Source organism: Poecile atricapillus, chromosome 2 (genome assembly GCF_030490865.1).
Source record: "Poecile atricapillus isolate bPoeAtr1 chromosome 2, bPoeAtr1.hap1, whole genome shotgun sequence".
In the NCBI taxonomy this organism is placed as follows: domain Eukaryota; kingdom Metazoa; phylum Chordata; class Aves; order Passeriformes; family Paridae; genus Poecile; species Poecile atricapillus.
Window position 1 is genome coordinate 88,050,171 of NC_081250.1, and position 121,896 is coordinate 88,172,066.

At 38.1% G+C, this 121,896-nt stretch overlaps 1 protein-coding gene across 2 annotated transcripts; it reads right to left on the reverse strand.

Annotated features, from left to right (window-relative positions):
* Positions 1 to 32,379: 32,379 nt before the first annotated feature.
* On the reverse strand, positions 32,380 to 116,307 carry TMEM245 (transmembrane protein 245). Of its 2 annotated transcripts, XM_058831205.1 has the most exons (18): positions 115,758 to 116,307; positions 106,229 to 106,346; positions 104,979 to 105,080; positions 103,978 to 104,085; positions 98,792 to 99,016; positions 94,574 to 94,743; positions 89,712 to 89,735; positions 84,159 to 84,263; positions 82,709 to 82,791; positions 80,450 to 80,540; positions 79,557 to 79,655; positions 77,531 to 77,662; positions 70,410 to 70,532; positions 61,600 to 61,745; positions 44,174 to 44,274; positions 42,680 to 42,854; positions 40,344 to 40,538; positions 32,380 to 39,301 (listed from the first exon to the last, which is right to left on the reverse strand). In XM_058831205.1, exons 1-18 carry the CDS (start codon positions 116,214 to 116,216, stop codon positions 39,256 to 39,258), a joined length of 2,502 nt encoding a protein of 833 aa, XP_058687188.1. In that variant the 5' UTR covers positions 116,217 to 116,307; the 3' UTR covers positions 32,380 to 39,255. The 2 variants fall into 2 exon arrangements, with proteins under 2 accessions (XP_058687188.1, XP_058687186.1); XM_058831203.1 differs by lacking the exon at positions 89,712 to 89,735 and having other exon boundaries at positions 115,758 to 116,295.
* Between the last annotated feature and the right edge of the window lie 5,589 nt (positions 116,308 to 121,896).

The window sequence follows — 121,896 nt, forward strand, 5'->3', positions numbered from 1 at the left end:
TAGTCACTCTGAACAAGTATCACATGACAGCAAAAGTATTCTGGCATTAGCTTTCAACTTTTACTCTGTCTGCAGCTGAGGAAAACCTGGAAAAATAACAACAGAGTTCCTTCTGTCTAACCCACCTACTTTAGAAACCAAGACATACAGCACCAGATATCTAAGGAACAGAACCACACATCTATGTAATGAGAGCTTATCCATAAGGAAAAGGGCACATTTCTAAACTATTATTATAATTTTATTGTGAATGTTGGGCATCCCTGATCCATTTCAGTGTATGATTCCCAGTTGTCTTCTGAGAATACAGAAGGTTGCTTTCAAATGGACAAAAAAGAGTTTGCACACAGCTCTTAGCATAAAATGGTGAAGCCCAATGAAGAAATCCTGAAGAAATACTTGGGAGTCTATTAGAAAGGCAATCCACTCAGGCTCTTCACAACCTTCTCCCTGTTCTCTGTAGGGAACTCAGATGACTGCTGGCATTTATCTCTGAAGGCCATACAGCCAAGTCTCACAGCTGGAAGCTGTAGGCTTCCTACTAGACCATTGGAATTTGACCCTAAACTTGTTAAGTGCTGCACAAAAGGCCATCAGCTCTCTGCCCAGCATGTGGGCCACAGGGGTTTCTCATTTTGGGAAGAGAAGAATAAAATGCAGTTTTAAAATGTGATCTGCCACAAGGCTTTTGAGGAAGCTAGCTTATCTGATGTGAAAATCAGAACTAAAAGGGCAACCGTTGTTTGTCCTCCTCTTGCATATATTTGCTGAGAGGGCAGATCTGAAACTTGTGAAAGGAATAGTAAGAGCTTTCTAAGGTATTATCAGTGTATTCCCACCTGTCACTAGTTTTCAACAGCAGTGATCTAAGGCTCCAGGGATATTTTCACATGCTTTTCAGGTATGAAAATGGATAATTTCCCATTGGAAGGATGGCTACTACTGTAAAGGCTGAATAGCTTTGTTGTGCTCTCTCTCCCTCTCCACATGTATACATACACATACTATAGATTTATATATATATATACTACATACATTTTTATATCGTATTTGTATGTGTTGCTTTGTTGTTGAATAGCTGCAGTTGCTTTACCCTCACAGTTCTGGACAACTGACAGGATCATTGTCTGTATTTTGCAAGCAAGCTAAGCATCTGCCCAGTCTGTGACAGGGCTGAGAACGGAACTCTGCACATAAAAATATCTTTTTCCTGTTGAGGAAAAACCCAGAACATTTATTTTTCTAACTCTTAGTGAAGAACAAGTGTTTCACTGATGTAATTTTGATAGATCAATCTATGCAATTATTCATATTAAGATTCAGATCCAAGCCAGGACAAATCATGTCCTTTACAATTGTCAGGTTAACAGTAGTCTTAGGCATTTTAGCAGCAGAGGACCTATGGTAACTCTGAGCTCTTTCCTTCAGGAAATACTTCTCAGCTGGCCTACAGTCACAGATGCCCTCACTGATCCTGCTCTGAACTCACTACACATGTTCAAACAATGGCAACACTGTTGGAAAACAATTCACAGACCCAACAGCAGAGCTCAAATATCCCACAAACATCTTGGCTGAAGTTAGCTTCAGCTTCAGCTATATGCTTATTTGGGCAGAAACATGTGGGAACGCCTTTCTTGTAGGAAAGCCTCTGATCCTTTCCTATGTATGAAATGCCAAGGAAGAATAAGGAAGTTGACAGGGAGGTTGCAAGGTTGGTAGCCTCTGCAGTCAAAGAAGAGAGACAGTTAGAGGATCATTTGGAGGTGAGGGCAGACACCAATGAAATGGAAAACTTTTAAAAAGAGTGGCAGCACCAAGATATCAAGAGAAGCCATCTTTCAGAGTAACAACATAGATCTAGTACTGTTACCGACTCTCTCAGCTCTTTGGATCAAAAAACTACAGCCTTGCTGTCTTTCCAAGCTTTATTCACCAAAAAGACATGGGAAAATTTGCTAGGAAAACAGACCCTCAGGTAAATGTGAGGACACGAGACAGTAGTAGGGACACCTTACTAAGCAGTGATTAAGGGATGCACTGCTTCCTCAAAGGATCTCCTTGAGCCTGGATCTTGGAGTGCAGATCCTAGTTCAGGATCTGCCCTATGGTCCATTTCTCATCCCATGACCAGGCCCAGCTGCTCAGCAGAACAGAGTTCTAAGAGCACCTAGCACAGAGCTGATCTACAGCACTGCTGTTGACCTTGCATCAAGGATAGAACAAGACCAGGGCTGACTGTGGGATGCTGATGCTTGTGCATAGCACCTGGCTTATCCAAACCACAGGGTGTGGGAGAGGCCCACACCATGGATAGGACAGTCCAGGAAACAGATTTTCATTAATGAACTGTTGTATCTGACATTCTCTGACACCAACACAGAGAGGCAGGACTGTGAAACTACTGCAGAGTAACAGTGATGTTCATGGCCTGTAATTCACCAAAAGGAAGTAGTTTCCTCTTTTTTTCAGCACAGACATAAAATTTATTTCACTTCTGTTTGACACTTACTGTCAACATAGGGTCATTTCTTTGTGTGTTGGGTTTTTACACAGTTCAGGGAAATGCCTGCATTTGTTTATTTTAACCAGAGAAGATTTTTTTCCCCCTATCAGGCACAGTAATTTTTGCAGCTTATTTATACAAGATGTTAACAATGGGTGAGATTTAAGCTGACAATGTCTCCTTAAGTTAAGGCTAGTTAATTCTACAGTCTAATAAATTTCAACGTTCCTATAAATATATGAACTTCTCCTTCACGCCAGGCCTAGCTTGACTTTGACAGTCTTTGAGAGAAGGTTATCAGGTCCCTTTATAAAGCTGGTACAAGAATGGAGAGTGATCCAAAAGCTGGACCACACTTTGCAGGGCATCTCACTAGTGTGATGAAAAGGAGCTGATTTCCACCTAGCATTGGCATGACAGTCTCCTTCTCTTTTGCCACTTCTTCTACTCTGAGACATTCTTCTTCTACTGAGACATTGGTAGTAATACTAGTAAAATATCATTCTTTAAATGGAGATAGTTCAGCTGGTATACAGGAAAACAATGCTAAAAGGGTAAATTAAAAATTGGCTTAAGAGCAAGTGAAAATATGACTGATTAGGCACACCAAATTACTAAGATTGTTACTGTTTAAATGTGCCTGAAGAAGAGGGAATACTTTTTTTCACCTTAATGTTAACAGATCCTGTTAGTTTTTTGCCATCATCACTAGGAACTACTGCATTCATCCTTCATCCATGGATCCCTCACAGGGGGACAGTCTTGGACAGATAAGTGCAAGGCCAGCATCAGTAACGTAAACAGCCCAAGTACCTTGTCTCCCCACTCTGTTCTCCATCTGCCTGGTGCACTTCATGCCTCAGGTAAGAGAAAAGAGGGGCCTGAATTGGTTACAGAAAAGTTTGCCTTTCTTTGCATCCAAAAACTACTACTGCCTGTTACTTCTTCCCAGGTAGATATTGAGATGCTATCATTGGTTATTTGGGCATAAACTGCTCAGGTGAAAGCGTCCTTTGGCTGAGTCCTAATGTTTTTACATTCAAACCTGTCATTTCAGTCTAATTCTTACATGCAGCTGCTTACATCATAATGAATGGGTGATTTTAACTTTCCAAAAATATTTATTCACATCCTTTAAAAACATCTTGGCTATTTGCACTGCCAAGGTCTTTCTTGATGTCAAGTTGTCTCCTTGACATCTCTTCCTGCACTGGGATGTAAAACGAAATTCTCTGCTCCTTAGAAAAAACTGGAAAGAGCTAAAATGCAAGGAGAGGAAGGAGTTGCTTCTTGCTGCTTTAAAGGAGTGGCCCCAAGTGTCTGTGATTTGTCCTCATGTCTGTCCTTGCTCTTTGATTCCAGTCCCCTCTGGCTTTAGCCAAGCTCAGCTGGAGAGCTTCCAGTCATTTACAGGAATGAAAAGTTTAAAAATAAAATCGGAGCTTTGATCAAGAAAGAAGTTCAGCTAGGAAGGAAAAGGGAAAACCAAGCATTGACAACTCAGGCGAAAACCAAGGCAAAAGCAGGTTCATTATGAGCTGACAGAGGTTTCTATGTCTGCTTGCAAAGCCAAAACCTTCCCTGCTGCTCTTTCTTCTTCAAAAATGTCTGCATCAACAATGAAAATAATTTTCTGTTTTCGCCTCTGGCTTTCCCCCATTTGCCAGTATTCTTTGCTTTTCCATTTGCAAAAAGTTATTTTGCAGAAGACATCAACTGTACTGACCTCTGTGCTTGTGCACGCACACGTACATGTATCCACAAATGCACCCACAATCATCTGTTCTTGGATTCCTATTTATTCATGGCCAATTCTCCCTTCCCCTCCCTTATTTATTTATGCCTTAACTTGAAATGTCCATGTCAGCTCCAGTTAATGGAGAGATATCTTCGCTAATTATCTGTTATAAAGAAGGCAATAAAGTTCTGCTCAAATTTTTCATTGTAGATACAACCTAGCACATTTTGTATTATATTGCAAAGTTCTTCCCCCAAATTCTAAATATCCAAGGCAACCTCCATACAAATACCTTACTTGCTTTAGTGAAAAAGATGGAAAAAACCTGCTCCATATATGCAGTCTGGATTGTTCAGGACCTCCAAAAACGCCACTGCTCAGGTTGTGCCCTAAAATACAGACATTCACAAATCATAGGATGAAGAGCAGGCCAGTTCTGGAGAGTAAATTTACAGTAGCTGGGGTAGTTATACCACATCCCTGGCACTGGGGAGCCAATTGGCTGCTGCCAGAAAAGTGGTAAATGTCTGCAGGACAGGTCTGATGGAGAAACCTTTGGGCAACAGGTAACAGCACTCTGGTCAGTAAATATTGTTAACAACAAAAGCAGAACCAGGTTATTGCAATCCTAATATTCCTAGTTTCGTATCTTAAACCAAAAATCTGCAGATGAACTCTGGGTGCTCCATCTTGAGCCCTTACTTTTGGGCTTTTTTAAGACAAAAAAATAAAGTAACTGTCACACTAATTAAAAGCACAAGTGAACCAGAGGAAGATTATCCTCAAAGTCATAAAACTACAGGGTTTATTTGACTAATTCTTTTGTTTATTACACTTTCAGATTTTGTTTTGATATTGAAAGAAAAAAAGCACACATGATCCAAAATGAATATACACTCTGCCCTTCAGAGTTCCAGTGTTGAGACACTGGAAAAATGTCCTTTCTTCAAAATCAAATACATGTTTTGACTTGTGATTAATTTTTTTGCTTGGCTATGTTTTTTACTTTATCATGAGAAGCCTAATTTATGATAAAGAAAAATTACAGATAAAAATATTAAATTAAAAGTAACTTCAGGTGCTGGAAACTCAGGTAGTTTTGAGCAATATCACATTTCCATTTTGACAACCACTTTTATACCCAAAAGTGATTTTTTTTTATTGTATGTGTAAATTAAATCAATAAAAATTGCATGTGTCTGCTTTGTACTATGTATTTTGGAAAAGATGTTAAATATTGTAGAGGTATAATCTAGGCATACAGTTCAATATTTATTATTTTAAAATTATTGCATGCATACATATGGATGAAGAGACGAGTTATGTGCACAGAATTCTGTGTTTTAAAATTAGAAATGACTACTAGATAATTTACTTCAATCTGCCATACAACAAAAGCCTTTGGAGCCTGCTTCAACCCAGACATTTTATTTTGCTACAGTATATCTTGCAACAAGGCATAATTTTGCAGAAAACTTCAAGGGCTTGTTGGTTTATCCCAACAGTTAACCACTCTTCCTGTTAAAATCACACCTATTGTCCCCCAAACTCAGCTGATCCTCTTTCAAATAGATTTTGTCTGGCTTTAACTCCCAGCCATTGCTTTTTGTTATGCTTCTTTCCGCAAGATAAAAGGGCTTTTTAAGAACCCAGCATTTTCCTCTCATAAAAGTACTTGCGAAATTCACTCATCTAGTCACCTTTCTGTGCAATGAAGCTAAACAAATGGAGTTCTGTAAGTCCTTCACTGGAAGATGTATCTCACAGTTTCCCAGTCATGCTTTTCAGCCCTATCTCCACTTTTTCAATGTCATTTTCAAAGTGTATGCAGGAGATCCAAGCATGCCATAACAATCTTCCGAGTATGAAGCCGTTATAATCCTCCACAAGTTAATAAACTCCCACCTATTTTAAAATTAACAAAACCAAGGCAGTGAAAAGGACTGGCTCAGCTCTCTGAAGAGCAAGTATTAGAATCAGGATAAAAATACAAGAATAATTTGGTCACAGACCTGATTCTCATGCTTTATATACAATTAAGTCTCTTGCCTCTACTACAGCAGCTCCTAGGTAATGTGCTACTGTGACTCTTTCCAGTATGTTTAAAAAGGGCTAGTGCCAGATTCTGGGGAGCAACATGTTGGAGAGAAGCACCATGGAAAGGGACCGGGGGGTCCTGGTCCATGGCAAGCTGACCATGAGCCAGCAGTGCCCTGGCAGCCAGGAGGGCCAACCCTGTCCTGGGATGCATCAGGTACAGCATCACCAGCCAGGCAAGGGAGGGGATTGTCCTGCTCTGCTCTGCACTGGGGCAGCCTCACTTCCAGTGCTGGGGGCAGTTTTGGGTACCACAATATAAAAAAGACATTAAATCATTAGAGAGCATCCAAAGGAGGGCCACAAGCATGATGAAGGGTCTGGATGGGAAGCCTTATGAGGAGTGACTGAGGCAATTTGGTCTGTTTAGCTTGGAGAAGAGGAGATTGAGGGGAGACCTCATTGTTTTCAACATCCTCACGAGGGGGAGTGGAGATGCAGGAACCAATCTCTTCACTCTTGTGACCAGGGACAGGACTCCAGGAAATGGCATGAGGCTGAGTCAAAGGAAGTTTGGGTTGGACATCAGGAAAAGGTTTTTCACCCAGAGGGTGATTCCTGGGGGATGGCCCTGTGCAGATCTAAGAGTTGCACTTAATCTTTGTGGGTCCCTTCCAGCTCAGGATATTTTATGATTTTCTGGATTGCATTATGGACAGTGGTAGAGAAATCACAAAACTCAAAAGCGTATTACTTTCTCCCCTCCTTGCTAAGTTGTCCAACAGAAAAGTGAGAGACTAGGTACAATGGGCTGGAGTTCAAGAGCAGCTAAGACAGGTGGTTAATAACAGGAGCTCATTCCAGCCTTCAGCTGCTGCCAACCTCCAGCCTTCTGCTTTGTGTGTGCTGCTGAGATCCTCAGCACCTCCACCTTCATGCTTCCCAACACGGCACAGGACACACCAACCTGTCTCATTCATCTTTATGCCTTGACCCCACTAGTTTCAATTATCTTTATCTCATCAAGATACAACCTCAAAATACAGTAAGAACTTTCAAGGACATTTAAATGCCAGTTATTCTAATTTCACCCTTGTCTAGATTTACACAGGGTACAGAGAAAGTTTTCTTAATTAAAAGAAAAATCTGAACTTCTTAAAATTCAAATATCAGAAAAATACCAATTGGAAGGATGAAATTGTGAATGGGAAAACTCCAGCCTAATTATCCATTGTAGATAAAAGTGAAGTAGTCATAAAACGCCTCACAGACTGTAATTAGAATCAACTTGGTTGTGTCTAATTAAGACTAAGGTTTCAAGGAAACTGCACACATATAGAGAGTTGCTTGTAACCCTGTTTACTGCCTGCATGTGACCATCCAAGGCCTGGTGACATGCACATTCTTTTTTCTATTCAGATTGGATGATTTCCACAGGAGACTGGGGAGCTGCCAGAGAAAGCTTTCTCACAGCTGAGGGATGGTGTCCAGCACCTGCACAGAGTTATGGAGAATGGCAGGAGTGCCCTGGTGCAGGAATAGTCAGTATCTACTCACACTGTTGCTCTCCAGTTATCAAAGAGAAATGCTCACACTGAACAGAAATTAGTTGGCAGTTGTGTACATATGTGTCAGTTATAAAGTATTAATTCCTCAAGATGAACAGTCCTAATACTGGGGTTTTGTTCAGTGTTTGGTTAATTTTTAAAAGAAAACCAACACTTGGCCAAATTTCCATTCCATAACCAACAAAACAAGAACTTACATAATATTCTCACTACCTTTCTGCTACAGGCACTCACAGCCTGCATTGGTAGTTGTGACTGTAGTAAAGAAATTGCTCCTACAGTTTAACAACCATCCAGCTCCACGGAGAACTGATACTCAATTTTGTTTTAGCCCACCCTGTCCGATTCTTTACTCATAGCTAGAGTAATTGCTGTTCCAAATTGAGAATGAATCTTATCTTCCCTAGATATCTACTCTACCCTTTTCTCCCCAGCCCCCACATTCCTCTGGCACACAGACAACATGCTGGAACTCTGCAGTTGAGAAAAGTTTATGAAATGGGCTCTAGGGTTTGTTTTGTGGAAGTGGATCTAAAGGGTGGAGAAAAAGACATTTAGAAAATCATTAGCTTCCTCTTCCTTTTAGAAGTCATAGGGCAATAAAAAGATTCTTGAGACCTCACAACTTACAACCCAGTAATAGGACCAGTTCTCCAGGACAGTGATACATACACATCTTTGTATGGCAGGAGAAGTCACAGGAAATCAACCTTCTGCCAAAGGATATGTAATAAATATATTTTGACAGTGTTTCATAGAAGGAAGTAAAGCACAAAGAAAGTATCAATGCAACATGCTGTTCAGCTCTGGGAAGCAAAAGGCAAGCAGTTAAAAAATATGTAACTTGTAAATGTCTTTACAATTAGTACGTGCTGGAGTGCCCCACTTTCAGGAAGAATACCTATTTAAGAGCTTACCCTGGGTGTTCTGCCCTCATCAGTACTTGTTTACAGGGTTCAGTAGTCATAATACTTAATGGAAGAAAACAACATTTTTCAGAAATCTGAAAATTTTTGCCCAAGTAACTGCCTCCAGTCTGGAAGGATACCATGTATTGCTGCCCAGTGTCCACTACAGACCTGTATAAAGGCCTCTGGCACCTCTGCTCATGGCACCTACACAGATGGGGTAGTGGGGCTTGTATCTCCCTCTGAAATGGTGTCTCACGCATTTTTACACTCAGAAAAATAGGATGTTGCGCAAAGGCACTTCAGGCATACTGGAGACTGAAATGAGACTCCAATCTAATGACTTTGCCCTGTTACTTTCAGAACAAACAGGCCACACCTACAGATCTGTAATTGCTGCAAGTCTGCGTGTAAGCACTGCTCCAGCCACCACTCTTCACCTTGCCAGAAACTGAAGCTATTGTTTAAGGCACAGTGTTGGAAAAGGTGCTGGCTACCAGAGTCCCTAACTTCAGAACCAAAACTGAGTGATTCATTCTGTGCAGGTATCTCAGGCATGAGAGAGAAACCCCAACCTGTTATCATAGTTATGTTAGCTTGAGTGATAGAAGCCTGGGACATGGAACACATGTTGTGTTCTACAAAAACTGAGGCCTGCGACTATGAAAGCTGATCCATGTTTGAGTAAAGATTACAGAATTAACCTTTCCTCTTGCATTCCATGTTCAACTATACAACTTCAGCATTCTTTGAAAAGTTACTGGCATTGTCCCAAGAGCACAGCTAATCATCTCAGAGCCAACGGTGTGTGTTTTACCTGCCAGTGAGGATTACATTCTATTTCCATTTAGGCCAAGTGGTGGCATGTGGGTGCAATTTGTTCCTCTGGCTCAAATCAGTTCATCATTGCACTTTGCAGTAGTTAGAACATTGGGTAAAGAGACCAGACCTACAAGGACCAAGAAGATTCAACTTATTTCTGTTTCTAAGAAAATTCCTTAAACTTCCATGTCTCACATGCTTAGGCATGCTTGCACATTTATGTATGACAGTCAGTTTTTCTAGTTAATCTTCTTCCCTAGAACTATCAAAAGCACATCTCTTACCAGCACTACATCCACACTCTTAAATAAAAAGGCATAAGTGGTGTGCAAGAGAATTATCATCCGTGCATCTTCTGATTTTTAGACGAACCAAATCAGTCCAGGAGTGCTACTTGAGGGCTTTCAGTTAAATAAAGAGGTCCTCAAGAGTTTTGAAGGTCTCCCCCAGCAGCATCAGAGAAATACTGATGACATCTGAGCCACCAGAACCAAAAAAGAAAGGCCATAAGAGGATACAACAGTCAGAAGATACATCACCTAGTAAAGAAATTCACTGGTGTTACAGGTTTTCCTTGCCTGCAAAATCACTGCAGTTTTTTAAAACATCACAAAGCCACCTGACCCATGTCAAGTGCAGTTTCTTCCATAAGATCAACAAGACAGGTGACAGCATTGCACATATATTCATATCTCTTTCAAGAACGTTAGATCTAATAGAGAAAAAATTAAATAAAAAAAATAAAAAAAATTAAAAAAATTCCCAAACTGTAGATTGTACACTGCCATGTTTTAAATGAATTTATTTCTATGGTCCTTAACCATAAGTGAGACTATCAGCCATCCCAGGAATTGATTTTTATTTCTTTATTTAGCCTGAAATACTGAAATATTCCTGGGAGACAGGAATATATAGTGGTGGCATTGCATTTAGTTTTAAATTTATCAATTAAGGTGCAAGGTGTCTGTGAAAACTGAGAAGTTACATTTTGATGTGCAAATTGCTTAAACATGTCATAACACTTCTAGTGCATTCATAAGTGCTCTCAGGTAGATGTCATTTAGAGATGAGTCTCTAGTTTCCCTTCAACCAAAAGCAAGAATGTGGGAAAAGAAGTGTATCTTCATGGATGATTGGTGAATGCTTATCTAAGGGTTGTTGTAGTTGAATTGCAAAAGCTTAGACTTGAATTTACACATGATAATTGAGAAAGTAAACAATATTGATTGTAGCTTCTTTCCATCAAAGGCCAGAGAGAAGCAAGACTTGAAGTGTCCTAACCAAATCAATTTCATGCAATTACCCTTGAAACATGATTTTACCATCATGATTCTGTCATGACAGTGGGAAAATAAGACTGTCAACATGGCATATTACAGAAAAAGATAGTCATGCAGTACAGATATTTCCACCACCTCAAGTTACAGCACTCATGCATGCAATTTTTAACAGCCACATTATCTCATCAACCCCCCAATCCTCCCCAGAAGTGCCACAAATAATTTTAGAAACAGTTCAAAAATATCTACAGAGAGCATTTCCAAAAATTGATGCCTCACCTGTCAAATTTGCCAAGCCTCAGAAATATATCCTTTTTCACATGCATTAAAATATGTAAAATAAATCAGTAATCTGTGTCCCTCATTCTGACCTTCGGGGGAAGCCAGTAGTGTCACAGAGCATTATTTTTAGTACAATTAAGCTTTACATAAATGTGTGTAAGCAACTTTCTTGCAGAGCAAGTATTTTGTCTTTTTCTTCTGGCTAAGGAAAAAACTCAGAAAATTTAAACCAAACTTCTTAGAGAAAGTTGAAACAAAGTCTTCCCTGATCATGCCAAAGTTTTTGTCTAAATAAAATAGTACCCTAATCTAAATCAAGTGTGAAGAAATAAACAGCTTTTGAGTTATCCACCATGTAAGAAGATATACAAGAGTAATGTTTGTGAAGGTGAAATTGAAAAGAATGTATTTATTGTTCCTGAAACCTTTTGATAATGATCACCACAGAAGTTTTATTTGGAAAACTCAGCCTCTCATTAGCTCACAGTATGGCAAAAAAAAGCAGGAGACTAACAGAAACCAAACAAGTAAAACTGAACTTGAGCCAAGTCATAGCAAAGCACAAGGTGGTTGCAGGCACAAGTAGTTCATATACTTATTAGTGGCTTACAAAGAACACCAAAATACATTTTTTGGTGACATAAATGTTTTCTAGCTGTTAAACACTGTAAGAAGCTTTGGGAAAAAAAAAAATCCCCCATGTCAAATTAAAGAATTGAGCCCCAAAATGGCAGAAAAACTTGATTTTTTATATGTTCATAGTAAATAGAGCATTAACAGAGAATATGCATTCTTCTCACATATGTTACTGCACCTGGAATCATATGGCAATATTCAAGAGTCAACTGAGATAGCAGTGGTAGGTCAAGAACATTTCAGTTAGAACCATGGAAAAATTTGCAGCAGCTGAGCACATGCTCAGCCTGAAAGCCACAGGGATGCTTGGGTTGGATAAATGCAGTATCAGAAACAGCAGTGTGAGCAAGGAAAGGGTTGCCACAAAACATGTTTGGAGGGTTTGTCATAGTGAGCTAATCCTCACTAGGAGAATGAGGTAAAGCATGGGGGTAAATGGCAAAGGTGAACAAGTGCTGTTTTTAACATTTACGGGCTTACTGAACTAGAACGGGTCCATCTCTACATGGTACACACAGGGCAGGGGAAATGAACAGTCTGAGGAAGTATATCAGGAGAAAATGAAGCCTCTGACTGAGCACTGTAAGGTCTGAACATCAGGAATGATGCTTTCACTGGGAGCTGCTGGTGTTGTATTCAACAGGAAATAAGAATGTGTTGTGAGAAACACATTAGGGCTCTACAAACCTTCAAGACAAAACAAACAAGCAAGAGAAAGGCAAGTAAGAGAGCTGTGACTAAGCCAGGTAAATTATAAATTGTACTGTGTACAACATGCAGAGGAAACAGCAGTAATTAAAAACAAATAAATTAAATAAACCCAAACCAAACCAAAAATCACATAGACAACTAGAGTACTAGAGTGCCCTGTAAAGTTGCCATCAAAAGGGCATTCTGAATGAGAATCAGGTGACAACCCAAGATAGAAAATAGAGCACCCTAAGTCTCTGAAAGGTCTCAAAAAAAAAGCAGCAGCCTGATCTTCTGACTTTGTAATTGAAGAGAAGAAAGGAAAGCCTAAATGTTTAATGAAAAAGTATACAAGCCACGTAGAGACTGGCTGTAATATGATTGTTAATTTAAGAACTGCTCCCTATAGTACCCGCTTTTATTAATTTCAATGTTGTTCGCAAATTCTCATTATTAGCCCTTCTAAGCATACTTTCAAAACTTTCCTTTCTTTTGTTTTCAGTTGATGTTAAAAAAAAACGAAAACACTGTGACATAACAATCACAAGAATATGTAACAATGCCTGCCATAGGAACAGAAGAAGTGTAATTGTTTGAGCTGTATCTTCCTTTATTACCTTTTTACTTTTACCTTCTATCTGTTACATTCTACTTCCATGACTATCTCTATTTCTGTCAACTCTATTACAAGGCTTTTGTACATACCAGATATTTTTTACTATAAGGTCACAAAATCAATCTGCTTGTGTGACCTCAAAGAACAGATTCACAAACCCTCAAAAGGTTTCACTCATCTCAAGCTACTGCTGCCTTTGAAAAGGTGTATAAAATGTCATCTCAAAGCATTCCTCAAGGCATCCTAGTCCTGTGTAAAAATGAAAAATTGAGGCACTGACCACTTGCAATTGTGGATACAATCCTGCAGGCAAGGTCTAACCCAAACTCAAATGACCTTTTCTACTCCCTCTCTCGTCAGCATCTTTTGTGTATTCCAAGTTGGCTTGTTAATAAATCCACAATACCTTCTCTCCCCTCTTTTTCCCACTATCGACATAGCTGCATCCAGTTCTTTGTGCTTACTGAAATGCACTTAAATAGAAGAATTGCAGAGCTCAAGTTCTTTTTATCAAGATACTTTCTAGTAATGGTCAGTTATGTTGTTGACAAAGATATGAGACAGCTGCCCCCCTAATAAGATTGGCATATACCTATACCCAGACTATTCATGCTTAACTCCTATTTGAAGGTTGACATTTATTATTTCCTTCCCTCTTCAAAACATATTGAAGGTAACTGATTTGAAACACATTATCATTCTCCATCTTTTCTCTACCCTCCTCCTGAAATATTCAGGAACCTGAAAGTTGAGAGATTCACTGTACTGAAACTTGCTATATACAAAATCTGGTTTTCTCTTTACTCAAAAAACATCTGCATGTCACAGATATATCTTTAAAAAATGAAACATTCTATTCTGAAAGATATAAACTATCCCACAAACTTTGCATCTGTTCTTCAATTCTAAAGGTAGCTCAAAAATTGTATAGAATTACAAAATCCACATCCTTTCCATTTTTCTGTCTCTAAATTCTTTATTTGTGTCTTCTCCTGTATCTGTTTCCTCCTTTCCAGTCTCCACATCTGTTCCATTTCTCTCTGATCTGGCTGACATGCTGAAAATAATCACAAATTGCTCCTTGTCACTGCTGCCACATCACTTAATCCCTTAACTCCATTATCAGAGTGTCTCTCCAATATGCCGGGCCTTAACTACTCATTCAAAGCTCTCCAGTTACACCAGCAGTGTACTTAAACCATCTTTCAGTAATCTTCTTTCAGTCCACTGCATTCACATTTTATTTACCCCTTTCAGTCACAATTCCTTGGGGTCTTTCCAGCTGCGTTGTTGGGCATTGCTCCCACCAAGTTCCAGTTTCCTCAGATCCTACACACTCAGACTCTTTCAAGTCACCTTGATCTGAATAGGGGCCCTCACTGCATGTCAGTAGGTTTGGAACACAAAGCAAAGGGAAGGGGTGTGCAGTTAAACAAAAAGAGCCCATGTTCAGGGAACTGAGTATCAGCAAATGAACTAAAGGAATGCTTCCAGTGCAGCTTCATCTCTGCTTTCAGTGACACCCTCCTCACCCTCCCCAAATAGATCATCACCTTGTTCCAGCAGCACAGGGAAGACTGCACAGGCCTCAGGGGCAGCGCTTAGCTTGCATCTGGAAAATGTCAAGTAGGTCTGGACTGCAGTAGAAGGTGAGAAGGTACAGAAAAAAAGATATATTTTTATTTAGCTCTAATTTAAGTATCTTTAGATTAAACTAAAACACAGATCCAAATAAACATTCATGATAACTTGAGAAGTCACTCTTTTTCATAAGAAAGTCTGTCACTGATCACTTGTCTTCCCCTCTTTGCTAGTACCTCTCTCCTGAGCACACATTTCAAACACGCTTGCTATCCCAGTATCCCAGCATAAACACAACATGCAATGAACCTGCTCCCGATGGCTGATGTGGCAGAATCTGGGCTGCTGAACAAGTCTAAATTTAAGGTAAGGTCTGTCCATAATGATTCCTAATTTTTGCCACACATCATCAGATCAATGGCAGACTGGACCTTCAGACTTGAAGGTCTGGGGGTGCTGGAGTAACCTGGCACAGAGCTCCTGCCTCTGGGCACGTTACTGTCCTGCAGAGCAGCTCCCACTCACAGAGGCAGAGCCCTTCTGGAAATCAGCCCTTGCAGCCCTGAGTTTATCACGGGCTAACATGCCCTGCCTGCTCTCCCATATCAGCTCAGGAAGCTCACACATGAACACCAGCAGCTTTCCTCCTGTCAAGGGTAGAATCACCCTGAGAGCAGCAGTGTTTCCAGGCTCCAGGGGAGGTTTCCAACACTTCAGATGCACAAAAAGCCAGAAATACAGCTGATCACAGAGATTGCTGTTTGGCTAAATATTCTCTTTCTTCACATTCACTGCTGTGCAAAATCACTTCCCCTTTCCTTAAGCTCTTTTATTGAGTGTTTCCCTAAGGAAATATTTCTTATTATCCAAATCAATACCCACTAAAGTGGATTTAAGAACCTTAAAGGCTGGATGCCTGCTATTAACATCAACTTAGATAGCTACTCTGTTAAACACAGGCTTTCAGTGGTGGTTCATTTCCTAGAGTCTATGTGCCATGGGCAGTGAATTGTTTTTTCACCAGAATATTCTGTAACAGCTTCTAGAAGGCGTCACTGAATTGTCATTGCTTGTGGCAGTGATTGTTTTATTAGAAACTAAAATATCTTCCTGAAAACTCTAGGAGGTTTCTTCCTCCTATCTTATATTGTCACCCTGAGACTCCTGTCTACTTGTGTGATGTTGCCATGAGCAAATCATGCCCACTGCCTATTGGATGATCATGAAGCATTCAGAATAGAAAAGAAAGTCACAAATGCTTTACATAAGGTAAATATCATATTTCTTCACATTTCAAATGAAGAAATGTCACATAGTGTTATGAAGATATGCAGTTATTTTCTTGGAAACCTGATCACCTAAAAAACTGTATTTTTGCTGCATTTTCTCAAAAAGTGAACAACTATGCATACTTATGTAATAATACCCAACATGATTTATACCTACCTCTTAAATGGTTTTATATCATGTGCATGCTTTTTCAACCCATTCATGCATCTTTCCTCACCACTGAGAAGGCCTAGTCACAGAGGGCTTGGCCTCCTAGAAGGATTACACTCCTGGCTGCTGCTGACTGCTCACAGTTGCAGGTGCTCAGCATTTCCCAGAACTGAGATCTTAAAGCTGTCAGCTTGAATTGATTCCAAGGAAAATATTATTAAAATCAAATCTTATTTCCACCTTCATATATACCTCCTCCTTCACAATGTATAGGAAATCAAGGCTGTAAGACAGTAATTAACCTCACTTCACCTATTTATTCTGACAAACTCAATGGTCTGCCAAACTGAACATATTTAAATTATGGACTCCCTGTTTGGTTTTAATCTGTTAAAACTTGTTAAGTTTTTCTTAAATGGTAGATGAATTATTTACTTCCATTTTTATACAAATTCCTGTCTGACAAGTACATGTAGAGAAGAAACTGAAGTTTCAAAATTAAGGAATCTGATAATCCATCCTACATAAAACATTCCAGATGTGGAATGTATTCCCTGTGTGTCACAGGTGCTGGTGCAACAGAGTCTCTAAACTGGGTAAAAGTTGCAGAATTTCACATCCTTATATTTTGTAGTAGGGTGGTTGCTGTTGGGTTTTTTTTTTGGGGCGGGGAGAAGAGATTTAAATATTTTTTACATTATTACTTACATTACCTAAATCTCTCAGACTTGTATTAATGTTTCCTTATCTAAATTTTACTGGACATCTTAATATCAAATATGAAATAGTAATTGCACTGTATCTAATTAGGGAAAATGCACCAACTTCTTTTACACTAAGAGAAAAATGTCTTTAAAAAAAAAAATCTAGTGTATTTACATAGCCTTAACTATACTTTGCACTTCATAAAAAACAACTTCTGAAGAAAGTTTAACTCTTCATGAAAGTCACATTTAACAGTAATTTTTCTTCCACACCAACTTGTGAAAAATACATTCAATCTACTCACAAAACTGTGACAAGGAATGTTTTCAGATACTTTTTTTGGTTTTTTGCTTGGTTTGGTTTGGGGCTTGGTTTCTCTTACTACAGTACTGCTTTTGCACAATTTTTCAGACTTAAGAACTTTATGGCTGACATTTCATCAGGCAGCATGTGACTCTGTTATTTCCACAATAGCAAACTGGATTGTTATGCTCTAAAAATCTCAGCCCTTCATGACACTGATTCAGAGGGATGGTTACAAATAACCAGTGGGAGGCACTAGCTGTGCTCACTGAAATGGAAAAATTTGCAGATGTTTGATAAACACACAGATGTAATTATCACTTCAGATTTTTCAGCTAAAGCTAAATAAATTCTTTAGTGTCTCTGCAATGCAGGCACAAATATACAACAACTATGGTATTTTTTGCACACAGCCCTTCAGCTGCTTGCTCATCCAATAAAAAAATTATCTTCATCATTATTTTGGATAAACATAATTCATATTTATAAAATGTTTTTGCATTTATTTCACTGCAAAGAATGCAAAAAAATAATCTGATAACTGTTGTACTTAGACCTCTTGCAGTAAGAAAGGCAAGAGGAAACCAAGACAAATTAACATATATTTCATGGGCTCCCCTTTCTCCTGCACTTCAGAACACCCCCTTACAGAAGGGCAGGCTGAATTCATCTTTTCTGAAGCACTGCTGTGGCCTCAAGATTATCATACACAAAGGATATATGTTATCAGCTTCAGGGCAGATCTCACAGGATGTACCACAGGGTTTCTAGATAACAGCATCTAGCCTTCATGGGCTACACTGAAAACAGCATTTAAAGAAGTCAGACTTTTGAAACTTTTACACTTTCAAAATATAACTATTACAAAGTAAATCCAGTGGTTTCTTAACTTTTCCTCTTTAAACAGAAATTAAAATGTCAGGTTTTTAAAACAAAACATTTATATTTCTGTGTTTTAATACTAAAGAAAAATTTATTTTTACCCATATCTTTTCCAGATGTGACACCTTATGGCTTGAACATGCATCTAAGTTACCTGTGTCCTATGAGTTATTTAGAATTAGATAAAAATAGCTGACGGACATGCTCTAATACTAGGAGAAAAAAAAAGGTAAGGCAACTCTGCTGAAACACACTTTATTAAATCAACTTGCATTTTCCCTGGACTAGGAGGACAAACAGAAACTCGATGTTAACTGAAGTGAGAGACAGAGGAGAATGGCAAATATCTCTGTCCCTGCACCCTCCACCTAAAACCCCAACATCTACTGCAGCTAGAGCATTTCTCTGCAGCTTAAAGTAATTGCTAGGGACAAAAGCAGAAATCTGTAGCCTGTGTCTACAGCAAAGGGTCTCACTACCCACCTGCAGAACTCCCCCCCTACTGCAAAGCTCAGGCCCAGACCAGGGCTGTGCTCAGGGTTGGGAAAAGCTCAAGAGCACTCTTGTCTTGAGGGGATCTTTCTTCGAGGATATATATAAACACACAGTCAGTATTGTCTTTTATATTTCCATTTCATGAATCCAACTGAATCACATTTAGACGTGTACCAGCATGCACTGACTTATTTGTAGTCTCTGGATTCCTCACTTGTCTTCCTCAGGATACAGCTAAATTCTCCAAAGGTAACCAGGTACTCAAAATGAGACTTTCCTGTACTGTTTCAAAAATGCCTAGAAGCAGTGTGTGACTGCTCTCCTCTCTTTTGGCCAAAGACAAGACAGATGGTATAAAACAAAGGAGCAAAAAGTTACAGCAACACCTGAAAATCCAGTGAAAATGTCAACAGCAGAGTACCCTTTCCTTCACAGACTTCAGAATGAAACTGGCAGCAGTGTAGTTTTCTATGAAAAATATATACTTGAGGTAGAAATGTTCAGCTGCCAAGGAAACATTTATGAAAAGTTTTGTAAGAGCTGCCTAAATAGCTGCCAGCTCTATTATGTACGTAAAAACCATAGTTGAGATTTTAAAAATATTTCAAGACAAGAAATAAAAAAGTATTCAAATGCATGCCAGCACTATCTGTTAAATAAAGCTAAAGCTTTTCAGTGACCTTTGCTTTCAAATTAATTATGCATCAGATAACACAGCCTTAGTTCCTGCTAAGACAAAGCCAATCAACAGATACTTTCCCCGAGAAATAACAGCTTTACTGTACAACAGTGTAAGTCTCTTGACAACACCGCATACAAAATTGTGAAATAATCCACTGGAAGTAGCAGTTTCTCCAGAACTGTTGGCTTAAGAGTTAGCCAGTAATTGCACCTGATATTAAGCTCTTCCCAGGATGAAACTATTTGCTGACTCTGATTATCATGGGATTATTATTATTTATCAAGTGTCAATGAGATAAAACTGTAATATATGCAAATACCACACATCTCTCCCAAGGTATTTACAGTTCATATTAGAAAGATAATACATTTTATCACATCACAGTGAGTAATTAGATAAATTCCCCGCAAATCAGGATCTCTTCCCTGGGAGTCAGTGTTTTAACGATGCAGTTAGATCAGGTTTGCAAACCACACTTTTCCTGAACCAAAGAAACTCCCTTTATTTTCTAAGGTCACTGCTGAGTGCCTGTTTTACAAAAGCATTTGGATTATGGAAGTGTATTGAGCATATAGTTGACATGGAAATTTCTAGCTTGGTAAACTACCACTGCAACAAAAACTACATTCTCATCAATTTTCTTTTCCAAATAATCTATTTCTAAGCTAGGGATAGGATCAGTAGCAATGTCTTTTCACAAAAACACTCCTATTTACAAAGTTTAAAGCCTATTTGTTGCTTTGCTGATCTAGTATCTTTAACCTTCCAAGGGTGCTGGTCTCCCCAGAAGCATTGTTCTTTTAAGAAAAATATACAACAGCTGTAAACTTAGGAACAATTTGCCAAGAAAGTGATAATATTGACAGGCAATAATGATTGTACATGTGAAACACAAGCCTTAAGAGAATTCTTATGACATCACTTGTATCTGTTTTTATTTATTGAAGTCTGTGGCTATTTCTCAAATACACATTTCTATAACCAAACATATTACACTCTTTCCTATCAACCACTACACTCATCACCAGCTGTGCCTAAAAATTTACTTAAATGTAACACGTAACTATTCATATCTAACTTCTAATTATTGTTTTCAACTCTTTGCCTAAATGTCTATTTAAGCTACTGTTCCAGGCTGGTCTGAAAAGGAAGGTAGTCTCAAATTAATTTGTGGGTTCACAGTAAATAGGTGTTGCTTCCTACTGCTCATCACATTCCAAACCAGCATATTTTAACTCTTTCTTAACTTGACCACATGACCTGAATCAAATTTATCAAGGTGGAGTAAGAGAAGCATAGAGACTTGAAACTTCCTTCTTTTCCAGAGTCTGCTTTAGACTGTTATGAAGTATGAAGCTGCCTGCAGAACATCTGTCTCTCCCACGGTTGCCAGCCACTGCAGCAAGGTGCAGTAAAGCCCTGGGCTGGCATTAGGTTTTCAGGAGCATTACACTCACAAAGAGTCATTGTCAGAGCACAATGACAGTACCTGAAGGTCAACAGACCCAGTGTAATCCCTGGAGTGTTCCTTACCAGAAAGGACTTTTCAGAGCAGAATCAATGAGAGTTTTGAATTGCTGCTTCATGAAATGTGAAACAGGAAGCATACTGAGAAACAATCTTCCACATCTTTTGGCTGTTGTTGAAGATAAAATGAAATTTATATTTTAATCTGGTGTGCCCCACAACATGCCAGCAGTAAATTTTTCTTGGCTGGACTTATTTGGCTATTCTCCTATATCCTCTGAAACTGGGACAACCAAAAATGTTCCCTAAGTAACTCATCTCTTAGAAGTTTGTTAGTGGATTTTTTTTCCCTTACAGGGACATGACAATTCCCAGCAAATATTTCAGGTAATTGGTGAGGAATATTTCAGTGAAATTTATGGATTCAGTGCAAATATTGCCCAGCATTCACCTTGGGAAAAGTAATTTGAAACCTGGTCAATGACAGATGGAAGAAACTCGAAATTCAGTTTTCAGGAAAACCACATTTAAAATTAAATTCAAGTGGGGAATGCTTGCATTTTCATTTTGTGCTATTTTCCTTTGGTTTCACTTCCTGTTTTAATTACAACTTCATTCTGAAACATCAAAATTCTTTGCAAGATACCAAAAAACTGCAGCTCCTAGAAAGAACATGGTCATCAGCACAGCTGCAAATAGCAATATCAAAACCTGCTAACCAAAAAGATGTTGAGAAGTTTCTATCAGGTAAGCTGCCAAGTAGTTCTTTATTTTTAACTGTGCAGTCTCATTCCAATCTAGGATGGCTTATTCCTCCATGAAAATGGGGTATAGTACACAGCCAATGCTATGATGCCTTCACCTTTTGGCTAAATGCTCTTCCTTTGAAGAAGGAAACGAGTCAGGAACCTACAGATGTTCCAGAAAAGGCAAGTTAAATGGACAAGTCTGACAGAAATCAGAATCATACCCCTGGGTTTTTTTCCATCCATTCTTCTCCAACACAGACAGCCATAGTCTGAGTGCTGCTTATTGGACATTTATGGCAAAGATGTTTTACATTCATCTTCACTGGTGCCTCTCCTGGCAGTGTTTGGGCAACATTTTTTGGCTTAGGACTAAAATCTTGGAACCTCCTCCTAAAAGCATGTTTCTGATGGACAAGAGGAAGGTATAATTCTTTTCCTAACAAGCAGCAAAAACAAAGAGGGTTGCATCCAGCCTGTTTTTTACCCAAATGTTGTGTGTTTGAAAACCTGCCTGAGAGGGTTCAGTACTCTTTTCTGTCTAAGACATTAAAATACTACTCTTCCTTCCTAACTGCTTTCCACATCTAGAGCTGGGAAGGTGGTTTCTTTGCTCCATTAAAGCTGTTCTGTTGAACACTAAATATTTCAAAACCTATTAAAATGGAGTGAGCAGCAGCCTCTAGACTACATATAAAAATAAATTCACCTACTTCACATGAAGTTGCTATTGCAGCAGTAGCAAGGAATTAGCATCCCATTCCACACAGGCTACTTTCATGAAGAAGAGTAAGCTGATCTTGCAGCCCCAATTAGTGTTTAAACCACCAAGCTAACTTAAAAAATCCTGCATATAATGCTTATGTTGGCCCTGCTTCACAATACAGCATCAGTCACTTCTCTGTTGTGCCAAGATCCAAAATTCAAACATGCAAAATATAGGTCAGCTGAGAGTATGTGCAGCTACTAGAAGCAGAGGAACCACACCTAGGAAGCGGTTTGGGAGAGCTCAGGTGTCTCTCTGTTTCTGAACTGCTCAGCTCTGCCAAACTCTGCCAAGATTCATCTAAAAACAGCTTTTGTGGAACACAATAATAAAAACAGTAATCCTACAAACTTTTGTTTCCTTGAAGATTAAAATGAACTCAATCACATAGCAATTGTGATGCTGGGCATAGAAATTGCAATTCCCTTTCCACCACTTTGTGTCTTTGAGTAGATATAGAGCAACACTCAAATAACAGCTTCCCTTGCTTGCCTATATTTTATACTAGTTGGCACAGAGAAGAAATGAGTTGCCTGGAAAGAAAAAGAGGAATGAAACCCAAAAGATAATTAACACTCTCAGCAGTCAGAATGAGAGTCCAAGACTTCAACTGCGACAGAGCCTGAGGAAACCCTGACACAGCAACACTGCCAGAACCATCAGCAAAGCCATGATTGCTTTTTGGCCTTTCATCAGGGAAAAGGCAGCTGTAAATCCTCAGCAGGGAAAAGGCAGCTGTAAATCCAATCTGCGGTGGGCAACAAGTAGATTCAATAGTTTACAACTGGTTTGAACTTTAAACAAGCCCACAGAAGTTATAAGGGTGCCCACTTTGTCTTGTCAAAAGACAGCTTCAGACCAGATCCAGGACAGGGGTGCACCCTTCCCACAGTTTGCTCCTGCCTCAAAGGGCAGAATGCCACCAGGAAACAGGCAGCCTCACCCCTCCAGGATTTCCCTTCCTTGGGGCCCCTCCTGAGGCACTGGCTCTTCTAGTTACATTTAAAGGGCTCCTTTCCCCTTGCAACCCTTTTACCCACATCTCCTTAACCTTTACAAAAACCCGTGTTGGCTCCTGGTGATGTAACAAGCCAAAGTCTGTTTCAGATAAAGCAATTTTGGTGGCAGCAGATGCATGATGTAGTCTGTATACAGGTAGGACACATAGGGAAACAAAATCCTGATCTCCTCTACTGCTGTGCCCCTGGCTTTCTTCATCTTCAAAGTGAACTCTGCAGAGTGGGATTTTTCACTATTGCTTAATACATGGGTTTAACTCTAGTGCCTCTGAAGCATCTGATTTAACTCCTGCTGTTTGTAATGAAAGCAGTGACTTCAATGTTGTTTATCCCGCCAAGAATTTCCCACTACCTCATTTTATCTGTGAATAATAAACACTTAACAGCAGAGTCCTGCTTCTCAGTAGGCTGAGATCTGCTGTTAACAAGTTACCCAAATACCCTAATCTGGAAAGACCTAAAGAAAAAAAGAACTGTCTGGCAGTAGGAATATCCATTCTTTTTCCACAAAGGACTCCATGTATCAGCAAAAAATGTTCCAATAGTTTTTTGCTTTGGGGCTTTTTTTTTTTTATTATGAGGGGAAAAATGGTTTTAAAGATAAAACTTAGTCATGAGCAAACAGTACATGAAAAGGGTCTGTCTCTTTACTAAAATTGCATCACTGCCTCAGTATCACTTACCAGTGATAAAGAGGCTGCTGCCAGCAGCAGTTTACCCAGTTCATCTTCTGAACTGGGTTTCATAATGATTAAAAACAAAGCCAATGGAAAAAACAGTCACTGCAGTGGGACTTTTCTATACTTTTACCAACTCAGCAAACCTACAAGGTCATTCCTGTGTACCCTGGAGCACTATGGATTAGATTGCTCCTTCACTAAGGAGCAATTAATGCTTGGAGGATAAGTAGTAACTACAGGCCATTCCAGAAAACATACTGACTGAGGAAAATGAAGCAGCGCCTAAGCAAACCAGAAAACTTGACAGCATTTTCCAGCACCTCAAGCAGCAAATGTTGCTGTTAAGAGAGATCAAGGCAAGGCATCATTTTTTGAAAACGACAGAAAATACAGAATGTTTTTTCATTCTACATCACAGGTATTTATTTAGAAAACATGAAAGTCAACAAGCTAAGATCAAAGTAAAACCATACAGAGATGAAAAATTTATCTGGCTTCAGCATGATTGATGAAACCATTTCCATTCCTAAATCCCCAGCAAAAATGCCCTTGTGCAGCCACCATATTTGTGTTATAATAAAAAGATACATTAAAGGACAGAGTTCCGTAGCATGCAAGAAACTATCTTGAAATTTAATATGCTGATCTCGTAGCTGCCAAGAGAGCAGGCCTTGCTTATCTCTTCAGACAACTATGGATGCTTTAAATACAAGAGGGAATTTAACTGAATGAAACATACCCTATTCTAAGTATTCACAGGAGTTTTCTGATAAAGCAATTCTTCTAGGCCTTATTTTCCAGCCTACAAAACAGAGGCCATAGGATTTTGTTTCAGAAACTCAGTTGTCCCAGACAGTGCAATGAATGATTTTAAATCCTCAAGGATGATTAAAACCTTCATCAGTGAGATTTTTCCATTGTTTAATTAGTGTTAAAACATGTGCCTGAACATGAGTCTAAATTTGTTTGGAATCAATTTCCAGCTACATGATATTGACATTATTGACTTGAAAGGAGGCCCCTTCGATTTTTCAATTTGTTTTTCCCTAGACTTTGATCAATCCAATGTCAATGACCTCTCTCTTGGCCAAACACCAAAATGAAGTTTTTTTAATCTCACATTAGAAGAAAAAATTGTCAGGACTGAATTACTTTTTTCTGATTTCAGAACTTTTTTATACAGTCCACCACCCTTTCCAGTGTGTGAGCCTCAGAACTAGCCTGACTATTTTCTCAGTTCCATTATTGCCATAGACATACATGGTGCTATCGTTTTTGGACATCCAAGGATCATATTTCACAGAATCACAGAATCAATTAGGTTGGACAAGATGTTTGTGATCCTTGAGTTCAATCTATGATCCAACACCATATCCACTGGACCATGGCACTGAGTGTCATGTCCAGTCTTTCCTGTAACATCTGCAGGGATGGTGACTCCACCACCTCCCTGGGCCGTCCATTCCAATAGCTAATCAACTCTTCTGTGAAGCAATTCTTCCTAATATTCAACTTAAATCTCCCCTGGTACAGCTTAACACTGTGTCCTCTTGTCCTGTTCTTTGTTACTGGGAGAAGAGACTGATGCCCATCTGGCTACACCCTCCTTTCAGGTGGTTGTAGAGAGCGATAAATTCTCCTCTTGTCCAGGTTAAACAACGCCAGCTCCCTCAGCTGCTCTGGGCCTGGCCATCTAGCCAGTTCCTAACCCTGCAAAGGTCCCACATGTCCAGGCCATGGGCTGCCAGCTTTTCCAGGAGTGCTGTGGGAGATGGTGTCAAAGGCTCTGCTGAAGTCCAGGTAGACACATGCCCAGCCTGTCCCTCACCCACCAGGGGTTCACCTGGTCATAAAGGGAGATCAGGTTGGTCAGGCAGGACCTTTCCTGAACCTGGGCTGGCTGGATCTCATTCCTAGGTTGCCCTGTAGGTGCTGTGTGATCCCACCCAAGGTGATCTGTTCATAACTCCACTGGGCACCAAGGTCAGGCTGACAGGCCTGTAGCTCCTTGGATCCTCCTTCTGGCCCTTCTTCTGGATGGGTGTCACACTGGCCAGCCTCCAGTCACTGAGATGTCTTCAGTGAGCCAAGACTGATGGCAAATTATGGAGAGCAGCTTGGAGAGCCCTTCCAGCAGCTCCCTCATCACCTGGGATGGATCCCATCTGGTCCCAGGGACTTGTGAGCATCTAAGTGGCTCAGCAGGTCACTGACTGCTCCCTCCTGGATTGAAGGGGGTCCTTTCATCTTCCTGCCCTGTCCACCAGCTCAGGAGGCCAGTGGTCCTGAGGATAACGGGTCTTACTGCTGAGGACTGAGGCAAAGAAAGTGTTAAGTACCTCAGCCTTCTCCTCATCTTTGGTGACTATATTCCCCCTGACACCCAATAAAGAATGAGGTTTTTCTTTGTCTCTCCTTTTGTTATTATTTAATGTATCCTTTTGTTACTAATGCTTAGTAATGTACTTATAAAATCACTTTTTATTATCCTTTACAGAAGTGGTCAGGTTAAGTTCTAAATGACCTTTCACCTCCCTAATTTTCTTTCTGCATGACATCCTTAAATATTTCCTGAGTTGCCTTCCCCTTTTCCTAAGGTGAATAGATAAACCCTATTTCCCTGAGTTCCTGCAAAAGGTCCCTATTCAGCCAGGCTAGTCTTCTTCCCTGCCAGCTCATCTTCCAGCACACAGGGACAGCCTGCTCCTGCGCCTTCAAGATTCCTTTCTTGAAGTACATCCAGCCTTCCTGAGCCTTCCTGAGCCCCCCCTTTTTTAAGGGCTACTTCCCAAGGGACTTTCCAAATCTGTGTCCTCTGGAAGTCCAGGGGGTTTTGTTTTCTTACCCCCCCACCAGGCCTTACTTCTCCAAGTATTAAAAATTCCATAATTTCATGGTCGCTGTGCCCAAGAGAGCCTCTGACCACCACATTTCCCACCAACACTTCTCTGTGTGTAAACCACAGTCTAGTGGGGCATCACCTCTGTAGGATCATTTTTTACCAGCTGTGTGAGAAAGTTCTCCTCCAAACACTCCAGGAGCCTCCTTGTAGTGGCTTAGATTTGCTAATTTGAGTTTCCTACCCCTCCTAAATTGCCTCCTTGCTGCTGTATTGAGGAGCAAGACAGCAAGAGACATACAGCAGGTTAAAGTCTCCCATAAGAACAAAGGCTGGAGATGGTGAAACATCTGCCAGCCACCTATAGAATGATTTGTTTTAATATAAGATGATTTGTTTTAATCATCATCTAACACCACTAATCTTCACCCTGTTAGATATCTAAACTGAACCCTGAATGATTTAAGGGGTATTAGCTTCCAAAATATAATCCTCATAAAAGATGTGTAATTCTGAATGCATAACCTTGCATCTGGTTCTATTAATGAGATCAATTTGACAAGTAATGAAGATTTCTCAGAAAGAATTCTTACCTGTCATTGCAAATCCTGAGAGCTACCACATTTAAACCTTCAAGTAGTTGCAAAGTTTTCTCCTACATCACAGTGCTTTCTGGAAGAAGTATTCTTACTATTTCTACAGTCACTTACTATTTTATAGTTGTTTTCACATGCATTACCAATTTTTTAATCTTGATCTTATTTTGACATGGTGTTTGTCAGGTCTCACAGGAGTCCATGAAGTCAACAAAAATCCTCACAGTCAATCCAAATGGAAGCATTCCCTTGGCAAGACCTGCCATGTGAATGACTGTCCAGAAGACAGGAAAGCCCTTTATTCCCCTTTATTATATATATATATATACAACCCCTGAAATTTAGTCAAATAATTGTTTTTCAAATTTTATTTAACTCATACGAACATTCAGAGCACTTCTACTCCTAAAGATAGGACTTAGGTTTAGAAATCCAGCTGCTGTTATCTAGGAAGAGGCTGGTGTGTTTGCTCTATGTCCATGGCGAATTTCTTACAGCTGGGAGAACTAAAAACTCAGAATCATTTTCTTCAAATATTTATTCCTGAGAGATAAAGAGAACAGCAACATTTGAAAATGCACAGGCAAATCAGATTTTCTTGTATAGATACTGAGAAAATTCTTTTCAGCTACTTAGTAGCTACCACTGCAAGGTAATTCATTCTGGCTAGAAAATTAAATATATTGTATGCTTTTGTCACCACAGGACTTTCATTTGCTCTCATAAAAGAGCAGAAGTTTTTTGAAGGCAAGCTTTTAAATGCTTTTAAACCAGTGGTGATGGTAAGCAGAGAGTTCAAATTATCTTTCTCAGATAAATATGGCTAGGAAAACATATTGGACTCTATCAATTCGCAGTAATTGGCAACACTTCAAAGAGAAAATCAAATTTATTTCCTCTTTAAGGCAAAAAAAAAAAAATTCAGTTTAAATCTCCACAAATGAATTGGTTCTACAGTGTACAGGCAGCTTATGTTTGTCAGGATGTATCAAAAAACGTGAGCAGAAAAAGCACCACTGCAATAGTGCAGCAATGACAGTCTGGCTACACCTACCTACTAACTGTGTTTCATAAAGCAAAGAAATAACTTATTACATGTCAGTTACAGACCACCGAAAAGCACAAGAAAAGGTTTGGCATTCTCAGTGTGTAAGTTTCTGAATTGCCATGTCACTGACTCACTTCTTGAAAGTCTCCAGCAAAACCAGCATTTGACAAAAGCCAGCAGCCTTTGCTCTACACAGAATAGAATTTGTTTGAAAAACTCTGTAGAAGATTAAAAAAAAAACCAACAACAAAACTAAAGAAAACCTGACATTGCTGCCTCCTGAAGGGGATATAATCTGGTTTTAGGCTTTCCATCAGACATCTGAACAGGATGCTGTGACTTTTACCAGGTTGAATTGAAATGAGTAGAATTGAACTGTCTTGACCAAGAAAAAGTTCCGGCATGTATCAGGGAAAGATGACCTTTTTAGGACCTTTCTTTGACACGCATCTAAGCAACCATTTTCTTTGATAAAAATCAGATCTAGATTCCCTTTCTGAAATGCACAGACTGACTGGTTAGGGTTTTTTTTGGAAATGCATCACATTTAGGCAAAATATTATAACAAAAGTCCACACCACAAAGTCCTCTTGGAGCCTCACATTGTTCTCACTCCAAGACTGATATCCCCATTGTCACAAAAAAATCCTGCTTCCACCTTTCAACCAGCAAACATAAAATAATGAAGTTATCCTGTAACTGGCAATCAATCATTTAGTTCTATTTTTTGGGCTTGTAACCTATATGTGGACAGTGACTGAACATGTGTCATCTTGACATTTACCTTGTAAAGCCTCCAAATCACCAGTTCAGTGCCAAAATCCCTGGAATGATTCTGGCTGGCAAACTACCCATTTCCCAAATTTGCCATCATTAATTTGAGTTCTGAAGCTAATGACACTAGGTCTTGAAAGTACCTCTAGGTTGATAAACCTACCTGGATATACTTCCTTGAATAGTAATTATAAATATATTCATCATTACAAGTCATTGCACTGTCTTGGAAAGATTAATTATTTAAACTATGAAAAGGCTGTTACTTCTTTTGGTAAAATTGAGGTAGAAGAGAATTATATGGAAATACTTCTTTGTCATAGTGCTTATTGTTAGTCTGGAGATCATGAACCTGTTTGTACCACTGGTCACTGATTAATTTCTAACTCTCCATCAAATGCTCCCAGCCATTCAATCCATAACCCCAGATGGGCAGCAAATTTGGCTCACCAGAAAAAGGGTGAATGTCCCAAGAAACTGAGGAACTGGTGAAGGGCCTTGAGGGGAAGCTGTGTGAGGAACAGCTGAGGTCACTTGGTCTGTTCAGCCTGGAGGAGACTGAGGGGAGACCTCACTGCAGTTACAGCTCATGAGGAGAAGAGGAGGGGCAGGCGCCGATCCCTTCTCTGTGGTGATCAATGACAAGACCAAGGGAATGGCCTGAAGCTGTGTCAGGGGAGGTTTAGGCTGGATATTAGTAAAAAGTTCATCACCCAGAGGGTGGCTAGGCACTGGAACAGGCTTCCCAGGGGAGTGGTTACAGCACCAAGGTTCAAGTGTTTGGACAATGCTCTCAGGCGTATGGTGTGACTCTGGGGGACGTCCTGCACAGGGGAAAGAGTTGGACTCAGTGATCCTGATGGGCCCCTTCTGATGCAGCATATTCTGTAATTCTATGGTAAGTTCAAACAAGCCAAAATTTACCAAAGTATACATTTTCTAAACAAGCCATTACATTCACGACCCTGAGAATGAAATTTTTCTTTACGAAACTCAGAAATGTGAGGTATAAAACTTTTAACCTGACTTCTCTCTAGTTCTCTGAGTGTGCAGTCAGCAATGTTTTAAAAAGGATGTGCTAAGTAATACAAGCTTCTAAATTAAATATTTTTTCTCTCCCATAAAACAAAAGGAGGGCTTAAGTCAGGCCAGCCAAGATTATGTGTGATTTTCCCTAAAACTCGTCAGACAACTTCAGCTGAAAAATACTTATCAACAAATTATGAATGCACCAAAAGTTCTCAGTTTTATCACAGTGGTCTCCTCTCTACTGTTTGTCTTCTAAAGCAAAGCAAAACAGGTGTTTGCCCAAGATAATCTTGGTTTTATTTTTTATTAATAAAAAAGATCAGATTCTGGTAAGAAAGGCAAAATCAAAGCAAAGAGCCTAGTTATCTAAGGCATAAGGATTTGATTCCATCTGTGAATCAAGAATGCAAGTGTGTGCACAGCTGTAAGTCTACAAGGGAATAAAGGAAAGAAAACCCAAGAAAACCACTCCACAAAGCTGTTGGTGCGTACTTTGAGCCCTGCTTTCACCTGCATGTGTTGCAAGCACCTCAGTGTTTAAAACCAAGTTACGCTGAAGGAACAGGTGGAGATTTTTATGGTTATTATTGCAACACCAAGGATGGTATAGAAACAGTGGAGGAGTCTAGCATACCTAACTTGCCTCTTCCTTAAACTATCCTGCATCTGCCAGCTTTACCAAAACACTTGCAAGGGTGAATGCTCAGGACTTCAAGGATCATAAGATCCTCAAAGAAGTTGTCAGGGCCTATCACAGCACAGGCAATGGCAGCATTAATACTTTAATTTCAAAGATTAGCTCGTATGAAACAGCCAAAAAAAGAAACTACTTGCAGTGATGTGAAACATGAACTTCCTTGTGAAAAACAGTTTGCACAGAATTTCTGGTTTGGGAAAGTAGAAGAAAGCTATTAATTGTTTGATGTAAAGGTATGCCAACTGATACAAACATCCTTCAGTCAAAAATATGGAAGTTGAATTCTTGCATTTGATACGATTACACACTGTAATTCAGTGGCAGCATGAAATTTTATACACAGCATAAGATACCATCTCAGTGCCTTTTTAAACAGCTTTCAGTCTTCCTTGTTATCATTCACTGTGTGTTTGGATGTCAACTAGATGTATTTGAATGTCTAGGGTATATTTTTTCTCAAAATGCCAATTGCTATTTTCTAAGTGGTAAAGCTAAAAGATTGCAATCTTTTAAATTGTATCTCTGGTCAAACTCAAAAGCACATTTTTTTGCTTGTTATCTGCCTGATAACTCCTTCATATTCTTTACCCTCCCATTCCCAGAATGTTAATGAACATGAATACTGGACATGTAACTTCTGAACTATTTTGAAGAAACAGTTGAGACTGAGCGAATAGGTTGGTACTACATCATTATAAAGTCTTATCTGAGATGGGTGTTGAACAGAACTCCTTATTTTCTTTAATAAAACCACTATTATGTGCACAATGAAAGGACTAAAAAACCCATAAAAGAGCTAAGGACTTCTCACAGAAGTAGATGTGCTTTGGCTTGGCTTGCCTGATTACAGATGCATTTGGTTTGGTTCTAACTTAAAAGGAATTCTGAGCATTTTGGAGAACTTGTCTCAATTAAAAAAGAACCTAAATCATATTTATGCTACCAGCATCAGCTGTTAACCCCCCCCGCCTCCCAGCTGCATATGCACTAAACAGGTTTGACCCCTTCAGAGAGCTAAGGAGGTACCAGCTAAAACTGACTCTCCTGTAGGAAATCCTTCAAGGCAACTGCTCCCAGAACAGTGAGAGGGATGGAAACCGGAACATCAGCCATCTCATTTCAAAAGGTGAGCAGTCATGCAGGGAGGATTTGATCACTTTTGCTTTATAGTCAATAGAATGATCTAAAACTGTGCTTAGGCACTAAACAACCATTTCCAGTTCAGAGAGCAGGCCATAATGGAAGTCATTTGAATTACCTACAGGTGCCGAATGGGAGCTTTTGAAGGGTCTGGATGTGTGGCTGTGGTATTGCAGGCAGTGCAGCAAATTGCCAGGTGCCAGCTGAGCCAGTTACCCTGGAGGCTGTGTCCTTCCCTTTCCCATAGAAAATGTAAGGAAAAAGTGAAGTATGGCTTCTTTCAGTGACGTCAGTTACACACAGGGACTGCAGATCCTGCTTTGCCTCCAGCACACCTGTTGTTTCACCAGATTAACTGCTGCCTTTGTGGCTGATTCCAAAGAGCCCATCATTCAAATCAAACTCAGTTCTCTTTATGTTAATGGTGTTTTATTTCAAAATATATTAACCATTCTGTGCTTACAAAGGACTGCAATGTGAATACAATATCAAGTTAAAAGCTTCTTAAACCTGCTACAAAACTGATTTTTATTAGGATGAGGACTGGTGCATACAATCAAAATTATTTACTTTAAATACCTCTGCAGTCTACACAAGTAGTTCTCAACCTCAACTTACACATTTTATTGGGCCACAGATGGACAGAGGGGTTATATTGTATTATACATGCAAAACCAGGTACTGTACCAAACCCAATTATGATAACATCAGTTTTGAACACAGTTCCATTCTGAAGATGCATCACATGTACAGACAAAATTTGTGTCAACAGACAATAGAATTTATTGCTCCAAATCCCCCAGGGGGCCTGGTAGGAACACACACTTTAGAACAACCCGTGCTCTGTAATGCAAAGCACCTGCTGTTAGGTTTGAGTAGGGTGTGGCCAGACTTAGGATAGGATGTCAAAAGTTTCTTTGGACTTGGTTTGGTGAAATTTCCCACGGGAAAAAAACCCTCAACCCCCCTCCTCTTTTGACAAAACATCAAACGCTAGCTAGCATATAAATATATATATATATATATATCTATATGTGTATTTATATATATAACAGCACCTAACTACTGATACAAAAAGTTGGTTTCCAACCATCCAGCCATCACTGAAGCACAGAAAATCTTTTAAGGGCAATAATGCAAACAAACTGAATGCTTGACAAATAAACTCATGATGACAGATGACAAGCTGAAAACATTGATCTACACAGACAGTAGGTTATTAACACAGAAGTAGCTTTTATTGATACTTCAGAAAGATTCAGGTTTAGGCTGAGACTGGAAGGAAGAGTAGTAAATACTGGGATTTTGTTTTTTCAACCTTATGGTCTAGATGCCAGTTCTTAAGCCTAATGAACTTTTGTAGCATGGCTACTTTTTGGCTTTGTGATGTTTCTTACATCTAATTTACATGAATACCATGAAACATTTCTTTGAGTTTAGGTCTCATTGGATCACTGTACACAACACTGTAGTGGGTAAAATGTGAGGCTATGAGAAGAAATCAACTTTTTACTTTAAAAACATAGCTCTAAAATTTCTTCATATATATATATATATATATATGTGTGCTAGAGCACTCACTCTTGCTTTATTAGCTTGCAGATTGACCCTACTGCAAGCAAATCTGCCCTGCTTCTCACTCAAACCTGGCTTTGGTGCCACCAAATAGTATTTATATTAAAAAATTAATCTTCAATTCAATGCAACATGAATTATATTTGTCCAAGTCCATCCATATGCACAGCAGATCAAGGATGCATTTACTTTCAATTAGCACTTCCTTCTTGAATTGGTCATACTATTTCAGTATGGACATTCAAAGCATGCCTTCAGGTCCTGGAATCAATTCCCAAAAGGGGATGGAAGCAATACTCTCATGTACTAGACCATATTCCAGACAAGATACCAGAGGAGGTGTGGATGAGTTTAGGAGTCTGGGGAACTGAAGATGTCTTTCATGACCTATTAATTTTGGCAGCTTTTCAGAGGATGTGTGCAAATACTTCCAGGAACAGCAATCTCTCAGCAATGCATTACTAGCAGCTTTCCCCTACTTTACATGAACTACAATGAAACAGTGGTAGTCACACTACCAGGATTTGCTTGTCCCTTCATCAATCTGTATCAAGTAAACATGAATTGTAGAAAATGTTGCTTGTTTTCATTATATACAGGCACTATTTTGTTCTCAGGTATCTCAACAACAACAAAAAAAAAAGACAAAATTTTAGTGGAAGTCTGAATAGAACAGAGACTCCCAATATTTATGTGACACAGCATATCAATATATACATTTACAAACCCAATGTAGAATCCCTGAATATGTTTATGACTTCTGGCACTGTTTCTTGATTAAAAACATCAAATTAATTTTCCACATTGTTTTTTTTTCTTATTTCCAATTTTACCACTTAAAAGCAATATTGGAAAATTTTACCATAAAGCATTAAGATACCTTAGTAAAACTGACAGACAGTACCAGGTGAAAGATCAAATCTCCCTAATGTTTTTTAAGAGTTTTAAGTGATTCTCGTTTTGTACAAATAGGAGTAATAAGGAAATTGTCGAAGTTGGCTTCAGCAAAATGTAGAGGAAATAGTACTAAGAAGAAACTCTGTGAAATACAAGTCAACAGAGAGTTTATAAAGATGATGCATCCATGGATTTAAGAGATGTCAGCTGGCACTCAATAAAGATTATCTGGCAAATCAATTTTCTGTAGTAAAGTTGCAAACTTCAAGGTAAGCAACTCCATCTCTAGAGGAATGATGCTACCTCTGCTATTAAACATAATGAACGCTACCTCCAATCCCAACACCCTTCAGTACATTCAAAGGAAATCATAGCTGTTTCCAGAGGTAGCATACATTAAGGTGGCACTATCTACAGTGACAAATTTAAGTCAACATAATAGAAACATGATGTCTGAATAAAGGCAGTTGTGGAAACACCCAGTACCAATGATGCAAAGCTATGGAATCTCAGTGGAATAATGATATTTTTTCCATTCTCAGTGTATCAGGTCCATAGGAAAAGTAACACTCTATAGTATTCCTAGTACTAGGGATCAGCAGCATAGTAATTCAGCTGGTGCTTTTACTGGGGAACAATTTATTCCAGTTTTGGTTTTTCAGGCTTTCTGAAAAACAATGTTTAACGTTGCAGCCATACACCTATTTCAAAAGTTATGCTTATACCCACAATGGATAACACTGGAGACAGAATCCAATTTTCCCTGAACAATGCTTTCTTCTTATTTTAATTAAACAGATTATGGATTTCCTATTCCAATAATCCCTGAAAAAATACACATCCAGTGTATCCTCCTCTCCTGTGTCTTTAAGAAAAGCCACGCAGACCTTGAAATCAGACAAGCCTAAGTGCACCATAGATAACCTGCACACATACACTGCACTGTGCAGAAAAAGATCATGTGGGTATAAACTCCTGAAAAATGTGCATCATATGTATTAATATAATGCTAAACTGGTTTTTTTTAAGCAGCCTTTCAAAATAAGTAATTTCTGCTCCCAACTGGTCACAGTGCACCTGTGCTGAAAGCCACCACATAATAAGACTGGCAGAATGAATGTGTGCCAGATTCTTGCCCACTGTATCTTGTTCCTTCATGGATCCAATCAAGCCAGTATTTACAGTGACCTGAAGCTAACATGCTGGCCTGTGGACTGGCACACAGTCTGAACTGCTACAGCAGTGTTCAGCCAAGGTACAGGAAGGAAAGGCTAACTCAGACTTGAGTGCCAGAAACAGCACCAGCCCTTTGGCACTACACTAAATTGCAACAAGTCAATTGCCCAAGGAGAATGACAAAAACCAGCACAGCTGAATTTCACAATACCGTAAGACCACACTGTCCTGCATTACCATGAGTATTCCCTTCTGAACTCTAAATTATTGAACACTAAATGCACTAAATACACTTAGTAAGTACCTGCCCCTGGAATTACTGTTTACAGTAAAGCTAAAGGCAATCAACTTCTTGCCTACAAGCATTACAGAAAAGATGGTCTCTCCTAAGAAAACCGCACTGCAGAGAGTGGTGGGGCCTTTTGGTTGGTTGGTTGGTGTTGCTGTGGGATCTTGGAGGGGTGAGTGAGTTGAGTTGGTTTTTTTGAAAGCTACAATCAATGTACTAAAAACTTACCCCACTGAACTGAAGGTTGTTTTTGCAGGTGAGGCAATATAACCATGAACTGTCACTTTTCAAAGACCAGAAGTCAAAATGACGGTTTGATTATGTTCACATTAATGTGAGACTGATCTTAACTAAACTGTTCTTACAGTTGAGTCTGCTTAGAAAATAATATGGATTGTTAAATACCCAACGACAAGGTCTTCCATTTCTGCTGGTAATTAGACACTTGCTAAACACAAAACCCAAAAAATGGAAGTATGCCCTTTCATAAGGTGGTATTTTGTGGCCTTGGGGTTTTTTTTTTGTGGTTTTGTGGGTTTTTTTTTTTCTAAACATGGTGAAAATCAGTGACTATTTCCTATTCCAAGGTGTTGGAAGATTTGTTCCTTATTTTTCTTTGATTTTTGGATGTATATGTTACTGCACCATTACTGAACCATACAGTTGGTTCCTCAATCAGATACAGCACACAGCATGAGCTCCTGAAGCTACATCTACTGAGCAAGGATGTACTATGGATGGTTCTTCATGGCAAGTCTGAGCTCAATTTGGAACAGAAAGCATCAAAATGAAGTCTCATTTCAAAGGAGGACAAATTAAACAACACTCCATCAGATGTGAATTCTCTATATAAAATGATTTCATGTTGGAAAAGGAACATTTCAAAACAGCAGAGTATCTTCTCAGGTGATTTTACTCATTTGCATTACTGAAGTTAACGGTGTCTCAATCATGGTTTTAATCTTCATAGCAGAGACCCTTCTTTGACATTAGGCAATCCGTTGAAAGGGAAGAAGACAACTTAAAACCAAACAGAATAATGCTTTTTAATGACTCTTTAAAATTACTAAGTAGAGTACCACAGGAGTACGAAAGATTGTCTCAGAAAATGGGACATGTAGAAAATAAACATGTCTTGACCAGTGAGCAAAGAGGTGTTTTAAATGGTGTCTACAATCTACAACAAGAACACAACAATTCAGTGCAAAAGTGTGAACTAAAAAAAAACAGTAATACAATTAAGAAGTTGCCTAAATATGGTGGTCTCATTCCAGCTGGTTAGAAAGTTGCAGGAGTATTTTAGGAAAGCCTCAGGTTTTCCCACATCCTCCACCCTGGCCAGCAACAAATGTGTTTCATTTAAGCATTTTTGTAAGCCACAAAACCAAGAAGATAAAACAGATACGTGATTCAAGCAACACATTCTTCTTATTCAGTTAGTTGAAAGTGATGTGATATTTCAGAATTTAAAATATTAAATGGGATATTTCCTTATTTTGACAAATCTAAGTCAACCTAGTAAATTAAGCCCAAGTTTGTCCCTCAAGCACATATATGCAAGCGTGCACAAACAGCATACTCAACCCCTCTCACTTAAAACATACAATTTCATCAGTAAAATTGCAGCAGACTATTTTGAGAATCCGAGGAGCAGACTATTTGTGTCTTGTTGGGCAGCCTGTTTATTGCGAACCTATAGCAGGACTTTATTCAGTATCAGGGTACTTTCAAATCACTTTGCATGGCAATGTGCTTTTCAAAACAATGTAAAAATACATGCAATATCATAGAAAGAACCTTCAAATCTGTCAGCACTCCTACAAGTCAAGTAAAACACCTCTGTTACTACAAGCTGTTTGTGCACACATCTTAGATATCTTTATCCCTGGATAAGATCCCTTTGTTTCAAGCATTGAATTACTGTCAACAGCAAATACAAGGTATGCCTGTATTTTGTACAACTTATTATCAATCAACCTCTGAAATCAATTCAAGTTACCAGAAACTGAATGGTGGTTCTTTGGTTAAGCAAGTGCATCTGCTACTTTGTACCTAGGGCCTCACTGGATTTGTGGAAAAGCTGCGCAAGTATGAAATATTTACCAAAAAACCCCACTTCCCATTTACAAAAAGGATCTGTTTATAAAGATCCATTGTGTCAAAATGTTTGGACAATCAATACAAAAGGCCTTAAATGTCACCAAAGCTGCATTTTAAGCAAAATTACGTATCGAAGAAAAACACTAGAGGATTTGACACTGTGACCTAGGCAATACATAATTTCAGAAATTCAAGATCTTTGTTTATTAATAAGATAAACCTTAATATATTAGCATATATACTATATCTCAGTAAAATTATTTGGCCAGACACTTACAGGGTTAAAAAGCCCCAACTAAACTAAACCAAAATCCATGCTCTCTCCCCTTTCTTTCTGGTAGTAAAATTTGTTTAAAAAGTGAATTGAACTCAACCACAGCATTTGAAAACCAGCATTAAACAATCCCCATTAAACTTCTTCCAGTTACTGGAAGGAGATGCAACTATCCTACATTACTACTTTCTGAAAACACTTAAGGCCTTTGATTAAATTTAGTTGACAAGATGACTCCACTGGGAGGGTGGACAAACAGCAAAATATTATCAGATTTTGCTGCACATGGGGGCAAGATTTAAACTCTTTAAACAAGTGTGTCAGTAAGAGGAAAACCCACATTTAACAGTTTCCATTTCTATTAATATCAGGAAGGTATTAAAAATACCAGTCTCCAACAACATTAAATTTCAGTGCATGTAAAAGAATAATATTTAAGTGTTATTATGAGTTACAGATGATGGTTGAAGCTTATAAAGAAACACACTGAGGGGGAGCAAACTATTATATTATACTTTCATTTCACAATGAGTGGTTTGCCCTTCTTTTGCCACCAGATTGCCTAAAAATAAATATTTTGGAAGTACAGCTTTCTTTAAAGCTACTACAGTTTAATAAGACAAATAACCCAATAAATAAAAGCCAAGTTAGTAATTTCAGCAGATAATAACTCCAGTGGATGTACCTGTCCTCTTAAATATTCTTTTGATAAGACAGAAGGTCTTCAAAGTCTTCAACAAGGCAGCTGACTGTGTGTTGGTATGCAAAGCCATGGGAAGTAGACATTCTCTCTCGACGAAGCAAAGTGCAACACCAGCAGACGTTCTAGTGCTTTCTCCTAAAACCCAGTCTATGCTTCCCTGTGAGCTGCCCCCAGGCACAGCTGGGAAGGGACAGAAGGCCATGGCTGTTGTGAACCCAAGACAGAAGACAGATTCCCTCATGTTGTAGAGGTGCATCCCAGCACCTCCATCACTCTGCAGACATTTTCATCTCCTCGGGACTCTCTCTAGGTGACCTGGGAGGTGCAGGGACGAAAAGAAAAGTGAAAAGTAAGACACGAATCTGCCCAGTGATTCCAAACAATTGTTTCCTATAATAAAGGAGAACCAAACACACATGAAGATTTTTTTGTGTACTTGCAAGCTCTGTCTGCGTCATACAGGGCAACTGGAATGTAACTTATACAAGCCAGAGACTATAGACAGGTCCAATTAGAATTTTTTTCTCCTAAATTGCCCAGATGAAAGAAGACAGCACTATTCATGTGAATAAGACAAAGAATTATTTCTGACAAGCAGAGAATCATCTTCAAGATATATGTATAATGAGCTAACCTGTACACTTTAACAAGACAGTAGAAACATTAAAATAGTACTGTTGTTAATATTGTCATAATGTGATTTACAATTCTAAGTCTTTATTCAGTTATGAGTTTAGTCCTAACTACATTATTATTATTCCATTCCTAACTGTACAGTCTAAATATACATTAATATATACCACAATTTCATAACTTCAATAATGACATTACGAAGGACCATACTTTTAAAGGAAAAATGGCATAAATGATACCACATTTTTTAAAATCTAGGTATGTTTATATTTTGCAGTATTGTAGATTAAGACATAAAAATGAAGTATTTTGGGCCAGGCCCCTTTTTAAGGGCAATGAACTCTTAGATATCCACAAATAAGAGTTCAAAAATTATGTTAAATCATCTTCTAGCACAACAGCATGTTCCCTTCTCTCCTATAACATGTAAGTTATAGGAGAGAAGGGAATTAGCAACAAATTTTCTAAAGGAGCCTTCTGTAAGAGGCTGAGAGACATTAAACAAAGACTGCCAGTATACATGTTCCAGTGAGTCTTTACTCAGCCATACTTTTTCTTTCTATAATGAGACAGCTGAATCCTCTTCCAGTATTACACCAGTCATGCAGATGTGAGTGCACACTCATACAAAACCCACAAAACCCAGGCACACATTCCCTACACCTGTGCATGCGTACACTGATGTGTGTGAAAACATAATTCATACAAGACATTTAGAGCTCACCGGTAAATCTGCAAAGGCCACGTTGCTTGTGATGGAGTGGGCACAGAATTTGTTGGACTCACCAACATGGCACTATATATATTGGAAGCAACCACAAGTATACAAAGTAGAATTGGTCCTATGATGGCCCCTTCCAGTCCCAAGTAATATGCTCCACCAGCTACTGCAAGGCCTGTTAGGTAAGGGTGACCACCTCTGCCACAAGAACAATAAAATTAAATTAAGAATAACAAAAACACAGTATTATCGATTACGAAATGTGAATTAATACTGAAGTTTTATTAAGCTTAGGAAATGACACAGCTAGCTATAGCTACTCATATTTACACTATAAACTGCTGTCTAAATGACTGCACAAAGGCTCCAAGCTGTGCTCTGCTGTGTTCGCGCAACAGATCAAACACTGTTGTAGCATGGAACTCTAGTAAGATCCACAGTGGAGTAGTCACTTTACAGACATCTGCTGAAGAATGTCTGAAGGACTTAGTGGCAAACACACTTCCATTTTGAGAATGGAAAGATGGTTGGTTAAACAGACTGTTCATGCTTTATTGTCAAGAACTGTTGAAATTCAACACAATTAGCAACATGTACTATGAGGACCCCTGAGCAAAGCCATTCAGTTACGTGATGATAGCAACTTGCAGAGCATCTTTCAAATAACAGTTAGCATGCAATCTTTAAAGAACACAGGCTTAAAGATGTGGCTATTCATGTCTTCTCATTTTGTTATAAAAAAGCCTCTCAGATTGAGTGTTATCATTAGCTTTTAACCTTTTCAGATGAAAAACAAAACTGGATTTTAATGAATATATTAATTACTGGAAAGTTTGAGCCAGAAGAGCTTATTGATAAGAGCTCTTATAGCAGCAAGTAAAAAATGCCATTTTTATTTTCTGTGTCTCAGATGCACGTTTTGCACCTGTGCTCAGCTGCAAAATGTGAATCCTACCAACAGCATTTACACAAAACCTGCTCATCATTCTTCATCCTTTATACCTAAAATAATGCAATATGGAATTGCAGAAGAAAAACTACAGTTGAAACTTGGCATGCAATTCTCAGGAAGTTCCTCTAAATTCTGAGTATAATACATAGAAAATACCAGCTAGTCAATTCAGAGCTCCAGCAGTTCCTGAGTTTTCTACCATGGTCCTGATTTCCACTCAACCTCCCAAATTGTAAATCTTTGCCTTCAACACAACTGTATGCAAAATGAGGCCATGAAACATGACCTATTAAATCATACACACCTCAGTCACGTCCCACCCAGATCAAACTTAACCTACTGGCAGGACCAGATTGCCCTCCCAAGGGGACAAGCATGGCCTAAAGTTTTGTTTCTCTAACAGTAGACATTATTAATCTCTAAACCTTTAAAAACTTCATTTTTTCCCAGCATTTGCATCCGCTTAAACATTCTTTTGCCTAGTTTTCTAAATTAAACAGATCACCTGATGAAATAGGACTACAATACAAAGGCAATCCTTTTAGAAAACCCTGCATAACCTAATTATAGCTATTTCAAATAGGTTTAATCTGATCTGAAAGACAACATGATGCTTACTGTTCAATTTATTGGGAAGAATACAATTTTCCTCCACTGTCAGAAAATCAATTCCTCTCCCATATATTTTCTGGACAGTAAACAGAGTTTGTATCCTCTACAGTTCAAAAAATTGTACTCTAGGAAGCAGAAGAATTACTGGCTATTTAAATAGCTACTAGCCTTAAATTTATCTGTAATTTATTGTTGGAAAAAAATGTAATTTGATTGTACTTCACCTGTTAGCTTTAATTAATGCAAAATAACTAAAGCCAGTCTATGAAAACTAGTATTAATATTGGGTATATTATCATATCACACTCTCTGTTCAGTGTAATTATATTTAGTAAACAAAAATACTAATTTCTAACAACACAGAACTGAACCACTTTATGTCCTTATTCTACATTAACTCCATTTTTTTGGTCTCTAAATAGCTGATGGTTTTATCTGCTTTGCAGCATCATCTGGCATTAGGAAATAAAAAGGAAATGCGACACACCTTTACTCAATAATTAGATAAATAGAAAATATAAACTAATTCTAACAATCCCAACAAAGAGTTCATTTTGCTGATGTTGAGCTCAAGACCTCTGAAGTGTCAAAGTTCACAGAAAAGAGGCCTGAGAAAAAGAAGGCACTTAGGCCAGAAAAACTGCTTACTACAAGGTTATTCTTGTGCTTGAAGATACTGTTTTGCATGCTTCAGAAAAATGAGTTTTATTAAAGGCATCAGTGATTGTCAATCATTTTTACAATGCTTATTTTAAGAAGCATTCAATGTACTTACCCTGATATATCTGAATAAATTGCTGTATCTACAAAATAGGTTGGCAAGAGGTGAAAAACCAAGAGCAAAAGGGCTTTGCATCCCTGTCCTTGCACAAGCCACAAATCTAGGACTGCAGGGATTGCTGCCCAGTATGTCCCCAGAAATGGCACTGCTCCAAGGATTGCTGCTAATGCTAGAGCACACAGAAGCAGAAGTGAAAAAAAGATCACAGCAACATATTTCACAAATATATTTACAGTTACATTCTGACACTTTTGCCACACCAGTAAGTCCCACTTCCATCAACTGTTGTAAATAAAGCATTGAAGAAGTGCCACATGAGGCTCCTGGTGTTTTATAGCTGCGGTTTAGGAAAAAAGAAAATTCCACCATTCCCCGTACAGAAGAGCTTCAGCAAGTGACAGTCATAAGGAGTTAAGAGGCATCAGTTCAAAGAAACTTGAAGTTATACCAATCATGGACATTTCTTACTGTGTAAGAAAGCAAACAAACCCAAGTGTCACTCTAACTTACTGCATCTCCTGCAGTTATCCATAATAGTGAGAAAGCAGGCAAATATGAGATTTATAACTTACATATTTCTGTATGCAAACGTGTGTACACGTTTGCATACCCTTCTGCTTATAAGACCTGTTGTAATCTAAAGCAATACAGATCTGCTGCCACTATAATTTAATGCACCAGGAATAAAAATAATACGAAGCATAATTAAGTGGGTTATTTTCTTTTTTTTTTCCCTTTGGTCTCATTAACCAGAAAGCAAAAACTTTAAGATTTTGCATGTAGTGGAAAAAAAAAAGACTGACTACTTTCTAAAGAGGTATAGTGACAATCAATGCCTTTAATGTAGTTGCACTTTACAATACAGCCGCTTCCCATTATATTGGGGTTTGTTGCTTCTTGGCTTCCCCTTATGCTTCCTTGTACACAAACATTTTGCAATTACTATTATTATCATTCTTTTTAGAGAAAGAAGGGCAAACAGGAACAGGGGAGAAGGTTTTTCTCTGAGAAACTGCCCAGCCATTTCCAAAACTGAGATTAAATAATAAAAGAAAACCAGAGGCTGGTAATACAGTCACACAACGATACTGAGAGTAAGAACCGTTCCTCTATCATGCATTTCCATGATACCACATCTCATTGCATTTAGGATGAAAAATCAGTATGTGTCAACTGTGAAAGAAACAGAAGTCAAGACAGGTAGAATAAAGTTAAAAACTGAAAACACTTGGACTGAATACAAGGGAGAAGGAATTAGATCCAGCAAACAAAACAGAAGAGGTAAAATTGCTGGCAGAGAATGTGTTGTGAAAACAGAAAAAGGCAAGCTCAGAAGTAAGACAGCAATCAGGGCCTTCTGCCCACCCTTCCCACAGACATATTCTGCAGGACCAGATCTAAGCTTGTCAGCAACACTTAATATTTCTCGTTTTGTACAATAAATAATTACATAGTATTATTTATAAGTATAATTGCTCAAATTCTTACCAGATGGTATGAAGACTATGTTAATCCCAAATATAGTGTGAGTCAGCCAAGTGTAGAGTCCATAGAACCCAGCCATTTTGAGGGAAGCATCAAACACACCTCTAAAATGATCAAAGAAACTCTGTTAATTTTTATTAGCAAGAGGATTCAAGAATATGGAAATACACAGAGGTTGCTTTGAATAACTGAAAAGCCATTAGTGCCACAAATAACACATCTCAAAATGTAACACTGAACTCTTTATACATCTGTTCCCTCTGAGAAGAATAAATATTCACCACATATGTAATCAAGAGCATTTAGACACAGAAAACAGTGGGTTCCAGGGATAAATTTCTTGAGACTGCTCAATATCAGACTAATTCTCTATCAAAAATAACCTTTCTTTTTTATGAGAAACAGTACCATTCTACACATGAACTACTTTATCTTTCCTCTTTTCCACTTCTAGGTGTTCATTCATTTTCTTTATCTGCTTACATTTCTCTACCTGCACTTTTTCACTGGGTGCCCCCAGCTTTTAGGTTGCTTACTAGGCTACATTACTATAAACTAAATAGTAAAACTGGTAACCCAATTCAATCCTGGTGGATCTATATCCAGAGTTCTCCTCTCTTAAGTGTGACCACAGCTTCATGAGACAGCAAGCAGGCAGCTAAGTTCTGTGATATTTTTACAGCACTAGGACAGGTACACATGTGGAATATCCTGTAACTGAGCTGGAAGCCCATGCCTTAGGTCTACAGTCACAAAAAACATAATCTCAAACTGCTAAATCTCATTCATGTATTATGTCAGTTTTTCACCCATATTCAAGAAGTGCAGTTTCCTAAAATCACTATTTCAGCTTGAATCCAAGTAACCAAGTCCCACAACTCAGAACAGTTCTAACAGCTACATCATTGCAGAACTGGTGGCACATACACCCTCTCAGCAGAGATAAACATGAAGTTTCCTGATGTTAAGTTCCCATTTATAACTCTTAGTGTTTGTGTCTTTGCAGTTTTGGGAACTCCGGCAGCAGAGCGAAGAGGACAGGAAAACATACAACAGGAATCTTTGAAGGGCATAGAAAACCATCCCTTTCTGGACCTAAAGTCTGTAACAACTCAGTTTCCTTCCTCCATTGAGTCCATAAAGCCTTGTAGCAAAGAAACCTTCTGTGATATTAAACTACTAGGCAGAATCTATTTTCAGCTACCAAAAAGAATGCCAAGATTTCCAGTTTTTGCTTCTTTGGCCACTATCTTCATTATTACTTCGGTACGCAGTGTCAGTATTTTTGCCCTTGTTTCCTACCTAAGGCCTCACTTTTAGATTTCTACATGACCTCAGAATCAAAATCATCTTATTTGAAATTCATTCACTGGAAGCTATGAGTACATAATAAACCCTACAAATAAACCCTACTGTTCAAAATGCAAGATTCTCTTAAGAGACTAACCAGAAACAACTGTTAGCCATTTTCCCATCCAAAAGAGGGAATGAGAAAATAAAGAAAAAAAGCAAGCTTTAAAGAATGACCTGAAGTAACAAGTCTAATCTTTCACAGGAAAGAATTACATGGTGCAAAAAGAAAGGCAGGGAACATTTACAAATATGTGGTGGCCTCAGTAAAAGAAGCCCTTAATCCTTCTCAGTTCTGATGAACTTTTATTATATTAAAATGGAAAGTCAGGTCAAAAATTCTAAAATCTATGAATTTTGAAAACACTTTTGAATTTTGACATACTCACTTCTACTTGAGCTATAAGAAAAGATGTTTCAGACATAAAAAACAATTTGGCAAGGAGGCCAGAAAATCCCAAAACCCAAGGCCACAGTAACAATGCTAAAGGTGAGTTTGCCTTAAAAATTCTAAATACTCTCATTCTTTAGCTGCTCAAAGTCTTAATTTTCTGCATTTTTTGTGACGTTTAATTCATATCTACTCTTTCTGAGGATATCATAGGAGCATAACATCCTTCTAAGAAGAACGTGTGCAGTAATCTTCCAGCAAATATTTTTCTCATTTAACAGGACCTGTGACACAAATACATCACAGTTGTCAAAAATATTTTATAACAATCCTTGAGTATCTCCTTATTTTTCCCAAAAAAGATGTTTTCTGTACTGTAGTAACATTAACACGGTCTTAACAATTTCTATATACATGCTCCAAAACTACATTTCAGTGTACAAGAGGAGAGACAGGCCTCCAGCTTGTGAAAAGTACCTGAAGTATCAACTTCACTTAAATTAAAATATCCATTTACAAGCAATCATTTTAGATTTTCCCAGAGAGACTACAAAAGAAGGGAAGACAGTGGTAACCAAAAGAGAGACAGCAATCCAGGGAGAAAAAAAAAACCACTGAAGGTGTCTATAAAACAAGTTGCTTTCTTAGTCTCAGTTCAAGGACTTGGCAATCAGATGCACTGGTAGAACAGAAAAATAGTCCAGGACTAAGAGGTAGTCCTGGTTTGATGTAATTCTGTAAGCTGACATAATATATTTAAATGGCCAAACAGTGCATACCTCTGACAGACTGTAGAACAGTACAGCATCTCTCTGGCTTTATGCTTCTAATACAACTAATACAATTTAGAGGAGAAATCAGCACACAGTGCTGGGATGTTGGGAAGCGCCAGTAGTCAAGCACGAAAGCGAGAGAGGCTGCAGCTAGTCTCATTCTCCTCCTCTCCTTCCCCTTTGTTTGTGTCTGCCCCAACTGAAGTCATAAAATGTCATAATAAAGGCACAGGGGATACTACTTTGTGGCAAGTACGGACCAGGAGAACCTTAACGTCTCTGAAAAGTCATATTTGTTACTTTCTGGTAACTGTCACAAAAACTAAAAATTGTATCTTGAAGTCTGGAAATTCATATCTATTTTGCTTCATGGTTAAGGCAGCAAAAAAAAAAAAAATTCTGAAAACACTAACCAGAATCTTATCAGCAGTTTGCTTCAGCTACTCTGCACCTGAGATACCAGAGCTTAAAGATGATGTGGATGTGCTAATGCCAGTGCTGCATGAATTTATTACCATCTGTAAAATGCAGACCTTCCTGGGGTAATTATGACAGTAAGTAAGTTTCATCTCTTAATACATTATTGGCACACATACAGCTTCCTTTAATATACAAGAGTAATTGTATGATTCAGAAATCAGAAAATCCAATTGCTGCTCACGTCTCACTTTGGCACTGTATCTGGATGAACCACTTTACCTGCAAGAGCTGTCATCTGCAAATGTGTAATTTATGAGCACTTCATGCCAATTTGGCATAAAGCATACTCAGACATACATATTCCATTTTACGAGCTTTGAAAAGCATGTAAAATTAAAAAAAAAAAATAATCAGAGGACAAGGGTCATGCTTCACATTATTCAGACTAAAAATGAAGAAACTTCTGTGAAATGCTTCTGCACAGCTGGCCTACTTTTTTTTTTTTCTTTGGGTAAAAGTTCCTTTGACTAATTTCTGTCCCTAAGCTAGGGAATTTGCTTGTAGACTCCACAAGGGAAAGGGCCACCTTTTCAATTTACAGGTTTTGTGGATTTTTTTCTCTTTTACCTATTGGCCATAAAAAGTCTAGAGCTTTCCTTTTATTACAACTGCGGTTTATATCAAATGTATGTGCACCTGAATTCAGGTTCTCTTCACAAAGCCTGCAGGTAAAGTCTATTCACTGTTATTGACACAATGAGATTTCAAAAATTTCAAACTAATGCTGCCGCAACCCCAGCTGAAAAGAGCCCTTCAGCTTAGATCATGGATTTTTTGACCTTGGAGTTAATTTGATTTTCTAGATCTGTCTGTTCTCAGAACACTGGAGGAAAGGAGAGCATATGGGCTGAAATAATGAGAATTTGAGTTACCAGAAAGATTAGAGTAAGCATAGCATAAGTTCAGAAGAGGGATTTTCTGGTTATTATACTGAATTTATATTAACAGGCATATGAACCCTGGCTTGTGAATGGGCATAAGAGTATAAGCTAGACAGAAGTGGTATTCATGTTTGGAAAAATTTGCAAAAAATAGTGTTTCTCTAAATTCCTTACAAAACACTTTACAATCCATACAACAGTTTACAATCCAATTAAAATGCAAACTTGGTAACAGGAACACCCTCAGTCAAAAATACTGTTAGAATAAGATCTCACATCTTCCTCATACCACTGATTGGTATTTTCCCATATTCTCCAAGTAGACACTAGAAGGATTGTACTACATCTTTGTTGTAAACCTTTCTGTATAGAGAATCGATTCAAAACTATGCCTCAAGAGACCTCAGATACTCAGTTTCTTTTGAGAATATAACCATTATATTTTAAAAGGGAGTTCAAAGTGTAAGTGAAATGCATTCAAAACTTCACAGCACGGTTTCACAATTTATCTTCAGATCAGGTTAGCTCAGAAGTGTCCCAGGAAAGGAGCCCTCCCATTCCCCTGTTCCAAAGATTCACTTCTGTCCCAGATGACTCTTCCTCTATCTCCTTGCCAGCACAGTCTTCATTATGTGTCATGACACTTTCTACAATGAATTCAGCTTTTTCATTTTTACAATGAATTCATGACAATGGTTACAAGATGGGTTAGTTTTAGCAAAATAGCTCAGGTCTCCACTCAGACAACTCATAAGCGGTGGCTTAAATGGTTGCATTCCCACCAGGAAAGAAACCAGTACATTCATGGCTGGAGAGCAAGAACACAGTGCTGTCTTACTCCAGCTGAAATTAACACTCACTGTCACCATAGCTTCAAAGAACTCTTGGTAGTGTGTGAAGGACTTTCTCTCTTCTACACACCAGGAAGATCTGTTGCAAAAGAAAAGTTACCAATGACAGCCATCATCTTTAGAAAGACCAACCTATTCTTCTACAATGATCCCCCAAATTTCAAGTGATCACCAGGTGAACACTGGAGAATGGAATTACTCAAAGAAGTCCTTTTGAAAAAAACCTCTTAAGCTGTTCTTTGACTCTCTTTAAGGGCTCTGTTCTTTTAGGGATAAAAAATGACCCTCTTTATATTTCAGTTTCAAATTTAACATGAAAGCAAGCTAAGTGCACTAAGACAGATTCCAGCTATGAATAAAGCAGAAGTGGCAGGAAGTGTTTCTTGACAGAGTAAGATCATCTCAGGAGCAATATAAATATGCAAATTACTTTCAGGGATGTCTCCATGACAAGATTTCAACAGTTTTGCTGCTGAAATTAATTTCTCCTCATGAATGATACACCTGAACATAAACAGCTCCAACATATGCAGGCTAGTAATGGCACTAATCAGATAAAGTGATAGTCTTCTATCAAAGCACTGTTCCTCCAGATGGTATAACTGATGCAAATACTGCATACACCTCCCAAGGCAGGACAAGGCTCCAATGACTTTATCGGAACACCATTAGAGACTGTCTGAAGGACACCGTGGCACACAGACTTTCTTCCCTAACAGAGAAATGTCTACATTCTGTGAAAAATAACAACCTGTAAGAAATTCTACATCTGATTATTTTAAATGCCATTGCATTTGTATTAATTTTTTAATTACTACTTTGACCTGTAATTGTAAATTACAATTATTACAATTATTCTCCTGAGAAGCACATTTGAAAGGATCAGTTATTTCTGAATCACCTATTTCTAACATTTCCAGATTTTTTTCATGAGTAGATGATGCTTACTAGGTGCGATACCGCACTCATCTTAAAATTGATCTTGGAACATAACATATAAAAAGGCAAACTTATTCAGACCAAAGATCTGTCTAGCCAGCATCCTATCTCCAGTAGAGTCCAGAAGCAGATGCTAAGGAAACAAAATAAACAGTCAAACCTCTTCAACAATCCCTCCTGAACATTCTTCCAACGTTTACTTCCACCTCAGGGAATGTTATGAACCTCATGCAGGCATTCTATTAATTAATCTTCAATTAATATATCTTCTCAGACATGTTCAATCCAGCAAGTTGCTGCAACTCCAGCATTCTTTTGCAAGATCTTACCCATGCCCTACTGCCGGCTGCATGAACCAACATATTTTTTGGAAGTGCCTGGTTGCTTTTTGGTGACGCTAAGATTTTATCCTAGAAGAGATCAGTCATAGGCAATCCAGCTCATCCTTTTTACACTGGTTATGATTTTACAAACTTCAATTGTGCAATATCCTTTTTTCCAGGCTGAAGAGTCCTAGCCAGCTCAGTCATTCCTCACAGAGAAACTGATGCATGCCTTCATTTCTCTAAGCAGTCTTGTTGCACTCCTAGCTTTTTGAGATGCAGGAAACAAAATGGCACATAGTAACTCAGGGTATAGGAAAATCATAGCTTCATACAATGGGAGTACTATTCTGTATTTCTGTTGCCTAGGCCTATGGTAACAAATCTTAATGTTTGATATGCCTGGCAGTTGTTTTTAAAGTATTACCAAGCACTGAGCTAGCCTGTGTACCAGAAAATATAGCTCCCAAGTGATAAGAGTCAGCACAGCAGTAATCAGTTTATGTGTGAAGTTAGGACTGGTTCTCCCACACATGCATCACTTTCATCTACACTACATTTCATCAGACATTTTATTTCCCAGACCCTGCTTTCTTCTGAGTTTGTCTACAATCCTGCTGCATCCACAACTTCTCTGCGAAACCTGTTCCTGTGTCTCACCACTCTCACAGTAAAGAATTTCTTCCTTATATCTAATTTAAACCTACCATCTTCCTTTATAAAGACAATACCCCTTATTCTTGAATGTCTCAGGAAAGCGATACTGTAAAAAGCCTTTATTACGTTTTGGTAGAACATAGCAGACAGATGAACTTATTAAGGGTCTTGCTTGCCCACACTTCAAAGAACATGAGGAATGACGCAGAGCTTCCTTCTGTGAAAACTCCACTGATTCTTTGCAACTAAATCATATTCACCAGGTGCTGGTATGTCCTTAAGTTTCTACTAAGCTGTACAGTACCAATATCCACCCAGCTTACAAGTTTGTATTTCCTGGGTTTCCTGGAACGTGTTTTTTTTTAAATTTTGTCCTTGATATTTCTATAGTGAGTTATCATCTGTCACTCCCAACAATTTGCTATTGCTCATTTACTCTGTTTTTTTCTAGAAGCTCTTCTACAGTCACTGTAATTTCTGAGAGATTCTGCTTCAGCTCATCCATAAAAAGGGTTTTACAATGTGACTCCTTCCACTTACCTTCACAGCAACAAGCAAAACAGCATCAATTTACCTCCCCTCTGCAACAACCTGCAGCAGCCTTGTGGTTGCTGAGTACCCCCTGTCATCCCTCAGCCCTCTGATTCCTTGTTGCTCCTGCCACATTTGAAAAATTTTACTTTGGTTTAATAGCATTTTGTGGAGCTTTGAGTAAAGGAATCCAACTCAGCACCACCCTCACACTTTAGGCCAATTTCTGTCTGCTAAAGTTTATGATCCTTTCATTTATTAAGTGAAAACTTCAGTTTTTAAGAGGATAGTTTCTCATTTCCATGGCCTTTAATATTTTGCTGTTCAGGAACACACTCTCTTCCCTTCAGCCTTACTCAGTTGTTAGCATGCATTGGCATTAATATTTATGGTTCTCCACACCGCTTGTAAGGATGTAAATTCTTTAAGGTTCCCATATTAGCATAAAAAGTTCAAAGTTCATGAAGGAGAGCAACAGCTAGCTTGAGTCAATACTGCTTGAGATCCATTGTGGTCTTATATTAAGAAACTCCTAGGTTGTTGACATTACTCCTATTATAAAGTTAGGAAACACAAGCATAAAGAAAGGAGTGTTTTCACTGTTTTTGTTGATGGAGACAATAAACAATGGATTGACTTTATAACTCGGAAGAGTGAAAAGCTAAAGCTGTGATGTTAAATCTTTGAAATATCAGGAAATCCTTAAGCTTTATGTAAGACTTCCTGTTATCGTCTTATCCTGCAACAGACCTGTATTTTAGATAGCAGAAATCTAACCAAGGTTATAATAACATATACTGTAACATTAGATCTCACATAAAGAATTATCAGATATGCAAACATAGAACCCTGCAACACTGTACTAAAAATAATTATAATACTATACTTTTATTCTTAGAAACACCTGATGGAATATCTTTTCCCTATATATTTAATTAAGTCTTTCAGCAACCTTTTTCTTTCCATCCCTTCCAGTTAGCCTGTTGTAGAAGCAAAGAGAAAAGCTAACTGGCTGATCTAAATTCTAGATGTAACTTAAGCATCTCACTCTTTACTGGTACAGTTTGTCATTACCAATTAACCTTTCATTCAAATAGGTTTTGACATATAAATAACTTTTAAAAAGTTGGTGCAGTAGTAAACAAAAGTAGTGTATATATATAAAAGCCTAAGTGTAACACATAATTAAGGGACTAGTACCCAAGATGCAGTGTAGTTACATTGCTCTTAGAGATTGCAGGGAAATCTGCTTATGTGTTTAAGTGTGCTCACACTCGCACATGCACTAACCCACATCCTCCACACGTCTACAGATATTTTCAGTCTTAAAAAACACTGGACAGCCACAGAATTACACACCAGAAATATGCACTAAGATGAACTGCTGTTAGAACATACAGAACACACCATCTGGAATATGAAAGAAGCCAATGGCAAAATATCGGCACTGTCCCTCATAAAGCCAGGAGCTCACAGTAGCCTCTCAATGTGTTTGGTAACAGCCTGCAGGGCAGAGAGAACAGAACTGTCTGTTTCAGCATCCGGTTATGCACTTAGACAATCTTGTGAACTAGAGGTAGTAAACTGTAAAATTCAGATTACATTTACAGACTGTGACACGCTTCACCAAAATTACATGTGTATAATAATGAACATTTTTTCATAGTTTTAGGTAAATTTTGGAGTAAAGATTAAGTATGAGCAAACAAATTATTTTCTGAAATTTTCTTCAAAGATCTAACTTTCTTTCAAATATTCTTTGAATAACTGACTGAAATCATGTATACATACAGCAATGCACAGACAGCTTTGGTGTTTAAGGACAAGTATTTTCTATATAAAAGGAAGTACATGTAAAGACGAATCCTACAGTGGTTCTTTTTGCAAATATGAGAATACTTAAGACTAAAAAAGTGGTGTGAGCAAGTCATGTGTTTATCGCTACTAAAATAGGAACTACTATCTACCCCACTAAGATAATCAGGTTATGGTTACTGCCAGTTTGATTCAGCATATGAATGTGGCATCTCTCATGGATTTACAGACCACATTCTACTCTTTTTCCAATAACACAAGTGAAGCTTTCCTTTCTTCAATGTAATTAAAAACAAAATATGTTTTCTTTGTTATTCACAATTTTAGACTAGGCAATTAGTTCATTAGAGAATCATACAATCATTTAGGTTGGAAAAGGCCTTCAAGATCATTGAGTCCAACCTTTGATCCATCACCACCCTGTAAACTAAACCATAACACTAAATGGCACATCTAGTCGTTTCTTAGATACCTCTAGGAATGGTGATTTCACCACCTCCCGGGACAGTCCGCTCCAATGCTTGACAACCCTTTTTGTGCAGAAATTCTTCCTAATGTACAACTTGAATTTTCCCTGGTGCTGCTTGAGGCCATTTCCTCTCATGCCTTTGAGAAGAGGCTGACCCCCCACCTGGCTACAGCCTCCTTTCAGGCAGTTGTAGAGAGTGATAAGGTCCCCCCCCAAGTCCCCTTTTCTCCAGGCTAAACACCCCCAGCTCCCTCAGCTGCTCCTCACAGCACTTGTGCTCCCGACCCTTCACCAGCTTTGTTACCCTTCTCTGTACATGCTCCAGGCACCTCAATGTCCTTCTTACATTGAGGAGCCCAGACATGGACACAGGACTTGAGGTGTGGCCTCAGCAGTGCCGAGTACAGGGGGACAATCATTGTCCTGGTCCTGCTGGCCACAATGTTGCTGATACAAGCCAGGATGCCATTGGCTCCACGATTAAGACAGAATCATTAAGACAACTGCTCAATTCTATTTCCATCTCATAACATACACCATAAGTAAAGCTTGAAAAATTTCACTAATGTCCTACTAAATGCATCCCTGTTACAAAAGATTTCAGCAGGAAGTAACTCCTGCTACTAAAGAACATTCACTGCATGCAAAAATTGTGTCAAAACATAATCAGTTAACTGTTATCTTTGAAAAATTAATCTGAAAGAAATTATTAATGTTGCAGTAAAATAAACAAGATCACACATTTTGCTTTTTCTAAGCATTAGCTTAACATGCTGGAAGATTATTGTTTTCTGTGGGAATTGTATCATTGTCTCATTTTCTCCATAATCACTGCCAGGATGCCACAGCAAACCAATTAGATGTTTAAACAGCTGAGAATTTTTGTTTGTTTGTTTTTTGCATGCTAGCTCTTTACAGATCTCTTTAGATGTTAATAAATAAAAGTTGAAATTTCATTAAGAACCTATTTTATCCATCAAGACACTCTAGGTTTTTTTCACATCAAATCTTTCTTTTAACTTTCTAACCAATTTCAGCCAAGGATAACAATTTCCTTTTTAGAAATATTTAGTATTTTAAGTAACTTTTCTATAACCAGTGAAACATCTGATCAAATTTGAGGTGTGCATGGCAAATGAAGAAAATGAAGCAAATAATGATAACCCTTCTCAAATTGAAAACAAGCAGTACTCATCTTCCTGGCATTACAGAACAAACTTCCACTAACATGTTTCAAGGCATCACTCAAACACTGATCTGGGTTTAAGACCATTTCACAATGTAATTAGGCCCCACCAAAACTGCAAGCTGCAGTAACTTTAAGCCACAGCCATACCCGTGTGCATGCACTCATGTGAAAGTATCGCACACACTAAATTGCACTGAGGCCGTGAGAACATGCAACTTAGTAATGTGCAATATCTCCACCAGAGCAAGCAGAATGGGAGCTTCAGGGAAGAAGGGTATGGTGCATTCAGGAAGAGAACGACATGCTGCTCAGGGAAAGGAAAATGGTTCAGGCAAAGGTGTGCATGCTACTATTTGGAAACCTGTGATTTGGAGACTTACTGCTTCATCCATTCAGGACAAAAACGAAACAAAAATAAAAATCCAGACAAGAGCACCCCCTCCCAATTTCAAGGGTAAAGAATAAAATATTCCTGCTTAAGCAATAAAGTAGATGAACCAACTTTATTTTACAGAACCCATCTGAACAAAGGAATTCTCACACTGTTATGGGCAGATAATGATTCCCCTCAACCTTCAAAATACTACATTATTAATTATAGCTACAATTAAAAAAATCACTAACTACAACTGAGAATTAAAATTATCTAAATACAGTAAACTCGTCCAAGTGGTCCTCATGTTTCTAAAGCAAATCATCTTCCTAAACCTGACACAGTGATGCCAAAAGAATTCCTGCAGCTCAACCTAGTCTGGAATAATCCTGCCACAGTCCTCAGGCCCCTCCCTTTTCCCTTTCTTCGTTCCTATGGCTGACTTTAAGTGGTTTCAGTCAAAGTAAATCATGTATTTACTATATTTACAGACAACTGACCACCACTGTCAGTCAAGGGAGACTCTCGCACATGATTAAATATTACCTTTGTAATCCATCACATTTTTATCCTGATACCCACTTATGCAATATGGAAAACAGAAAAAAAAACAAACCCCAAAAAAACTTGTGGAGAGATGAAATGAAGAAAAAAAAGTGTAATGAAATGTGGCCACACCAAGAAAATTAGACTGAGAAACACCTGAGATTGCAAACCAAAGAAAAAGGAAAACATACACCAACTGGGTTTGAAGAACCAAAACTACTAGAGAACAGAAGCTCTTTTACTGCTGATGCACTAGCAGTACTTGAGATTATTGTAACTTTCTAAATTTTTATTTCCCACCTCATTTACAGGCAATGGCTTATGAAATTCCAGCATGGAATTCTGAATTCATTGGTTGATTTGAAAGAGAACCAGTACTTCATATATCAGTCAGAAATCCCTGCGGTCACATATGCCATTGGTAGTAATCTTCCTCCGAAGTTGTCTGCTGTGTTTTAGGGAATCATCATATAACTACTAACCTCTCCCCTTCCCTGTAGATTAAATGCTGCCTTCCACAAGATGCAACAGTGAGGAGAAGCAGATGCAATATATGACAACAAAGCACACACAAGTGTCTAGTCTAAAATCATAGGATCATTTTCATTATGAAAGTAACACAAAATTGGGAAAACTGGTTTATGACCAATTGGCAAATCTCTGCTTGTTCCATAGTTCAAACACTGCCAGTTCCCATGTGGAGGGCTGCTTGGAGACAGGCGGCACTGCCTGTGAGAATTGGGAAAGCTCAGCCAAAGGCACATATCTGGGGTAAATGCAAATTCCCAGCTTTCAGTCACATTCACAACATGGGAAAAGACCAAACTAGCAGCAAATAGCCCCTTAGATTGCCATTTACCTTCCAGTCCCTAGAGAGACCTAGAAAAGTACTCTTTTGTTGACTGTCAAGGATTGCATGTCCCCTTCTTTCCCACTGTCCCTCATGAAAAGGTGCCATCTCTTCAGCACTGAGGCCTGAAGGATTGGGGAAGAGGAGAACATTCCCTACATCAAGCTGCTGCCTTCCCCACATGGCAAGGGGATCCTTCCACCAGCTGTCCTGCCTTCTACAGATGGGAAGGGACACCCATAGCCATGCAGAAGATGACTCTCACACCGTTACCCAAGCTCTCACTCCAGACCATCACCAGCAACAGCTCCATCACTGCCCTGAGTCATACCACTAACAGCAGCATTCCCAGAGTTGGAACTTGTCCTGCTGGGCACACAGCAGTGCTCCTACAGCTGTCCCCTTCTGCTGCCCATGCTCACCCAGATGATTACTGTGGGAAGCTGTCACGAGTCTTCCTGAAGTCAGAGCAAGTGGCAGTCACTGCTGTTCTCTGATCCCACTAGGACGGTCACCTCCTCAAAGCAAGGTTCATGCTTTTCCCAGCACAACTTGCCCTAGGTGGAGCTTCTGCAAAACTCCTAGTGTCACCACAGCTGCACCTACTTTTTCCTACTACTCAAGTTCAAATTTATAATCTGTGGTATTTTGGCAGAAACAGTGAGATTCAACAGCTGGCTCAAAGCAGCCTGGAAAGCTGCTCTTACCCCTATACTGCTCATAAATCTGTTTGTGTGAACAGAGAACTGTCACTGTATTTGCAAACTCATCATCAAAACAGTTAGGAAAGTATTTATAAAATTTATAGCTATTTATAGTCCATAAAATAAAAAAAAAAAACCAAAACAAATGACCCACGGCACCGTTCCAATGAGAGAACCTGAACTGGGAAAAGCTCTTTGCTTAAGAGCCTGCTGGGTAACATCTGTAAAATAAGGGATTTCTTGAGCTACAGAAACGAGTTGCCAATTGCCCTCTGTTCCCCCTTGCCCTTTTCCTCTGAAATAAATGGCAAAGCACACAAGGGAACAGACTTCCTTGATTACATCTAAGTTTCCCAGTGCTTTTCACAAACACAGTCTAAGTAAAAGAGCACAGAAGTGACTGACAACATGGAGGATGATTATGTCATTTGGTTTATGAGCAACAGAGAGATTAGGTCTATCTCCTGCCAGGACGATTCCTGCCCTCTAGACAGGACTGCTTAGATCCTGTCCTAGCTTTGTGCATGTGATATGTTATGCTGGTATTGCATTAATTGATACTGGTGAAGAGGGAAGAAACCACCCACAGCAATGATTTTCCTGAGAGAAGCTGCTAAGAGTTTCCTCTGTGCCTGGAAAACACCAATAGCTGGCTAGCTCTGAGAATTGACAACCTATTAAACCATTTAGAAGCTGGGTCCACCTCTGTGAATTCTACATTTTAAAAACAGGCAAGCCCAGGAAATCTTTCTCTTGCTTCTGGCCTTGAAAGGTAACTGAGCTCTGGTGGGGCCAGCCCCGCTCCACTGTGGCCTGCACGGCCTGGCCGGGGCAGAGGGACAGGAGGTCACGGGGCCCCAGCCACATCTGGGCCAGTTCACAACTAACATCTGGATGACACTAAGCCCTGCCCCTGCTGCCCATGCCCAGCCGGGGTCCACCAGGCCCAGGGAGTGGCTCTGGGCCGGGCCAGGCCCCCTCTGCCGTGGCCCCCACATAGCCCCAGCTGCTGCCAGGCAGAGAAGAGTGGCCCAGTGCAGCCTGAAATCCATCACTGTGACTGCTTCAGCCATCTGCGGGCCTGGGCAAGATTATTAACTCTTTTACTGCACAGATAGAACCTGCAAACCTTGATCCTCTCTCAAGAGAGAGAAAAGGACAGAGTGATGACATGTACAAAGACAATATGAAAACACCAAGGTCAGTAAAGAAGGAGCCAAGTCCCAGATGGAAGGAGGATGAGGAGATGCTCTAGTATTGAGGCTGAAAGTTCTTTTGGTAAAGCCATGGAGATAGATGATGATATACTAGAATATCTCCTTTCATTCATGAGAAAGTATGGGGGGATGGAGTGCTCAAACTGTAGATGTGAGCAGAGGTATCCATAATGAAGCAGAGTAGAGGCTGAGGAGTTGTGATCCCATGAGAAGCTTGAACAGAGAGAGAGATGAGAGTGACGAAGACCCTTTGCCCCCAGGGAAAGAAGAAGACCTCTGTTCCCAGAGATTAAGTTAATTGCAAAGATAGATGAAGAGAACCTTTGCTTTTGAACAGCTCATCCTTAAAATAATACCCCATAAGTTGACATGGCCCATTAACTCAGCTGTGGGAAGGCCAGGAAAATGGGAGGAACTTCACGATTGCAAATTATTTCCCGGGCAGATTCTACTTGTGGAAATTAAAAGCCGTGAGAGAACTGTTTCTTGTGGAGAAGTCTCCATGCATGGCACGGCAAGAGAAAGCTCCTCTCCCTACAAGAACTGATGAAAGACTATTGTAGAATTGTTAACTGATTTAGAATCACAGGTTTTATCTCTATGTTGTCACTTGGGAAAGAAAAGAAGTCGGGTGGGGGGATGAAAGGTGTTCTGAAGGCTTTAGTCTGATTATTTTTATTCTTCTGTTAATAAAGTTTTCTTCATACCCTTTATTTAAGTCTTGAGCCTGTTTTGCCCTCCTCCTAATCCATATCTCAAGCAATAAATGAGTAAGTGCACTGGTGATTTTAGCCAGCACTAAACCCACCATATTAATTGGTGCATTGGCCAGGAAACTCAAATCAGCGAACCTAAACCACTATACATGTCCTGCTGAAGAGTGGTGGGAGCTAATGACTTTTGAGATTTATTAACTTAATTTTTTTGGTCAACTTGAAAGCATGGATATTTTGAGGGTGAATTCATACTATGTAATGCTGTCATAGTCTAATGATGAAAACAACTACAGATGTTTCATTATTTGACAATTCATAACACAAATAGAGCCTCTTCCATCTTACCACCAAGCACTAACATCCATTTTGCATGCCATTTACAGATGAGGTGAAAAAGCCATTTTTATGTTCCTGCAGCAACAACTCATCTCCAAAAAGAAAGAATTGTTGCTTCTCTGGGACAAAAGAAAGGGCTTGAAGTAGCAATTGTTTTTCATATGGCAACAGATTGGGCATGGATAAATTAATGAGAAATTGTTATGACACTCACCATATTTACATACTGAAGATCACAGTAAGTTTTGAGTGGAATGCAAGCTAACTGAGCATCATTAGGATAAATCCTTAGGTACAACTGAGAAGTGAGGAACTTCTGAAAATCTCAGAAGAATCATTTCAAAGAATTCAAATAAGGCACCAAGTATAGGCTACTCCAACCAAATATGAGTGACTGATTCAGGCTTAGTGAATACACAGACTGAGGTCCCTTGTGTATGACAAGCTGCTTCCCCTTCCACATTCTCCACTGGCTTTTTCCCATCATATTTGCAGTTACTGATGCATGCTGGCTCTTTCCTACTCATTTTCCTGTGGCTTCTCTAAAATGATTTTCTTTCTTTCCTCCATTCCAATTCTGAGAACTACATTAGGTCACATGTGTCACATACCTGTAAGCTTGTAACTGCATTTAATACAATCCTCCTCACATAGTATCCATGCCCATATAAACCATATCCTACTTTTTCACACTGCTCCCCTCTACCATGGGCTAAAGAGAACAATTTGTGAGACAAGTATCAGTTTCTAAATCCACTCACACTACTCAGAAAAGGCAGAACTGAGATACTAACCATGTGATCAATGAAAACTCAATAGCAGTCAGTCAAGAGAAAGGCTATTAACTTTATGGCAGAATTCCAAATCTGTTGCTTTCTACCTGAATTGCCCCTTCATTTCAAATGACTACAGCAGTTAGCACTCTTGTTCAAGATCCTATGCAACATAATATAACCTTGCCATTGTTAAAATGGCAAACATTTAGCAATGAGTTTGGAAAGCAGCTTTAATACCTCCCCAGTTTAAAGCCTCCTCATATATTGTATGTATGCACAAGATGACACAGAAAGCAGTGGCGTAAGAGGCAATGGCTATACAGAATTCAGCAAAAAGTCTGTTCACTTTGTCCAGACCATCAACTTTTTTAAAAAGTACACTATGACTTCAACACCTTATTTAAAATCCAGTTTATTACATTACATTATTTATTACAAACATGTTAGTGTTTCAAGTTGCTAAGAGGTGAAAGGTGATTTCATTCATCTGTGATTAATGAAGTTTACTGCAACACCCCAAAAATAGCTTTACTGGAAATCTTTATGAAACATATTTAAAAACATTAAAAAATTCTCCTTTAATTAATGAAGTAATTAAATTACTTAAATTAAATTAGAGCCAACACAAAAAAGTGATGACTAAGCATGAAACACTGTGGATGCATTCTGTAGGTGCAGCACACTAGTGTTCCGAGTGTGGTAAGGAGAGCGCTCCCCTGGTGTTCCCTTTGATGTTGAATTTGGTTTACGGAGATCATGAACTAGATTTCTTTCAGGTGAAACTGAACTGGAAAATATACTCCAGAAGTGTATCTAATACATTCCAAGTACAAATGGGTACTTATTCTCTGATATTAGACAAAATACTTCAAACTAAATAATTCTGAACTGTGTACAGCACTGCTGTCAGGTCCTCCATTTCTAATGTCTTCCTGCATGCATCTGCTCCTACTGAGCTGCATCAGCTGTTACTGCCAACACAACCACAAACACCACTTTCTGATGAATTAGGGATGTCATGGGTGTAGCAGTTTTACAAAACACTAATATTCATGTCAGCACAGACCTCTGAAAATTTTTACCCATGTCCAATCAAGTTGCTTTATTAACAAAGTGGGGGAGAAATCATCAATGCTAGGTTCTTGAAATCTTTATTGCAACTCATCTTTGAAATGCAAGCTGTTGCAATTGTTAATTATTTCCAGTTGAACATCAAATTTAAAGAAGAATCTTCAACAAAGGACAAGAAATCAGCACTATACCTTATTGCTTCCTCCACAGATTGGCCAACTATATTTGAGGAGGGACCTGGCTGGGACAAAGGTGTCAGGCTTATCACCCATTTTACTGGCTTGTAATACTCATCACTGGAGCTCAACAGGTAGAACAGCGTAGTCAGAAAAATCACCTGCAAAACAAATTGAAGTTTTAAATTACAAGGTAATAAATACTTCATAGAATTGGAGTATGAAGCTATGCTTCAGATATTGAATTTTACTGGAAGGGAACAAGATATTCTTCTACAAGCCTGGATTTAGAAAAACAGACCTGAAATAATTGTTTTCTCCTCTGCTCCAAAAGGGACTTAACATTTACATCTAGACATTGTAAAATTTCTGCCTCTGTTTAGCCCCTCTCCAAAGTCACATCTAGACCAAACAACTAGAATGCTGATCAACATTCTAGTTGTGGTGTTCTTTGGCTCTTTTTCAGCATGTTTAACAGATCACAAAATTGCTGAATAGTTATATCTAGTCTCAAAACAAGCAAACAAAACCGCCAAGTCAATTTGAGCTGTCCCAAGAGTCATTATGCAGCTGAGTATCAGATATGAATTACACAAAAATTCACAATCATAAATTTTATGTTAAGATGGCAATCCTAAGTGAATATTCCTCCTCTGAGTTTGACGATGAATCTCAAACTACAGAAGTTTCAGTTAAAAGACAAAAAAAATACAACCAGATTGGATTAACTTCCTCTATGTTGCAGTCAACTGTGTTTCTCTTATTTTCCTGTTAGCAGGCTCAGCAACTTCTTGGTTAAGAATAAATCACAGAACTGTGTCCATCTCGAAACAGAATACCTCAAACAAGAAAAATCCATTCTTTATGCAACAAACGTACACTATGGCTTGTATCTGCTTCATGCACAAGACCCAGATATTTTTCTTTTCTCCCAAGATTAAAATTAATTCTTTCACTTTCCTTGTTTCCAACCTACTTGTATTCTAGATTAAACCATATCTTAATCTTTTTTTAATATAGCAAACAGTTTATAATCTGAGCTAATCTCCATAAATCTCTTACTTTCAAGCATTTTATCCAGTTTGCAGACACCTCATGCTCTTTTCCTTCAATTCCTCTGAAAATGCTCAGAAAACAAAATGCAGGCAGCATTGCAATATATCATAACCAATCTCAAAATGACATCTGTCTCTGCTCCTAATTTCTTTACACTCAGTAAAATGCTACTACCATTTTCCCCCTACTCTACCCTCACAGACTTTAACTTGAAAGTCACATTCAACTATTGACCTGTAATGACCCCTGTCCAAAACATCATATATTGGCTTAGGCTATATTCCATTTCCCCAGGTATTTAGCTTCTGCCTTGGGAGATAAACCAATCTAGCTAATAAAACAAGTAATTATATTAGCAGATTTTAATAGCATGATGTTATTCATTTTGAGCTTAAAAAAAATAGTAACAATAATTAAGCCTTGCTTTAATGGGAAATAATCTAGTTCCAGCAGCAGGATTAGCTACATTTTGTAACAGCTTCAAGTAAGAGACTCTTAAAATCACATTTTAACATCCTTTGTAATTCTGCAATTATTTTTCTTCCTTGATGGGCTCTGCCATTTCTAAGCTACTACAATATTTCCTGATTTCACTAGAAAATTCTGTACTGAATCAGGCACATAGATGATGTGTCTTCCACTGAGCTCAGCCTACAGATCCTTCTCCATATGCAGTTTTCAACACAGAGAGCAGCACATTGCTCTAAGCACAGTAAGTATAATATCTGCTTATCCTGACTGCTCTTCCCCAGCGTTTACAGAAGAAACTTGTTTTTTTAAGGAGACACAAGACAGACATACCCACCTGAAGAGTAAAAGCCAAAGCGATGGCTGGGAATGAATAGCAGTGGAATAAAATGGTGTTAAGCTGAATTACAAGCCAGAAAAATGTACAAACCCTACTCAATTTCTGCTAGAAGAAGGCAGATGTAACCACAGTGCCATACAAAATTAACTGAATTTTGTAGTATCTGCCTTTTGGAAAATTAACGTATTTCCTTTAGCACAATAGGTGTAGATATGCAAAAAGAAGCTGCAGTCACAGAATATTATAATGTATTATCAAATGGCTTGCTGACTCTTCCAAAAAGTAGAATAACCTTAATACCACATTCAACACCAAAAGATATGTACTGTCTTAGAGCAACTGGAGGCTAAAAGTTTTCAGACCTCTTTTACAGGATATCTGAGATACCTAAATTGTTTCCTAAGCAACAATTCAAGGTCCTGCCAATGACTATGTGGAAGAATTTACCAAAGACAAAACAGTAAGACCTTTCCATAGTTAAACAATTGATGGATTACAATTTCATGCTGTAGAATTTGTCCTGTAGCTGAAAACATTAAATACTCTAAATTGAGAAGGGATAGACTGAATTCAAGGAGAAAGCCCTGGGTAAGCACTCTCTATCCAAAAGCATAATTCAACATTTCCACAGGTATCAGGAAATACACAACCCAATTGCTTGTGAATCAGATTCACTGATTCAGTAAATATTTTTGTATCTGCTTTTCATTCTCTATTTTCTGCTGAAAAGCTTCAGGGTTTTTGTTTGTTGGGAGTTTTTTGGTTGTTTTGGATTTTCTGGTTGTTTGTTTAGTTGTGTGTTTCGACAGCATTCAAAATCTGTGCATTCCCTGCAGGACTGTAGATGCCCCTGAGCCAAACGGAGCTTTTCCTCTTCCAAACTTTGTAACAGAATATGAGCAGAATGAATGAGCGTGTTCATGCACATGTGAGTAAACGTGCATAATTATACACCCACACAAAGGCATACACATACATCCATGTGCACATGTGTGCAGATAGGAACTTGTATTCAGAAGTGAAATACAAGTGACATTTCTGTAACTAATCAGTTTTCAAAAGTCTGTTGAAGATCTGAACACAGTCTTACTGGATCATGGAGGAATGTGCTACACAGATCGACATTCCTACTTCATATTTTGATAGATGATGTACTATTCAAAAATGGAGGTCTTGAACAATGTGTCCATTATTTCCATGCTTTAAAGAACAAACTTTAAAACCTAAAACAAAATTCAGTATTTTAATTTCTATTTAAGATGACTAAAACTGGACTGAAATGTAATCAGTAGAAAAGTTAACTGCTTTGAGCATTATCTTGTTGGAAAATTTAAGTTAGTTTGTGCCACTCTAAACTTTTCTGTAGCAACAAGGAAACCTGAAAAATGAAAAAATAAAAGTTCAAGCATCAATACAGTTCAAGCATCTAATTTTTAAAAGAATTACAACACAGCAAGATTCCAACTGTCTCAGCTGACTGCACTGTGCCCCAGCAAGAGGCAGGACTCTGCTGCAAGACAAAAAGTCAGGATCATGCATACAACAAACTTTTTAGAAGTCATAAGGCATCTGAAGATAAATTTTGCATCTGAGCCTGAGTGCCTTGAAATCATTGGCAATTTTTGTATGCTAACTTTTTGGACACAGTTTTATATGTGCCATCTTGGGTGAAGTTATGGACTAAGGAAGAAATAAAATACTCTCACGTAATCTTTTTTTTTTAATATATGACAACTAAAGAACTAAATTGGTGATTTCCCTGCAAATTTTTTTTCCATCTCCTGAAAGCAATGCCCTGTACAGAGATATGCTTATGCAGACATGGCATAAGATTTCCTCAGCAGTTATATGCAAGATATTACAAATTACAGCTTAGTACCTTGTTGTAGTTAGGGCCTGGCGATGCGGAAGAATTCGGGATGTTACGGAAAGTTATCCGACCCCTCTCTGTTAGGATAGTAAAACCCCCTGCAATTAGCCAATAGCACCCAGGTGTGACGTATGCAGATGGGAGTAACACAGTGACCCCCAGGCTATAAAATGTTAAGTTTCCCTGCAATAAATCGCCATATTTGCCATCCATCACATTGATGCAGTGGGATATGGACCGCGCGGCTGAGGATAGCCGCCCGTGCTGGTTCCAGTCAGGGTACCAGCCTTGCTTGAACACCCACATATGGTGCCAGAAACCCGGGAGGAAGAAAAGTGGGACAAGAAGAAAGCAAGGATACCCTGAGTCAAGGAACAGCGGTCAAGATAGTGAGTCTATTCTTGACGGAAGAGCCTGGGCCCAGAAGGATGATGAAATCATCGAAAAAGGTTAGATTGTAAGTTGTAAATTAATTAAGTTGTAAACCTAATTCGCTTGTTATTACAAGGCTTTGGGTTGTTGAAGTCGTAAATCGGCTTGTAAGGTTTATCCACCCTAAGGTGTGGGACAGATGTACTAAAATGCTTGCCAAAGAGATCTGGGGAACAACAAGGAACTGTATGCTGGCTACCCTGAAATTTAGGGTTAGACCTTTACAGCCCCCAGACGGGAGAAGCTCAACTGAGCCGGGAGAGGGGCCGGGAGTCCCCTCAGTCCCTAAATTCTTATCTGCTCTCAGAGAAACAGCGAAGAGCAGAAGATTTTTGGAAAAAGTTAACAGAAATAGCCAGAGGTGTGGCAGAAAAAATAAGAAGAAAACATCCCTCCAAAGACATAAAGATGGCACAGAGAAAGAAGTTGTAACGCGGGAAAAATATGTCTCTAACAAAGAAAGAGGAACGTGGTCGGGGGGATGGGAAAGAAAAAGAATGTGAAGAAGAAAGATAAGGAATGTGAAAGAGATAAGACGCGGGAGGATGGGCACAGAGATTGGAATGCAAGAAAGGGGGGAGGGCAGGAGCCAGAACGGAATGGAACCAGGGGCGGAGGGAAAGGTGGGATGGAGGCGGAGTGGAACCAGGGGGGAGGGAACAGCCCAAGAAAAGGCACGGCAAACAGGAAGTAACCGACCAGTTTTGGCTTTGACTGAGACACGAGCGGTTCACCCCCCCCCCCCCCCCCCCGGGAAGAAGCACCGGGACAATACCGAGTTTGTTACAAAGTCATAATTTACTGAGTTTTTAAAAGGTGTTTATGTACCCTTTTGGAGTTAATTTTGTGTTTTAAGTAATTATGAGTTTATGCAGTTGGAGTTTTCAGAGTTTTTCTCAGATTTAAAAAGTGGCCCGGCGCAGACGGCTTTAGAAAACACACGGCAGAACGCTGTTGCCATGGCAACCACCAGCGAAACAAGTAACAGTTACTTCAATGAAACCGCGGAAAGTAAAGCAATAAAACAACAATAAACAACAGAAAGCTGGACATTTTTGAGAAGGATAAGAAAAAGAGAGAGTTTTAATCAGATAATTTAAAAATTAGAAGCTTTGTAAATTGTATTGCTTATAAATTAGCAAATTGTTGTAATTAAAATTGAGATTTAAAAATAAGTTTTTATTAAATGAAGTGCCTTTGAAAATAAATTAAAAAGTTTAAATGTTGTATTTCTGTATCCCAAGAAACTTAAAAGATTTTTGTTTTGTTTTAATAATTTCAGTTATGTTAATTATATATTACCCATTTGTCGAGTTTTTGACAATTTTAATAAGGAAATTTTAATGTGAATCTTTTTGTTATACAAAACACATATAACTGCATATATACCAATTTGGATTTTGGATTTTAGTTTAAAAATTGGACTTGATATTTTTGAGAAGTGCTACAAAAGCTAAATGACAACTTGCCCAATCCTGTATTGTGGCTTTTTTCTTTGGAAAGGCTGCACTTTGGAGTCTTAGCTAATTTGAGCATATACTAGGCAAATTCTTATTGTGAATGAGTGTTTTTAGTAACATTTGCAGTTATTATGGGTTATTCTCAAAGCTAGATGACATGGAATTGTGATGTATTTGTTAAATTTTTATAATTTTTATAGTGAATCCATGTTACTGTTGACTTAAATGTTTTTAAGTTAAGCTGTATAACTTGGATATTCTTTTAAAGTTAGGTTTTGTTATTTCCTTTTGTTATAAATAATTATTGTTAAGTTTAAATTTTGTTTAATTTGAATTGTTTTATGTTTTATTGAAAACACTTGTTTAAATTGCAAAGTATAGTTATTTTCCTAGAAATATGAAGACAGCTACAACTGAAGCAACTGTGATAAACCACTGATGAACACCTGCTTGTGGACAGAAATGAATGCAGACTGTGACACCCTAGACTTCATTGGGAGTTCTATTTAGTTGTTGCAATTTTTGCAGTTTCGTTTGCTATAACTTTTTATTTTTCAATGTTTTCAGAATTTTAAAAAGATGTACCATTGCTGAAAATCAGCTGTCATAAAAGAAGCTTCAAATTAAACCAACTGCTGAATGATTTAATTAGTCTGGTACCTAAGGTTTTTAATTATTTGCTTTGTACAAATGCATTTTTACAGTTTGCTGTGCTGTAAGCATCTCATAGCTGCTACTATTGAGAACCTTGTTTTAGAAATGAGTTAAGAGGCATCTTTCCAGTTTAAAGCCTAGGCCCTGGCCAAGCCTTAACTTTACCTGGACAGAATGTTTGCCAGCAGATCCAGATGTTTTCTGTACCAAATCAGTATTTGAGTCACTTTTTGACTCAGCAATTTGACCCTATTAATATGACAGCTGGATCAATTTTGAAGTGGGCTTGGAGAATCATTTCCGGAGATGATGATCCAATCCTTCACTGATGATTTTTGTCTCTATTTGTTGGTTAACTATGAGATGCTGGTGCAGTGTTTTAATAATTAACAGTACTTTTATATTAATTGATTTTTAACTGTTACAAGTTCTTACTAATTGTATATAAGGTTTTGTGTTAATGTTGAACAGAAATACATCTCATTTTTATTTTTTAGAAAACGGGGGAAATTGATACCCTAAAAGCAATTTGATTAGTGTAATTCATTAACTTCAAGGAGAGAAGTGTCTGTGTTTTGTTGACAGATTCAGAAAGGTCACCTGTTCATCTGACCAGACTGTCTGCCTCTGAACACATGAGATCCAGTGAACAGAGAAGTCATCACACAGCCTTGGTACTCCAGACTTGGATCAGAAGTGGACCTGTCAGGACACAGTTGTGTCTGAACAATACACAGACAGTTGCCAACAGAAATTTTATGTTGTTATTATGATGTGGTGTTTCTATTAATTTTTCAGTTGTCCTTTGTTTTAAGATTTAGAAGGGTTTGAGGAACAACTTGAACATCAAAGCCCTCAGTCACCGATCAGCTGCCAGCTGACATCATGGGAGCAGTGAACATTCCAGGACTAAATCGTGTTGGAGAAATTCTGTAGAAGATTTGAGAGGTGTAGAAACTCCATCTAACTATATACAAAGCAAATAGTAATTGTGTGTTTATCCTTTTAGCAAATTGTTTTCACGCTTAGACTACATATATACCAGAACACGTATGTTAAAAGTAGTTAGATAATAGTTTAAGGTAAAGTGTTTAGTCTGTGTAGTAATTGTTATGTTAGTATAAAATATAAGTATTTTCCTTTAAGAGGTAGTGTAAGTATCTTTGAAGGTTCATTTAACGTTAAAGTTTTAGCTGTAAGTTTGTAAGTATGGTGTCATTTACATGGTAAACTATTTATAGTAATTGTGCTGTTTATAGTCATAACACCTGAAGCAGTGAGCCCCAACCTTGTGGTACAAGCTGAAAACCCATGATCTAATAGTCAAGCCCTTGCATTTACACCCAAAGCTTTAACTCCTCTGCTGACTTTTGTGTGTATTAGCTGTTATCATCCCCAGAGTCCTATACCACCTGGATGAAGAGTTGAGCCTGCAAGTGGAGAGACTCACCCGACTTCAGAAAAGAGAAGTGATGACAGGTGTAACCATAGCCATGCTGCTTAACCTGAGAGCAACTGGTGCTGCCACAGGTGTCTCTGACATCGTGACCCAACAACAGAGACTGCTTTAGCTACAGATGACTGTAGATGAAGATCTACAGAGAATTGAGAAATCCATATCCTTTCTAGAAAAATCAGTCTCCTCACTCTCTGAAGTTGTTTTGCAGAGCAAGTGAGGTCTCAAACTTGTGTTCATGCAACAGAGGCCTCTGCATCGCCCTGCAAGAAGAATGCTGCTTCTACGCTGACCACACCGAAATAGTGAGAGACACCATGGCAGAGCTACGAGACAGGCTGTCTCAACGAAAAGCAGAGAGAGAAGCCCAGCAAAGCTGGTTCCAATCCTGGTTCGATCAGTCTTCGTGGCTAACCACCCTGGTGTCTACCCTAATTAGACCAGTTGTGATGATTTTACTTGTGTTAATCTTTGAACTCAATTTTATATTATCCATTTTCAATACTTTTATATTTTAGCAAACTAGTTATTCATGGAGAGAGGGGATATGTTGTAGTTAGGGCCTGGCGATGCGGAAGAATTCGGGATGTTACGGAAAGTTATCCGACCCCTCTCTGTTAGGATAGTAAAACCCCCTGCAATTAGCCAATAGCACCCAGGTGTGACGTATGCAGATGGGAGTAACACAGTGACCCCCAGGCTATAAAATGTTAAGTTTCCCTGCAATAAATCGCCATATTTGCCATCCATCACATTGATGCAGTGGGATATGGACCGCGCGGCTGAGGATAGCCGCCCGTGCTGGTTCCAGTCAGGGTACCAGCCTTGCTTGAACACCCACAGTACCTTCAAGGCCTGAAACAAGAATTTCCCACTAACAGAATGACAGGAAGACTTACTACCTCCTATTCTTGCCCTCCATCTAGAATGACCCCAAATAAATAGCAAATTTGTAAAATCTTAAAGAATCTTGGTATTAGATAAGTTTAGAAGATGTTTTCAATGCTTTAGGTTTGAGTTTTGTTACAATATGTGCAATTAGGTTAGTCCAGTAAAATGAACCACGTAAATCAATGACATACTACTTACCACTGAAAGCACAAAATTGAGAAGAGCTGTCCCACTGTGGAAGAGGATTGTCACTAATGCTGTAACCGTAGTAAACAAGAGGCTCACATTGCGACTCATCACTATCCACAGAGACTCGAGAATCTGAAAAAGGAGGGAGAAGACAGAGTTAGACATTGGATGCTATTAGCAAGGACAGAGAATTACTTGCCGAATGATTCATCTCCATCAAGCTATACAAAGATCACTTTAAAAGAAAATCATCTTCCCTCACTCCTACACTGCAGCAGGTTCTATCAAGTGAAAATGTCCACTTTATCAAATATAAGTTTCTATGTAGCTGATTATAAGGTTTTGAAATTTTTCTCTCAGTATTCCAAGTTATTTCATTATGCAAAATTGCAAAAGAACTAGATGTGGTGACATTTATTGTGATTAACATTGCTGTCAAGTAGATCTTGTCTTGGGAGAAAATATTCACCTTTTCAAAAGCAGAACTGGGTAGAAATAAATCTAATGCTCCCAGTCAAATAATCAAATTAATACTTCAACAAATTTGTTGTTAAAAGCTTTCATGGTAATGAAATGCATGTTTTTAGTAATATTTGCAGAGAAATGCAGAAGTTGTGATTTTGAGTAAGGCTGCATCAGTTGGTCAAGTAATTATTTAAAATAAATCAAACAATATTAGATAATCTACTAAAACTTGTACTGGCTTGGGGAACCGATTGCTTATGGTTACATATAGTAAAGACTAGTTTTAATGCATCAAAAGAAGGCACATAGAGGCATCCTAAATGCAATGCACACTAGTTTCAAACAAATATTTCACCCAGAAGGAATACAGTAAGAATGTATAAGCCAAAGTGATTCTAACATATAAAAGAAGCAAGATCACAAACAAGTCTTCTTTCAGACTAACTAATGTAACTGGAAAGATTGTAAAAGCTCTTACACAAAAGCTCTTCAGGTTCAAAGTCATAAGAGAAGACTTCAAAACTAGCAACTGTAAGCCTTGGTTTAAGAAATCACAATTAGACTGAATTAAAACAAAACCAACCAACCAAAAACTCCCTAAAAACAAAAAAAAACCCTTCCTCAGTAGTCAGCATTTGTAGAGCAGACAAAGGAGTGTAAGCCATGTGATCTTCCCTCCTTTAGGAGTGAATCATATTAAACATAATTTATTAGGCATGAACTGGAGAAGGAATAAGGGCTGCAGGAAATGACAGGGAATTACAACATAGAAAGATCAATTCAATTCATGCTTCCTACTATTTAATGGGAATTATGGATGTTAAAGATCGTCTTTTGCACGGATTTTATTAGTGTCTCTTGAGAATTCAAGTGAGGCTAGAAGTGGACACTGCTGAAAAATGTTCTCCCACTGGTACCTGTCCCTTTGCTTCTTCTATGGACTATGAATTCATTCTGGGGGTGCAGCAGTGCACCAAATTCCTGCAGCACCCAGGTAACATTATCATGTGCACACTATGTTATGAGGACTGTAGACACAGAGGACAGTGAATTCTGAGGGAATGGCTTTTAGCTGATGCACAGGCCTTTCAGCTGGTATTCAGGAAGGATATTGGTACCATTGCTAATAGCAGGCCTTAAGTTGTATGCAAGGTTCCCCTTGCAGACATTTAAGCTTCTTACTAGAACTTGGCATTTGAACAGGAGCTTCTGTGCCACAGGTCTTCTGCTATAGTGTGGAGTTGAATCACAGAACAGCAGCAAAGGCCTTGAAAATAGGGATACAGGATGAAAACAAAGGCCTCTTAAACATGAGCTGTGCTTTGAGTAAGAAAGCATTGAAGATGCACAACAATACGAGCTAGGAGGACCGCTTTTCCTTCAAGAAAATGAAGTAGGAACTAAGAAAAGGTGGGGGGAAAACACAACAGGCTAACAACAGGACAAGGCACCTGTCATGACCTGGAAAAATAATACTTTTCCCAAGTATCACAGCATATAGTGCACTCAGGGGTCAAGGGGTGGGAGTTGTCCAGAACAAAAACACCTTATGAAAGGACAAACTCCTTAATTTGAGGGAAAACTCTGCCCATCAAGTTCCAGCTTTGCATATGTAAGAGCTCTTAAGTCAGATAATTTAGACTCTTGTGACTCAGATCATTAAGGACAGCCTCTATTGGTGCTAACTACACAGCACCATCATAACAGTTTTTTAGTCTCACAGCTCATGTAGGACATGTTTTTTAAGGACTGACCACTTTCAGTACATAATGATAATGTTTAAGAGACTGTTAAGCAAACCATTGGCATGAAGCATGATGTTAATGAAAACTGGTCTAGTAAAGTTTTGCTCCAAAGAAAACTAGCTGGATTTAAAAGCCTTCTGACTAGTAATCACAGCAATTGTTAAAACCCTCATTTGCAACAGGTAAGCTGAACTGATACCAGTGAGAGTTCACAAGGAGAGGAGCTTGTTCCATCTGCCAGAGGAGAGCAAAGAATTTGTGAGACTGTGAAAGTTTTCCTCCAAATAGGATGTTTCTCCAGTATAGGCAGGATTTATTGAACACTTTCCCTAGAAGCTTTATCCAGAGGGCTGATAACCAGGAATGTACAACTGCAGGTAGTTTAAATGTAGGTATCAGGCTGTTCAACTAGCATAAGGAATAGTTCTCCTACGGGAACATCCTTGTTTGGTGGAGTCAGTGATTGGAACTGTTGGACTAGTTATCACCAGCATCTGCTTTAGACTAAGTGCAGATAGTGCCTTTCTACAGCTTTGGCATGTCCTATGAGAGCAACTGCATCTTTTAGGACTCGTCTCCAATGAGAGTAATTCCTCGTTACACATATGTATCATTAAAATTTCAAGATACAAGCTTTTCATAGCTAAGGTGAGGAGACAGACAAAGCAGACATTAATCATTACTGAATACAGTATCAGAAAGTTCTCAAATACTTCCCTACCACTCACAAAATCAAATTACATGCAGCTGCAGCTCAGAGTTCATAATGCTGTTTGATTCCCAGAGCCTACTGCAGCTGAGTTGATGAGCTCACCTACTACACACAAAGAACTGTTAACACCTTCCCGCCTGAGTTCTGCAAAGCACAACAAAGTTTGAATATTTATGCAATAATGTTACATTACTTTTAGTTATTTTTTTACTATTAAATAACAGAAAACCTCTTTCCCCAAACCACTGCTCTGTAAGCAGCTGTAAGGGATCAGTGTTTAAAAGAGCTACAAAGCTGTACAGAATTCAGGACCCTCTTATACATCACACTGTGCTGTGCTACCATCAGCATCAGTTACTGTACCTTTCCAGTATGTAACAGACAAGAAAGCAAAACTGTACACAACGTTCTCAGGCATCTAGGGTGTCCTCTTGGCCACTTTTAAACTGGTCAACATCTGAAAATGAGGGAATAAAGCACTTGACCAGAACAGTAATTTGCTGAGAACTTCAAGTCAGAAAACTGGAAGTCACATAAAACTGTGTACCTAACTCCATTCTGTATAAAGGGAATAAAATTGGACACAAAGATGAAAAAAAAAAAACCAACTCAACGTGCTAGTTGATATATTATTGAGAAATGGACTGAGTTGCTATAAACTTATGAAATTACTTGAAGAAATTGCTGAAGCCAGAGAAAATATTAGGATTTGTAGTATCTCAGTGAAATATTTGAGAAACTGACTTGATTTAAAATGCACAGATCAGTCATGCTAAAAGCACGGAAAGGGAAACCTAACTGAGCTGAAACTTGCTGTGTATCTTTGTGAAAGGTCTTCTTTCTTCCTGCCTGGGAGATCTCTGAATGAGATACCACCTGCTGGTGGAATTATGAGTATTCTTGTGCAAGGAGCCAAAAGATCAAATTAAGAAGACGTTAGCAATGTCTCATGTAACATCAAGGGAGCTCTGAGTCATTATACACAGATTTACCCAGCAGCAATTCACTTTCTTAATGCTACAAGCATACAAGAAATGGAGAAAAAGGGTTATGAATGGAAGAGCAGATGAGTGAGGAAAGAATGAGTCTTTTTTATTTTTCAGAAATTAAGTCTTAATAGTCCAGCTACATGCTGCCTATTTCATCCATCTGATAAACTACCTCAGAGTGGAGTATGGGGTGAAAGGCTTAAGTGAGGCTCCACTCTTGCTCTCTCTGCCAAGAATCAGATGAGATAAACCCCACTTCAGAAACACATCACTGATTATATTATGCTGTTTTTTAACACTACTACTTCTAATACTGGAAAAAGGCACCAGTGCTGCTAACAACAAAGCTTTTAGAAAAAAAAGCAAACTATGACTTGGAAAAGCTTATCTTCACATTAAATCTTCAGGCAATTTACATATTTATATAATAAATTACTTTAAAATAATTAAGGTCTGTCTACATCAAACTACAGCTAAGCATAACTGCTATAATGAACAGCACATTTTGAAGGGGGTACAGAAGTCTTCCAAGCTTTACCTGATACTCAAAGTTGCAAAGTTGAATCCATGCATGTTGTTACAAATTAAATGAACACCAGCAATTCCCCAGCACACCTACATCAGTAATTTAATTATATACTTCCAACTGTAAAATGAAAATTTCTTCCATTACAGGAAAAGCCTGAAGTGAACCACTAGCATCTGTCTTCTCTTAACATTTTTCTTACAGCAAACACTCCTTCTTGTGTTAAGGAGGAAGAACACTTCCTATGACTTCCATCAGTGGAGAAGAGCTTATCTGCTTGTGGCTGTAATATGACATTGTCAAATAGCTATATTTTCAGAGAAAACTGTCATTTTTTCTATTCTGAAATACTTCAGAAAGCCAAGAAGGGGCTAGCAAGACAGTTATTTTTTGGTAAACTCAACCTATGCATAAATATTTGTTACATGCAAGTAGTGTAATCATACACATTTATTCTTTTTCCAAAAGTGGAGGAAATCTCATTAGAGCTGTATATCCGCTTCTTTACCCAGTTCTTTACAGCTATCTCATTGCCTTTAAATTATCTGTACATTAAAAAAACTGTCACCACAGCTTTGGGACTGTACTGTGTCTAGCTATATTCTTAAGAGCTTCAAGCTAGCATTGATTTCAAGTGTTCAACCTCACTGTCCCCATGAACAACACACTCAAACAAAAATTAAAAAGATAGAACAGTTTGGGTTGAAAGGGACTTTAAATATCATCTGGTCCCAATCGTCCTGCCGTAGGCAGGGTCACCTTTCCTCACCCCTGGTTGCTCAAAGCCCCATCTACTCTGGTCTAAACCCCACCCAAAGTTCCATAAAATAGGAAAAAAACCAAAGAAACAAAAAACCCAAACTAAAGAACTTAAGCAAAAGAAAAATTAAATCCCCAGACCATACGCTCCCAAAAGCACTCACATAATTTAAAATAGTAACCCTTCCCAATTCAGTAATCCATTCTAGTAACCCATTGTTCCACCTCAAAATACCAGGAGAAAGGTTTTCATGCTCTGGTAAGAACATAAATCCTGAATACAGTAAGGCTGCTTTGTATCTTAGGCTAGGTAAGAAACTCGTAAATACCAGATTTAAGCAAAAACTATTCTTATTTTCATAAACTCCAAGTTTTAATGACCTAAACAAGAACAGAGACTGTAGTTTGTCAATTTTAATTTAAAATATTAGTCTGAGTAAGATTTATGCAATGCACTGTAGATGAGCAAGCCAAGAAAGAAAACACTGCTCATTAAAGATGTGAAATCAGGATTTAGAGTTTTAGACTAAGCTGACTGGTTTATAGTCTGCTATTAAGGACACGAGTATATGGAGAATAAAGACAGGTGTTTCCCCACAGGTGATGAGTAAAGAGTTCCTGGAAATAAACAGGAAAGCAAGTCAATTGCTGGCACTTTTTTCTTGAACTTCTAAACCAAGTTTTACAAGTAAAGCAATCAAGTTAGCTAGATGAAAAATTTAATATTAATGTTTTTCATTCTTAAATATTTATTCTCTTTACACTTTGCTTCGCCTCTCTCTAGTCTGTTTAGATTACTGAAGCACACTTTACATCATGGTTTCTGAACACTGTGCAGCAATGCTGCAAATGACACACTCTTATCAGGTAGTTTCTCCTCCTTCTATGCCTCTTGCCTGGAAGGAAACTCCACATTTATTTTAAATCACGATGTGCTGTGCATTTTTAAACTCTCTGCATCAAGCATGCATGGCCAACTTTGAGAAAGTATTAAGCAAATTTCATAATTAACTGAAAAAAGGATTACTGCAGCAAAGTTTCTCTCAACACTTCCTTGTCTCACATCTTTGTCTATGGTAGAAGCTGTAACAACTTAAGCAGCAATTGGGGGAGGACACAAAAAGCACACATGCCTATCAGCCTAAATCAAGAACTGCTTGGAGGCAAATACTAGCTTTAACTGCAACCACTATAATGCTATAGTGGCAGATAGGTTTAAATAATAGTGTTCCAGAATTTAAGATAATTCTAGTAATGACAACAGCTCAAGTCAAAGATGGACTGTATTGGGGATTGACTCTGTGTATTAAGAATTTTGGATTTAACATGATTTTTCAGTGAAGCACTTCAATTTGGATTGCTTTCAGTTCTTCCTCTTTTTCTCCTCATACAGTGAAATGTTTTTATTCAGGAATTCACACTGTGTAAAACATTAATTTCATTCTCCACAGGACTTTCATAAAAGAGAATAATAAGCTGCTTTCAACCCAACAAATAATAATAATTTGAGGCAAAAAAAAAAAGATAAGCCCCTTGCTTTTATTGCTCGATTTTGTTGTCACAACCTCTTAAGACAATAGCTTCTTTAGTTATAACCTAAACCAACTGGTTTCTTCTTTAAAGAGAAAAGACTACATAAAATAATGCATTGAGAATCAGCTTGCAGGTGACACAGGTAACAAGCTGCCTCAGGAAGATGTCTGGGAAGCTGGTATCCATACTGAAAGTACAAGAGCTTCTTTATCATAAACATTTCTGTTTATTTTACAGTTATATCTTAAATAAGCTTTCAATAATTGATTAGATAATTGTAAATAACACTAACAGCCATAATTTTCCGTTTACTTCAATCCATAACCTTATGGCACTCCAAGGAGAAATTACTATCAGTTAAAAATTAGGCCAATTTCAAAGTAAGAGCAAAGAATACGTACGGAGAGAAATGTTTCGATGTTATCATGAACAAAGGATGCAACATCTTGCCAGTCCAGAATATCTCCAAGCCAGCTGTTTTGACGGTTTATGTGCCACTTGTGTCCTTTGTGTCTTCCAGAATGTGTTACATTCTCAAAAACAAAGAAAATAGACATTCAAATAAAATTTAGATATGAGATAGTCAAAAGCTAATGCTTTAGACTGATGTTTTCTTAATGAGGAATAGATCCAACATGCATCTAAATACTTAGAGCTGCTCTAACTAACATCCCCAAAAATATCTGGAAGTACTCTATACATTGGAAAAATTAAAATCTGACAGAAAACTGTAGTTAATTATCCCATTTAATTACATATGTGTATGTTGTATTGATTCACCTCTGTTAAAAATTAACTTTATTGCTTTTCTGATACAACGGTATCTATTTTGCTCTTAATGAAAGCACACAAGAAAGAGGTAATGATTTCAGTTACTGTCTACATAATTTAGTGTTTGCAACATACAAGTTTTCCCAGCATAGCCCATAAAGAAAAATGCAAGCAGTAGTCCAAGCAAGTAGTTTTCTTACTTCTTTCTACCTCTTTTCTACCTCTCCACAGGTAATGTTCAATCACACAAAACCTAAAACCTAAACTGGATGCACAAGGATATCTTCTGAGTACACACCTCTGTAACTGCAACACAACAAAACAACAGGACATGGCCATAAAACAACAGCTAATTACTTCAGTGGATCCTCCCTAATTATGAAGTTGCCTATTGTCCAGTGAATCATACCTGATTACCACCCTGAATGAGGCTATTTGACTCAGTCTGGGACTGTGACAAGTGTTTCAGAGGATGCCAAAACTCTCTATAAGCAAGCTCAAGCAAACCTGCTGACTACAACATCCTAGTCTTTAATAGGAGACTTCTCAAGTTACTAACTCTGATATTTACAATGAGAATTCCACTACTTGTTAAAATTTTCTGCACACTTTTAGCCTTGGTACCCTGCATTCAAAATGACAGTATCTTTTTTTTGCCACACATGGCAAATAACATTTCAAGTGTGGTCCCTGCACTGGTTTATCTAAGAGCATTACGTTTTCCGCTTATTACCAATTCTCTCTAGATGCACTGTTACATGCTGTGATGCACAATTAGCAACCTTCTACAACAATCCACTGCCAACAGAGAGATCTTTCTTTGGAGCTAGCAATTTATTTAGAGTAGAAACATATGAGTAGTCAACAATCTCCCTCCAATAGGCCTTCTGTGTTTGTAAACTATATGGAGACCCATCATGTGTTCATCTAGTTCTATACCAAAACTGTTCTTTCTTTAAAGCAGAGGTCTTCCTGGAACTTTAGATATACTTGAAGAATAACTGCATAAAGAAAAGTGTTAATATAATTGCAATCACATAAATATACAGAAGTATTTCAGGAATATGACTTCTGGACTTGGTATTTCCATTGCACAATGGCTAAAGAATTGCTTCATCCTTTAAAAGGCAAACATCATTGGCAGCATAACAATGATTTAACTCTTAGGAACTTTTCAGGATTCAGTGTACAGAACCCATTATAAGATGGCTGCAAAAACACACTGTAAGAAACTTAATGAGAGGACAATTACTTTCTCACAATTTCAAATTAATAAAAGTTACACAAATCATGCAGAAGGCCAGTTGCCTTTTCCCAAGACCTCAACAACAAAAAAATCACCAGAAAGTGATTTATGAAATCACTATGAAATACTAATTAGAAGAAGTGAAAAAAACTGTAATATGGCACACACAAAAACACACTTAACTACTTAGGTGTAGGTTACAGCTCTGGCTATACTAAAACTGTGACTCTAGAAGGAAGTGTCTTACACACTTGAAAATTTTACCTTGAAATTTTTACCTTCTTTTTACTGACCTTTATTCAACCTTCCAACTTTCTGCTAATCTCTTCCTCAGAAATGCATACTTAGCATAATTATCTCAGGGTACTACGTGATAGTTTATATGAATACCATTTAAATAAGTTACCCACCTTCACAAACCAAGAGTGATAAAGCCTGTCCCAGAGCTCCAGCACTTGCTTTTCAATCACAGCAGTGTTATTTACTTTTTCTCCTAAAATCTTATGGAGCTAAAATACATAAAAATCTTTTATTATACAGGACAGAACAAAGCAGGCACCCACTGATGAAACTTGATGAATAACATAAGACTGTCTGTAAAGGCACATTTCAATGTTAATAGAAAAATTAGTATCAGTATGAAATACACACCTCAGACAACATGGTTCACGATACAAAGACTTTGCTAAAAAACATTCTGCTGCACTAAGGACTTCTTTCTGCTCTGAGAAACAAATGCTGTCTCTAAAATGCTTAATCCAAAATCCTTGATCATATCTTTAAAGTAAGTATTTCAAATAATTTGAGATGTACGCTAGATATCAAATATATAAATAAAATTCCTGTCAAATTTGTCTGAAGAAAGTTAGCTTAACTATACAAATGAGGATTAAAAAAATGTGCAGTGTACCACACTCAGCCCACACAGAAATTAGAGGAGAGGGAGGGGCAGTGGTCACAATAGAAGTCTATATTGTCTATAACAGGACACCTAATGCCAGTTAAAAAAAAAATTACTCAATTTTATTTGATGCATTTTCACTGGAAATCATTAGAATGATGACATTTTCTTCAGTTCTTAAAAAGAAACTATCTTCTGAATAGAAAAGACTACTGAAATCGCTCCCACTCTTCCTTCAAAAGTCCCAAACCAGAGTGGAAAGAATAGATCTGTCAACAAAATGGTTAAATACATGGAAAAGAACTACTGACAAATGTATTTTTATTTCTTTTTACTTTTATGAAATACAAGAAATGAAAAAAATCCCCAAAGAACTGGAGTTTCTTGACAGCTCACTCTTACCTTGTGTGTGATCCATTCTCGGCCATACTGGTATACGTTGTTAGCTGCAGAATTGAGCGCCTTCTGAATGACCTGAGCTTCCGGGAGCCAGCTGGGGGGGATTTTAAAGAGGGAAAACAAAGTTAACCGCTATATATTATACCCACTTCATTACACCCAAAACACATGACAAATTAACCTTCTGAAACAACAAATCATTACAATTAAATACATACAAACTTATTACAACCTGACTGTTTCCTTCTACATATCAAGGAACAGATTTTCCCATAAGCAAAGCACAATTAAATCCAGGACATGTCATTGCATTTAAAATCCTCCAAGGTTCCTGAAACCTTAATTAAATTGATATCTCAACTTTTTCAAAAGAGACACCTGCTCTTCAATCTGTATGTGTGTTATTCACATGACATTCTTTTTTTTTTTCCCCAGAGTTTCCGAAAACACTGTATGAAGCTGTCCCATCTACCTGCAAACAACCTTTTGAATTACAAGTTGAATGTAAATTGTTAACATAGTTTCCATGAAAAAGCAACCAGCTGACAAAAGGTTTGGATATCAGCTATTTCTAAGTCCTCACCAAACCACCTGCTTGTGAATTTCTTCAGGGACTCACATCGCTTTCAAACAATGTACCCTACTGAGTTGCCAGCATTTCACCACTTGTGAATACAGGGCACACAATCTCTGCTTTGACTTTCTTTTTACATCTTGATTCAATGGCACTTGTTGGAGCCCTTCCAAAACAAAATGAAAGCATTCAGGAAATGGAACTGCTGTATTTGTTCACCTGACTGAAGATCAACATAGAAGCTCTTCTGTTCATATAACACTTCAGAAATGTTCCAGATTGGAATTCCAACATATTTCTGTCACTCACCTCTAAACACAATAAGAGCATCAAGCTCTGAAAGCTAGTAAAGGTTCATGGACTTGGCAAGAGGTATTCTTATCCTTAATGAACTAAAATATAATGTTATGGATACTTCAAATTTGGATGCAAACACTGGAAGTAAAAAGTTACATGAGAGTTCTGCAAATTATTTAACTAGTGCTCCAGCAGTTTCATTATGTAAGTAAGCTTCTGACAGCCAAATTTCCATCTTCATTAGTCCCACTTATTTCCATCTTACAAAACAGAAAGGCCAAACAACACAGGAGATGCCATGAAGGAATAAACCCAAGTGCTTTAAGTGCTTTCTGTTTTCATGAATGTGATTACTTTAGTAGTGCTAAAGCATGTATATTACTACAGTGGTTATTAACTGTATCCTTTTAGTTCTGTTTTTGAAAAATTGTTTTGCTCTTATAATACAGCATCTGCTTTTTTTCAATCTTCTTAAACCACCATCACTTTTATTTAGAATGTGACCTTGAAAGAGTCAAGCATTCTTATTCTGGAGAGATCTTTTTTTGACAGCATTAAATTGGTATCTCACATTTGCCCAATGTCTGTTTAGCTGAAGCAGAATGATAACTATCTGGAGCATGCTCCCCTTAAAATCACACTTTTCAGTTTCACCTTTCCCCCTCTGATGTTCATGCAATGACTCCTTTGCCCACCAGTGTGCCCATGTTTCCTGTAGATGCATTTCTCTCAAAGCCTCCTCTCTGACTTACTACTTGTCTTGGTGCTTAGTCATTACAGAGACTAAACCTCACAAACTTCTCACAGTCCACACTATACACATCTACTCTTAACAGGAATGGCCTGCCCAACTGATTCACACCTCATTCCTCCCATCCACCATTCTTTCCACCCTTGAATTTTTCTTTGGTTCACTCCAGGAACAATGTCTTCAACTCCTATTCCTTCAAATGCACTCCACATACATCTCCCTACATTTAAAAAATAATTTATCTTGAAACTTTCTAGAGCAAGCATGCTCTAGAAAGTGCCAGCATTTTTTGTTCATAGGAAAAAGGGAAAAAATACAGATCTCCTTATTCTCTGCACTATACAAGTTTGTCCTCCACAACTGTAGCTAGAAAAGTTCATACAGCTGCTCTTTACCACCAAAATCCAACCAGTCCTCAAATCAGATACTACATGGACGGTCCCCCAGAGTGATGCGTAAAGATCACTGCTGTCTGAGAGTTTAGCTTTTACAGCTAAACTGTAAACTCAGGAAACTGCCTGAGAGAGACACCCACATTTCTGTTCACCTAGGGGATGTTTTAAATTAAAAACTAAGCATAAGAGCACCTGGAAGCTTGTTCATCCACCCTATACTATTCGCTTAACTTCAGCATTCTTACTTTGCCCATTCTGGGTGACTGGCTACTGTCTCATTGATCAAGCTGCTTGTGACTTGAATCATGTGAACGCTCTCTTGATGTACCTGATTTAAAGAGAGAGAGAAGAAATGTTATGCAATGCAAACTACAACTCTTCCTAGACTCCGAAATTATTCTTTTTTTTTGGTGGGGAGGAGGGGGAGTGGGATTGGAAGGAAGAGGGTGGGGGAAGGTGAGAAGAGGGACAGTGACCAGTTTGTACATTTGAAGAATAAGTCTTCCAGTGCAAACAACCTTCTATGAACAAAGAAGTTTCATTAACCCAAGAAACACCTAGTAATACAATAATAAATTCCGGTCACTAGTAATAGCAAATGGAAATTTAAACTTTATCACATCAGAAGAAAAAGATTCAACACTAACAGCAGTGCTGTCAAGAAAAGCACTAAATACAAAGTTAATACGAAATATTAGCTATATATAATTTAATACTAAATATTAACAATAGTAAAATACAAAGTTTCAGATATACCTTTTTGGTATATCTGGTATAACATGGATCAAAGAAGTGTAAAAATTAATCAATACTTAGCTCTAATATGACCAGCCCTGCTATGAAGTGCCTGACTAAATAAATTCTTCTGCTAGAATGATAAAATACACCTTTTATAAATATCTTAAAAGTCCTTTTATGAATATAAGGGAGCTTTAGTCAGGAATGTTTGTGCAACTTCTTAAGTCTTCAATTTTAAGTTTTCAACATTACATATGCCTATACTTTTGACATCAGAACCCACTGATCTTTGTTCTCTAACTGTATTCAAGTCAAACATTCAATCTCCATTGACTGTTTTAAGTATGAATACAGCTCCATTAAGAAAAAAGGGAAAAAAAGTACATGAGTGACCTCTTGTGGTGAGCAAAAAAAAACCCACCCAAACTCAATCATAAACCAAAAATCAATTTCAGAGAATACCTGATCATGAATCTCAGTACATTTAACTCAGAAAAAGATACCATGAGGTTATTACAGGCAATTACCCAAACCTTACACAAACCTTAATTATTTTGCAAATGTTTCTGATGTGAGGTAAATAAAAGAGAAAAAAATTCTAAGTGGTTCTTCCGCTGACAAGGACAGTGTCAACAGGATGCAAAACCAATCTGTTCCTGTAATACATAAGCTAGTAATTCTTTTACTAGAATAAATTTTGTATTTCCAAATGTCTATATATTAGCCTTGTAATATAGGCAAAAACCACAGAAATACAAATAAATATAAATATTGGGATTTTTATATATATATTTTTTATTTATTATAGTCTTGGAATTGTGACAAATTCAACTACAGAGCAATTATTTCCTAAACATTTAGAAAAATTCTTTAAGCTATAAAATCTTGTATAAGTATCGGTAACCTTCATCAGCAACTAAAATGAGCTTTATGATTATATTTGTTAGCACACTGTACCTTTGCAGTAAGGAGAAGAGCTAGCAGAAGAGTTCCTATCACCAGCAAAAATATTATGAAAATGCTGATTATTTTATCTAGCATTTTCTCCAACCACACGATAATCTGTGCAGAAAAAAAAAGAACAAATTATAGCACATAAATCAATCTTTAATGAAAGCAATGCTGTATGTTACGTGACAGTATTGTTATTTTTATTTACAATCACAGTACAAAATCAGGCTCTAATTGAACAGCATTTATGCCCAAGCTTGGAAATGAACAATTAACAAGCAATGTTAGCATGATTAAGGTCATGGTATGACGTGATTTTGCAAAAAAATATGTACACATTACCACACAACATGGCAAGCTCTCTGCAAAGCAAGCAGTAATTCGACAGTTACTTACTAGACCTAGAGAAGTACCTAAAGAAGACATTCATGTCAGCTAGAACCCAGAAATTTGTCTTTGTTTCTTGTCCTTCAGCAACTTGGAAACTTACAGATGCTGTCTGCATAGGACTTCAAGGCAATCAAGGTATACTTTAAAGCAAAACTGTAACTTTCAGATTTGAATAGCTAAGAGCCATCTAAATGACAAATGAGGTATTTTTGCAAGTAATAAAATTTTTAAAGCTGCCTCATCACCTTCTGAACTGAAACGGGACAGGTGGGGTTCTACATTATTGAATATCAGGCCAATTACTCAGCACCAACTATTTCTATCCACTTCCAGTCTCAGGAGGATGCTCAGCATTAAGCATGCATCAGCCAAACTGACTGATACAGGAAACAGGCACGTTTGTTGTTCTGTCAGTTTACAAAAAGGCCCATTCTATCTACACAGGTCCATAAGCAAATGGTGAAACCACATTTGAGTAGAGAAATTCTGATTATGTCATTCAAAACAATGAAACTGCTCAGTCACACGACTTTGCAGAGTGCTCTGGAACAGTGCAAGCTGAGCTTCACCTCATACACAAATTGACTATTTACATAAAAAGCCGTGAAAGCACATGCAAGCATGACCAAATACATTTTTCTAGCTCCCATGGTTCAAATACCAGATCTATTTCTACTCCATTTAGCATTACTACAGGAAAAAGCAACAGCACAATTGTAAAATTTGTGATTTACGAGAACTGAGGTCAAAGCCAATGTGTAGAAAGCACAAGTAATTTCAAGTACACGTTATATATTTAACAATTAAGTTGGTAATTTTTTCGTTAGAGATCTTATAATACTACTAATATGCATGCTAATGGTTTACATTAGTTCTTTCTTCATTATTTACCCTATCACTACACACGAAATTGCCCCAGAAACAATGAACCTCTCAGACTGCTGTGTGATGATTAAATTGGTCAACACTGAAGTTAGATCTCCTGTTTGAAAAAAGTAAGGATTTTTTTTGTGTGTGTTCATCCAGTAGCATCTGAGCACTTTATGTACATCAAGTAATTATTTCTGAACTTTGAGTTTTTACAACCAGCTCCTTGTTAGATCTAAATTAATGTAAGTTCTTGTAACAAAGTCTGCACTACATTAAGAACTGCAGAAAGGAACTCAGAAAACATGAGGGAGTGTGAAAAATCTTTTGTCTTAGGTATTTTTAACCTAAGTTTGGTTTTCAGCATTGCTAAAATATTTCAGCCATCAGAAATCCATTGCCAGTGCTGGAGGGAGGTGACCTGCCTGCAGCAGTACTGCAGCTCTCTGAAAAACTTTGAGTATCTCCTGCACAGAGCATATATGTGGTGTACATATAGGGGTTACCTCTTCGGAAAGAAGACTGAAATGGGATTTTCTGTGTCCTTCCAAGACTCATGTACATCTAATGATTATGTAAGAGAAGCAAGAAATCAAAGTCCCTGTTTCAAAGGACAGAAACAAAAAATATTACCAAAAAAACACCACTGGATAAGCAGGGAAAGAAAATTTTATAGCATGGACTTCAAAACGAAGCTATTAAAAATTAAAGCTGCCCTTGTCATTTCAGATGAAGTTCAAACTGCTATTTACTTTCTAAGTCAGAGTTAAAAGAAATCCAGTAGTCTTACATATAGCACCTTAATCAGATTCACTGAATCCATTTAACTGGAAATACTGTCAGAGATTTCCAAAAATGCTAGGCTCAGTGATTGTGTGAGTGGTATCCAATAGGTGAAATCTCAGTGGAGGTGAGGTTGAATGCTTTAGATATTTGACCAACTACTGGAATGTCAAGCTTCAAAGGACCAGGATGAGGACTCTCTCTGAGATGGCACATGATAGACAAGGTATCTTTCCTGGAAATTCATGCTGAGGGTTCAGATATGCCCGGACTACCACAAAGGTGCAGCTGCAGTGCACATAAATCCTGGATTACCTTTAATCTAGTTAGGAAAGTCATGGCAGCACTGATGATGTACTGGTACCAGCAGCAGCCTCAGCCATGCAAGCCCACCTTGTCTCTATTTACTCAGGCAAAGAAGCCTGATGAAAGCCAGCTTTGGCAAGCCTACAGGTATTGCAATTACATCTCTCAACACAGACTAAAGGGGATCCAAGTTATGTAAATGGTACAGACATATCACAGCAGAAGACTGGATTGGACTGAGTGTTGTACAAATAAAAGCAGATTGACAACATTCACTTAAGGCTATATTTACTTTTTTTTTTCTTCTATTAAGACATACTTCCTTCCCTTACATTAACCCACAATACCTCCTCAGCAATCCCTCACCTTTTCACACTCAGGTTAAATAATGCATAGGTGCAGGTAAGACACTCATTGCAGGGAAGCTGCACTGTTAAATGCTTCTGTGGTTGTACTTATCACCAAATCAGGTCCAAACTTCACTCTTACCCCAACCCTGCCAGACCTCCCTTTACACCCTTCCTGTAAACCATGGGCATGCACACAGAGACAAACATGTACTGACTAAATGCACTCATTAGCCAGAGGTCATGAAGTTTTATATTTGGTTCCAAGCTTTTCATCTAAAGGTTAGTCAACAGCAGAAAGCTGAGGCTGCCACAACATCTGAGATTATGCAAAGATAAAGAAAAGCCAGGCTCCTAAGCTACAGAAGGTCACACTTGTAAAACCAAATTGAAATGTTACTGATCTGCGATAGGCTGTCCACAAAAAAATATCTTTAATTGTCACAGTTTTGGAAGGAAAGGTTATCAAGGTTTTTATTTTAATTTAGCTCACTCTGAAAAGGCTTTTTATGATTGAGTTACATCCTATTAGAAAGCTCCTCAATAATTTGCAAGTACACCCTCTTTCAGCTTTTGGATGATGACACAAACCATATTACACTAAGCTGTAACAGAACTACAGTCCTTACTTAAAAATCAGGAATCCTACTATCTAGACAGGTTCTCCAGGTTATGCAGTACGATACATCATCTATGAATTAATATTTGCAGGTTTCATACTGCATAGCCTTCAGTAGTTTTTCTAGTATGTTTAATTTACTACATTACCCAAACAGCAAAGCACACCAAGGCATCTACTTCATTTTTTATTAAGTCTACGTAAAATTAACAACATGGACTTTTATTTTTTCCTGTAAACAGCTCTGCTATTTATGAAGATTTTTTTAAAAATACATTCCTTAGACTTCTCATTTCTCTTTAGTTAATTAATATTTGAGGATACCATCTCATTAATGGTAGAGAATAAGGGGAAGTCTGTAACCAGAACAAATCCGAAACTTATGCTGAAATGAGTCAGCCGAGTAGTTAAGCTAGAAAAGGCAGAGAACAGTCTGTGTGAGGTCTCAAGTCCACCTGCACCAGTATCCCTCCAAAAGCAACAGAAGAATTTAGCAATTCCTTCCAGAGACTCCTGACATAGACAATGTTATTAAGAACAAATTATGGTGGACTAACGGAATCTATTCTATATTTTGGGCTATATATACCAGGAACAGGAATTAAAAAGCCAAGGTTTATCACAAGCAGTCATAATCAACCATCCTTTCAAACTCTGCCATATCCATATGATTTTTAATTTCTTGCTGGATTATCAGAAATTTATCTTTGTGGTCTGTGAAGTACTTCCCTTCAAAGACAGGCAAAAAAGAGAAAGGCAGAAAAGAAATCACATTTTAACTGAAACTAGTGTTCTGCAGTACAGCTTTTACCCCCTTTGACTCTGGTAGAGTGTGACATTTTTTTAATTTTTAAAAAAATCACCAAAACACTAAACACGACAAAATGAACCCACTAGTTGCATATTTTTTCACTTTTTTTTTTAATCTTGATTATAATATTATTACTGTATGTTCAAGCACAGAAGTCAATATTGTATGTAATATTATAGGACTTTCAGGATTTCTACTTATGAAACTGTAAACTAAACAAACAGGTTTCAAAGATAACTCCAAGGAACTGAAAGAACACACTCTGTTAAGAAACTGCATCCACATGGTTTTGCCAAACAATGTAAATTTCTAAACTAAAAATGAAATCCAGACATTTTAGCATTTAAAGCTGTTACAGTTAAATTGTTTTTACAACCTACCAGTATTAAAGAAAAAAAAACATTGTACTCATATGAATTTTCAACAAAAATGAAAAATTCTTAGCCAGAAAAAAAGCAGTTGAGACTACACTTTCTCTTGTGGCTCAACAAACTCAGCTCTTCACCTGAGCTCTGCTAACAAAACAGTATCTAAGAAAAAAAAAATTATGACAGGTTATGATTGCACTTATTTACTAACCACAAGTCACTCACATAAGATAAACATTTCAAAGCTGGGAAATAAAAATGTAACTTTAAAACAGGAGAAATACAGTCAAGGGCAAAAGAACATTAAAATTGCTCCTCTTCATGGACAGTTATAACTGAATCATGAAAACATATCACACACTTTTAAAAGCCACACAACAAGAAGAAATATTTTAGCTATACTAACTTTTTTTTTTTTTTTTAAAACTAGCCTTTTTCTTCCCTTCAGACTTGTTAAAACTCAGCAGTTCTGAGGCCCTGCAAAGTCTAATTTTGTATGCATTCACTCCTGGTACACTACATACTATGCCTGTGTACATAGGCAAGTTTGGCACTTCAAAAGTAAAAGATTGACAGCACTCACTGAAACCAGTCCATGCACTTATTTCTGCAAGTATTTACAGCTATACAACTGTGCTTCACACCCTTGCCAGTCCCCATGTAATTCAGTTAACTGATGCTTTCTCTGAGCAGAGAACAGCTCTCCAGATTGGGAGAGAACTGGTTTTGCTAGGTGTACAAGTGGGGACCAGGTGGAGATCAACTATTCTTAAATAAAAGTGCCCCTAAATCACTCTACCCATAGAAAAGCTAATGCAATACTCTGCTGTGCTAAACACTCAACTGTGTGCATTCACTGGAGTAGAAGAGATCAGACAATTATATGACCTTCAGTAGCTTATACCAAGAGCTGGAAAAGAGGCATTTGAGAGAGAAATCTGTATAAAGCAAGGCATGTTAAGGAGTGTTCATGCTGCAAAATAAAAAGAAAAGTAATTACAGAAAAAATCAAACTCCCCAAAACCACAGAATCCATTAGTTGGAATCACAAATTTTCTGTTTATTTACCTTCTTATTAAGCCAGTGCCACAGCTTGTCAGTGGCAGGGGGAGATGGAAGAAAAGGGAAAAAAACACAACACAGTGGAAAATTATTGAAAAATGCAGTAATAGGAGAAAAAAAAGCAATGAGAGGCAGGCAAAGTCATCCACAGAATGAAAATGAAATTGTTCTAGACACAAAGGTAAATTGCAATAGGAAGAAAAGATCATAACAAATTCTAATGCAAGAACCTGGGTTTTACTATTAACATGCACTTTTGAAACAAGGAGGGATATAACAAATATGAACAACTTTAATGGTATTAACAGAGCTATCAGCACAATCTGGGCAATTCCAGTTTAATTATACTGAGAGCTACCAACAGATTTCAGAGAAGGACTTGTACTCTGAGAAGGTTATTCCAGCAAAACACCAAATCTTAACATGAGGTACTTGTTTATGGAATTAATACTCCCATCCAGGCATTCAAATACTCCCATTCTATGCATTTCAAAACACTCCTATTAAGTCAAGTACTGTTGAACAGATTTCTTATGTTTTTGTGGTATCACATTCATATTAAAGCATTCATATTCAATGGCACAACATCAAATACATAATTAAGTCTGACATACACACAACAGCAAATTGTAGATCATATTAATGCACAGATTTCATGTAATTCTCCTTTCACTTCTCAACAGTCAACTTCTCCTTTTGCACTAAGTTACTTTTCTTTACTGATGCTCATCCACATGCTAAAGTATACCTGTTTTAGAACCTAGTTTATGTAGGACTATACTCTTAATTCTAACCATTACTAACCAATTAGTAGCATAATCACAACAGTGAAGAGCTTTTATGTTGTTATTCATCTGCTAGAGATTAAGCTTGCTTCTCCCTGAAAACAGGACCATTGAATTCTCAGTAAATCTAGCATGATCACCAGTTCCCAGAAATTACATTAGCTCCCAATGTAAAAAAAGGTACGAATATTACAAACTTACAAAAATCTCATAATGTTGATTAAGTTAGAAGCAGATTTACAAAGAAACACGAACAACAGGAAACATGAAAACAAAACATGTCACAAAGCACCCACATTTACTAGCTTTTGCTACTCATGGAGAGTCACAGTTAGAGAAACCAAATTAAAAGCTTCAAAATCTTCAAACTGACACTGTAGAATTTGTTTCTATTTTTAGCTCTTCAGCTATGGAATAACTGATCTGTAAAAAAGGGAAAGTTGTTTTCTGATTCAATTACATACTTTAAACTTTACTTCTGCACTTTAAAACCTACTATCTGTAAATGAGGTTCATTTTTGAAAAAAACTTATATCTCGTGGCTGTATTGCTCCACTGTATTACAAAATAAAACAAAAGAGCCCCAAGATTTTAGCAGAACGTGAAAGGAAGTCTTTGGCATTTTTCTATAATTTCAGCCTCTGGGAACTGGATGATAGACACAGTAATTAGGAACATAGAATGTCCAAAGTAACAATATTTTTTATAAATGTTTAAGACAATACCTGGGAGGTTCTACCTGCCTACCAGCTTACCAATACTGATGTTTAAGGTAGCTCTACAAATGTAATCAACCTACATTTGAAAATAGGCTACAGCTTAATTCTAATCTTCAAGTGCAAAACTAGTAAGTCTACAGCCACTTTTCCAGTATTTTATTGGAAAACTATTCATCTAAGATCTTACATGTCTATGAAAGTATTTTCTATAATAATTTAAGTACTGGCAGAGACTCTGCTTGTTTTCTGTGCTTGGTTAAACTATGTGCTGAACTTGGTACCAGAAGAAATAGAAGCTGACTTTATCCAAAATCCAAACAGTCTAAACAATCCACATATAAAATTCTAGTGCACTATACCTAGAAAAAGCATATAACAACTACATGATTCACTCAAGTGAATCAGAAAGCATGCATGTAAAATATTAGTACATTCCAATAAGTAAAAGTCTAGTGCACACAGCTGAACCACCGCCAATGCTGCTACTCTCCCTCACAATTTCTACAATTAAACTGCAGTCATCATATGTAAGACAACAGCCTTCTTCAAAATAAAAAAAAATAAAAAATCAGTATCTAAAATTAAGGATCTACTGTTGATAAGAACTCACATGATACCCTATCTATTAAGTTTAGGATGGTGTGGTGGCTGAAAACAGAAGCCTCCGTACTCTCTCCTCCAGGAAATCTCTCACATTTGAACTGCTGTCTGTTGACTCTCCATGAGGTAAATGCACAGCCAAAGACTAAAGAATACAGTAATGGCATCCTATTTTTATAGTCCATATTTAAAGGAGACACATTCAGAAACAGACTGAATGAATAAAATGCAATGCCCTTTCTTTTCTCTTGGCCAGAATTTCTCTTCATTTCAAATTTCTCTGCACTCCCAGGATAACCAGGGGTAAATGAGAATTGTTAAAGAAGAGAAGCAGTTCTATTCTTGATGGTTTTGTTTAAAAACAGATATAATCAGTAAAGTTCAGATTTGCATGCATGAGCACTACCCACCCATTTCTCACCGTGGGTTATTCTCCAGACTATCTACATTAGCCTCCTAAAATTTGTTTGGGAAAAAGACATGCCACTCTAAGATATGTTCCTCATTCTTACTACATTTCACTCAAATCTGGAACTATATCCTAATTGGGCATGCCATGTTTTCCAGCCCAAATAGTACCATTAAGTATTTGTGTGAAACAGACCTTGTTAATGGCTTCTTGTTCTTAGCTAAGAGTCCAAATTCATCTTGATGCTAAGATTCCGTTTCCAATTAGCTTAGCATACCAACAAAAAAACCAAACCAAACAAAAACCCTAAGCAGATTAATCTCCCATGAAAATAAGCTAAAAACGAAATATTAAAAACTAAACTTCTATTTGCAAAGGAAATGATCCCTCAGTCTTGGTTTCTCACGCACACCCATAAAAGGTAAGCCGTAACAATTTACTCCCCAAATTTCTATTTTGTGTTAGCGTTATTTTTTACTTCCTCTTCAACAGTGCCTATGACGTCAAAATATTCAGTAATCCAACTTAAAAAAATCTTGCAAGGATGTAATTTTTGCTCATCTTGCCCTTTCCATACAAAAAATGTCAAATGCCAATAGTCTGTGGTATTGCTTCCCAAATTCTGAGATACTATGCATCCATCATCCTACAATACACAGAAAAAGCACAGCCAACAGAACTAAAAATATATGGAATTATTAATGTGATAAGTATCGGAAAACTACATATAATCCCAGCCACCCATGATAAATGCTGGCTGAAACAGAATTAGAATAGGCACCAATGAGGACAACAGAATCATGTAGATTATCAAGTGCTCTTCTTGTAATGTCTGGGAAAGCTTAAACTGCTTTAATACACAGAGTGCAGACTCTGGAGGAATACAGCTGTCATCTAAAAAATGGAGGGGTGAAGGGAGATGGGGAAATGAGTTGGCCAACACTGTTCTTTTGCTTAGACAAAAACAACATGTAAATAAACTGACCTTAAGTACATTTAAGCTGAAGAGAGGTTCTGCTGCACATTAAAGCCCTACCATCTTTAAGGAGAAAAGACTTGTGAAATTAGGAAGGATACTGTATCATACAGTTACGCAATACAAGGATACCAAACTTGACAACTCATGAAACAACAATACATTCAACATTGAGTCTAAAGAGTCTTCTTCTTACAGAACAAAATCCTTTTATAAAAGCTTTGTATAACATAAGCTCTTATCCCCACGTTAGTAATTTTCACTTTCCCTGGAAGACCACTTTATTGTGTTTATAGCTGTATAATGAAAGGCTTTCCCTTTTTCAAATTCTTCCTCAATGAACCCTGTGAAATTATTACTTTTCTCCCTAGAGTCATTTAATGCTTTTGATGATCTTTTGTCATCCATTCAACCATTGGATCCCGGCTTAAGTTCCTCCCTCTCCTGTAGGAATTCAGAGCTATAAACTGTAAGACCAACCTGCCAAGATACAGATGCTCTGATGTATCAGGGTACTTACAGAATTCAGGGTTCAGCTCTTCAGTTACAGAAGTCCTAAGATAATGGCTTTTTCCAGAGCAGAAAATACTTCAGCAACATAGTTACAGAAAGCACATTCTTACACATCTATAGTGCCCTATAGTGCCATAGCTTTTACAAACAAAATAATCTGTATACATGAAAACTTTTAATTCTTAATGAAAGAAACTTTATATATTTTCTGGAGTTTTCCAACTACACTATTTGCAATGCAAATGTAGGCATTTGCATTCCCATGCATAGTTTGCATGGGGAAGAAGGGAGGGGAACACAGAAGCCTTACTCTATGGCATTTCCCAAATACTTTATCCCACATATTTCTTCACTTACAGAGCGAACTCATTTTTGTATCACCACACTTCTCTGTACAACAACTTTGCTTCCACACATTACAGACAAGTATGTCTGAACTAACTTGGGCCCTACTTACCAAACACAATGGTCTGATTTTTAATTAGATTTTCACATAAGTAGGAACATCTTATCCTTCAGACTAAAGCTCATTAGGTTTAAATTCAAAATCTTTGTAACCAGGTGAGGTGATTAAACCATGAAAACTTTGCCTTACTCAGATAAGGAACCTTATAAAGCTCAACACTTTAAAAGTGACTTCTGTCAAGGTTTGCATGCAACCATTCAACAAATTCAAATGTGCACTTAAGTGTGAATAGTGACAGAAGAGACATAATCTAAAATACACCATAAAACAGTTACAGTTTTACGTGAAAGACATATCTCCATTAGTGACAGACATTTATTTTAGAATTAAAGCATCTCATATATGGTGAACAGAGAATAAAACAAGCTTTCAAGTTGCTTAAGGAAGTAAGTAGAAATACCTTACTGTCAAGCTTTAGCATAACACTTCCAAGTCCTCTGATGGGCCGTGGAGCAAGAGCTTCCTGACGTTCCTTGACAAAATTCTCAACAAGCTGCCACCAACTTTTGCAGTGCTTTGCCATGAACTTCAAAACTCCAAAATGAACCACGAATTTTTTAAGAGCCCAAACTGTAACCACAAGAAGGAAATTAAATATCAGAGATTTCAGAGGAGCACCACAAGACTACTTACCTATTATATTCTGGAAGATTGATGAAAAAGAAAGGAAAATACTCTTATTTCCCATAAAAAACTTCTGGAATTTTCCATTGGTTTTAGTACTAATCTCCTCACTGGCTTTGCAGCTGCGCTTATCCACATGGAACTTAGATGACAGCAAAAGAAAAGTGACTGCACACTACCCAATAATGCAGCTAACAGACTTGAGTAAGGCCTGGGATAAGATGCCACTCCATGATTCCAGTACAGTGGATTTAATACATATCCACACACACACCCCATACCAAATGACTTCACATAAGGTACCACAATCAGAACTTCACAAATAAAAGAAAATTTTCAGCCTAAATTCTTAAGTGTTAGGCCTTCTAAGTTGTTAAAGTGTATCTTTCCTTCAAGAACTGACACCACATCACAAAGAATTCCACAGCAAGAAGCATCTATATAAATCTTCTTTTCAAATAGTACTGATAGATTTTGCTTTTAAATGTTAAAAAAGATATTTGAGAGTAGCATTTATCTTGGCAACACAGGACAATGAACTTCCTGTCACTACAAATAACTTTATTTTTAGATTTTTTTTTTATTGTGACTATTCTCCAAACCAGATTCTTTACTTGCTGCCATACATGAGCTCCACAACAGCTGGCAGAACATCACTTCCTCATCAAAAATTCACATCATGTTTCTACTTGGAGACATGAAAAACGGCACACACAGCCAAAAAGGTTAACTTTAGTGCCTACAGGGCATTTATCCAAGTTCCACAAGAGCTTATTCTCTGCCAGCCAGACGTGTAATAGTTTATGTTCTTGGCCTTGCTTTGGAGAGCCAATGCAACAATTTGCTGACGTTTATTCATTTACCCTCTGGCACCACCATGTGGCAAATATGGGATTTCATGTCTTGAAGAAACAGAATAATCCAGTAATTTCTCTAATAAAATGAGTAGCAAACATACAAAAAAGGAGGAAATAAAGTGCGAGTAACAGCACTGAACTTAAAGACTGAAGTTTCGCATGACAAAACGCAGCTCATGGTCACAATACAAACTGCTGCCCAGTAAAGCCTGGCATGCTTCCATTTTATACAGTGAACAACATACCTCAAATAGCATTCTAATATTCCACTATTATTTAAGAGTAAGTGCTTACACAGTATCTTCTAAAATAAATGACTGTACACTCATTGCAAAGGAGGTGCTGAAGTCAATCAAACAGATGTAATTATATTAAGTTAAAAAGAGACAAGAGATGAAAAGCTAAAGGACTGTTATCAGAAAGCAGTGAGCAAAACAAGAAAAATTCTGCATAATAACAAATTCCAAACATCTGTAGGAAGGAGAAAATTACCTGAAGACAATCATATAAAAATAAAATAAAATAAAATAAAAGGATACAACAGGACAAAGAAGTAAATGAAAGATCTTAAAAATAGACAGTAACAGGATTTCCAGGCTCAAATCACTGAACAAAATGCTAAAAGTGTTCCACGTGGTTCATTGCTAAGCTTTTCAATTCACAGCAGTTCTTTCACCTTTTCATTTTATGGTATAATTATGGTATAATTTTCCCACCCTCTACACAAAGCAACTTTAAAAGACCATTTCATTCCAACTGAAGTACAAATGCATTCAAGGAAAAATGTCAGTGGTACCAAGATGTTTCTAATAATCTAAATGCTACTTTGTATGAGTCCTCTTTACCAATATAAGGAACTCTGGTGAAATTAATACCTTTCTATTTAAGGTTTTGGGGAGGTTTTTGGAGTTTTTTACATACTAGAAGCATCCTCTTTAAGGTTCTTTAAGGTTGAGGAAGTGCCTCAAGTTGTTATTAGTCTCTTCAAACTTGAATCATTGCAAGGAAACTTGCTTTATTAGCCTTCCTATTTTCCTAGTATTTTTACTATTACCTCTCTTTTAGGCATGCAGATTATCATCACTCACCTTCTGACATTTAATGTAATCCACTGTTCAAAATTTGGCTCTGTTCATCATTATACTGCCTATGTGTAATATTTTCCTGATGATTCAGTTACATGCCTCAAAAAAGCACTTCACGGCCCAGTGTCACTGCTAAGGTAACAGTCACAAATATTCCCAAAAGTAATTTCTCTTCTGGCATGAGTTTATTGTTTGGGTAGTTATTTTAGACCTAATGACTGTCAAGAGCAGTATTCATCTGTGTCATTTATAGATGTGCACTTTAATCTAGACTTGTGTGGCTCGAGCTTAAAACCATTCACTGCTGTCTAACTGTAAAACTACTGCTTCCCTTTCTCCTCACAATTAGGTGTTTCTGAAGAGTGGTCAAGTTACTCCTTGACTTTTCAATGAACTAGCCACATAAGCTCTGCTTCTAATTAGTCTATAATTTATTTTCTAATTCTTTTTTCACTTGTGATTGCCATCTCCCATGACACCCATACAACCAAAACTGGGAAGTTCATTCTGTAATAACTATACTGGAACTAAACAAAGGTCAAACCCCTCTCTGCTCTTACCCTGCATTCAGCTATTTATATGTCTTGCCATCACATTACCCTTTAGCTGCTGCCACAGTGCCACAGCCAAAGGTGCAGCTGTTCTTTTCTCCATGCCTCAGAGTTCACAGCACTTCAAATCTTTAAGTATGACCCCAAGTCACAAATTCCAGATGGTTTAGAGTAGCTTTGTGTACTGTGCACAGATCTCAGGGTTTTGGTAGCAGGGTGGCCTGTTGGGGGACCTCCATGGGAAGAGACCCCAAGAGTTGCCTTGTGCCAGACATAGTTCCAGGTGGCTTTGCAACAGATCCATCACTGAGCGAAGCTGAGCCCACCAGGCAGGGCTGTGGTGCTTCAGTGGAAATCTTTCTAAGGAAGGGCAGAAATCCCTGGGCAGGGAGAAGAGGAAGGAACACAGAAAAAGTGACTAGAGAGGAAAAAAGAACAGAGGGATGAAGAGAGGTAATGAAAAGGCCAGGGAAGCAGAAGTGTTCCACAGTGGAGCAGGACCACCACTCCATGGCAGCCTACAAAGGACCCATGCTGGAGCAGGTACACACACCTCTTGAGGGACCGTGGCCTAGGGATAAGGAAAATGCCGAGCCCATACCTCCCTAGGTAGGGATGAAGGAATGAAGTTCATGGATAAGCCCACATTAAAACACTGGGAGAATGATTGGTTTTGAGGGTATCTGGCCACTAGTTGGGGCCAACCCACCACACTTAGCAAAAAAGAAAATAGCTACATTCAAGTAGCTATTGATCCATACTAAAATGCTAACAAGTTGCATTTTAACTGAAGTTTAGAGAAAATCCAAGTAAACTAGGAAACTCACGTTCTTTACAGTAGAGGGATGGGAAGAAATGCCTTCCAGTTAATAGTAGCTCATACATACTCCTAGAGTTCCCATCTTCCCTTTTCACTCCCCCAAAAGAACAGAGGAAAAAGTGGCATCCAGTTTTAAAATAGTATCTTTCAATAGGTATTATAACTACTCCAATTCTTGCACCTGATATATAGAAGAGATGCATGTAGATGTGAAGCAACAAAGCTAATTAACCTCAGAGCTAAAATTGGAACCAAATTTATCTTGTGACTTGTCCACAGAGCCTAGCAACCCACTTTTTACAGAAATTAAAAGTTAACATGAGCTCTACTTTACAGCTGAATAACAGCTAAAATATTCTTCATTTATAGGTGCAAAAATATGAGAGAAATGACATCAGGAGGAAGAAAAACTAACTGGTCTAAACCAAAAGTATTGTTACTATGTAAGGTAAGGCACTGTATTATTTCAGGTAACTACAACAGTCAATAGACAAAGCAATTTAACAGAGCTGTCCACTATGTGGTAATAGACAGTGCACATCAATCATTTTTTAAGCTGTAGTTCATCTTGTCTTAACAAGTCCTGAAAAAGTTTTTATTTAAAACTCATACAAGCCTACAAGCCTGTCCGCCTATTTTATTTAACATGATGCCACACATTTCTAATAACTGGATTATTACCTGCAAAAGGCACTGGCAATAGTTGCACAATCCAAAAATTTAGCCAGATCTGAACAATGACAATCGCCCACACAAGAATAACAAAGTAAATATCACTAGTTTTCTTTTTTCTAAGAAAAGATCCAATCTCAGGTCTTTGTCTGTTCCCAGAAGATGATGAAGAGGAGGAGCTGAAAGATGATGAAGCTTGTGGAGGTCGAGGCTGATCACCTTCTGCTGTTGCTCCTAAAACCAACATATGCAAACAAAGAAGTCGAAATTACCACATTAATATTCACTACAAAATAGAATACATTCTCTTTTCCCAATTACCTCTTTTTTTCTTTGGAAGGTGGGGGTGAAGGAAGGGACAGCAGAGAAGGCTGTGTTTTTGTTGCTTGTTTTGGGTTGTTTTTTTTCTTTTAATTCCTCTAAAAGACTGAGACAGCCTTGGCACTGATCTGCATTTTCAAAACTAGAACGAGGCTGTGTAAACTTTCCCACATCCTGCATCACCGTGCCAAGCAGTGCTGAGAGGAGGAGAGATGTAAAGTTGCTACAGCCTCCAAGAGGGCTCCTGTCACTGCAGGTAAATTACTAGCCAAATATGTTTTATCAAAGAAGCATAAAACCATGAAAAACACTAAATATAACTAACTTCTAAAAGAAATCTGAAGTCTTAAAATAAATCTTCCACTTCTCTTTATATCAAGCACTCAAAAAGGAATCTTAGATTTGCTCAAAACTCATTTAAACAGAACAAAAAATATAGAGTATATATTGAAGAGAAAGCTTGTATCTTACAACTGTCTCACTACTACTTTTCCAGATCACTCACAACACAAACATAGCAGCACTCACACTGTCATCGTAAATTCCTTGCTCTGTGTAACAATTAGTAACATCAAGCACCAATTAGTGGATAACAAATTTTGTGAGTCTCTCACTCATAAGTTAGCAAACAAGAAATTAAATTCAAAAAAATGTAAACTGATGTGTTAAAGACCCTATACAGAAACAATGGTCTTTTCATGCAAAAATATTATATTCAAATTAAAATTCTTGGATGCAGAATATGGCAATTTATTTATTTATTTAATCTTTCAGTTGCTGGATGACACCAAATCCATCTCCAGCTACTCTATGTAAAATCTCTCCCTGAGAATACCAGCACTAATTTTTACTGAGGCTCTGTATTGTTGTCTAAATGCACACATTTCTCACACATCACTACTCAAGAAAAGTCTGCAGCCATAGTGGAGGAATGCACACACAGAGGAAAACCTGAAAATTTACTCCATGCTGAAGCATAAAAGGCAATTTAATATGCTGGTACATACCACACAGCTGGTAAACGATGAACACAGCTCTTTCACTGGACTTGTGTCACAGACACATCTTCTCCCATGAAGAAAAACTGCATAAAAACTGTACTACATACAACACACTACATGCACAGCAGTCAAACAACTTGTGTTCCACACACACATTTCTAGCTGCAGCAGGTCGCAAAAGCCATTTCTAGCCTAAGCTAAAATGTTCAAAAAGGCAAGACTCATTTGTCATACAGCAGCAGTAAGTGACAAACTGCATCCTCACACAGTGGATGAATACTTCTCTTTTGCTGCAGAAATCTGCAGTTCTAGAGGTAAGTGGAACTCCTTTTACAGCTTCGGAACACCTCTCCCACCACACCAAGACAACAGTGCAAATCGATTGATTCAGCTGGGATTGACACTGGGATGATGACAGAAACATCAGGTTGTTGCTGGTTATGTTTTTTGGTGGAACTTCAGAATATTCACAAAGGAACTATGGCATGCAACCTGAAAGAAGGAACTCTGCAAGCAGCTAAGCACAGCAGAAGCTTCAGCGGGGAAGGCTCTTGGCAAATCAATGTGTATCTCCATGGGATGATGGCCAGCCCTACTACACAAACTACAAACAATATTTTGGAAGGGGAGAGAAAAAGTTACCTGTAAACAGAAGTTTTCCTAAGAAGACAAAAATATTTTTGTCATATAGAAGAGGGCCTATGATTTCCCTGTACTTCTTGGTCTATATGTAATAAAGTAGAAGAGTACTAACAGAAACAAATGGATGCACTAAAGGAACACAAATTTGAAACCATAATAAAGAATATTGCCCTTCAATTTATTCAACACTTCTTGCTGTTTTGCTTCTTATGTTGGAGCAAAGCAAAGAACGCTAAAGTTCTATAAAATACAACAAGCAAAAACTCAAATATGTATCAAACAAAAGGAAGCACTAAAAGCCAAAACAGAATGATTAGCTGAAGTCTATGCCTAAGATTAAAGTTATACAATATATTTTGCCCACAAGCTCCATAGCAGAGTCACCTTTAGGAAATAAAAAAGAACATTTCTTCTTTAACTAAAGAACAATTTGACTGAAAGATTTTTGCAATGAAGAAAGATTTAATTAAGTAACAGCAACAGTAATGTTAAAAGCAGTAACAATTAAACAGCCTGATTTCTTACAGATTCCCTGTAAGCAGACTGTACACAGAACACAAAACAGATAGGGACAGAGATGAGTGGGTAAAAAAGGAAAAAAAAGGGACAAAAAAAAGAGAAAAACCAAAAGGAAAAAACAAATGGAAAAAAGGAAGAAAAAAAGTAAAAAAGGGGGGAAAAATGAAAAAAAAAAAAAGAAAACCTTCTAGGAGATCCCAAGGAAACACAGCTTTTTCAGAATGCAGCTCTCCAGCGCTTTTAACAAAATTAAATTGTCCCTACCCAGTATTCTCCTCATAATAAACACAGGTCTGCATCAGAACTGCCATTTAGATGACTCTCATTAACCATCTCACAAAGATGATCCACCCAGAAAAGAACCAAAATTGCAAATGAAAAGTCACCTTCTTCCGGCAAGATATGCTCTGCAAACCAAGGCGTGAGCGCCTTGTCAACACAAACAGAAAAAAAGAACTGTCAGTACAGTGATTTTGAGTAACTTCAGTTTCTGTAAAATCCCAATTAGTGGGCTTCATGATATTTTGAGAGCATGAAAAACACCTTTCAATCTTCCAGCTAATGAAGGTATGATAGTCTAAACAGATAGCACAATACTCAGAAAAAATTCTAGCAAAATCAGAATGAATGGTACTTCTTTGAACAACAAAAAAAAACCGAGCAAATTTTCCAGGCTCTTATTAAGACCTGTTCTTTTCATTACACAGTATGTTCTCTGTCACATCAATTTATTGTTGTCACAGAATTTTGAATTATTCTCCTCCCCAGAGAGAAGACAAAGAAACAGCAACCCAAACAGAAAGGCAGGTGTCTGTAGCTCTATAAAGGGAATAAGTTAGGAAAACATTCATTTTATTACTATTAATGCAGAAGTCCTCAGAACACGACGAGAAGGTACCCCTTCATGAAGAACCACATCTTTCTGTAATTTCACGTGAAAAATATTTCTTATGCTTTTTTCTAATAAAACAAAGAAGTGAGGGCAAAAGAGAACCTGAGTGTCATGACACCATTTAAGGATTTTAGTATCTATCATATTTAAAGCCAACAAGACAACAGAATCTTGTCTACAAAGTACTGCAGTGGTATCTGCTTCAGAAATTGCAGATTTTTAATTTGCTGTACACACTGGAAACTCTTGAAAGACCAGGAAGGACCACTTAAGACCACAAGAACTGGTATCATTAAACTCCTCACTCCCAGTACTAAATACCAGTATTCAACAATAAAATGTGGAAAAACATGAGTGTTCAGAAAAAAAATATAAAATCAACAAAGCTTATATCCCCTCGTGGTCTTTTCATAAACAATTTTAAGCCTGGTTATTCTGTAATGGATTTAATACAGTGTCAGGAAAACCAAAAAAGCTCTAAGTTCTGAAGCCTGTGAGTAAAACTTTTTGCTGTATGTTTCATCATCATTCACTAAAGATCCAAACCAAAGATGGCCAAAATTATGCTTAATATATCACAGAACAGAATACTAATTTTTACCAGATTGTTGGAAAATTATTTTAACTGTTGATAGGAGTTAAAAGAAAACTTTCATTTTTTTTTTCTGCTGTGAAGGTAAACAACTGAATTCACAAGACAAAAAAAACCCTTATCTGGTTAGCTGTTTCAAGAGAAGTAAAAAAAACCCACAAAAGATATATATTACACCTTTGAAAAACTGAAAACAGAAAGAAAACTGTCTTAAAGAAGTGAAAAACTAAGAATCAGTAAGTTAAAGAAAATAGCAACAAAAGAACACAACCACTTACATAGCCCATTTTTGAGCATCTGTTACTTTTCCAGACTTCAAAATTCAGCTAAAAAAAAGTATTTCTCATTTCCAAAATTAAAGATTAGACACAGAAACACAGGAGAACTGTCACCATAATGCTCTGATCTCAAATTTCAGGACATAATTCCATAGGCTTCTGTGTTTGTACTGATTATAGTCATGTGAAACATATAAAAAAAGATAAGAGTAAGTTGTTTAAAGGTGCCATTTTTAGATTTAAAAACTACATTTGGGAAGTTCACATTCTGTCAGGCTGAATGATATGTTTGGTTTATGGATGAAAATTTTAAATTTCCAGAGATCTCAGTAATAGCTTAATTTTCTAGTATCACATTTCATCAAAGACCTACCCAAAAAAAAGAAGATGGTAAAGTTCAAAATCAGTGATGGATGTCTAAACACTTTATCTGAACCCTTTTAAGCCAATTGTGCTATTCCAAGTGAAAGTATCATGTGAGTCAAGTAAATTCACTATAGGAAGGACTTTGAGTGTGCCATATTTAAAGTGGTGGGGTTTTTTATCACTGCAATTTACAGAAAAATTCCTGCAGTCTGTCTGTACCTGGTCCCGAAATCCAGCTATGGAACATAAAACTGCCAACAAATCAAAAGGCTAGGAAAATTAAAATAATTATCAACGAAGAACAGGGAAAAAACCATAGCTTCATTCTAAAAAAACCCACAAAACAACAATAAATCCTTCTAATCAGGCCTTCAACAGTCACATAAACTACCCTTTGCTAAACAGCTTTTATACTTGCATCTTCTCAACATGTTTTTTTTAAATAGATAAACCCAATTCACAATTTGGACACAATTTTGAACAAAATGAAGAGGTTATGGACTATTCTGAATTTTTTTCTGAATTTCCTTCAGTTTCATGCCTTTAGAGCAAATTCAAATGTTTCTTACAGAGTATTCAGTCACCTGAGGGTTGGGAGGAATGTTCATTATTGGACTCATCTTCTGTCACTGAAATTGCCATGGCAATTGTTGAAGCAGCAATGGAAATCATCTGACCAGGAAGCTCTGCACCTGTAAAATATATATGCGTAAGTATGTAACAAAAAGCTTAAGTCTCAAAATGTTTTATTTGGTGTTAGCTGTCAGGCAACAGAATTTATATGGACAGACACCGTTAGTGTTTAGTATGTATTATATGTAGTCAATATGACCAAACAGGAATGAGTGCTATTAATTTTAGTATTACAATACACCTGCTGCAGCCAAAACTCAAAACCAGTTATTTGTTTAGTGCTTTTCTTGATAATGTATTGCTACCAACCAACACATTCACAGTTGCTGGCAGTCTGATTATTAAAAAAAAATTTATACCAATTAATCAACCTTACTAACCAACTAAAACAGCCAGGCAGGAAAAAGGTTTCCTTCATCAGGAATATACAATGCCTTTGTTTTTTTCAAAACTCACTTGCAACAGGAAAAACTATTCTTCTCAAAATCTCAACACAAAACATATTTTTAACAAATTGTTTTAAAAACAAATGACTGGATATTGGAAACTTGCTGGAAGAAATTGTCTTGGTTTCTCTCATACCCAGTACAACAGGATCTACTAAACCCACACCGCTCATTTCTTTCTAAATTAGCCTCAGATTTCAAATGTCATTGGCTACCCTCATGCTTGGAACTACATATTGAAATCTATGAACTCAAGGAATTTGGCTAAATAATGAGTTGCTACTTTACCCTGGAAAAGAAACATCAGTCCACTGCAGTAATCTTCGGTAAAGAATCCAAGCTTCACTTCAGCATGATTAAACCACATTACAACACACTGAACATCCTAGAGTAAATTCTTGCAATCCATATGCTACTGAATTTACAGGGATACAGTCCAGATTATTTCACATGACTTAAGTGATCTTTTGCCTCCAACAATAAAAGAAACGGTGACTTCTCCTTACCAGAAGACTCCTTTCCATTCTGCTGTTCATGCAACATGCCTACTGTCATCAGAACAACTATAACCAGAAATACAGGAATTCTCCAGGAACCTGCCACAGAAGCTGAAAGATACAGTATTGGGATTTTTTTTACAAGAAAAATGACACTATTAACAAACACTACATTTAGCAAAACCAAGAAAGGCAGCACCATCAACCAAAAAACAAAGAAGTCATAAACAGGCTTTCTGCATTAAAGAAAAGGGAAAACAGAAAACAAACATGAACAAGTTTCTCAATGAACAAACCAAATTGTTAACTCTTCCAACTTCAGTGACAGTATGTTGATATAGAGAACCATTTTGAAAACAACATTCAAAATCACATGAAAATACACACAAAATTAAAGCATTTTCAATATCAGAGAAAAGTCAAGCTCCCCCCAGAAGTGTGCATTTATGTTAGGTCTCCACTGAAAGGGATTTTTCTTGAATTTTCCCTATTCAGCCTGTACTTCCAGTAAATACAAGACTCTCAAAATTTAAGCAAATGCAAAGCCACTACATACAGCTTAAACCTCAGGGAAGCATCCCCACATGGTCAGAACAACCCTTGAGATCTGCTGCTAAAGTAAATAATGAGGTACACTGTGAAACCTTCTATCATGGTAGTCTTATATTAATTGCATGATCCTTCCACCGCAAACTCTGAGAATCTATTATATTAAATGTGCAACCTAAGTCTAGAAGATAACTATAATCTTATATTTGTGTAAACAGATTATATAGATCACTGGCCAATGTATTTTATACTGGTGATATCATTATGATATGCTTGTTGTATACTGATAGAATTTATTTTTTTTTGCTTCTGTTACTACTATTAAATGCATTTTGCGTTTAATAGTATGTCTGACTTGGTTAATGGCGGGCTGTCAATAAAATATCACAAATTAAAGTCTAAAGACAGCCTCATGTGACCCCAGCCCTTCCTCACTGTCAAGAAGTACCTCGTCTGTGAACCAAATAAGAGAAAACCATGAGAAGTACAAATTAGGCATGAGGAGTGGAAGGTATTGCTCAGCATCTTGATACCTTCCCATTCCCTACTTCAATGCTCCCTTCTGGACAGATGCAGCCAGGATGACTGAGCAGACAAAACAGTTTACATTTCACCTAAGACTCTGTTCCACAAATATAGCAGAAGAGCAAGCGGGGACCTCTGTTGACAGAACCCTCAGTTATCAGAATAGTAACGTTCTTGTTACTCACCTAAATGAAAGAGCAGCATAATCCAGACAGGAACAGACACTGCTTTTAAGTAACGTTCAGTGCTTATATTCCACTTGAATGAAACCATCAGCAAGTAACCAACTACCAGTGTCCATATCTTTAAGAAAAAGATACACAATACATCAAAAGAGAGCTCTACTGTACTCATGTATGTGTGTACACTCATGCACGCACCCGTAACTGCCATAGACAGAGAACTGAAGTCAGCTTGCAAATCTTTAAGAAGCCCACATTTCAGTTAATTATATGAGTTCATCAACAGCACCTGTGTGGCCACGGGGAGACCGAGCTGGCCAGCACAGCTGCACTCATTCCTGCACAGAACAGTTTGCCAGCTCCGGTGTTTCAGTCCAAAGAGAAAAAAGGGAGCTTAAGCCAAAGAAGTCATCAGGAAGCATAACAAAAACTGCTGTTTCTCCGTGGTGTTGGTTCACAAAACGCATGCCTTTATAGGATGTGTGACACATATTTCTTTCATTTTTTTAACTAAAAAAAGGAAGGATGGCAAGACGTCAGTGACAGTTTGGGTTTGCTGCTTCTAACTGCCTTCTACTACTCATCAGATAAATCACAATACAGATTTGCAGTTAAGAACCTTGAGATGATGAATTTGAACTTGAAAATGCTGAAAAGAAAGAAGAAGGAAGCAGAAACAGAAGAGGTAACAGGAGGTGAAAAGTTGCTACTCAGGAGAGAATGTGAAGTAAAAGTAGTATGAAAACCTGTAAAGATTAAAACCTAGTGTTTCATTCTTAAATAACTAAAGGTATTTCTGGCTCAAATTCAATGAACATTCCCTATCCATCACCATTTGAAGTACACCTTCAAATTTATACTTATAAATCCATAAATCCAAATGAAGTTTGAACAGAATTTCTATTAAGAGCATTTGCTGAATCAGACATCACTGTAAGAAGGAAGAATGCACAGAGAGAGACACGAAACAATAATTAGGCAAAACACACCAGAAGAGTTTTCACCTCTACTCTGCACTATACAACCCACGCTGAAAACGCAACAGTCCTTGTGAAAAGCAGGCTTGTGTGACTACTGCCACGTATCTAATTGCTGGAGAGGAAATCTTAGCTGTACTGAATTGAGCAGAAAAGCAGTTGATTGATGGTTCCTGATAACTTCAGAGGGAATGATCGCATCTGCAAGGTAATTTAAAATCACTTAAGATACATGAAAAAAGGTATACCTACCCTTTACACACTAATACTTCTCATCTAAGCAGATTGTTCCAACTTTTCACTTATCTCCAGTTCCGCATCAACAGAGCTCCATAATGCTTATGGCCAAGTGTGGACTCAAAATAAATGTCTAAAACTAACACAACCCATGGACACGAAGACTAAAGTCACAAACAAACAAATTTTTTTACCAGAAATGCACAGTAGCACTCCTTTAACAGCATAGGTTTGAAACATAAATTCACTTATAAGGCACTTTACAGCATAGCTCTAATTGTAAGAGATAACTCATCACAAAGATACTATCCTACTCCCTAACATCAGCTGCACACCATCTTCATATGATGAATGTTCCCGCTCCAAGCCAATTTTCCCTTTAGCTTTTAAATTTTATGATAAACTACAAACAGGAGACTCAGTACATTCACTAATTTAAGCTTTCTGTTTAAACACAAGCCAAAAGCAGGAGGCTAACAGGGTATAAGCCTATGTTTAACAGCCAACAAAGCAAAACACATTGCACTGCTTTTAGCCATGCATGTAACTAAACCTTATGGGGCTTAGATATTTAATAATTTTTTGTGTTTGAAGTTAAAATAATTAATCAGTTCCCTCTTCTAAAAGCTTAGCAAATGACCCAAGTAAAAGTATTTATTTCTACTGAATAGGGAAAAATAGCTTACTTTTAAGTAAACCAGTCACTGTTTCAGAGATAAACAATAACCTTCCTGAGGCCCTGTAAAAAGAACTGTGTAGTCAACTGGCTGGGGCAATCTGTTTAATTTCAGTGACACCATGGAATAATCAGGTCTTTATTGGTTAATATTATGGCCAAGCACATCCCTACACTGCAAGAACCAGTGCACAGGAACTAGGGTAGCCTACTTCCAACAATTCATAGCTGAAAACAACTGACAAAGCAAATTAACTTAAATTGACATGGACTAGGATTTCATCCCATACCAACTTGGCAACAGCATACTTTTTTTTTTTTCCTTAACCCTTTAAAAGCATGTTACATAATCCTTCCCATTGTTTTTCTGGATGGTATCCAAAGATTTTGGCTTGAAAAGCTTAGAGAATATTAACAGCCTCTCTACTATTATATGTCATTCTCAAGAACTGACATAATTGAAAAAAAAGAATGAAAGACTGTCTACTTTCACTAAAATTAAGCTATTGCAATTATTGCACTGAAACTGTGATTGATAAGATTCCATGCTAAGCCAAAATTATTGATTTGTAAGAGTGTACAGTTAACCAGGTAATTAATACATGCACTTCAGATTTTGCAGAATGCATTAACTATCATCAACTATTTATCAAGATGAAATCAGCCGCAGATGCCTAACTTTCACCACGTATTCTGAGATTTTAAATCACTACTCAATCACGATTATTATTCACAGACATGCACAACTTCCATATGTAACAACTTTGGGATAGTTTAATCCTGAAAACTGCCCTTTTTTCTTCCCCTGCCTTTGTTGTCTTAACAGACAGAAATCACCTCATTTTTCACAACTCCTCTGCATTTTGTAGCATCTCTCACAAACTGAACAATGTGCCGCTTTGCCTTTAGACATGTAAAACTGCCCACTTTTCTGAATAAATAATGCTAAGACCATAGAGTAGCTTCTTGGGATTTTAGCATTCATTTCTATATTAAAGTGGTAAAATTTAAGAGGCAGATTTAGAGGCGTCTAAGGCAACTATGAAGGGCTTCAGTTCTCTTTAAACTGCCAAGTGGAGACAAAATTACACCATAGAAAGATGCAGCTTTTATGTTAAACACAAGCATCTGCTTTAGTGATTTTTCTTTGAAATTTCAGTGCTGGAAAGTCAAGTATTTATCAGCATGAACTACCATCAACATTACTGAAAGTTTGCTTCCCCTTCCTGTTAAAGTTGAAGGATTTGAAAATCTGAGCCACTCTTTTGGCTTTGGCCTCATTTCTCAAGAACAAACTCTGACTACTCAGCTTTTGACAACACTTATACTGATTTATGTTAGAGAGTAAAATCTTTATTTACACAGTTCCCTCTTTTTTTCCTATCAACAAGTTAACCTCTGTGGAGAAGGTTTTGCAGATGAGTGCATTCAATAACTCACTACTACTGAAAGTGGCAATTCATTGTCTCCTAATGCCAGCTGGGCAGTCCCACCTCCTCTGCACAACAGCTTCAACATTCATCCAGCCAGCTCAAGCCCCCTAAGCTCATAAAAAACTACGTGTAATTCAGTTATAGCAAAACAGGCTCACAGAAATATGACAGGCACCAACAACAGAGCAAAAGAAGCATATGTCAGAAGTGGAATAAGCAAGAAGAGCTTCTTACTGCAGAAGATAGCAAAGCTGTTGGAATGATTTAGTCTTCCTTGGAATGTTGCCCCAACAACTCAACATCCAGCAGCAAATACATTTCCCACCTGCTTCATGTGCCTTCTCAGGCATATGGTGTGATTTATGAACCACCCCACAAACATAACATAACCCCATAAACACAACAGTGAAGACTGAGAAGATGAACCAACAGTTACTTCTTTTAATACATGCCCTGCCAACCTGCCAAAATTTTTCAGTTTTTAACAAGTCAGCACCTACAAAACTGAGTATCTGAACTCCTTCCTCTTCTAACTGCAGCTCTAGCCTCTCACCTGGCCATTTTGAAATGATTTTTTTTCACTGGCTGCTCCTTCCCTGATAGTTTTTCAGAATTTGGTTTATGTTTTGGTTTGTTTGAGGGATTTTAACTGAACTTTAAATTTAAAACTGTTTGATGGAACTACAGATCTAATTCAAATTGCTTTCTATTTTCCAGTCTCAGTGTTTTGAACAAGAACAAAAAAAAGGCCAAACTACCTCATCAGTTCCCTTTACCTTTAATATTTTAAAACAAAATTTTCATTTGGAAATAGAGATTTTCATTAGTTTTTCTCAAAATAAAAAAATCATTAAAAACATTGACCAAGCATTAACACGGCATTTTTGTAAACTTTTAAAACAGTGCTGCAGAGTAAAGATGGTTTAAAGAGGTGATCTTATGACACCAGTTTTCTACATCACCCTCCTCAGTGGTGACAAAGGACAATGAACCTACCACAAAAGCTGAGCAGAAGGGTGTTGGACTTGAAAAATGAAGCCAGAAAAGACATTAAATGCACTGCTAAAAGCTGTTTTCCTTTGAAAAATATCACAGTGTTTTCTTTATCTCCCTGTTCATTTGAAAATAGTTTTCTAAACAATATAAAATATAATGAGGCAGGTGATAAATTATGAAAATGTCATTTTGACTCCAGTTTCCAGAACCAAAATTAACATAGCTTAAGTGCATTTTCATTAGCACACAGGAGGAAACATCCCGTAATGTGCAGAGTCCGGCAGAATAAGAGTAACTGCCTGTCCTAGCATGGAGACAGCCTTTATCAAACATGTAAGAAAATACCCAAGCTCCAACTAATCATGCATGTAGGACTTATTTTTCAGGGCAAAGACAACCCCCTCCTTTCTTTACTTAGGAAGCCGTCATTTACCTAAAGCAGGTTCAAAGTGGACACAAATAAGTTATTCCTTGTCCAAAGGACTAGAACAGTGTGCCCATTCTGTTTCTTCTAGAACCCTCAAATGTGACATATATCCACGTTGGTATTTCTGGCATTAAAACATACAGACTACTAAACCAGATGAAACTGAAACATGGTGTTTAGTGAGATCACCCCTTTTTGAAGAGATGAAATTATGAACTTATAACTAGAACCCTGGGGCAGGGGGAAACTGACCCTCAAAATCAACACTGCCACACATGGGCTAAAAATGACTGTCAATGTATCCTGCGACATTTCCTACACTGAATTTAAGAAAAATAAACATTAAATCTAAGATATCCAGAAGACTGCACCAATAGATGTTGAAAATACCTCCCCTTTAGTTCATTTTTCCTGTCTTAATACAAAAGCTACTCATGAGAAACTTGAAATAAAAATGGTATTCAGAAATCAAATTTATCAAGATTCTCTTGCAAGAAGATGTTTCCCAGAGCACATCAAATTCATGTGGCTTCTCAGGCATATGGTATGCTGTATATGCATATATATGCATACATATATGTATGCTCTGCAGACAGAGCACCACTCCTCTGACATATTTCAAGGTAACACTTTTGCGAGAGATGGCTCTTCAACACACACAATTTCTTCACCTTCTTCTTTTGTTAATAGAGCAGAGTTATAATTTTGCTGGAGAGTGCCATAATGTTCATTCTTTTCAGAGGTGATGGAAAAAGAAACATCACTGTGTTCAATCAATACATATAAATACAAAAAAATAACTAATATTATGTAGCACATATCATTAGGCTTTAGGTTAGTGCCAGCTTTGAGACTGTAGTTCCTGCATATAAAACAGAACAAGCTCCTTAGCCTCTCCAAGAGAGCAATCTCACTGTAGGGTCTTCCAAAACTGAGGTTGGGTGTTGAAGTGAAAAACAACAGTAGAAAAGAAAACACTATCAACATCCCAGACTTCCCCTGCCTCTCCTCATCTTGTTTTCAAACAGGCCACATGTAGTCTCTATACAGTAGTTGGGTAGTTTATCTCTACCCAAGCAAAGTTGTGAAAACAAACCAAAAGCTGTGGTCTTGGTAAGATGTGTTTACAGTCAGTACTTGCCTTATGATTTACACCCCAGGATATCATAATGATAAAGGATTATAAACAGCAGAAAGAATGCTTAAGAGCTTGTTAAAATGTTTGTTTTGGTTTTGGGGGGTTTTTATGGTGGGCAAGTTTTAGAAACCTGCAAGCCTGCTCTAAGAAGAAAGGGAAGAAAAATAAAGCCCCCCAACCCTAAACCCTCAAAGAAATAGAAATTGTATGCACATTAAAAATCAGAACTGTGCCGTGCCCTTTCCTTCACTAGAAGAGAAACTGCCCCATCATGCGAACTTGATAAAACATAGATTTATTTTTTTTTCCCCCACAGCTGACATTCAATAGGACTGTGGAAGACAAATATCTCAGAGCATGGGACCCAAAGTGTTTGCCAGGAAGGATGCTTGCTTGGAAAATTTCAGTCTACAAGGGCTGCTTGGGGACTGCTGACATTTAGTGCCAACACAAACAAAGGTTTCCCTGGTGGATGTCTTTCACAGAATCCCTGATGGGAAGCAGACAGTACACCAGAAAAAATAGGTAACGTGTACTCAGACAATATTCCAATACAGCAGTCATGGCAATGGTAGGCAATGGTGTTTCCAGATGCGCCCAGCACCTGGGTAAGATTGATTAAGTGCTCTAACTGCTTGGAAACCCCCAGAACAACACCCTATACCTCATTATACCTAGTTATACCTAGTACAGTCAGAGACAAAAAAAATACACTGACACACACATGTGACTATGCAGTTGTGAGCCTGACCAATAACCTGCGACAAATCAAAGGACTGGCCAGAGAGAAAGATTTCAACAGCCCTGTAATCAAGTTCACTACAGAAAATTCTGCATCAAATTTAATTTACTAAGATGAACCTCAGAGCCAAAATAGAGCAGCTGTGTAATTCTTTGCATCTGCTGGGATCTACAAACAACCCATTTTCCAAATAAATATGAACATGTAAATTCTTCTTCTAAAAAAAAGAAGAAAATATAATGAATAGCTGGCATCGGATATATATTAGCCTTTTGCCTCTTCAAAGCAAAAGAAATTGGTTTTTAGATATAGTGCTGGTCCTAGGCGTAGCTCCTGCAAAACTAGTGAAATTGCTGCAGCCCAAAAGCATGTAGGACTGTATTCAGTCCACTATGGGACAAACGCCCATCCTTTCCAAGAAAAAAACTATAGGGAAAAACATTCCCCTTCCCTATAATATGAAATGCTGTTTGTGCAGGGCCCTCTGCATAAGAATTCTGCAAATAACCAAGAGAAGTCTGAAGCCAGAACAAGGAACTAATTTGGAATTTTTAACCATCCTCTAATTTAAGGCCCAGCAGCCAACCGCATTTTTTAAGCTATCTTCTTCAAAGATTATAAAGCCTGAAGGGAAAGAAAAGGAGACCATGGGAACATGATGCTTGTAGACCAGCCTAAGATCCTAAACTTGTTCTTCAAATGCAGTGTTTTGCAATCAGCTATCAAACAATCCAAACATGGAGGTACTCAAATTCCTGAACTGCAGGTGTGACTTAAGAACCTCAGATGGGAATACAGGCACTTCTGAATCTTGACTCATCAACGCCATGAATGGTTTTGCCAGATTTGAGGACAGTGAGACAGGAAAGCTCTTTAACATACTGGTGCCAAGATTCACCTTACCACGTCATTGTCACACGCAACTACTGCATTTGAAGAACTTTGTTTTTTCTAGAACTTAAGAGGAGAATTTCTGTCTCAGTATTAGTAGTAGATACCATAAAAATACCTTTAGTTACAGAATAACAAATCAGTATTCCAAATCCCCATAATTTTAACAATAGGCATCCACTCACTTCTCTAGTACAGGAGAGGGAATCAGAATGGGAGAAGACAATCATGCATACAGAAGGAACCATGGAGCATTCAGAGCCCAGAGACCAGTACAATGGAGAAACCAACTCTTAATATCCCAAATCCCTGTGCAGCTAACAAGCAGAACATAAGCATGCGAATAGAGTCCCGCAATATAACACGGCAATTAAAGGGCTTAAAAATGTTTAACTGAAGTTAAAACTGACACTATTAACTGATCCAGCTCAGGGCTCCTCAGCAGCATGGATAAAATTAAATTATCCTGTTACAGATCTGGCCAAGGCAAGCAACTGCAAAATTCAAAAACTGGACTAAGAAAACACCGCAAAGTGTACAGATGATGCCAGACCAAGTTGCAGTTATTCACAAAGGAAAGCCCACAATTTTTTCCTCCTAAAAAGCCCCAGAAAGAGACACAGACAGATTGCTTAGAAAGAAACTGGTTTGCTTAAGGAGATCTGTGATCAGTTACCTTGACACAAAGCCAAAATCTTCGCAAGAAACTCAAGTCTGAAGAGTTCTGGGAGCTTACTATGTTTTGTGCAGTTAAAATCCTACCACAGTTCAACAAACACAAGTGTTAAATCAGAAACACCAGTGCCAACCAGAAGGATCAGAGACTGCTAAACAAGGTTGCACTGAGCAGGCACAGATATCCAGCAGTGCATTACAGCCACAGTTATAAGTTCAAGTAAGTGCAGCTTCCTTCAGTACCCTTATATTTACACAGTATTAAGTACTGCTTAATTAACAAACTTTTAATAAAAATATGCCTTAACCAACTCAGTTAGTGCAGCAATATTACAGATTTATTAAAAATAAAGCAAAGAGGTTAGCGCAAAGTTCTTAAAAAAAAATCTTAAGCTTACCAAGCAAATTGTGTGGCAACAAGTCAAAGCTCCCCACTAGTACCAGGCCGTGCTTTAATTCTCCTACTACTCAGCTGAAAGTAAGCATGGTAGTATCTTGCCTCTTTCTAAAGAGAGAATGCATCTCTGTCTACGCAGTCCTAATTATACTTCTGAGGACAAAACGGACCAGGAACACATGTCCTCTGACATCTTCCAGCACCAAATAAAGTCAAGAAAATCTTTTCCTCCAGTGTTTACTTTCAAGAGGCTAAACATATTCTCCTGTCCATTCTATTCACACTAGAGGTAGTCTGTCAAAATATCCTCTGCCAGTCCATTCAGGAACACTGTTACCCAGGGAAAGGGCAGACTTTGATTGTTTAAAAAATAGAGCAGCTTTTGAAAAGTCTTTGACAATAAGAAATCTGAGTATGCTAGTTGCAAATCAGTATTTAACAAGAGTATAACTTACTGATCTTCTGATCTTTCACACATCCACTTGCTTCTGATATGTAGTACTTTTTGTATTTTCCGTTGCTATAACTAATGAAGTGTAGAAGAATTCTGCCAGAAGTTCTAACTATCCTACCCACTGAACGAAACACAGGGAAAAGTAGTTTACCAGGATTGTTACCACCAGTAACATCTGTAAGTGAAACAGCTTTACTTTTTAACGTTCAAATTGAGTTTGCACTGTTTGATACTCTGTAAAGAAAAAGAAAACCCTACACAGTACACTGACAAAAAAAAAGCCTTAAGGTGCCTTCCCTCACCCCGGGTCACTTGTGGAGTGCTGCTATTTCACAACACTTTAATACACACCTTTGTCCTCAACAAGCCTGGGTGTTTGCCCAAGAACTCGTCTGAATCACCTCTGACTTAACAGCATCTCCAGAAGCGGGGCATGCCTAAAGCGTGGCCGCGGAACACCGACACTCACTCACTCACTCACTCACTCACCCACTGGCTGCTGAAGTAGTCGAGCCCCTGGCAGATGATGCAGGCGGCCTGTGCCAGCAGCACCTGCACGCCCAGGGAGCTGCCCAGGCAGTAGAGCCCGTAGAGCAGCGGCCCCCCGGCGCCCAGCAGCAGCAGGAGCCGCCGCCGCCGCAGCACCTGCTCGCCCAGCGCCTCCACGCCGTAGTCGGCGAAGCAGATGGGCAGGAGGAGGGCGGCCAGCAGTACCGGGGTGCGGGAGCGGTGCAGGCGGCCGAGCCAGCGCCGCCCCAGCGCCGTCAGAGAGGTCTTGAAGGGGTGCAGGAAGGTGCCGCAGAGCACGGCCCAGAGCAGCGGCCGCAGGAACGCCTCCAGGATGAAGTACACGAGCACGGCGGCGCCGCAGCACAGCCCCGCGAACAGCAGCGCCCCGGTGTTGTAGAAGGCCTGCTTGATCGGCTTCTCCAGCCGCGGCAGCGACATCCCCGCCGCCCCGCCCGGGCCGCCCAGCGGCAGCCGCGGCACGGCCGCGCCGGGGGAGCCGCCCGCCCGCCGCTCGCGCGCCGGCGAGCCCGGAGGGGCCGCGGCGGGACCGGCGTCCGGAGCCGCGGCGGGACTTGCGTCCGGACCGGCGTCCGGAGCCGCGGCGGGACCGGCGTCCGGAGCCGCGGGCTCTGCGCTGTCAGCCATGGCGGACACGGGCGCGGCGGGCGCGGAGCGGGGCCGGGGCTGCCGGGGCGGTCGTGCCCGAGGGCGCGTAGGAGCCCCGGGCAGTAGTGTCGCCGCCGCCGCGCGGCTCCGGGCGTGCGCCCAGCCCGGCGGGAAAGGGGCGGTGCCGACCGAGAAGCGAGCTGGGAAATGTAGTTCTGCTTCGGGAGAGCGGCGGCCGCGCTCTCATCCCCCGGCAGGACCTGCGGGGCCGTTCGGGGTCCCTGACCCCACTCAGACACCGCCAAGCGCGGGCCGAGCCTGCTCAGCGCCTTCATGGCGTTCGCTGAAGAAGGCGGCCAAAGGCTGCAGCATGGAAGAGCCCAGCAGCTTGTGACATCCCAGAAGTGCAGCTCCGTCCTGCTGCGATGAATACTCCTCTCACTACTGCTGCTCTGGTCTCGGGGAACGGAACAAAGTCGGAGATCTGAAGTGTCATTGCATGGTGGAGAGCAAGACTGGTTAGGCAAGCTGGAGGATTTTGTCTTGTGTGAACACGTCTGGCAACAAATTATTTAACGAGGAAGCATCTGCTCTTTTCCTGGCAGTCAGGCCCACTGAAGAAGTAGTTGCTCCATCTAGTATTTTGGACCTGATGTTTATGACACTGCATAGCATCAAATGCTATTTGCAAATAATCTAGAGAGCAGCTAATTTCCTTCAGCTAGCATACACCACACGCCTGAGTCCAGGCATGAAGGCAACTGCTAACATTTTATAGATGGTCTAAATGCATCTGTAATAAATACACTTGGTCTGAGCAAGTTTTGCAAGGGAGGAAATCAACGACATTTGAACTAGCTCAATGCTGGCACTGTGCTTCCCAAACAGTTTTCCTTCCATGGCTTAAGACTACCCCTCAGCAGGTACTAAAGCTATTGGTAATGCTCCATAAAACCCTCAGAGTGATCTTTATTTTCAAGGAGATAGAGCATATCATGTACATCATAATAAAGAGATCACATACCACTAAACATATAAAAAGTGTACAAATATTTAAAAAAAAGAAGAAAATAATCAAATGCCTGTATTTTTTTTAATTTACATGCACATTTAACCTTATGTAACTTCACGCTAGACTGGAGTTCACTAGGACTTTAGTGGAGCATTTCTTGCATGATGGAGATGTTAAAAAGCTAAAATTATCCTGTGCACAACTGTCTAACTTGTAAAGTGGGAACACCCCTATTCAGACCTAGCTTTTAAATGCAGAGGAATACCAAGACAATGGCTAGATAAGACCTATCCCTATCATAATACTAAGGGTGAAAGGTAGTGGTTTTCCACACACTTCCTGTGACGATGCTGCAATCCTGAAGCTGTAGGTAGAGCTGGGCCCAAGCCAGTTTTTTTAGGTTTTGCAGTCCTGACTTGTCCATGCAAAGCCTTTCCTGCCAGTTACACAGAAGTTCACACTTGCAAAGGTTCCCCTGAGCTCCTGCAGCTCCTTGTTTTCCCTTTGCTGAATAGATCACATGTAGGTTCAACAAAGTACTTTAATTTCATGCCATGAAAGCACTTATAAACCTACAGGCACTTTGTTTGATCCTGATGGTAATGAGATGATTACAAGCAGTTGTCCATATGAGAAGCTTTTATTGAACCTTAAACTGATACTGTCACTCACTGCTCTTTGATCAGATAGATCTGCCTCCTGGCAGGGTGCTGAAGTAGGTAACAAGAATGCATTATTACCTGAACTTTTCTCTTTAGTTCAGAAGCCAAGCTCTAATGGCTAATCACAGTAGCTTTATTGCATTAAAGTTCAATTAGCAAGTGTCAATTAAGATTTACATGAGGGGAGAGTGGAGAGCTCTAATCCTGTTAGCTAAACAGAGATGCCAGCAAATCAAATCTTCATAGGTATATCCTTACTAGTTTCTTAATTTTTCTTAACAGACTCGGTCATATTCTGCAGAAACAGAAATTTATGTCATCTCCTTGATTTAAGTGAAGCTATAAATATTGATTTATATAAGCCAAGGATCTGGTCCCTACTGTTTAAGACCTTTCCATAAACATATTTTTCACCATCCATTATAAACAACTAAATATATTAGAAAGAAAAAAAACAACAATGCAATAAAATGAAGATTTCTAATTCATGTATCACCACAACAGGATCACTTAAGAACAGGGACATGACCCATAAACATCAGAAAACAATCTCTGAATCTCTTTGACAGCTGAGGGAGGATGTGTGATCTTCACAAGACACAACCCAGCCTCTAAAGCTTAATTCCACAGCAGATTTCAAATAGCAGCTTAACAGCTGGATTTGTTTAAAACTTGAAATAATAAGAGATTTTATATTAGATGCCCATTTAGGTATAACTTGCACTGATACATTTGATTTAGGCATTTTTATAGTCAAAGATAAGTAGCACATCTCAGGTCTTTATACTGACAAATTCTGTAACAGTCTCTTTGATTGTATTTTTCCTGTATTCTTCAGGGGTGAAGAGGGCAGCAAAAGAATGCTTTTACATCAGTGGAGAAAATATGTAGGTACCTAAAAGTACATGTCATAAGTACTCTCCTATGTTGAGGGAAGTATAAAATCAGGTATTAATTGGTAAAAGATAAACTGGTAACTTCTGTCTTCTTCTGCACTATCACCCATGATTTTGTGCTCTGAACTGACACCTTTCAGGTCCTGTTCAAGAGGTCAGAGACACCCCTAGCTCTTTTTTCACTCGATACGCTGTCAACACAGACCAAAGTTCCAAGCTGTCTTACACACGATACCAAAATACTGGGCACTGAGGAAGCCACAAAGCAGAGGAGATAGACAATGCCATCAACTTCAAGTTAATCATTATTTACAACCAACATAACCAGATGGAGCTATGAAATAAGTCAGAAACAAAGCCACAAGGTGTCAGCACTGGCCTATGCGTTTAGAAAATAACTATCCCTTCATGAGAGACTTTATTTAGTTTTAACCTGTTACTCAACATTTGTGAACTTTCAGTTGAGGTTAATCTCACTTCATAAATTCACCTCAGTTTAATGACAAAGTAATACCATCTTCAGATCAATGAAAAATGCTCAATGTAAACTATTATAGTTTCACTAGTACCAGAAGCAAAGAAAAAAAAATGTTAATGATTTAGGATATAAACCTTGCATCTTTATGTCATCTGCAAATACCTTTGCATTTTGGGCTAGTGAAAAAATTACTATTTTATGCAGCTCAACTGCTAAGATGAGAAGGCTCCAAATTAAATGTCATTTCCAAAATATTGGTGAAAATAAAATGAAGACCAATCTTTGGGAACATTATGTCTTATTGCACCCAGTGATTATAGCTTGACTTTATTGCAGAAACAACTTTGTTCAACATCTCAGTTAAAGTGTACAAAATTATCAGCAGAGTGACGCTTAGATGATTCACACAGAAGACTGTGTGTTAACTTGTTCAGTTAACAAGGGGATTGAAATGCATGGTTTTAAGGCAGAGCAGTCAATAGCACCAACACAAAAATGTTCAGTCACTGGAAAAAGCATGCAAAAGAGCACCAGTAGGACCTTGTGGATGGCCGAAATTCAGAGCACTATCTTGCAGGGTTACCCCACATGATAGCTGAGTGCACAGAACAAGAGCTGGATGTACAGTAATTGAAGAATGTTTGGGATTCATCAGGTTTGTGACAAATGTGACAAATTACTCACCAATCCGTCAGTAGTCGTACTGCAAGACAAACAGCATATAATTTAAATCTATTTGGTATATGTAATGCCTCTACTGATGATGATGGCTTGGACAACGCGCAACTAGCTGTCACACACGTGATCCATCCTTTCTTGTAGCCTGCAACTACAGGCTTGCAATAATAGTACAAACACAACAAACAGACCACAAGTGTAAAAGTAGTACATTTCTTGTCCTGAACCAACTGTTCTTCCCAGTCCACCAGAACGGCACTAAAATACCTACTCAAACCTGAGAGATCTCACAAATCAAAGCATCCCTGTTTGAGAGACTTCTACAGCTGCTTTTGCTTGCTGAGTATCATGGCACTTCCTCTTCTCTGTTGCCAATTTCTAATATAGTTTCATTTTTCTTCTTTCTTGCAAAAGCCTGCTCTGGCTGCTTCAGAAGCCATTCTGGCCAAGGAACAGGGCGGTAAGGACAGTTAAAGAACACCCAAATTTGTAACATTGCAACTTGATCATATTTGTATCAAATAGGTTACAAAAACACAGCACAGAGGTCATCACAGGAACCTTCTAAATTCTACATACTTACAGAAACTGACAATGTGGTTAATACTTTGCTAAAATAGACACCATCTTTACTTACAGCTTCATCGTGATTCACATAGTGAAAAAAAAAAAGGTGGTCTTTTCACATCTGTTAATTTGCTAATGTGACCAGCCTCACTGACTTAAATAGAATTAGTCAGGCTAATAAATTCAAACCCATGCCATGGGAATGAATTATTAACATAGGCAGCAGCAGAGACTTCCTTAATCTCATGGAGACTTTTTTCCCCCTTTATAAATGCCATACCACACATTTTCTTAGACTAAAACGGCATTTATTGCAACAATTTTATAAATATCATTGTCTGTCACTGTCAAATAGCTAACAAGGCTCACTTGAACACCAACATTTAGTATAAAACAGATGTTACAAAGCAATACTTTAGGGCATGCACTGATTGTAAAGTAGTCCCATAGGTTACTGCAATTTCATTATCTATTCACTCAGTGTAATTTCTGCTGAAAGACTAGACCACAAATACAAAGAAGTTTGGCAAATTCTTCTGGACTGCAAAACCTCCATTCTGCACTTGTATCCAACCAAATGCTTGTTGACTTCACGTGGCTGCTGGGTATTGGCATAGAGAATGAAGCCTGGCATAGAGAATGCAGAACACCACTTAACACTATAGTTACAAGTTTCTTATTTGTATGTTTTATCTGTATATTAGTTTGATAACGCTGAATAAAGTCAAAAGGTAGACATGACATTTCAGGTTCAACCATTACACTTCATGTAGTACGAAACAAGTTCACACAATTATGATAGCCTGCTTATTTGCAAAGAGGTTAAAGCAAATCAGACCTCAGGATATATAAATCAGAAATGCCAAGACATACCAAACATCTGTTATAACCTAAACAAAACTCAATATGCTAATAAAATATATCTGTCTAAATAAAGGCTGAGGACATCACACACAAATGTCAAGGTCCCACTATTTCAATTTTCTAATGAGTTAATAGGTTTGAAATTTCATCTTTAAATCTCTTTGTTGAGATTTATATGATAATTCCAGCTTTAAAAATTCTATTGCGGTATTTATTTGTATTTCAATACTCATCATTCGTTTCATATCACCAAAGGTAAAAAACTGAAAAGAACCCATTGCTTTCTGTATGAACAGTCAGGTATTTCAGAAGCAGGCATCATATTCTGGAGTTAAATAAGAAGATTTTTTTTTTC

Excerpts from the sequence above, each read along its gene's own strand:
- TMEM245 (XM_058831205.1), bottom strand. The coding sequence starts at position 116,216 with ATGTCGCTGCCGCGGCTGGAGAAGCCGATCAAGCAGGCCTTCTACAAC. Across the intron at positions 80,541-82,708 it reads AGTCACCCAGAATGGGCAAA|CTGGCTCCCGGAAGCTCAGG; the intron begins GTAAGAATGCTG and ends AATCCCCCCCAG. Across the intron at positions 77,663-79,556 it reads ATCACTCTTGGTTTGTGAAG|AATGTAACACATTCTGGAAG; the intron begins GTGGGTAACTTA and ends TTTGTTTTTGAG.